The sequence below is a fragment of the Psammomys obesus genome, unplaced genomic scaffold (assembly GCF_907164565.1).
Source record: "Psammomys obesus unplaced genomic scaffold, mPsaObe1.curated_primary_1811, whole genome shotgun sequence".
Lineage (NCBI taxonomy): Eukaryota > Metazoa > Chordata > Mammalia > Rodentia > Muridae > Psammomys > Psammomys obesus.
In genome coordinates, this window is record NW_026591598.1 from 8,378,061 (window position 1) to 8,481,303 (window position 103,243).

A 103,243-nucleotide genomic window follows, 5' to 3' on the forward strand; every position below is an offset into this window, starting at 1 on the left:
GTGCAGGAGGCGGTGATGGGAAATGTGTGGGTATAGGCAATATATAAAAATAAGCAGCAGCCGCCAGAAGAATCAGTCTTGTACCCAAGTGCCCTGTTAAGCCTTTTATGTACATTTTAATCCTTATAATCTTGAGACATAATTGTTAACCCGATTTTACTGAGAATAACCAATTGTCACTCATTTCTGAGCATATCACTGTCCCATCACATTCAGATATTCCTAGCCTGTGAGCACTGGTGAACTGACAGGACCACTTCCCACCAGAGCAAACAGGAGACCTGGCAACCTGGCAGGAGGGACGACATGTGAGCTCCCAAAGGAAGCTGTTGGTTGTGGTGCCGGCCAGGAGGCAGGTCTGATCAATGAGGCAGCTATTTAAAGACCTGGCAGAGGATCCTAGCTCAGTCCTAGCAGCACCTGATGCCACAGGAGTAGTGCCCTTAGCCAGGCTGCCCAGCAGCTAAAATTAAGACCCAGGCAACAACATCCCCTTTTCCCTGAGCTCAACAGCAGGCTTCCCTGACCTGTGCCCCTGGCTGTTGGGGGACCCAGAGAATCTTTCCCAGGTGCTAACACCCATTCGGCTCCAGAAAGCGGGGGGGAGGGGGGGACGGGGGGATGGGACACGACAATGGGTATGCCCCTCTTCTCTTACAAGGGCTGCTGGAGCATTCCAGACTCTTCATCAACGGCAGAGGACCACCTCTGTTGTTCCCACCTTCTGGAAGATCTTTGGAAACAATGTGGCGTGCTGTGTACATGGAATTTTATCACTCTATCACCTCTGGCCAGAAGCCAGGGTAAGGCCCTCCTGGGCCAGGGAGCTGGCAGCTGGTAGGTTCACTCCTACAGGAAAGCAGAGTCCTCGTTTATTCCCACGGAGGACCAATAGCACAGATCCCTTTACTCGGCTCTGCTTGAACACCTTCCTTCAACGGGTCCTTCCTGCTCTCTAGGGCTGCTCAAAACTCATAAATTGACACTTAAGCTCTAGGAATGAAGCTCCCTCACCTTCCTGAGCACCCTGCAAAATTTATAGGCAGACTGGTTTTTTGTTTTTTTTTTTTTTGAGATTAAGGCCTCTTTAGCCCCGGGTAGGCTGAAACTTAGTATGGAGACCAAGCTGTCCTGTCCCTTATCTGCCTGCCTCTTTTCTTCTGGGATTAAAGGCATGTTCAACCATGCCAAGTGCAACTAATTATTAAATGAATTAAATTTGTCTGTCCTTTTTAGGGCCTCTCCTGTCTTAAAAGTATCTTCCCTCTCACTAGTCACTTAGAAGTTTTTATTCACTGTATGCACATATGTGGCTGTGCCAAGATGTGCTCACTTACGGGGCAAAAGACAGCTTGGAGTGCATTCTCCCCACCATGTGGGGGAGCGGCTTCACCTGGTGAGGCACCTCGCAGCTCCCCTCCACAGCATTCCCACCCTGTCTTTAAGACAGGATCTCACTTCGGCACTTGCTAGTCTGGAACACTCTAAGCCCATCAGGCTAGCCTCAAATAGACATCCTCCTGTATTGGGACTAAGGGGATGCTCCTCGCCCTTGAGAAGGGTTTCAGTATATAACTCTAGCTGATGTAGCCCAAGGTAGCCTTGAACTCAAGAGCAATAATGCCTCAGCCTTTCACTGCTGGGATTATGGGTGTGTACCACACCTTACTGAAATTTAAAAAAAGTCTCAAGTCTTTGATGTTCTATGGCAAGAGCAAACACAGCTCAGGCAGGACAGTCTGAAAGATGCTGGATGCCAGGATACTGCCATGGCCACTTTGAAGATCCATACAAGTTTATAACAATGGAGAGGACTAGGATCCAGAAATACCAAATGATCTGATTAGCAGAGATACAAGTAAGGCAACAGACTATTTAATGTGTTGTAAAATACATCAATATCAAGTCCCTGGCTTTTGTGAATATACCAAAAGTAGACTGGTAAGGGGAGAAAGGAAGGGGGAAAGCTGTCAGCACAACCTTAAACAAGTGTGGGTGGCAAAGGAAAGCAATTATGGGGACAGAGGCTGCCCTCCTACCCCACTGGTCAAGAGGGGTAGTCAGATGCCCAGCAATCCACCCTGCTATTGAAGTGGGAGGGCTGGAGCAGCTGCCAGGAGGCCTCGGCCTTCCTGCAGACACCTGGGCTCCACTGGCCTCCCTAGGAGTAACATGATGGGGAGGGTTAAATAACCCATCTTTACAGGAAAACATTCTTACACAAAGTGCCTGAGCTCTGCCCATGGTCCAGAAGCCTCATGGAAAACAAAGACAAAAGGGCTGCTGACATGGTGTACACAAAGCTCTCAACTGGACAAGGACCTAAATATCACTGTTGGCGAGTAAGCCAAGGGCCTGGGCTCTAAGCTGCACCCACTATGGTCCTCTAGAAAAAAGCTAACAATCTAAGAAACCAACACAGCTCTTGGTCCTAAAATGAGGTCATGTGCATGGGACTCACCCAAGTGAGGAAGGCACTGGCCCTCACTCACAGACAGGCCATTTCCCTGCAGCTGGCCCAGGCTCCTGGGCTGACTTTGGAAAGCAGAGCAGCTATGGTGACGGTTAAGATTTGGTCAGTGGAAAAAGAAAACAAAACAAAAAGTAAGAGCCGAAAGGTGGTGCACGCCTTCAGTCCCAGCACTCAGGGAGGCAGATGCAGGCAGATCTGGGAGTTCCAGGCCAGCCTGGTCTGCAAAGAGTCCAGAACAGCCAAGGCTACACAGAGAAACCCTGTCGCAAAAAACAAAAACAAATTTGGTCAGTGGAGAGGAAGAGAAGGAAATGATTACCATCTATACATCGCCCTGGTTGCCTACAAGTGGATGGAGACATTAGCCAAGGTTCTACTGATGCTCTGTAGCCTCCTAGCCTAGCAGAGACCCAATGGCTGCAACCCCTGTACAGGCTTTAAGAGGTAGCTGAAGTGAGGCAGGCCAATTCTGTGGGCCACATCAGGCTTTTCCATTTTCAAGGAGGCAGAAGATGCCTTATCCTTACACCTCTGCGACCTAGCAAGCCCCATGGGTTAACAGTTCAGATCTCAGCCTGGATAGGGGTCACGAGGCCTTACTGCATCAGGAAGAACACTATGATTTCCAAGGGCGGGAAAAAAAACCTTGGGAGAAATTCCACAGGACAACAGATTCCAGCTGGAGATCACAAAGCCTCAACATTCACACAGCTACTGGGCACCCTGAGTGAACAAATATACCAGGGCAGCAAGTACTCGAAATGGAGGTGTCCAACATGGGGATGGGGTAATAATTTGCCATTTCTCATTATAAGCACGTGATGTTCTCCCTTAAGACTTTTAGCTTTTGGTCTACTGAAAAAAGGTCCTGCTTCCTAAGCCCAGACTGGTCGGGAGTTCACCATCCTGTTGAGTTCTGGGATTACAGGGATCCACCATACATCCAGCTCAATCTGAATGTGTGTATGTGGAGGCTCAGGGGCTAGTTACAAAAGACAGGAACGTGCAGGATAGATAATGCAATAGTTGAAATACAAGAAGCAAAATTTCATCCAATATGGTCCACTTGGCTTAGGCAAGCTGAGCCTCAGCTTCCAACTGTTACTCCAGAAAGCCGCTGTGTAAACTGGCCAACACCCTGGCAGGTGTGCAACAAGAACTCCTGCACAGAGCGGCCACAAAGGACACAGAACATTGTGAGGGGGGTGGGGAGAAGGCAAACACAACTCCCTGCAGTTGTTTTGGTCTTGGGATCAGTCTGTCCTTACTACTTATTCACCTACCAGATACCTCTCCGAGGCTCAGGCAGAAGTGAAATACAAGGACTCATTTTTTTGGCCAAGAGAGTGCTAGGAAATGGCACCAGAGCAGGCCTCAAAAATTGCTCTTCTAAGTTGGGAGGGGAGAGGAGCAAAAAAAGCGCCCATAAGCCAAGAGGCATCTGGAGCTGGGGCCCAGCAAGGGGCACATGGAGACAGAGACGGGAATTAGTGGTAGCCTCCCAGGCTGACACCCATAGGCAAGTTTGTGGCAAAGCCATTAGAAGCCTCTTCCTTTCGCTTCATCATCTCATCTTCCCAAACAGGACACCCTGTCACCCGTATGGCAAAGGACCCTGACAGGCTGGCCAGGCACCTGGGACCACTGCTGGAGTATCCCTTTCTTCCTTCGGAGATCTTTAATACAAACTCTAATGCAAAACAAAAACAAAACCCTCCAAAAAAAATCCTTTGGGTGACCTTTTGTCAATCATTGTGCAGGCTAGAGGCACCTGTGAATGATAAGGCTACTGAGAACTGAGAAGCAGCACTGGCCTGGCCCTGGCACTACAGGGGGAAAGCTGCCTGAGGGGCCCTTCCCATACAGGCACACCCTCCAGCTTCCAGGTCCTGGGCAGGGAGGGAACCCAGCTGCTAGCTGTTTCCCACAAAGGCGCTGCCAGGGATACCATTTCCAGGTTAAGAGAAGCAATGGAACCGCCGGGGCAGTGACAGGAGCCCAAACTGCCCAAGTTCTGCTTACAAGAGAGGAGTCCAGGCCTGGGTGTTTCCACTTGTCACGAACTCTGAAAAGGGCCAAGAGGGGTCTGAACCTCCTACCGGGCAGGAAAATGTTCAAGTCATTTGACCTGCCGGCTTACTGTGATGGCAGCTACAGATGATATCTCATAAGACTCTTCAGTTGGCAGAGAAGTCACCAACCTCATCTGTATACCTCACCCTTGATGAAAGTCCACAGAACACCTACAGGTGTCAGCTATGTAACTGCATGAGGTCTTGCACACCCGCCCCATCCAGTTAGTAAGACTAACCCACAAAATTCAAAATTGCAAAGTGTCCAATGCCCTCCAGGTCAGAGCACCCTGGCCTCAGCACTGGGCTGCTCAGCGTGGGAGCCTTGAATGGACCAGGCCTGACTGGGCTGCTGCTCCCTTCCAAGCATGCCCAAGCACCATGATCTCTAGGCGGTGGCAGAGGTAGGCTCCCGGGGCCCTGTTTGGCCTACTATTTCTGTGCTTGGTGCTCCAGGGCAGCCAGGAGCTTCTGTGGCCCTTGGAGAGCTGGATGGTTGAGCTCCAGGACTCTCAACACCTTGTTCCCTGGAGGCAGTGGCAGCCTCTGGCCTCCGCTCAGTGCCAATGTCAGTGAGGGAGGCCTGGCCACCAGCAGTTAGGTCCTGTACCCTCTTGTTCAGATCATTGCGCTCTGTCTGCAGGGCTCGGCACAGCTTCTCCAGCCGCTGGATTTTCACCTGTAGGCCTTCCAGCTCTTTATCCCGGAGAGTTTTCTAGGTAGAGAAATGGAATGTCCAGTGAGGCACTCATTTCTTCACACTTGCGCAGCTGAAAACCAAAAGCTGGCCCCTGTAGTAAACAGTCCTAGTTGCAGGTGTGACTTTGTCGCCAGACAACATATTCCTCTACTTTTCCACCAGATGGCATGGCAAAGCACTGGCACCTTGAAACTGTCTCAACTGTTTAAGGACTACTGACCAACCTCAGGTCTCAGAAGAAGCAACAAGTATCAAACACTTGGGAGAACTACCTCTTGCAAAAAAATAAAAATAACAGAGCCATCTGTTACGTCTGGCTCCCAGCTCTTGCTACACCAGTGTCAGTGTCTGTCTTGTACATGACAAGCCAGTCACAGCTCTCTGGGATGTTCTCCATGTGACCACACTAACCATTGTACCCACTGCTTGCTGGTCATCAGCTCTGCTCCTCTGGGCTCCACAGCCCTGCTAAGGGCAGCAGCCAGCACTGTCACTGCACTTGGATAAATAGCCTGGAAATGCAGCCCTACTTCATGTGTGCAGTGTCACTGACAGAAAGATTCGGAGGAAAACACCTGATGGACACCAACTGGAGCCAGCCCAGCCATCCCCGTCTACCCACCTCTTCAGCCATCTCCAGCAAAGCCTTATTGCTGCTCTCCCACCGGGACCGATACATGGTGGTTTCTTTCTCCAGCTTCTTGATCTTCTTTGTCATCTGTTATAACACAGATGGAAGAAAAAAGGTTGGAGTTAGGCTGTCTTCACATCTAAACCAATTGAGAGCCTCAAATGAAGTTGACCACTGAGGGGCTGACAAGATTGCTTAGGAAGTAAAGGAAGAACTTGCTGCCAAGCCTGATAATGAGTGCCATGCCTGAAACCCACAGAATCAACTTCTGCAAACTGTCCTTGGACCCCCATGTGCATTCTGTGGTGTACATATTCCCCATACACACACACCTCCCCCCATAATGTAGAGATACTGTCTCTAAAGAATAATTATTTTTTATAATTTTGTTATTTTTAAATTTTATGTACATTAGAGTTAAGGTGTCAGATCCCTTGAAACTGGAGTTACAGACAGTCGTGAGCTGCCATGTGGGTGCTGGGAATTGAACCTGGGTCCTTTGGAAGAGCAGGCAGTGCTCTTAACCACTGAGCCATCTCTCCAGCACCCAAGGATAAATTTTTAAAAAATGTTTAAAAAGGCCACAATTGAAGCCCTAGTAGAATGTATATTCTCTGCTATTTAAAATTCCAACATCAATAATGAAATAAAATCAAATAATAGAAGAAAAAAAAAAAACAAAAAAAACCAAAACAAACCCTAAACCCCACAAACTCTCCCTTCTGGGAAAAGGAGAGGAGGCGATCCCTTTAAGCACCTCTTTTTGATCTATGAACCGCTCCTGAGGCACCCCACCCGGAGGGCTTCAATGCTGAGCCCTCTGTGGTTACCTTTTCCATTTCCTGTTTGAATGTGGTGAATACTTCGCTGCTTTTGGAAAGTGTATTCTGGAACTCCTCAAACTTCTCTGTGTACAGGGCAAGCTGGATGAGAGAATCACAGGTGAGGCTGGGTTTCTCTGAAGGCTCTTCTGGACAACACAATTCAGCTAGGTCTTTGGCCCCCTGATAAAAACATTCTACCAAGATATCATTTCCCAGTAAAAGCAAAAGCCATGTACACGATGGATATGTTCCAACAAGAGAAAACGTGAAAGTAAGCTTTTGGAAGAAGTTGGCATGTGGAAACAACAGCTGGGCTTGGTGGCCCACGCCTTTAATCCCAGCACTTAGGGAGCCAGAGGCAAGTTGATCTCTGTGAGTTCAATGCCAGCCTGGTCTACAGAGTGAGTTCCAGAATATCCAGGACTACACAGACGAACCATGTTTTGGAAGAAAAAGACACACACACACAAAACCCCACATAAAATAAATAAAAGACCTGGCTGAGACCGACACGGTAGATGGCCTAAGGGTCTTGCTTTCACCCCCCAGAGACGGGCCCCTGTCAAGGTGACTCGGAAACCCCAGGTCAGGCTGTGCTCTCACCTGCTGCTTCAAGTGAGCCTCCTGCTGCTTCATCAGCTCGCACATCCTCTGGGACTCCACTGCTTCTTTCAGGAGCTATTTGCAAGACAGGACCCAGAACCTGTCAGCAGACCCTGGTGTGCGTGGCCTTCTTTACACAGCACTGGACCCACTGAGGACACCGCCCTCACTTCTGTATGCACAAGCAGCAAACCTCTCCCTTCCATATGAACTAGACCCTGAGCTAAGCCAGAACCCACCCACTTCTGTGTAGTCCCCACCACAGCCCTGGGGCCAGAGCCTCACAAACTCCTTCTCCCGCTGGTGCCGCTCCTCTGCCTCCTTCAGCATCTCCTGGGCCTGCTGGAGCTTGGCATCCACCAGCTGCTGCTGCAGATCCTTATGTTTGAAGACTTTGTCGATATGCTGTAGAGAGGGCATAAATGGGGCCTGCCTGTCAGGAGTTCCCTTTCAAGGACACCACAACTCTAGGAAAGAAGGCACTTCATCCCTTCTCATCCTAATCCCAATGTCCTTGGCAAGGCTCCTCCCGCACCTCATTGTGTCTGACAAGGACACGGACACCTCCACTCTAGAACTGAACAGTCCACAGATCTAGGTCATGCACTGGAGATAAGCACTGGGGGTCAAATCTCTTCTTTCCATTTCAGTTCCTTGCCACGTGTAACAAATCTTTTGAAGGAAGAGCAAGAACAGGCCTGCTGAGGGCTGCCCCCGTCCCTGGCACTCACTACAGCTGGCCACCATCACCTCACCTCTTCACGAAGCTCGTATTGCTCAATCAACTTCTTGAGTCTCTCAGCCAGCTCCATATTCTCTTGGCGTAGCTTGGAGTTTCGCTCATTATGCTGTTCCATCTGCAGCTGAATGTCATTCAGTGTCACCTGGAAGTGTGATGTCACCTCTTTGCGCTTTTCTTCCTCCTCACGGGCTCGCTGCACACCTTCTTCCTGAAGAGGGGAAGCCAGCCCTCAAACCATCACCCATAGCTCCCAACACTGCACAAAGCTTCCCTGACCAGTCCATAGTCTTTGCCAACAGCATTCCTGGTCCCAAAATAAGGAGCACCTAGGCTGCAGGATATCATAAAATGGGGTTTCCTAATGTGCCCCTCTGTAAATCAGGAGTTATCAAGTGACTCTCTCTCTCCCTAGAAAAACCCAGAATACATGTTAAATGCCACTCTGAGGCAGCTTGGATCTCCTGAATTCTTGTTTCCAAATTCTAGATTAAGTATTCCTGCTTGTTTCAATTTGTGTTCTGGTTTGAATGTGCTTTATTCCCTCCTGTTCCCACAGAGAACAAGATAATAAAATTCAGTACTATTCAGGGCTGGCAGAGTTGTGAAAATTAGGCAATTAGACACTGTTCATGGGGTTACATTTTAGCTTGCTGGATGCATCCTCTTGAGCACTTTTGCTATACCATATATTCTGGTCATGTTCTGTTTCTGTCTCCCTCATCACATTCTGAAAGCAGTGGAGTGAGTGCACCAGTTTATAGACTAGAGCATCTCAAAGTGTGAGTCAAGACAGATCATTGTGGGTTTCAGTGTGTGTGTGTGTGTGTGTGTGTGTGTGTGTGTGTGTGTGTTTTGAGACAGCTTCTCTGTGTAGCCTTGTCTGACTTGGACTCTCTCTGTAGACTAGGCTGCCTCAAACTCACAGAGATCTACCTGCTTCTGTCTCCCCAGTGCTGGGACTAAAAGCATACAGCACCACACCAGCTTTTTCCCACCATTAGTTTTCCTATGTAATCCAAGCTGTGCTAGAACTCACGGTATAGCATAGCTGCAGCTGCTTTCCAAGAAGAAAGCCCACAAAGTCCAGTGACTGAACTGGCTTACCTTCAGGGATCGGTTGTGGCGCTGCAGCTCCCGGCACAGGCTCTCAAGCTTGCTTCGGGCCAAGACAGCCTTGCTATGCTCGCCACGCAGATGGTCCTTCTCCTGCACAAGCTGGCTCTGCTTCTTCTGCAGAAGCTTCATCTGTTTCTGTGAGTTCCGGTGTTCTTCCAGCTGAGAGAGGAGGGCAATGAGTGTCGGGAGGGGTATCACACAGCTCTGTAGCTACTCCAGCCACCACAGCTCAGACAAGAGCAAGCTCACAGACAAAAACCACTAGAGCTTGTAAGCCCCCGCAGTACCTTCTCAGACCAACCCAAAGGCCCGTCTTAGGGAAATGAGAATGAATGCTCACTAAGACCAGAAGTCAGATCTCAGCTTCTATCCCAGGTCTGACTCCATAGACACACTGTACGATCACACGGTCCAGACTTGTTGGCTGTCCACACTCCATCAGTCAACTAATCTGCGACCATGTCACAGATTGTCAGCACTGGACTCCTTTCTCAAAACACCGTTTTCTCACAACTGCTACTCTCTCACTTTTTTTTTCCCCCTGAGACAGGGTTTCTCTGTGTAGCCTTGGCTGTCCTGGACTCAACTTGTAGACCAGGCTGGCCTTGAACTCACAGAGATCTGCCTTGTCTCTGCCTTCGTGCTCCGATTAAAGGAGTGCTGGAATTACAGACATGCACCACCACATCGAATTTCCTTTGGTTTTCTGAGACAGGGTTTCTCTGGGTAACAGCCAGCCCCTCAATATCTTGGAACTCACTCTGTAGACCAGGCTAGTCTTGAATGCAGAGATCCACCTGCCTCTGCCTCCTGAATGCTTGGATTAAAGACGCCCACCATCACTGCTTTGCTATGACTATTACTTTTCTTTGTGGCTATTTCCTTGACAGAAAGTCCTTCTAATTCTCCTGACTCTACAGTCTTTAACCCCTTCCACAGACCTAATCCTTTCCAGCATAGCTCCTCCTCCATGAGGACATCCAGCCTTGCAAATCAACCCATGTAAAAGATTATAATCTTCTAGTGGGGGGTTGGGGATTTAGCTCAGTGGTAGAGCACTTGCCTAGCAAGCATAGGCTACAAGGTTTGGGCCTCAGCCCCCGGGGGGGGGGGGGGGGGGAGAGACAAAATAATCTTCTAGTGGCCACACTAAAAAGTAAAAAGGTGAAATTTAAACTTTCTTTTTTTGAGACAAGGTAATGCCATTTAACCCATACTGTCCTTGAACTCACTAAGTAGACCAGGGCTGATCTCTAAATTTATAACTCTCTAGCCTCAGCCTACAGATTACAGATACCAACCAGCCTGGAGATTATCATGCCCAGCTCTGAAATCTAACTTTTACTGGAAGGTGTTGAATAATTTACCCAGACTGGCCCAGCACTCTACCAATAAGCTTTAAATATTAGAATTTCAAAATAAAATCAACTTGAGACAGTTTACATTTTTATCTTAGGTCTCTAAAACCTGATGTAGTTCCCACACCCGAGCAGACCGATATCAGACTAGCCATGTATCCATTAGAGAGGCTGTTGTCTTGGGCAGCACAGTTCCAACTCTGTCAGTCCAGGCCAGGACTACCACAGTTTCCTTAGGTCAGTATTTATGGTCCTCACAGTCTCTAGACTTCCAACCTACTGACCGTTCATTCTGTTCTACCTGACTCACCTTCTTACCTGACTTAGTAATATTAATGAATATTCTACTGACTTGGCCCCTTCCTGTTTATGTTTCACCAGTACTAAAGAAATCCTATTTAAAGAGTCTTCCTCTAAACTCAGATATCAATCCTTGAAAGACTTCCACCTGGCCAGAAAAGCTACCACTTTCTCCTGTGATCTATACCCTTTCCGACACAATAATTTTTCTCCTCTTCACATCTCTGCTCCTAGATACGGTCCTCATTCTCATTTCTCAGAAAATCCAGAAGAAACCTGAAGAGGAATTTTAATTTACAACATGGCTGTTCTGGCAAGAGAGGACATCCAAAGATCTTCTAGGTCTGTGTGATCAGGCTGGAATACACACACCCCTTTAATCCAGGAAACAGAGGCAAGCAGATCTGAGTTCAAGATCAGACTAGTATAGAGCAAGTTTCAGGAAAAGAAAAGCTTAGGTCCAGGTGTGATGGTACATGCCTTTAATTATAAACAAAAAGGTAGAGTTAGTTTGTAGAAGAAAGCACCCATGTTTGAAAGCGATGTCTAATTGAGTGGCAGAAAATGTGGCAAATCAGAGAAAGAGTTGACAGTATAGGATATACCCAACTCTCACAAGAACAGAGAGGAAAGGGCAGCTAATTAAGGGCAACACTGAGAATGAGGAGGGGAGAGGCAGTTTTACCTGGACTAATAAGAGACAGGTTGCAGAGAGAGAGAGAGAGAGAGAGAGAGAGAGAGAGAGAGAGAGAACTCAGGTGAAGACCAAATGAGCCAGAGAATGAAGAGCCAAAAGATTAGATCAGATTGCTGAAGTTAGTTTGAGGCCAAGCAGAGCAATTCAGAGGTCCAGAGAGAAGCCAGATTGAATAAGTCAGCTGGGAAAGGAGTTTGAGCCAGAATAGCTGAGTTGAACCAGCCAGCCCAGAGCTCAGGAGGAACAAGAAAGGGTGAGCTTACTCAGCAGTTAAGTAGAGAGGCTGAAAACATTCTCGGGTAGATTGTACAGACGCTAGAAGCTTCTGGGACTAGTCCTAGGTTAGCAGGAGGCAGTAAGCCCGAGACAACTGAAACAGGGAAATAAAAGTTCCTTTTACAGAAAGCAGGGGCTCACCAGCACAGCTGGCTCCCTCTCTGGTGGAGCACTCTCCTTGTGGGCTAGGTCTTAGCTCTCTCGTATATTTAGCACATTATCCTTGTAGCTCTATTGCTCCTCTTTTGCAGTATCAATGTTTCCCTAGTTAAATCCTTCCAAAGCGAACTTTATCTTCTCTGTTCTTTCTGGAACTCGGTAGCCCAGGCTGGCCTTGAACTCAAGAGATTCACATGCCTCTGTCTCCAAGGTGCTGGGATTAAAGGTCTTCACAGGCTCTGGACCTCTTTTAATTTTACTTAAAGTGTGTTGGTGTTTGCTTTCATCTATGTCTAATCAACACCTGTGTGCCTGGCACTCTTGGAGTCAGATCGCCTAGAATCAGAAATAGATGGTTATAGATGGCTGTGCTGCCTTGTGGGTGCTTAGAATCAAACCCAAGTCATCTGGAAGAACAGCCACTGTTCCTAACCCGAGCCGTCTCTCTATGTATCTATGTATCTCTCCACCCCCAAAACCCACTCAACATTTTTACAATGAGAAAGGTGGCACGACCACACTGGCATTTTTTTCAAGACAAGGTTACATAGTCCAGGTGAGCCTTGCGTTCTTGATTCCTCTGCCTCAAGGAATTAAGGTATGTATCACTAAGCCTGGCCCACAGCTGGTACTTCTCATGATCCAACAGAGACCACTAAGGAAGACTTTTTTTTGATGTTTTGAGACAGGGTTTCTCTGTTAACAGTCCTGGCTGTCCTGAACTCATGGTCTTGGACTCCCAGAGATTCACCTCTGAGAGCCTCTGGCTCTCAAGTGCATGCTGGAATTACAGGTGTGCGCCACCGCACCCAGCTCCTTGTCTCCAGAATTGAACCTGAACTGGATCAAGCTCCCAGAGCTAACTTTCACTTTACTTGGAACTAGGAGCTGAGGAGGCAAAAGGCCAAGTGCTATCACAGAGATGACAAACCAGAGGTGAAACACGTTGGAGAGATGCATGTAGAAACACAAAGATACAACCACACAGCAGGGCATGATGGCGCCCGCCTGTAATCCCAGAGACAGAGGCAGGCGGATCTCAAGTTTGAGACCAGCCAGGTCTACAAGAGTCCAGGATAGCCAAGGCTACACAGAGAAAGCCTGTCTTGCAAACAAACAAACAAAAAGACATGACTCCACAATATATGGGACTGACACCAGGATTCTAGCACCTGGGATCATTCTTTGAGAAACTGACCTATGAGGTTTCTCCTCTGTCAGCCTTTAAGTGGCTGACTGAAGACTAATTTCTCATGTAACAGGTTAGAGTGGGAGAATTAAAAAAAAAAAAAAGTTAACAGGAATTAAGGCAGATACCTGTTCCTGCACCCCAGCCCCTACCCTAGGTAGCATGTGACTTTCCAAAGGCAGGGAGGGGACCAGGAGGGAGAGGGGGAGGGACTGACCAGCTCGGCATACTTCTTGCACAGCGCAGCCAGCTTCTCCTCGGGGGTACTCAGCGTGTTCAGTGTCTGCATCAGCAAAGTGATCTCCTTCCCTGGAAGGCACAGGGAGCAAAGACATGCACCCCGTTCTTGGGGCTTCCCTCTCAGCTCAGGCCTACAACCCTCACTGGCAGTGTAATTTTCCCTGTTAGACTGGCGCTTCGTTAAGAGCCGGGACCAGCTCACCCCTGCAGCTTCACTGCCCATTACCACTGCAACTTAAGTAGTGGCTGTAGCGCCACTACTTATCAGATGAGCGGGTCAGTCTCCTTGGTAAGCACAGCTGGTGAGAGGAAAACCTATTTTAAAACATTATCAGCAGGAAAAAAGTAAGCCTGCTGATAAATTCAGGGCTACCGTTTCAGCACAAAGGTCCTTCTGAACAACAACAAGTCTGATATTCCTTGAAAAATTAGACATTGCTACACAGTTATGTTTAAAATGAATGTCTCTTTCATAGGCAATTCTATGACTTAAAAAAAAGGCAAAAAGTTTATCTTTTAAGTTAGCACAGGTAACAAATGGAGGGAACAGGGACAATGACATGGTTATGGTGTCACCTAGCCTAGGTATTTTTTTGATAGAGGGTCTTGCTATGCAGCCCAAGGTGGCTTTGAACTCATCCTCCTTCTGCCTCTTTTTCTCCTAGTTCCCTGTTAGTCATAAACTACCACACCCAGATCAGTGGATGCTAAATTCATATTACCCCAGCCCTACTCGTTAAAGAATTGCCATTGCTCCCTTTTTATTTGTTTGAGATAAAGTCTTATTATGTAGCTATCTTGCCTGGAATTCAAGAGATCTACTTGCCTGCTTCTTAAGTGCTGGGATTAAAAATATATACCATCATGCCTGGCTGCCATTGCCTGCTTCTCAGTCAGGAAGCCTTGCAACTGTTTTCCCTGTACTCAGACAGACCAGCCTCCTGAACGGTCAGCCTTGGAAGGCCCAAGACATTAGCATGGAGACTGCCCATCCAGCAATGGATGGCTCTTGCTTGGCCTGTATTATTTTGGTTGCCAGTTATTCAGCTAGTCAGTTGAGAGTGGGGGACTAATCAAGCCGGAGTCAACTTTTCAGATGAAGCGGGCCCTCTCTTGATTCTCAAGAGGTCTGTGGCTTTCCTGGCTTATCTTGATACTTGATATTACAACCTTGGTGTAGCCCGATTCTGTTTCCGTAGAAAAAGGGAAACTAAAACCCAGCAGTGGGGCATGAACATGCGTAGGTGAAGCAGAAGCCTAAGTGTGGTGCTAGCTGGCACAGTGTCTACTTAGGCCTCCTGTTCTCCAGACCCTCATAGAGAGAGCTGGACAGAGTCCTGCCTCCACTTGCTCCCAAGGCCAGGAGGCCTTGCCCAAGTCAATGATCTGAACAGCTCAATGCTATGACCCTATATTCCTGCCTTTGATTAACCCAGGGGATGTGTGGTCTTGAGAAGCAGATTTCTGAGTCCTGACAGGGCTACTTCCCCTCACCAGTAGCTGCCCTCTCTCACCCAGACCCTTGGCTTTCTTCTTTTCTTGTGGCCTTCGGTGGTCTCGGTCTCCGACCTCATCACTTGCTCGGATCTCTTCTGTACCAGGCTCCCCCTTAGAGGGCTCCTTCTCGCCATTGACTACTGGAATGCCTGGCTCGGGCTCCCCATTCCTTGCTTCGTAGGTTCGGGACTTCTCGGCATCTTCCGGCTCAGCGGGCTCACCCTGTGCTCCCTCTTCACCTGCGCCTCCCTGATTGTTATCCACACAGTATGTACTCAGAATATCTTCCAGCTGCCTGCTCAGTTCCTCAGAGACATCACAGACGGCCCCAGACTGAGCTGCTTTAGCTGCTTTAGCTTGCGCTCCTACAGCAAGAAAGATTAAGACACAGAATGAAAATAAAATGGTTACATCAATGGCTTGGATTTTTTTTTCTAGGCCCAGATAAATGCACTAGTTAACAACTTAACTAGTTTGGGTTAAGTTGTTTATTTGTTTGAGGCAAGGTCTTTCTACAGAGCCATAGCTGCCCCAGAACTCACAATGTAGACCAGACTGACCTCAAACTCACAGAGATCCTCCTCCCTCTGCTTCACAAGTGCTGGGATTAAAGGCGAGGGCCATTATGCCTGGCCTCAATTTAATTTTTTTAAACCCCAAGTTTACTTATAAAAATGATACAATTATTTCTTATTGACACCCAAACGTACTTGTTAAGACCATAAAAGACAACGATGTAAAGCCTGCAAGAGGGATGGTTAGCATGTAGCAGAAGCTCCTCCCCCCAGCTTTAATCCATCTTTTCCCTCTCAAAACCCATTCTGGGTTATTTTTCTAGTTCCTCAAATGCCTCAAGTACGAAGGACAATTAATCCTCACTGGCTGGCAAGTGTTTTTCTGGGAATATGACTTTGCTTGTGGGGTGCCTCATTTGATTGTCATTTGGCTTAAACCAGTCAGAACATGCTCCCAACGTTCCGTTCCAGGGCTAAGAGTGGGAAGCTCCATCATGTCCCCAGAAAACACGAGGATCACACAGAATGGGCATTGTTTCATTCTATACTTCCTCCTTCCTGGGTAAACACTGGCCTCAGCAGCAAGGCCAGTACCAGAAACTCCTCCCTCTGCCCAGTGGAAAAGCAGAGCTGGCACACACCCTCGGTCTTCCCAGGAGCCTGGCTTGTGGAACCTTCAGCTTCCGCCGCAGGAGCTGTCTGTCTGGGCCGTCCTTGGGCTCCTTCTGGCCCTGCTTCCCGTTGCCCCGGACTGCTCTTCGGGTTGGAGTGTTTAGCAGGCCCATTCTTTTTGTCTTGGTTCTTCATTGTAATCTGCAAGGCCAGAAAGGGGGCAGACCCTTTAAGGACACAGTTGCTATTTCCTAGACTTCAAAATTCTTCACCACCTAGATCAGAAATCTCAAAATCAGGCGCTCGAAGCTTCAAACAAATTGGCCGGCCTTGGCCGGAGATTCCAAGGTCCCCTGCAAAGGAGCCGGCCCTGAGAAGAGTGAGGGAAGAGGCCTTTCTCCCGAAAGCCACTTCCCACCACCACTCGGCTCCCTCTCGGCAGCCGGAGCTCAGGATTGGCTCAGCGCCGCAGACTGACGTGGCGGGATGCTCCAGTCCCGACCGGACCCCCGCCCCGCCAGGTCCCACGTGGGACTCCTCCCCCTCCCCCCAACCCCCTGTAACCGCGGAGGCCACCCGCACCCCAGCTCGTCCCACGGCACGCATGCGCAGCGCGGCGGCACAGCCACCGACCCCGCACGGAATGGGTTGTTCCTCTGCAGCCAACGCGTCCTGGGCCACAGACCCTCTGAAGAGCTCGTCCCGCCTACAGCCAAGAAACGTACCTCAGCACGGACGTCCGACGGCGGCGTTCCCCGTTCTGGCCGAGCACCGGAAACCCGGGTAACCGCTGCCAGCAGGACAGCCCGCTCCTGCCGCAGCCAATCAAATGCCAACACTGGCGCGGAGCTTGCTGGGAAAAACGAGGCCAGAGCGGCTTTGGAGGCGGGAGTGGGAAAGAACTACGAGTCCCTTCATGCGTAGCGGCAGGGAGCCGCTCCCGAGATGCAGCCGAAAAGAGTTTAGATGTAGGAGCCAGATATCCTGAGGGTCCGAAATTATGTCATTCGGGTTAGAGAGTCGCAAATGGGCGTCATCCTCCTTTCTAGTGCAGAAGCTATGATTGGCCCTTAAACCTGGGCACTCTGCTATTTTTCATACATTCCATGTGAACCTGTATGACTAGGACCTCTGAGGACTTGGAAGTCTGATAGAAGGCTACGCTGGATAGTAGGTCTTTATTCCACGTCTAAACCACTAATTTGTTAGGTGCCTAGCGTTCTTTCCCCCTCTTTTTCAGGAGAGGGTTTATAATAATTCACTTACTGTGTTCTCTTAACTCGTATCTAATAGTTTGGTCCTCATAATTACCCAGAGAAAGTACAGAAATACAGAGCAGCATGGAAAAGACTGTTGTTTGAAAACTTGTTTGTTTGAGACAATGTCTCATGTGTAGCCTTGGCTGGCCTGGAACTCCGTATGTAGATCATATTGGCCTTGAACTCAGAGATCCTCCCGTCTTTATCTCCCCAGGGCTGGGGCTAATGGCAAGAGCTACCACGATCAGCTAAAGGCTAAATACTTTTACGTTTAATTAATATTAAGCAGTGATAGCAGATTCAAAGCTGAAAGCCTGACACCAGGACCCATCTGTTTTGTTTTGTTTTGTTTTTTCTGAGGCAGGGTTTCTCTGTGTAGACCTGGCTGTCCTCTAATTCAGATCCACCTACCACCTACCATCTTAACCATTCTCCACCCAGAAGAAATAGCCACCATCACAGGCCTTCTCTGAGGCAGTTTACTCCCCACCTTCTGTCATTACTAGCTTGGCAGTAACTCCCTCAGGAAGGGATTGTAGCAGAGGGAGTTTGGCTTCAGGTAGATTGGTCAACTCTCACCCCACCACCCCTGCCCCACTTTCTGCAAAAGTCACATGCGTTCACACATGGGCTTAAGTTTTTAAAAGTTAGATTTTTCTTATCTTTGCTGTGTGGGTTTTTGGTTTGTTTGATAAGGTCTTGCTTTATGCTGCCAGCTGGCTTGGAGCTCTCTATGGAGAATCAGGCTGTCCTCAAACTCACAAAGATCTGCCTGCCTCTACTCGCCCCCCTCACCCCTGGAGTACTAGGATTAAAGAAAGGCATGTCACCACACCTAGAGAGAAAGCATTTTAAGGCCCAGCTCATGGATCACTTTAAGAGCCTGTAATTTACCCTAGCTTCCTAGGTCTGCCTAGGCTCCTTTTATAGCTAGCCATGAAATCTTGAAATTACTGTTGGCTAAAGGCTGCAGTCTCAGAGGCTAGAGACAGGCTCTAGAGACAGAGATAGACCATGTTGCAGATTGTGCTAACTGGATGTTGTTTTAGGGTTACTAAATGTTGGCCATTTTTCCATAGTGGCTCAGAGCAGCGCTCTGTCTGTTCAGATGTAACTTTGGGGGCAGTACTGTACAAAGAGCTCAGTGGCACTGCATTTCACCTAGAATTATCAACGCTCAAACAAGAACGCAAGTAAAAATTGCCAGCTTACTGGGGAAACTGAGTCTCAGGCGTGTTTGGAGTAAAGGTGTTTGTAAACCAAAACCCTGATTACTTCTCAATAAACAGTGGAAATCTCTGAAGAGGTAGCATCTAGATCAAGATTCCCTACAAAGAGGATACTCTGGAGCAGAGGTTCTCAACCTTCCTAATGCCAAAATTCTTTAATACAGTTCCTTATGATGTGGTGGCCCCCAACGTAAAATTATTTTCATTGCTACTTCATAATTTTAATTGTGAAGTAGCCATCTCCAGCACTTTGTTATTTTTACTGAAGGTGTACAAAGCAGTAACTCTCTCCTTTGGGCCAACCAAGGAGGATATAGTTAAGATTATTTAGTTTAGTCTTGTAGTCATGGAAAAGTTGTTCTAGGTGGACTAGAGCTGAAGTACAAAGGGATGAAAACTTCATTTGTTGCCAGTTTACCTGGCTTTGGGCCAGGACGAATAAAGACCAGCATCTAATGCTGGCAGTTTTCCGTTAGTGTCAAGTTACTTTTTTAAGCCAGTGCCAGTAGTTAATTTTTAACCTTGCCATTAGTCACAAACAGCTTGTGGCTCTTCATCATCAATGGAAATGAGTTACAAGCTTGGAGATTTTCACTATAATGTTTGTAACCTGCTTCCTTTTTATATCTTTGTGTTAGGGACTTAGACAAAGCCATTGCCATTACCCTTGAGCTATACTCTAAACCGTCTTTCCATTTTGAAGCAGGTCTCAGTATAATCTCATTCTGGCCCAGGCTGCTTTGGGGATTTTTTTCCCCATTTATCTATTTAATTTGTATATATAATGTGTATGTGTGGGTGCGCAGGTGTCACACTGCTCGTGTAGAAGCCATAGTTCCAGGGCTTAGCAGAGTGTGCCCTTACCTGCTCAGCCATCTTGCTGGTCCTCCTGGCCTTGAACTTTGGATCCTTTGTCTCCCAAGTAGCTCAGATTGAGGCCTGGGCCACCAGGGGCAGCTTGCCTGCTTCTTAAAAAATGTTCAATCTGTGTCTGCCAAGGCATTGCCAATCACTGATCATGTCCTTTGTCTCCAGGGTAGCTGACATTGATATCAACTGATGCCTGGCAAGTAGAGGGCATCCCACCTAGTCTTCCTCTCGGAGGGCTCTTTACCTATGATTTATGAAGCCCTGGTTATGGCACGCAGCAACAGAGGAAAAGAAGAGAAAAGGAAATAAAATTATCTGACTAAAACCACAGTATCTTCTGACCAAAACCTTGCTTCGGGAGGCAATCAGTTTTAAGTTGCTTCACTAATCTCTAAACTGGAGGTGTCTGGTGCGAAGTGATGCTGAACCAGAAGAGACCAAGAAGATATATAGTAAAATGGGGAAAGAGTTTTCTGGGTCACACAGAAACTTACGGAGTTAATGGATGTTCATAATAATCTTGGCTGTGGTGACGGCTTCATGGGTATGTCTCAACTTTTCAAAGTGAACATTTTAAACATACAATGTATTGTATGCCAGTTTGTTTCAATAAAGCTAATTAAAAAAAAAAAAAAAAATCCAGAGGAGCTGGGAAGCTTAGTTAGTAAAGCGCCTACAATACAAGGGTGAACAAGTGAGTTCTGTAACACCCAGATTTCAAAGAGCTGATGCCATCAGGGTGAGATTGTAAATCCCGCACCAGAGAGAACACAGCAGGAGTCCTGTGTCTAAAGGGCTGTCTCTGCCCCCCCCCCCCCCCCCCGTGCATGTACACTTGTAGGCCCCTTCTGGCCTTTAAACCCCTAGACTCCAGCAGTTCTGCCTTAGCCCCAGCTTGGACAATAGACATACACCATCTTCCAGCACCCTGATGGACCTGTCATTCCCACTGTTGAGGTACAAATCAAATTTATAACCTTTTTTTAAAATTTTTTTTTGTTTTTTTCAAGACAGGGTTTTTCTGTTGTAGCCTTGGCTGTCCTGGACTCGATCTGTAGACCAGGCTGGCCTCAAACTCACAGAGATCTGTCTGCCTTTGCTTCTGGAGTGCTGGGATTACAGGTGTGTGCCACTGAGGCTGGCTCTTCCTCGGGTCTCGCTATGTAGCACTGGCTGTCCTGGAGCCACGTAGACCAGTCAGACCTTGTCCACACAGAGGTCCACCTACCTGCCTCTGCCTCCTGAGGGCTGGGATTAAAGCACCACCCACTGCCCAGCAGCCTTTTTTCTTATTATAAAGAGGTAGGGACTCATGTAGCCTAAGCTGATCTTGAGCTCACTAGGCAGCCAAAAATCTTGAGCTTCTGCTCTTCCTGGCTCTCCCCTAGCAAGTGCTGGGGTTATAGCTTTGTGTTACCATGCTGGCTAAAACTCAGTCTCACACAGCCAAATCTTATTTAGTATTCGACAGCAGCACTGATACTGGCTTCAAGATTGTGATAAGTAGACTTGGTGTTTTTCTTTATGGGAGTGCTGGATCTCAAAGTCACAAAACAAAAGTTGATGTGATAATGCCTGCTGGTGGTTGGCTGGGTGTGATCAGTGCTTTGAGTTCCTTAAGCTTTGGCAATTATCAAGGAGAAACTTAAATGACTATCCCTAACAGCCTGATAAAACTGTCCCTCTACTGACAACCTAGTGCTCTTACCTACTGAGACATCTTGACCCATGTCAAGATGTTTTTGAGGCAGTGTTTCATGTAGACAGGCTGACCTTGATTTCTGGTCCTCCTGCCTCTACAAGCCAGTGTCTGTTTTACATGATACTGAGGGTTGGATCCAGGGCTTCATGCATGCTAGGCAAGTACTCTGCCATCTATGCCGTCTCATGTTTGCTTCCCAGGTCTCATGTTTGCTTCCCAGTCTGTCGTCACTCCAAACCAAAGAAGACCATTTAGAACTTTGCAACAGGTTTTTATTTTTGCTTTGTATCTATTACAGTGTTTGTAACCTAAAGAAATACATTTTCTCTTCAAATTTGGATGTGTATATAAATATCATTTGTCTGGACTCAGCACACTCAATGCCATGGTTTCTTGGCCTTTTCTGCTCTGAAATCAAGCTTTGTTTGTCTACCCAGGGGCCCTGAGAACATGAAAAAATAGAGTTTACAGTTCTTAGAAAAATAAAAGCAAATGAATTTGGAAAGCAAAACCTGTGAGGATTAAATTCACCTTTCTAGGGTTCTTACCTGGAAACCCAAGCTGTCCTTGGGCGATGTTCTGTCTGCTGGGTAGCTGCACCCACTTCATTTAATAGGTCAAAAAAGGCATTTCCCAAAAAAAGCTGGCTAAAAAAAAGCCAGCAACCCTCCAGCTTGAGGGTTCATGGTGCAAATCCCTGACACAGGGTTCCAGGCAGTGTCAGACTTCCTTCACAGCTCCCTGCACATGCTGTATCATTTTCTTCCCTAACCTAAACACGAAAACCAGACCCACAGGAGCACAGGGCTAGTGGGCACCAGTAAGTGCGAGTGTGAGCATGAGAAGTCAGGCTGGCCTAGAAGCAGGTAGGTGAGCCCAAGGCCTTGAAGGCCCATCACACGAGTCTTTCCCCCTGGTGTTCAGGTTTCCCAATTTACGGCTGCTTTTCTCACAGCCAACTTTGGTCCTACACATACATTAGGCTTCAAACAAGATGCCCTCTCAAAAGGAAAGTTAAGTTTTCATTCAGATTCAGTTGGAGTTGACCTTAGATTCTTCCCTTGCCATGCATGTCTTATTCTGGAGTGGGACTAGGGGATAGACAGGGAGATTGAATCAGTTATGAAGGCCTTTGGCCAAAGAGCAGCTAGTATCCACCCTATGGATCCTTAGAGGGGCAAATTCTCTTTTTGTTGCTTAACAAAAGAATACAAAAAGTAAAACAGAACAAAAATACTGGATGAGGTTGGTCTAGAGTGTGCCAGAAGTCTGTCTCTTCCCACTCGCAGGGAAGTGCCACTTGAGGCTGCCACTGCTCAGACGCTCCCATGGCTCAGCACACTGAGCCTTGCACCCTTCCCCAGCCTGCTAGGGAAGCCTGCCACCATCCTGTCTCCCTACTGGTTTTGGAGGGACCTGGAGAAGCTCGTTTTTTGCCTTTGAGAAATTAGCATCTGAGCCTGAAGACTACCGAAGAGGATGGTTACCAGTGAGCCTGGAGAAGAGATGAGGTCTGAACAGAGAGAGCAGAGGCCTTCAAAGAAGGGTGTGGAGAGTGGGGAGGGTGGAACTGCTAGGTCTACAGGCAGAGAGAAGCAGACACAGCTCCTCCATGCAGGAAGTGTGTCTTTTATTGGTTTCAGAGAAACAGAAAGTCCATGTTTAAGAAGCCTCTTTCCCTCTCCCTCAGACTCCCTCTTACAACAGCAGCTATAACCTGTGGTTAGCTTTAGAACACAGGCTCCTGGGAGATGACTTCCAGGCGCAGAAGGGAGCAACAGTAGGGACAAAGTCCCAGGTAAAGGGGAACACCAAAGGTCTCCAAAAACAGGTCACCAACACCTGCTCCTTGGTGCCAAGCAGGCCAGGATTCAGGTGGTTACACCAAAAGGCTGCAACCAACATCAAGGCCTGTAGTCACCGGGGAGAGCCAGAAACTGAAGCCAGTGTCTCGGACCAGGCCGGCCGTCACTAAAGCTGATCTTGGTGTGGAATGCTAGAGCAGCCAACCAACCAACTTCTTCCATGTGGTACGGGACTCAGGTCTGAAGACAGATACTGGAGAGGGTGGGGAAAGCAGGATGTTTATGTTTCATGCTGAGAACCTGGCTCCCATGTCAGGGCCTTAACTGTCGCTTGAGATGGTCAGAGTAGATCCCACTGCAGTGTTCTACTCTTCAGACAAGGGTGGTGATGGTGTCATGCAGGGCTTTTCTTTGAACTAGGAGCACAGTTTGTAGGCCAGGTAGAAAAGGCCCTGCCCCTTGCCTTCCCAGAAGGCCAGAGGGTGAATAAATAGGATTTGACTGGCCAACGTGGTTCAGTGTTGGTTAAGTTTTCAGTATCAGCTGACAACCCTGGATTACCTTTCTTGGAGATGGAATCTGGAGCAGGGGGGCCTCAACACTAAAGGAAAGACGGCAGATGGAACCTGAGTTTTAGATCTGCAAGTGTGGGACACAGGTTTCCTCTGAGGCAAAGGGAGATCTGTGGGAACAGGAGTAAGGATGCTATTTCTGGAGAAAGAAAAGTGTAGACAAGAGTAGGACATGTCTGCTTCACCACCCCGGGGCACTGTGCTGCCAGCTCCACAGGTGGTCTACCTAGCTGACAATGCACCCCACTCCAGCTCCCAGAGCTTGGCTTTAGTGTAATGTGGAACCCACTAAACATAGGCCAGCCTCTGAGGCATTGAACTAGCTTTACTCAGACAGAAAGAAAGGCAGCTGTATAACTGTCACAAGAAAAGGAAACCCAAGCCAGATACAGGGATGCTCAGGAGAGAGATGCCGAGAGCTCTTATCAAAGTATCCAGGTCACCGAGGTTCCCTGACAACAGGGGGCTGGTGTGTCGTGACTTATATGGGTAACAGTGACTGACACTGACTTAGGGAAGGCAGGCTACTTTTTGCTCAGAAGCAAGGACCACAGCAGCAGACTTCACTGGGCCTTGAGGCCCCCCTTGCTCCCTTCAGGTTGGGGACAATCAGACCCAGCTGATTTACTTCATAAAGGCTCCAGAGGTGAGAGCTGGTCCCAAGAGGGGGCTCAGAATACAAGTGGAGAAGGACAGAGTTCAGTCCTCCGAGCTGGAAGCTTCTATGTCTCTCTCTGGTCTTCCTCACAGTATCCCACTCACAGACAGTTTGTCCTCCCAAGACCAATTAAGACTGACCTACTTAAAATATAGACTATAAAAAAAAAATACACAACTTTTTGACATTCTCTCCTTTGGAAGTAAAATACACATGATCCAACTATGGCAGAAGGAAGAAGAAAGGCCAAAGGCAGGGATTCATGACTATCCCAATACACGACACTAACTCCAACCTCCTCTGCAACTTATGGGTCATCAGAGCAAGGACTTTCTCCTCAGGAGAAGGAAGGACCACAGCCCCCCATCTCAAGCTCAGGAGAAAACACAGCCACCTCAGAGGTTCATTCGACTCTGAGGTGAATTTTCAAGTAAACAAATGAAGTTGGGTCGCACCATTTAGGAGGTGGAGAGGAAACAGGATCAGTAGCTACACAGGGGAAGCCCTGTCTAAAGGCCTGTGCTCCTCCCTTCCACTCCCACTGGTATAACTGCTCCAGGAGAGTGACATGGGCCTCCCAAACTAAAGAGGTCTTAGGCATAGGGTCAGAGGAGGGAGAAACCTTTGTCTCATGGGGGCCTCTCCATTAGCCTCTGTTTCCAGACAATGCTGGCAGCTGGGTTCCTAAAACCAGCTTTTTGGGAAGAGTAACCTTAATACAAGAAAAATGTGCAAAAGAAAAATTAAATAATCCAAGCGCACAAGATTAGTGTTCGGTCAGAGCAAGAACACTTTGTTTCGGCCTCCCCCCTCCCCTCCCCACTCCCACCTCTGGAGTATTCCATCTGCTCAAGTACCCAAGAGTTATACACAGCAGGGCAGAGAACTGGGATGGATGAAGAAAGATAACTGGGAAGGAAGTCACCACTAAAGAAAATACAAGAAAAAAAAATTTAAAGGTGCAAATTGATTACCTCAGTCCTCCTTTGTCTACCCCTGGGCTCCTGGGTTAAAGACATGTGTGCAGCCAAAATAAAGTGTACGGAAGAAAAACCCACACGTCCCCTTCTTGCCACAAAACCCAACGTGAGCCTTGTATGGTTCTGTCTGTCCAGAGGGTGCTCCCTCCAGGGAAGGAGACGAGCAGGTCAAGAGCACAGTCTCCAGGGCAGCAGGTGTGTGGTGGCTGCTGGCGGGGCAGCTGTTTCCTGCCCACCAGAAGGCTGCTCCTCTGCTGGCTGGTGGTGCTTCCCATGCCCTCCCCTCCCCGGAGGCTGACATTATAGCTGGAAGCCCTCCATGGGGGCCTCAGGCTGCTGGAAGATGAATTGCTGTTGCGTTTCATCCACCTGGGGAGCCAAGCTGCTGTCATCATCTTCTACACCAAAGTAATGCTCAATGAGGTCAAAGGCCTTCTGGTAGATTTCCTGGTTCTCATGGCTCTGGAGAAATTCAATTTTATCCAAGCCTGTGGCGAGAAGAAACACTTATGTCCTTTTCCTTTCCTGAGATAGAAACTTCCAAACAAAAGTAATAAGATCATACCAGTCCTTGACTTGAAAAAGATGTCAAGATCTCTTCCCCAAATTACAGACATGCAAAAGAAAAGACATCAGAATGCGAGCTAACATTAGAGGCTCTAGGGAGGTAGGGTGATACCTCAGTTTATAAAGTGTGGGCCCTGAAAACATGAGTTTGCTCCCCAGAACCCAAGGCCAGGTATGATGGCAGGCGTTTGTAAATCTAGCAGGGGCTGGGGAGGATAGTCAGGACAAACTATGTGGGGCTTCCTGGTTTACTTGTCAGCCTGGCTTACTGAGAGAGCCCTAGGTCTGAGGGAGTGGGCCTCTCAAAAAAAAAAAAAAAAAAAGTGTACAAGCTCTTGAGGAACAGGTTCTGAGGTTGATCTCTGGCCTACACATACAATTAGAGGTTCTAGTGTGAATTCTTTCTGAGGTGGGTTGGTTAAGGCAATCCAGTATTTTTACAGGAGAGACTGCTGGAGTTAATGTCTTCTAGCTCCTGGCAATAGTTTCAAAGTGCCATGTGTACTTTTGAGGTGGGTAGAGCCGATGAAAAAGAACAACTCTGACCTATTGCTCCTCAGAGGGAAAAGGAACTGGTGGGACAAGGAAACTTAGATACTAATGAATTCTATCCACCTGGCTAGTCAGTCCATGTCAGTTACTCCCAAGAAAGGACTAAGACTCCGTGCATTGTACAGCATGGCTGAACAGGAACTCATCACTGGTCTTTGAAGCACAGACTCAAGGGCTGGTGAGAAGACTCAATGGGTAAAGGTGCTTGCGCCAACCTGACAACCCACATGGTGGAAGGAGACAACTGACACCTTGAGGTTGTCCTCTGGCCTCCATACTCATATGTGCCATATCATGTGTGCCCACATTCATACATGTACCCATAAACACATGAATGGGTAAATAAACGTAACACACACACACACACACAGACCCGACCTTCATAAAATGTGTGAATGTGCTCCAACGTCTTCCCCGCTAGCAGACACATGTGAAGGCAGAGAGAGAACCTACCATAGGCTTCCTCGATGAGGCCGCAGTAGGGGTTGACCCCTGAGCCGCTGCGCTTGCCCTCTTGCTCCCCAAGCCGCAGGATGTTCTCGAGTCCATTGAGGGCCACTTGCACAATCTTTGAATCCATTACAGTCAGCAAGTCACACAGGGGTTTGATGCAGCCCAGTGACACCAGGTACCTGGGACCAGAGATGAAGGAAGCTTTGAATGAACAGGGAACAAGTGCACCAGGTGCTGGGACGGTGGGTCGCGGGCACACCAATGCTCAGCAGTGCACTCTTCCTGAGAAGCCTCCACCTTAGTATCTGTACCTCTCTCCGCCACCAATCTAGTTCCTAATGAACACACCAGAGTCATATTGTCACCTTGGCTACAATATTATCACCCTAGACAACCTCTACAACCCCACTACAACCTCTACCGAGTGGGCTCTACTCAGAATATTCCTTTCTGAGGTTATTAAATTGTAGTAAATTTGTGAAGTTCCCCAGATTTCTGACTCTTGGCTCTTTATGTATAGTGTTTTCTTATCTAACAGGCCTCCTATATAATGCTGTATTTAAAGGTGGCTTCTCTGTGCAGTCCCAGCTAGGCTGGATTCATTACGTTGATCAGGCTGGCTGAATTCACATAGGTTTACTTATCTCTACCTGTAGAGTTATCAGACTTATGTTGTACACCATCATATTCCGCTTATATTTTCCTTTCAGTGCGTAACCCAATGGTTCTTCCTTTCTCCTTTCCTTTAGTATGTATAGATTTTATTCCTTTCAGTAGGTCAATCAGAGGGAAAAACACATCCAATTTCCACCGTTCACCGGGCAGTGGTGGCACACGCCTGTAGTCCCAGCACTCGGGAGGCAGAGGCGGGGGATCTCTGAGTTTGAGGACAGCCTGGCCTACAAAGTGAGTCCTGGACAGCCAAGGCTACACAGAGAAACCCTGTCATGAAAAAACAACCAAAAAAAAAAAAAAAAAAAAAAAAGCAAAGCAAAAGTCAAAAACCAATCTGTACTGTTTCTCCTAAAGTTTACATGATGGAAAGTGGAATAAAGGAGTGTATGTGCAAATTAGACATGGAGGCATGTTCCCATAATCCCAGCACCCAAAAGGCTAAAACAAGAGGATCACAAGCTCCGGGAAAAGAACCTCACCTCAAAAACAAGCAAACAAACAATACTCAAGCCTTAGCTGAGTATAGAGGTGTGTGCACATAGTCCCAGCACTTGGGAGGCAGAGGCAGGATAGGTCAGCCTGTCTCAAGACTCTGTCTCAAGAAAAACCACCACCACCACCAACACAGCAATCTACTCCAGAGTTCAGGGCCACTCAGTAGTTTACCAGTCACTAATACAGTCAGAGGGCAGTTGTCACCATCAAAAGCCACTTCATTACCTGAAAACCATGAACAAAGAAGGACGTGCTCATCACTTCAGATGTGGGGAAAGGAATCATACCTAATTTGCTCAGGGGTTCCTCCTGATGTGGCATTGGTGATAGCCCAGGCTGCTTCTTTCCTTGTACGGAACTCTGCTTTCTGAAGGATTTCGATCAACACAGGGAAGATGTTTGCATCTATGACGGCCTGAAAGAAAAATGAGGAAGGAGGATGGAGAATAGAGGCAGAAAGATAGTTTACGGAGAAAAAGCAAAAGGATCAGGCATGGTGACATATGCTTGTGTAATCCTAATACTTGGAAGGTGGAGATAGAAGGATCAGAAGTTCAAGGTCATTTGAGGCTAGCCTGGCATATAGAAGACACTGTCTCAGAGAAAAAGATAAAGGGCAAAACACCTACAAAGATCATGATTTAGGCTTTTCCCCACTAACCCACCTGCAAGCTCTCCTTTGTTTTTACCAGGGAAGAGACAAGGATTCTTTGGCTAACTGGTAATGCTGACCCCAGTTGTTTTGGTGGTGTGGGCACTGAATCAAGGCTTTGCACACATGAAGCGAATATCCTACCACTGAGTTACACTGCTCGCTCTTTGCCTTAGTTCCGGTTTCTAATGGGAAACAAATACTTTTTTGGGACACACATCTACCTGTATTTGAGCCCTGTTGCCAGCAGTGATGTTCGAAATGGTCCAGCAAGCTTCCTTCCTGATTGACTCCTTAGAGCTGCTCAGCAGGTGGAGGAGGCAAGGGAGGGCTGAACAGTTAAGAATGACCTAGAACACAAAAGCACAAGAAACATAATAAAATTGAGTATTTAGTTAATCACATTAAAAATAGAAGACACCATAAACAGTGCAAAACAAACCTGCAGAACTGAAGAACGTACTTGCAAAACAGGTATTGGTAAGAGTTATTATCCAGCATATATGAAGAACTCCTGCTCTAAGCAACCCAACTAAAAGTGAGCAAAGAGCTTGAAAAAGACATTTCTCCAAAAAAGATACATAGATTATCAATTAGCACACAAAATAGGCTCAACACTACTAATCAATAGAGAAACAAAAATCAAATCATGAGACACTTTATACTCATTAGGATGGCCGTTACAAAAATGACCGAGGGGCTGGAGAAATGACTCAGCAGTTAAGAGCTCTTCTGGGGGTCCTGATTCCCAGCAACCACATGGTGCTCATAGAGATCTACACTGGGATCTTATGCTCTCTTCTGGCATAAGGCGTATATGCAGATAGAGCACTCATTATATGCTAAAAAAAAAAAAAAAAAAAAAAAAAAAAAAAAAAAAAAAAAAAAAAAACAAAAAAAAAAAAAAAAAAAAAAAAAAAAAAAAAAAAAAAAAAAAAAAGACAGAAAATGAGCTATCCTGGAAAGAGAGGGAGAACCTGGAACAAGGCACAGTGTTGGTAGGCTTAAAATGACCCAGCAGCTAAACGCATAAAATTAGCATAAATTACCATGTTATCTAAGCTCTTTTGCAAATACATGACCAAAAGAAATGAAAGCAGAGACTTAGTTGGAGCATACCATGGTCCAGAGCAGCATTACTCACAGTAGCTAAGAAGTGGAACCTTGAAGGAATTATGTTAACTAAGCCAGATGGAAGGGACAAATATGATGTGACTCCATTAATAATGAAGGGTCTGGAGCAGGAGAAACTAGAGGACACACTAACTCATGGAGAATAAACCACAAAAAGGAGTTCTAACTTCTGAACAATGGCAGCTTCCTGAGCCCTCTTACTTCATCTTACATTTACGTGTTCATGTGTGTGCAGGGCGCACACTACTTTACTCTTCTGAGACATGACCTTGTACTGCTCAGGCTGGTCTCAAAGTCCTGGGCTCCGGTGCTCCTTCCCACTTCAGCCTCCTCAGTAGATGCACCACTCTGCTGCTGGTTTGTAGGAATTATTATTCACACTTTTTTTTTTTGAGAGGGTTTCATGTAGTTGAGGATGGGCCTGAACTAGGTGACCCTTCTGCCTCTACCCACTAAGTGCTACTATGTCCCACATGGCTTGAAAGGTTAACGTGCGATTACCACGAGGTGATGCCTATCATCCCCTAAAGGTCTACAAGTATTGGTGGGTCCCAAGGCTTTCAGTGTCTCCTTAGCTTTCTTTTCACAAGTGCCGTCAGGACGACTTGTTTCTAATTTGTTTAGATAAGAAGGAACAGTGAGAACCGAGATTGCCGGTGCTCACACTGCTTTATTTAAAGCCATGCTTTCTCTGCTAGCTCATGCAGCCTCCGCCATGGAGGAAGACTCTGTCCACAGGCAGCTGTCTACAATGTGCTCCCACAGCTGAGCTACAAACTTGCGCCCTCTTCTTCCTTACCTGGGTCTGGATGTCATCCCCAGTGACAATATTACCCACAGCCCTCAAGGCAGGAGACGCCACTTTGTAGTCATTGTGCCTACAGAGGAAGAAGAGCTGTCAGTGCAGCAGCAGCACGTCACGTCAGCCCTGCTGAGAACCAACGCTGCAGCATCTTTCCCGCTCCAGACTTCGCGTGGGAGCAGTCTGCTGTGTGTAGCATTTTTGTTTTGTGAGACAGTCACACACTGCAGCCCAGGCTGTCCTTGAATTTGTTATTCTCCTGCCTCTTGCTCCCAAATGCTGGGATTACAGCTGCACCACCACACCCTGCTTTGGGTGGAGCTCTTTGAACTTGATAAACTAAGGAAACTTTTACCCCCTTGAACTGAAACCATGAAACCACTCACATCAGAAGTTCTACCAATCTCCGGCAGACTCCAGAGTCTATGACTGCCTGGATCTTCTCATTGGGGCCATCGGACAGGTAAGAGAGGGCCCAGCAAGCATCTGCCAGCAAGTCTGAGTCACTGCTGAAGAGTAGGCGGGACAATACAGGCAGACAAGGAGAGACCTGTTGGAAGCAGAGTAAGGACTGATAGCAGGGCTACACCAACTGTATCACTAAGCCTCTCATTGCCTCTCCTTCCCAGCATGTAATTCTAGACCCGGGAATGCCATCAAACCTGCAGGCCCCCCTTTTTACTCTCCTACCCTAAGGTACACAACATCAACTACTACACTGACAATTGTCTTTTAGTTTCACATGATTTGAGACTCTCAGGGGTCTTCCCAAAACTTAAAAAGAAATCCTATGAGGGAATCTAGTCTCACGGTTAGTAAGTAGCTCTCACCTTTGCGAATTCTGGAGGAGGGTTCTTTCCTCGGCAGAGGTTTGACAGGGCCCAGACTGCATTCCGTGTCATTGTCAGTCTTGTGGACTTAGTAAGGAGTCTGTAAACAACGAAGCCATAATCTGAGTACTAATGTGCTAGCACAGGGCTGTTACCAATAAACCCTAGAGACTAAGCCAGACCCCTAAGACTTTTTTGTTCTTGAAAAAGGGTCACTGGAAAGTCCTGGCTGGTCTGAAACTTGCTTTGTAGACTAGACTGGCCTCCCAAGTGCTCGGATTAAAGGCCTGCACCACCACACTGGGCCTTATTATCTTTTTTGTTTTATGTTGACAGGGTTTTTCTGTAGAGCCTTGGTCATCCCAGAACTCGCTCTATATGACTTTGAACTCAGAAATCTGCCTGCCTTCATCTCCAGAGTGCTGGGACTAAAGGTGTGTGCCACCGCTGCCGGGCCAAGGGCTTTATCTTAAGGGATCAAGTAACCTTCCAGGAATGCACTGCCACTAGCAACCCTAGTTGCCCCAGGTGCAAACGATGACAATTACTCACGTTAACAAAGGGTTAAGGATGGAACAATTCAAGACGTAATCTCTGCAAACCGAACTGTCTCCAGCTATGTTTCCCAGAGCCCAGACTGCCTGAAAAGGGAGGATGGAACTGTCATCCACGGAGCCTGGCAGTTTGTGACTACTTATTATCAGTGCTACAAGGTACTTCATCAGGGCGAGGACAGTGTTAGAGCAGGATAGCAAGCTCAGGTGATCTCCCTGCTGGAGATCCAGATCACAGGGTCTAGAATTATTCTTGCTGAGCACTTATTGTGGAAGAGCTTTTCCCCAGGATGCCTGGTTCAGTGGGGAGGACAGGCTGCCACCTGAACTGAAGCCAGACACCAAACTATCACCGGATCATCCCTTCCATTAAAACGAAAGAGAACACAAAGTGTTGAGCCCCTCTCTACCATGGACCAGGTCTACATGAGGTAAAGGAGAAAAGACTCTCACCACTCTCCATTTCTAAGTATCACAGGCTTTTCAAAACTGGGAGATCAAGCCTTCTCCATTTCTCCATACTTCTCCAAAAATGCATTAAATTTTTTCATTGGACTGTCAGTATCCCATGAAAACAATCAAATCTTGAGCATTACCTGTTCTTGTACATCTTCAAAGTCTGAGTTAAGTAGCTCTATAAAAATAGGGACAGCTCCTGCTTCAATGACAATTTTGGTCTGCTGAGAGGTTCCAGAGGCAATGTTTGTTAGAGCCCAGGCAGCTTCAAACTGAAAGTGAGATTATGCCACAACTGAGGTCATTCTGGACCGAGCAGCCATCACCTACCAGCTGCCTCAAACAGTCAATCTCTAGCACAGAAAGAAGCCAAAACCAAGCAGTGATGTGCACAAAGCACATGCGAAAGCAGATGGACTTTAATGATCCAGGAGTCCAGAACTGTGACTATGACACCTATGGCTTCCTGTCTTATTTCCTAAGCCAGTTCTTTCATCTCTTAAACGAGCATAAGAGTGGTGGTGTGTTCCCTCCTCTCCACTTCTCCTCTTAGTCTGGCCTTCAGCTTTTGCTTCTGTCCCCTATGTGCTGGAACTACAGGCACGAGCCAGCACACCTGGTAGAGATGACTCTCATCCTACTCTCTGCGGTGGTCCTGACAAGTTCTGATGGACTTGCTCATGACCTGTCTCTGGAGAACAGACTCAGGCTCGCTGAATAATCAGTAGCAGATCACCTAAATGAGAGGTGTACTAGATCCCCTGATAATGTCAGAGAGATAATGTCATGTTCTCCCTCTACCATGTGTGTCCTGGGTCACACTTTCAGGCTTGATGGGAGAATGCCTAAATCTGATGAGCCATTTCACTTGCCCTGAGATTTCTTTCTTTCCCTCAAAAGGACACTTACTGTGTGGACCAGGTTGGCCTCAAACTCAGGTTTTTTTCCTTTGCTAGTTGCAATGGCTGTGCTACCACACAAAGTCCTGAAACTATTTTTAAGAAAGGTACTTTAAAATTGACAATTTCCCTTAAAGTTTCCTCATATTATTCTCCCATTTCCTTCAGCTATGCCTGCAGATACAACCCACTGTCATGTGAGGAGCTCTATCCAGCCATTCAGGTTTTAGAGCTTTTACCTGTAATGTACAATTCTCATTCCTCTTCAGAAACTCCACAAAGCGATCAACTACTCCTGGAGTGTTAATAACTTCATCTATTGGAGGACTTGGCTCTGGAGGAAGACAGGAAAGACATGAAAAGTCAGAAGCTTTGACTGTTCCACTCACACTCCCAGATGCTTCTGACCACTCTTATGAACATTCCAAAACTGCCCCTTGTTCATATACAAACTGTGTAATACCCTTGGCATATTACAAGTATAAGGAAATCCTAATTTATAAATGCTCACCTGTGCCTTGCTAAATGTAATCACAACAGAAAAGGAGAAAAAAGACCAAAGAACGAGCAACCTTAGTCTATACATTTCCCTTCTTTTTTTTTTTTTTACTTTTTTTTTTTTACATTTCCCTTCTAACAACACTGTTGACCTTGCCAGGCAGTAGTGACACACAACTTTAATCCCAGCATGTGGGAGGCAGAGGCAGGCAGATCCTAAGTGAGGCGAGCCTGGTCTGCAGAGTAAGTTCCAGGACAGCCAGGGCTACACAGAAAACCCTGTCTCAAAAAGCAAAATAAATAAATAAATAAATAAAAAATAAAAAGGAGGAAGAGGAGAAGAAGAAATATTCTTGGGAGGAATATTTAGTATACTTAAAGGAAAAACTACTTTTGCTATCATGTACCGTATTTTCAGGACTGAAAACCAAATGCTGAGCCTTGCATATCTAATACATCATATTTTTATGAGCCACTGTATGTACCACACAGTTCTAGAGGAGTGAATAAAGCCCAAAGTCCCTGTACTCACAGAATCTACTACAGAAAAGAGAGGCAGGCTGGTAGGAGTGGCAGCAAATACAGTCTGCCTGTCTTTGTGTTTTCAGGCTGGGTCTCACTCACATAGATCTGCCTGCTTCTGACTCTTCAGTGCTGGGATTAAAGGTGTGCACCAATGCCTGGCTGTAAACCCAGAGCAGGGGTTGGGGTGAGGCAGAAGGATCTTGAATTCAAGAACCAGACTATCTTAAAAAGAAAAGAAAAGAAAAGAAAAAGTTCTATCTGCAGACTCTCCTCTCTTCCTATTATTCTGTAAACAATATAACAGACAGGGGTCAGATCAGGCTTCACTAAGGAGTAACTGGGGGCTGCAGAGACAGCTCCAGCTAGTTGTCTGTCCAGGCTCAGAGCATATGTTGCTTTTGAGGAGTTCTGTTCTCAGCACCTAGTCATTCCAAGTGGCTCAAAAGAGATTATAACTCCAACTGCAGAGGACCTGACATCCTCTTCTGGCCTCTGCGGGCACATAGACTCATGTGATATACACACATAATTAAAAACTCTTTAAAAACCCAGTAGCTCACACCTTTAATCCCAGCACTCAGGGAGACAGAGGCAGGCAGCTCTCTGAGTTCAAGGACAGCCTGTCTACAAACTGAGCCCAGAACAGCCAAGGCTACACAGAGAAACTCTGTCTCACAAAACCAAAAGATAGCTGACGGAGGTGCTGATATATTTTTGGGACAAGAGGATATTAGAAGAGGGAATATTAAGTATAAAAGTGGGAATGTACCTGATTTATTCAAAGAAAACTGGCCAGGAAGGCTACAGTTGGATGAGCAATGTGTAATAGTTAAATAATAGAGACAAGAGGCTAAATTATATAACCCCTCTCAGTGAAGGACCAGGCTCTATACCTTTGGAGAGGAGTTTCCGGAATTTCTGTGTGGTTGCTAACTGCAAGTCAGAATCATCAGAAAAGAGCATCTCCACCATCTCTCTTGTGATCACACTCTCCTAGAATATAAAACACGTTTATGACCTTGTGGGTCAATAATAAAGCCAGATGAAAGCACACAATCCTGCAAGGTATCTTGCTTCTTAAGATCCTAGAGTAAGAGAATGGCACAATAGATCCAGAAAGAGGGCTTATCTAATCCATGTCTGCTTCAAGATACAGTATCTGAATGTAATCTGTGATGCAACTTCCCTAGACATTTCTTCAGGGACTTGCATCAGAGGTGATTCCTTGCTGATTAAGTTGTCTGTCCACGAAGTTTAAAGAAGCGCTTAACATGACTGCAAAGATCCGAGATGGGACGACCCTCTGATTGCTGCTGAGAGCAGCTGTGACCATGCCTTTGAAGGGCTTACCCCAGTTGTAGAGCTCACGTAGGAATCCATCAGCAGACTATCAAACATGGCAGCTTCTTCATTAATCAGCTCCACATTTCTCCTTTTAAAAAGCTGAAAAGTAAAATGAGGAGACAGAGGGTAACACTACTCACAAATTGAATAGCCCGAAGCTAGATTATGATATGATGACAAGGAAATATTAGCATGAGGAAAATGATGCCAAACTTTAGCAGACACAAGCCATTCAACAGCTTTATTTGCTATGTCACATCAATTCACATATAAAAATTATTTCAAAACAGCTTTGCATTCTGTATAAATACTGAGGGATATGAAAAACTTTAAAAGGAAGAAATAAGGGCAGTGGTGGTCCATCCCTTTAATCCCAGGAGGCAGAGGCAGGCAGATCACTGAGGCCAGCCTGGTCTACAGAGTGAATTCCAGGAAGAAGAAAACAACGCGGCAAAAGCAGGTTACATGACTGAACTCAGATTTGAGCAACACATCTGGCCATGCATGAGTGGTGACAATGGTAAGACTGATCAGTCTCTGACCTAGGCACCTTTTTTTTTTTTTTTTTTAAGACACAGTTTCTCTCTGTAATAGCCCTGGTTGTCCTGGACCTCACTTTGTAGACTAAACTCACACAGTTCCACCTGCTTCTGCCTCCTGAGTGCTGGAATTAAAGATGTGCCCCCACTATGGGGCCTGCCCCAGGCACATTTAACACAGAACAGTCTCAAAAGAGCAAAAAGCTAGAGACGTTGCTAACTGTTGCTCTTGAAGGGGACCTGGGTTTGGTTCCTAGCTGGAAACTCTCCATTTCCAGGGAATTCAGTGTCCTCTTCTTACCTCCGCAAAGAGCCGGCACAGACAAGGTACATTTACATACACAAAACATTCACATACACGAAAAGTGCTTTTTTGTTCTGTTTTTGAGACATCATCGTTCTCTGTAGCCCTGGCTGTCCTGAAACCCTAACTCTTAAAACATAAGTCAGCCCAGAGGGACAGCTAAGCCTCTTATGGCCAAATACCGACTACAGTGTGTGCAGTACGAAGACAAAGGCACAAGGGTGCTGGCAGAGGGAAGTGTCATTTTCCTTCACTGGTGTGGCTACTGATGTTATCTAGGTGCCATTCAATAACCTTCATGCATGCTCCTGCAAACAACCCAAGTTAAACTCAGTGGGTTACAAAAAAGAAAAAAGAAAAGAAAAGAAAAAAAGACATGAAAGTAGGAGGGTTTACTGAGAAGTAAGGGACTCAGTAGGATTGGGATAAGAGACAGTAATGGAGTATAATTATGATCAAGTACATTACATACATATATGAAATTATCAGAATAATTTTATTTGGTTTTATTTATTTTGTATACAATGTTCTGCCTGTATACCAGAAGAAAGTACCAGAGATCTGCCTGCCTCTGCCTCCTGAGTGCTGGAATTAAAGGTGTGCACAACCACTTCCCAGCAAGAACAAATTTTTAAAGTGTTTAGATTAAAAAAAAAAAAAAAGTACATGTATGTGTGTATGTGCCTGCATGAGTTCAGGTATAGCACATGCATGAAGGAGCACACAGAGGCCAGAGGAGTGCATCAGATCTCTTAGAACTAGAGTCAAGCATGGCTGCAAACCAACACGTAGGTGCTAGAGACTGAACCTGGGTCCTCTTCAAGAGCAGTAAGCACGCTTGACACCTGAGCCATCTCTCCAGCCCCAAATTTATGTTAAAAGATGAACAAAAAAGGAGCTAAGAGATGATCCAGTGGGTAAAGCACTCGCTGAACAAACACGAGGACCTGAGACTGAGTTTCTGGCACGCATGTAACCCCAGTGCTGCTACAGGAAGATGGGAGGCAGCAAGGGGCTGGCATGTGCAACAGTAACAACACAAAACCAACCAACCAGGGAGACCCAGTCTCAAAGGAGATGGAGGGTGAGACTGACACTCGGAGGCTGTTTTCTGATTTCCACATGCATACCACATACAAACACACGCACCTCAACCAGGCAAACAAATAAAACCACAAGTTTAAGGCCAGCCTGGTCTACAAAGTAATTCCAGGACAGCCAAGGCTACACAGAGAAACCCTGTCTGGAAAAACAAAATAAAACAACAACAACAACAAGATGATGCTTGGGTTGGTTTAATTTTTGGAAAGGGGATAGAAATTAGTTTTTCCTTTCTCAAAGTTTCCAACATTCGCCAGGGAGAAGGATTTGCAAGTAAAGTGCTTGCAAAGTTCAGATTCCCAGCACCTACATCTAAGTGAGGTGTAGCAGCGCACACCTATAGTCCCAGTACTTAGGAGGCAGGGTCTCTGCAGCTCACTGGCTACTCAAGGCCATCAGTGGGCAGCAGGTTCAGTGATGGACCCTGACTAAAAAAGTTGACATGGACAACAACTGGGAAAGACTGTAACATCAATTTCTGGCCACCATGTGCACATATGTGTGTGCGCGCGACACACACACACACACACCCCAAGCAAACAAATTGAATGACCAGCCTGCTAAGTAGGCTACATTTCCGTGTATCAGCAGTTCTCAACTTGTCAGTCGAGACCCTTTCGGGGGTAGAGGTTGCCTAAGAACATCAGAAAACACAGATATTTACATTATGATTCACAAAATAACAGTAGCAAAATAACAGTTATGAAGTAGCAATAAAATAATTTATGGCTGGGAGGGTCACCACAACATGAGGAGCTATATTAAAGATCGCAGCATCAGGAAGGTTGAGGACCACTGCCTTAGACAGAAGGATGAAGTGTAGCTGCAGAAGCTGGGTGTTTGAGAACACTCCAGTTAACTTACTTGCTGTTCCCGCTTCTGTTTCCGAAGCTGAATGCCCTCTTCCTCCCTTCTTCTTCTCATTTCCTCAGGGTTTAAGGCATTGTTCTTATAGCTCTTCATTCGATAATTGTCTTTCCCTGGGCTTGCCATGGTCTCTATAAGGGAAGATATTGCCAGACTTGTGAGAACAGCATTTTCTTGTCACACATGAACAAAATTAAAATATCTATAAAGAGAAAGAATAGGAAGATGGCAAACAACTCCTGACCTGAAAAGAAATGAAATGAAAAAGCAGAGAAAGTGCCTCTAGCTGTGTCTCTAGGAGTGCCTTAGAGATCCATTTGGCAAAGTCCACACAGATTTATTACCTTAAGGGGGAGGGGAGGAAGGCATGGTAGCCCTGGAGAGGTGGCTCAGTGGTTAAGATCATTTGCTGCTCTTGCAGAGAACCCAGGTTCAATTCCCAGAACCCATATGGTGACTGATAACTGACTGTAACTCCAGTTCCAAGGGATCCAGTACCATCTTCTAACCTCTGAATGTACCGGACACATAAAGTAAAACTAAACAAATCTAAAACAAAAATCACAACAAAAACCAACCAAACAAAAAACTAACAAGAGAAACTGGAGAGATGAGTGATTCACTGGTTAAGAGCATGTGCTGCTCTTGTGGAGGATCCAGGCTCAGTTCCCAGCACCCACATGATAGCACATAACCATAAGTCCAGTTCCAGGGCATATGATGCCTCTTCTGATGCTCCAGGTTCCTGTACACAGATGGAGCATCAAGTATATATAAACACATATACCTTAAAAATAAAAATAAAAAAATAAACAAGAGAACAAGCTATTAAGATGGTCCAGAAGGTAATGGTTCTTGCTACCAAAACTAATGACCTAATTCTATCCCCAGGATTCACACAGTTGAAGGATAGGCTCAAACTTCTGCAAACTGTCCTCTGACTTCTACACACACACACACACACACACACAGTCATAAGGACCTACAGTGGCCTCTCTGGGTCCCTGAGCAGGCAGAGGTGAGACTACTAACGGCAAGCCCCTGTGGAATGCTGTCCTCTATTACCTGACACATAGTTTTTCATGGCTAAGCCTGTGCTGTCCCAGAGGCTGTACTCTCCTTTGAGCACAGTTGACAGTTAAACTGAAATAGGAACCACATTGCTTCTTTAGTTACCATGGTGATAAGTAACTATCACAAATATCTACTTATGACTTCACTGGAGAAGCAGGCAAGAAAGAATAGAAGGATGAACATCTGCAGAAGCACAAGAGAAAACCCCTGTTCCTAAAGACGCCTCCCCCTTAAAGACAGCACTTCATCTGTTCCCTCCTGCTTATGTGATCCCTACCTCATCAGTTACACCTGATTTTTAGGAACCATTTTCAGAATGCAATTTTTTTTTCCTTTACAGCAAATTCTCTCTGTAGACCAAAGTCCAAGCAACAACAAATCTAAAGTTAATGCATGAGCCAACACCTACAACATTAGAATAATCAAAATATTCCCTAAGTACAAAGTTAGTTATAGTATTGAGACTTGAATAGCACCAAACATTCAAAGATGTTCTTCTAAAACTCACTTGGTTTACTGTCTGGTAAGATAAAATAACTAGACTGGCCTAAACTGTGTCTCTTCTGGCCAGTCTACCTAGTTATTACTATGAATGAATGAATATATGGTTGGCAGCAAAAATTTGGTATTATAGGCAGGCAGCGCTCTGTGAGGCCCTGTCTCAAAAAGAAGGGTCTGGTGGGGATTGAACGCTGAGAGGGAGAAAAAGGGAACTACAAATGCAAAGATGGAAAGACAAAACATTTAAAAGTTTATGAAACATAAAAATAACTACAATTTCCAGGCATGGTATGACACACGTCTTTAATCTCAGCACTCAGGAAGCAGGGGCAGGTGGATCTCTGAATTTCACAACAGTCTGGAGAGATGGCACAGTGGTTAAGAGCACTGACTGTTCAGAGGTCCTGAATTCAATTCCCAGCAACCACATGGTGGCTCCCAACCATCTATATATAATGAGATCTGGTGCCCTCTTCTGGTGTGCAGGCACACATGCAGGCAGAACAGTGTATACATCATAAATAAATCTTTAAAAAAATGTATACACACATACACATTCATACCATTGATAAAAATATTAGCCAAGTATGGTGGCTCTGTGCTAGAGAGATGGTTCAGAGGTTAAGAGCACTGGTTGTTCTTCCAGAGGTCCTGAGTTCAATTCCAGCAACCACTTGGTGGCTCACAATCATCTATAATGAGACCTGGTGTCCTCTTCTGGTGTGCAGGTGTAAATGCAGACAGAACATTGTATACATTATAAATAAATAAATCTTAAAAAAACAAAAAAACAAGTATGGTGCTTCATGCTACCTGTAATTCCAGCATTTAGGAATGAGACAATAGCAATACCACAAATTTTAGGCCAGTTTAGGCTAAATAATGAATTCCAGAATAGACTGAGCTACAGTTTAGAAATAAACAACTGAAAGGGAAACAAAAATAATGAACGAAACATCTGTGTTTGTGGATTATAAGAATTAATATTGTCAAAACGTCCCCACTCTATACCCAGTGCAACTGCCATGAAGCCCTTGTGCCTGCGCAATCTTCCTCCATGCTCTGGGGGTCTGAACTCAGGTCCTCACACTTGTACAGCAAGTGCTGCACCTACTGGACTGTGTCTCCAGCCTCCTTTTCAGTTTCTTCAAGTGTCCCTTGAAACATGGAAGCTTAAATTTTAAATCTAATTTATACCTATGTATTTTTGTTGTTGCTGCTGCTTATTTTGTCTTGCATGTTTGATTTATGCTGGTTAATGAGTAGGTGTGTGTACCTGCATGTCTATTACCATTTGTCTCATTAAGACACACAACATCTCACATGTAGCTCATGCAAGCTTCTAATTTACCACCCAGCACTTAGGAGGTGGACCCGCTGCCTCAGGTTCCCAAGTGCTGGAATTAAGGTATATACCACCAAGCTGGCCTCACAAGTCCTTTCTTAACAAATTTATCTTTTTTGGATAATCATCAAGCCTTCAATGCTTGATGATTTTGTAATTATTAGACCAATTAGCCTGCAGTATACAGCAAGTTCCTTTCTTGTGCTGGATCACTTTTCAGTTCCTGCTAGGAGGGCACTCTTATTAGGCACTGTGTCGGGCAAGGATCACAATGCCTGTGCCAAGCTCCTATCTGGCCCAATCATCACAGCTAGCTGCTGAAGTGGTCTTCTTGAGAGGTCAGTCAGGATGATTTCTCTAGTTAGAGTGAACAAGATTCACCTACTAAACCCAGACTGAAAAGATCTTCAAGATCTTCCATTTAAAAAGTGTTTTTAGGAGCTGGAGAGATGGATCAGAGGTTTAGCGCTCATACTGCTCTTGCACAGGCCCTGGGTTTGTTCCCAATGCCCACAGCAGGTGGCACTGTATCACCTGTGACTTCAGTTCCAAGAGGCCTTCTTTTGGCCTCTGTGGGCACTGTATGCAGGGAGCCCACTTATATACATGCAGGTAAAACATTCACACACATAAAATCTTTTCAATCTCCCCCAAATCAACTTCTCATCTTTTGGGTTTTTCGAGACAGGGTCTCATGTAGCATAGGCTAGCCTTAAACTTAGAAAAGTCCAGGTTGGCCTTGAGTTCCTGATTCTCTGGTTTCTATCCCTGGGATCACACACACAATTTAACACCACAACCATTTTTAATGTCTAATCTTCTGAAAGAGGTGTTCCCCTTGAAAACTTATATTTGACTGGTGATGATTTATGTAGTATCTGCTTAACTCAAGTTCATGTAAAAACCTCATTTTATTTTACTGTTATTTTATGTGTATAGATGCTTTCCCTGAATGTGTGTCCATGCCCCATGCTTGGTACCTATCAAGGCCAGAAAACAGTGAAAATGAAAATGAAATTACAGATGCCTGTTAGCTGCCATGAAGATGGCAGAACTAAACCTGGATCCTCCGTAGAATAACAAGCACTCTTAATATTCATGCCACCTCTCCTGCCCCGCCAAACTTTATCCTTTAGGATTCTATCTGTGTGTATACAGGCGAGTGTACCGTGTGCACATGTGGAGGTCAGAGGACAAATTCAGAGCTAGTTCTTCCTTTCTACCTTTACATGGGTTCCAGTCAGCAGGCTTTTATACCAAGTGGATTTATGGCCTGAGCCATCTTGATAATCTTTCTTTAGTAGTTCAAAAGCAGCACTGTCACCAGCTCACAAAACAAAAACAAAATCTATACCACAAAATTATGTGAACAGATGGTTGTGACTAGAGGTTTCTCTTGAGTGCTAGATCTCAAAATGAAATGGCAAAAGTTAACGTGAGGATTCAATTCCTGCTGGCTGCCTTGAACTCAGAGATTCATCTGCCTCTGCCTCTGCCTCGTGGGTGCTAGGATTATGTCACTAACACCAGCCTCTGTCATTCACATTTGTGAGTTCTTTACAGGTTTATTGAATTTTGGTAATTATTTTTAACAAAGTTAATGGGTGGGGGAGGGAACTGTCACATGCACACACACTAAATGTCATTAAAAAAAGATATATTCAGGGCTGGAAAGATGGCTCAGAGGTTAAGAGCACTGGTTGTTCTTCAAAAGGGTCCTGAGTTCAATTCCCAGCAACCACATGGTGGCTCACAACCATCTATAATGAGATCTGGTGCCCTCTTCTGGCCCGCAGATGTACATGTAGGCAGAACACTGTATACATAATAAATCTTTAAAAAGGGGCTGGAGAGATGGCTTAGTGGTTAAGAGCACTGGCTATTCTAACAGAGGACCAAGGTTTAATTCACAGCACCCACATGGTGGCTCACAATCATCTGTGATTTCAAGGACTATGTAAAGAATCTCCAACACAGCAGGTCAAGGTGCTCACTAACAAGCCTGACACCAAGTCAAACTGAGTTCAATCCTGAAGAATGTACACTGTGGAAGGGAGACTTCTGACCTTCACATGTGTGCCAGGGCACACCTATTCGAATGCACATATAAACAAATGTAATTTCTAGGATTTTACTTCAGTCCACCGGAAATACTTACATACAAAGGAGAAAAACGAGTGGGATGCGGCATAGACAAGCATAAATGTCATAAAACTAGAAAACCAACAGAAAATGCTAGCACGTTGACCTGCATACTAGGATTTTAGAAGTCCCTGAGATGAAGAGAACAAGATCAGGTCTGACATACTGACACAACACAGCTAACAAAGGGGAGCTAACCTAGAACTGTGGTTCTCAACAGAGGTGTGGCCATCAAAAAGCACACATTTCTGACAGTCTTAGGAACTCCCAAGCATAAATAAACCTCCACGATTTACAAAGTGTTTTGTCTTGGTTTGTGTTTTGATATAAAGAGTGCCCGTATATGGTCCAGGCCTGCCTTCAACTCATGATCCTTCTCTGCTCAGTCTCTTCAGTGCTAGGATTACAATCATGTACCACCATGCCCTGCTCACAAAGTATTTTTTTTTTTTTAACAATTCAGCATTTCACCAAATCTTCACTTAACAAACTTAAAATTAGGGGCTGGGGATTTAGCTCAGTGGTAGATGCTTGCCTAGCAAGTGCAAGGCTCTAGGTTCAGTCCTCAGCTCTGAAAAACAAACAAACAAACAAACAAACAACTTAAAATTAGCATCACTGGCTGAAGATGCTGGTCCATGCTTTTAAGCCCAGTTCTGGGGAGGCAGAGGATCTATTTGAGTTTGAGGCTAGCCTGGTCTACATAGTGAGTTTGAGGACTGGTAGGGCTACATAGTGAAACCCTATGTCAAAATTGAAAATAAAAGTATCTCTGCATATCATTTTAAGGAGTCCAAGACTTGGCATGGTTAAATGATGCTATCAAGTTTTAAGAAAAACTTACACAAGACAGGCGTAGCAACTCATGCCTATAATCGCAGCACTCAGGAAGCCAGAGGAAGGTTGGTCTGTGTGAGTTTGAGACCAGCCTGGTCTACAAAGTGAGCCCAGGGCAGCCAGGACCACACAGAGAAACAGTCTGGACAGCCAAGGATACAAGAGAAACACTATCTCAAAGACCAAACCACACAAACCAGAAATCTACACAAAACAACTCAGGAGATACTGAAGTGACAGCATCAAACAATAGAAAAGCAAAAGCAAAAGCAAAAAAAAAAAAAAAAAAAAAAAAAAAGGAATCAAAGATGGGTAAGGTTTTTTGCCCAATGTGTATCAGGCCAGGAGAGGGGGCTTGATACTAATGAGACACTCAAGTTACCAGTGCTTTAGTGTCTCCTCTCAGGTGCCTGAATAAAGCTAGAGAGAGACTTAAAAAAAGAAAGGGGGGGGGGGGGAAGAGGTGTTCTGGTTTACCTGGCTAAAAGTATTATCAGTTAAAAAGGTTCCATTATTTGCAGCCAAAAACAAAGTAGAAAACTTCATTATTCTATCTTAGCACCAACATAAGACAATTCAAAAGTTAACTAATTTGGGGGTTGGAAAATGGCTCAGGTTATGATCACCAGCTACACTCTCAAAGGCCCCAGGTTCAATCCCAGCACCTACATGGTAGTTCGTAACCAGCTGTCCCAGGGAATCTGATGCCCTCTTCTGGCCTCTGCAGACGTCAGGAACAAAAGTGGTACAGACACACATACACGCAAGCAAAACAAAACACCAATACACATTATATATATATTTTTAAAGGCAGGGTCTCTCTGTGTAGTCATGGCCGTCCTGAAACTCATTCTGTAGACCAGCCTGGCTCAAACTCAGAGATTAACCTGCCTCTGCTTCCCAAGTGCTAGGATTAAAGGCATGTGCTACCAATGCTGGGCAACACATAAAATACTTTAAAAGTTAGCTGAGGGGGGGAACAGCCTTGTCAGACCACAAAGGAGGACAATGTAGCCAGTCCTGATGAGACCTGAAAAGCTAGGGTCAGAGGGAAGGGGAGGAGGACCTCTCCCATCAGTGGATTTGGAGAGAGGCTTGGGAGATGAGGGAGGGAAGATGGGATTGGGAGGGAATGAGGGGGCTACAGCTGGGATACAAAGTGAATAAACTGTGATTAATATAAAAAATAAAAATTTGGGGCTGGAGAGATGGCTCAGAGGTTAAGAGCACTGCCTGTCTTTCCAAAGGTCCTGAGTTCAATTCCCAGCAACTACATGGTGGCTCACAACCATCTATAATAAGATCTGATATGTAGGCAAAACACTGTATACATAATAAATAAATCTTAAAAATAAATAAATAAATAAATAAATAAAAATTTAATTAAAAAGTTAGCTATTATGGCAGCTCAAAACATTGTAGAGAGAACTTCTCTACATTTGTCCTCTGTAGCTAACTCTTGAGTCTTATTTAGCTTAGGCTGGCCTTGAACTTGATATGTAGCTGAGAATGGCCTTGAGGTTCCGATCTTCCTGCCTCTGCCTACACAGTACTGGGATTATAGGTATTTGACAATATTCCTGGTTTATGAAGGTCTGAGGATCACCTCAGATCTTTGTACATTCAAGACAAACATTCTACCAACTGAATAAGCCACAACCCAAGCTCAACATTTGAGGGAAAAAAAATACATTTATGTGTTTTACATGTGTGAGAGCTGTGTTTCATGTGTAGAGTTAAACATAACTGGTATGACTTTGGTATCTCTACCCTCAATGTTGTTTTTTGGACTTGGCAGCAAGCACCTTTATCTGCTCAGCCATCTTGCTGGATCTACCCACACTTTTAAACTAACTATCATACAAATTATGTCTCATAAGCTTGGCATTGCCAGTGGCAATTTCAGTCAGAGAAGGGCTTTTTCCAGGGGAACACTGACCTTAGTAGCCCATATTCTGGCAACAACTATACTGAGTCTATTAATAGTCAAGGCAATGGGATATGTTGTGAGAAATGCCTCCTTAACAGATTTCATCATTGTGAGAACATCACAGGGTCTGCTTACATGATCCTACTAAGATGGTGTGTTTTATTATACAGCTAGGTTATATGGTGTAGCCTATTGCTCGCAGGCTACAAAGCATGTTATGGTTCAGAATACTAGAGGAGAAACAAAATGGTTAGTATTTATGCATTTAAACATAAAATGCAGCTGGCAGTGGTGGTGCATTGCTTTTTTTTTTTTTTAAATATTTATTATTTATTATGTATACATCATTGTGTCTGCATGTACATCTGCATGCCAGCAGGGGGCACAGGATCCCATTATAGATGGTTGTGGTTGCTGGGAATTGAACTCAGGACCTCTGGAGAAACAGTCAGTGCTCTTAACCTCTGAGCCATCTCTCCAGCCCAGTGCATTGCCTTTATTCTCAGCATTTGAGAGGCAGAGGCAGGCAGAGCTCTGTGAGTTCAAGGCCAGCCTGGTCTACAAAGTTTGGAGTCCAGGAAATCCAGGGCTACACAGAGAAACCCTGTCTTGAAAAACCAAAAATTAAAAAAAAGAAAAAAGAAAACCAATACAGGAAAAAACAACAACAACAACAACAAAAAAACAAACAACAACAAAAAATTAATGGAGTACAAAAAGGCCCACTGCATTGAAGACTTAGCACGAAAGACTACTGCGTTGCTAGAGGTTATTATTTCCGGTAGTTAATAGTGAATGAATGCTGCATCAAAGTGTGAAAGCACTGGATGCTGCTGCTCACTCTGAGGTGACCGGGCCACACCTAAACGTATGGAAACCTTTTTCTTCTCAGCGCCGAAGAGGCGTTTCAGTTGTCAAGGGCACTTACTGCTCTTGCAGAAGATCCAGGTTTCGTTCCCTGGATTCGGTCTGGGTGGCTCACAAACACCTGAAACTCCAGTTCCGGGGCTCTAACGCTCTTCTCTGACCTCTACAGGCATCTGCACTCGCGGGCACATACCCACACACAAACATATCTAAGTACACATAATTAAAATAACTTCTAAAAGGGGGTGGAGAGCTGGCTCAGCAGTTAAGAGCACTGGCTGCTCTTCCAGAGGTCCTGAGTTCAATTCCCAGCAGCCACTTGGTGGCTCACAGCCATCTACAGTGAGATCTGGTGCCCTCTTCTGACATGTACTCACATACAAAATAAATGAATTCTTTTAATATTTTCTTTTCACAGTATAAACTTTTAAAAATTTAACGTTTTGACTATTTTGAAATAATAGCTTAAAATACAAACACAGTATACAGCTGTATAAAAATATGTTCTTTCTTTATAACCTTATTTTCTCTTTCTGAGATATGGTCTCACTGCATAATCCAGGCCAGCCTCGAACTCAAGACAATCCTTCTTCAGCCTTCAAGTACTGGGACTGTGAGAAATAAAAGCACATACCACCATGTCACCTACATTTTCTTTTTTATTCTATTTTTTTTATTTTTTATTTTTATGTGTGTGTACATCTGTACACATATGTGGGTGAGCACAGATGCCTACAAGGTAATGAAGTTACAGGCTGTTGTGAGCTGCCTGAGGTGGGTGCTGGGAACTGAACTTGGATACTACACAATAAACGCTCTTGACTACGGAGTCATCTTTCTAGCCCCAAATGTTTTTGTTTTACAGACAAGTATGGTAGAGCTTGCCTGTAATTCCAGCACAGGGGAAGCTGAGGTAGAAAGACTGAGTTCCAGGTCACCTGGTACTACAGATTAAGGCCTTGTTGTTGCTAAAAAAAAAAAGAAAAAAAAAAAAAAAAAAAAAAAAAAAAAGCCCAAGATCCTTGGAAAAAGAAAAAAGGTATTTTTTTTTACTTTTTCAGCTGGAGAGCTAGTGAGCTAGTTCAGTGTTTAAGAGCATTTGCAGAGGAGCTGGTTCAGTTTACAACACCAACAAAGTAGCTCACAACTATCTTAGCTCCAGTTCCAGGGGATCCAATGCCCTCTTCTGGCCTCCATGGGCAGCAGGCACCCACATGGTATAGACATATATATACAGGCACTCACACATACACATAAAATGCATAAGCCTTTGAGTTGCTGTGGAGATGGCTTAGTGGTTTAGAACGCCAGCTGCTCTTGTCAAGGACCTGGGTTTACTTCCAAATACTCACATGGGGGGAAAAAAGCCTTTTTGTTTTTATTGGTTTTGAGATAGGGTTTCTCTGTGTAGCCCTGATTGTCCTCAACTCAGAGATCCACCCGCCTCTGCCTCCGAGTACTGAGATTAAATGATGTGCCACCATCTCTGCTGGCTTTATATATTCTTGGCAAGCACTTGTATATAACATGCCCTTAGGTTTTTTTTGAGTCAGTCTTGGTCAGGCTGTCCCAAACATAATCTCAAGTGCTAAGATATTACAGGCCAGAGCTGCCATATCCAGCTAAAAGTTTATCACTTTTTATGCATTTACTTTTATGTGTGTAGGTGTCTTGTCTGGGCTTCAGATCCCCTATGCCTGGAGTTACAGTCATGAGGTGCCATGTGGGTGCTGGGAATCAAACCCCAGTTTAAAGAGCAGCTGATGCTCTTCACTGCTAAGCCATATCTCCAGTGTAATTTTTATTTATTTAGTCCATGTTCATGAAGAGGGACATGTGTGCATGTGTGGTGGTAAGATAATTTGTGGCTTCTGGGGATTAAACTCAAGACACCACACTTGGCAGCAATCACCTTTGACCTCTGAGCCATTTCTCCCACCCAACTCAGACTTCTGAGACAGGGTCTTGGTATGTTGCCCAGGCTCAAGCAATCCCTGCTTCAGCCTTCTGTGTAGCTGAGACAAACAGTGCAAGCCACCAGGCCAGGCTAATAACTTAAAACTTTTAAAGAACTCATTAAGATTTACAAAAGCTTCTTCAGGTATATGTTCTCTAGAGAAGTGGGGTTTTTAGCTTCATTATAACCCTCCAGATTTTAATCATAACTAAAATGTGTTCATCACTGAAAAGTTGTTATGTGGTATGTGACTATTCATGACTATTCGAGGATTTTGCCTGGGTTCGATACCCAGACTATCAAAAACCAAGAAGAACATAAAACCCCCAGAAAACAAAGACGCAGCTGTACACACTAGGTCTGGTAGGTCTGGGAGAAGAACTCAGTAGTAGAGTTCTTGTGCTTCAGTTTCTGCAACTAAAACATGAGACCCTGAGAATTAAATGAATTAATCTACAAAGTATACCAAAGCGTGCTGACCACTTAGCAGGCTCTGAAAACGCACCAGCTATTACTAATATAGCTTTCCTGTGAGCGTCTTCTCCAAAATTCTCGTACTTCTGTAAAACCAATTTAAAATACAAATTGGCAAATAAGATATTTTTTTAAGCCAGTAAGTCAGCTTTAAATAAAAAAGGTTCTTCCAAGCCACCATGGTGGTGCCCGCCTTTAATCCCACATGCAGGAGGCAGAGGCAGCTGGATCTCTGTGAGGTCGAGGCCAGCCTTGTCGACAAGGGGACAGCCAGGGCTACACAGAGAAACCCTGTTTCTGAGAAACATAGGCCCTTGGAGCACACACACGAGGCAGTGAAATACAGCTGACTCTGGGAGAAACCCCTGTATCAGAACCAGTACCCTTGCACTAGTTACCGAATCTTCTCAAAGCAAAGATTTACTGTTGTCACAGGGAGCACCCAACCTACCTAGGCCTACACATTAGGATTAAATATGTCTTATATTAGCTTGATCACTAAAGTTGGACTGGAAGTCACCTGACTATATACTAAAAATTCTTTCTGAGATTTTGGTCAGGTCTTGTTCTTTCTCCTGCTGAAGAACTTTCATCTCATAATGTAACAGGGAAAACAAAACAAAACAACAACTAACTTCATTTAATACCTTAAATCTCTTCCCCCTCCCACACCCCCCAGAGCTGAGGACCGAACCCAGGGCCTTAGCAAGTGCTCTACCACTGAGCTAAATCCCCAACCCCTTGTTTTGCTTTTCAAGACAGTGTTTCTCTCTGTGTAGCTCTGGGTATCCTGAAACTCTGTAGACCAGATTATTTCTCAATCTGTAAAAATTAATCTCACAGATTACTCATTTCCTTCCAGGGCTCCAGTTAAGCTCCCAAATAAATCTTATACTTTCTAGAGAATTCTGGAAACCAGAGTGCTTTAGGGAAAAGAACGGCTGTTACTGAAGGTGGAGAAGAATGCTGTGTTATTTACAGAGCTCTTGTTAGGCTCCACACACTCCCTTCCTAGAGATGTGAAAGCTCAGAAATGAGGACTATAGGGTTTATTTTGCCTCGTTAGACACGTTCTCTATGAACACTTTTGTTTGTAAATTAAGTAAATGAAGTCAGGCATGGTGACCCACATCATTCCCAGCACTTACGAGGCAGAGGCAGGTCTGTGAGTATGAGGCCAGCCTGGTCTACAAAGTGAGTCCAGGACAGCTAGGGCTGTTATACAAGGAAATTTTGCCTCAAAATAAATAAATAAATAAATAAATAAATAAATAAATAAATAAATAAATATTAAAAAAAATTTAAGTCACTGGATTAGAGAGGTAGGAAGTGGCAGGCCATATCTGATTCTGAAATCACAGGCAGGGAAAATAACTTATGTTCCCTCAGAATCAAATTATACCAAATTTCAGAAACACATTTAGGTGCCACACTCTTTTTTTTTTTTTTTTTTTTTTTTTTTTAGGTGTCACTCTTATAATAGATGGGGCTCTGCAATTCACTCTGAACTTTTTCAGTTTCATTCACACTAAAGATTTCAAAACTGGACCCATAACAAAACACACCCTTACAACTTTTTGCAGGGTTAAAAATTGTCCCTTCTTTCAGCCCACCACTAGAGGGCCAGGCCATAAAAGGCAGCATGTTAAATCCTAGGGCTCAGGAGTGAACACCCTGGTTTAATCAATGTGTGATGTGTGACCTTGGATAAGTTACTTTACCACTCTAAGCCTCAGTTTCCCCATCTGTAAAACAGGAATAACAGCGGCACCTATCCCACTAGGCTGCAATTAGGTTAAACAACACGTTAAAATAAACACTGTCAACAATGCCTGCAGATACAGATGAGCAAATTTAAAGTTTTTACCTTACTGGTGCCAATAAATTACCAATGCTGGTTTTGTTTCTAAATTCAAAGACCCCCACCGTATCCTTTTGGGCAACGGCCCTCGTATCCAGAGTCCTCTTAAAAAAAGATCAACAGGTCTCTCTTTCTCCTAACCAGAGTTAGTCCAGAAACCTCAAGTGCCTGACCTGTCTATGCCAAGAAGTCTTGGCTCTGGGCTTTCTAACACTATGAAGGCTGTCACCGCGTCTAGCAGAACCACCCCATTTCTGCGCCGACCGGGACATTTTTTTCTGGCCTTCCAAGGCCCAAGCTCTGCTGGCCCCGGCCTGCCCTTGCTTACCGGTCCGGGGCTGCCCTGGCCCTGCGTCTCCTCTCCCGAGGACTCTACCCTCTACGTAGGCAGGTAGGACCTCACCTGGCTCGGGAGCGCGTCGGCCAAACGCCCGCGGGAGCAGGCTCCCTTTGGCGGCGCCCAGGCCTGCCGCCCGGAGCCCGGCCCCCCGCAGGACGGGAGGGCAGGGCAGGCAGGGCTCTGCGCACCCCGGGGCGCACGAGCTCCGGCCCCAGGCGACCACGTGGGGACACCGGGGGCGCTAGCCGGGAAGCAGCCCCGGGGGCTGCTCCCCGAGCGGCCCTACGCCGGCCCTAAACTGGCCCGAGGGGCACTCCCGACCTGATTTCTCCTCCCATGCCTGTCTGAGTGTCTCAGACATCTTCTTCACACTGCAGTCAGGCCCTCGCCGGACCCCGCTCCCCAACACCTCAGCCCGAACACCCGTCTGCCGAGGCGCCTCACTCACCCATCGCGGCTCCGCTCGCTCAGACTTGGCGGCGGCCGCAGCGGTACCTTCAGCGGCAGCTTCGGCAGACAATATGGCGGACCTGCAGGACGGCGGCCTGACGGGGACAAACGTTCTACACCGTACAAAACGCGTTCTTAACCCTCACGCCCCCTTCTCTTCAGGAGATGGTTTGATAAGCGCGCGTTTAAAGGGAACGCAGCCTCTGAATGTGGCGATCAGGAACGGAATAGACAGACAAGACTAGAAGGGTTATATGCTGAACAAAGTGTGCCAAGCTCTCAGCTGCTTCTGTTTTCATTTCCTCTTTATGGCGCGGCCTCCTTTTCCAGAAAGATATCCCTTCTCTTTATAATTAAGGCTAAATATGTATAGATCCTGAGCTAAATAAAGGATTATCTAGCAAGAGGAAGTGATTCGTTCTCGGCTATGGAGATACAGAAAAGAAGTGAAGATTAAACTACGGTTTGTTTCTTGTTTTTGTTCATTTGAGACAAGGTTTCACTATGTATCTCTGGCTGCCCTGGACCTGCTTATGTAGCCCAAGCAGACTTCGAACTCACAGAGCTTCACCAACCGGTGCCTCTGAAACGCTGGGATTAAAGGCTCCCAGACCTTTCCGTTTCTAGTATCCCAGACTTTAACTCCAGATCCTCTTGCGTCCACCTCCCTAGAGCTGAGATTACAGGTGTGTGCTATCCCGCCACGGGTTTGCAAATGATTCTCCGGAAAGTGTGTGTGGGAGGGGCAAAGCCCACCGGCCTTTTCTGTGTTGCTGAAGATGGCCACCACCGCCTTCCACAGTGTCTGGTTTAGGGCTATTGAATGGATACACACACCACACACAAAATTAACAGGTTAGTGAGATTCCTTTTTTAGTAATGAGGAACCTGAAGCATGTGCCTTTTGAATCAAGGAATTTGGGGCTGATAGTTTATAAGCCTCCTTTTTTTTTTTTTTTTCGTGATAGCATACCAATCTTCTCGTCTTCCACCTCAACCCGGATTATGCCTAATCTTTAGTCTCCATCCTTTGGAAGAATGACCCCAGGGGCTAGCAGAACAAATTGCCAACTCTGCCCAGATGCCTGGTGGATAAAAACTCAAATTTTCTTTCTATGACTCAATTTGAGGAAAAGGAACGCTGCAATTCTGTGTTTACCTTTCTCTGTTATCACTCTAATCTGCCTCCTTATCTCACAAATCTCCAGGCCCAATTTTTCTGCCCCATCTGCCTTTAAAGCCACAGACAATAAGGATCCAGAGAGATGGCTCAGCAGGAAAAAGTGCTTGTAGTACTTTTGGATCCCTGGAATCTCTGGTGCACAGAGATTTCCATCTCCCAATTGTATGCTACCTCTGCTCACACACTGTGACACAAATGTATCTATACACACACACACACACACACACACACACACACACACACACACACACATAAATTAGTGTTTGGGTTAGGGATTTAGCTCAGTGGTAGAGTACTTGCCTAGCAAACACAGGGCCCTGAGTTTAGTTAGAAAAAGAGCAACACAAAAACAAAGGTAACCATTGGGCACAGTGGCGCACGCCTTTGATCCCAGCACTTAGGGAGGCTGAAGCAGGTGGATCTCTGTGAGTTCAAAGGCCAGCCTGGTCTACAAATTTAGTCCAGGACAGCCAAGGCTACACAGAGAAATCCTGTCTCAAAAACAAAACAAAGGTAACTAAACACATTAGTGTTGTTCTTTTGCTTGGTAATTTCCCACTGCCTGCTCTGTGGAATGCCCAAACATCGCAGTCTGGCTGGCACACAGGCTGGTTGAAGGGCTACTCACCAACAGAAAATTCAGACTCCAGCCATGCTTGAAGAACCCTTTCCCCCAGGCTATTATCTTCTCTGTGTGTGCATATGCAGTTCCGTCCCTTGCCTTCTTTATTTGACCATGTGATCCAGTTCAAAAAGCCAGGCAGGGGGGTGCATACCTGTAATCCCAGCACTCAAGGAGGCAGAGGCAGTTAGATCTCTGAGTTTGAGGCCAGCCAAGGCTACACAGAGAAACCCTGTCCTGAAAAAAACATCTTTTTTTTTTTTTTTTTTTTGAGGCAGGATTTTTTTGGGATAGCCCTGGCTGTGCATTCTTTCTTTAGCATTTCACATTGGTTTGCTCCCAAGGTATGTTCACATTTCCCTGTCATTTAAGGAAAGGAAGACATCTTTCTCTTTTTTGTTATTCCAATCTGTGGCACAATGCCCTCTTAACAGAACCACCAGAACTGTCAAGCCTGCCTCCCATCCTCCGGAGCTCATTTGCATATCTCTGGCCAAAAGTAGACCGGCTCAGGTGTGTACATTCCTTCCCCTAGAGCTCTCTAACTGCTCAGGTGTGTTCGTCCCTTCCCCTTAGAGCTCTCTATGCCTGCTGGGGCCAGCTGACCCTCAGATGACCCTTTCCATAGCATTGTTTTCATTCTAGGACTCAGCCTGCTCCCGATTACATTTCCCCCTCATCCAGACCCTGACCTTCCCAAAGACCTCCCATTTTCTTCACTTTCTTGTGTTGGAACCACATTCTGCTAGCCCTCTCCCAACACAATGGAGAATTCCACCCTTCCATCCTTCCTTCTCAGTGGGATGGCTCTCCTCCTTACACCGAATGTAAGTGCAACCACAACTGTGGCCTCACACATAGGGAGAGGACCAACAGCCTCCCCGCTGTGCTGGTGTTTTTTTTTTTTTTTTCTTTTTTCAAGAAACACAGTTTTTAAAATTACATTTATTGGGCCGGAGAGTTGGCTCAGTGATTCAGAGCACCTGTGGCTCTTGCGGAGGACCAGGGTTTCATTCTCGGCAACCAAATGGTGGCTCACAAAGCATGTGCAATCCCAATCTCAGGAGGTTCAATGTCCTCTTCTAACCTCTAAGGGCATCAGACACACGCATGGAGCATGTACATATGTAAATGGCCCATATTCATGAAATAATAAATCTAAAGCTATGTAAAAATTACATTTACTTTATGTGTGTGTGTGGAGAGGACAACCAACAGGAGTCATCAGGTCTCTCCTTCCACCATATTGGTCCCAGGGATTGAATCTGAGTTGTCAGGATTGGTGCAAAGTGCCTTGACCCTCTGACCCATCCTTCCAGCATTGCTTTCCCAGTGTAGCAGTATCCTGGCCTGGCACCAATGCCCAGTACAGGGCAGGGTTGGAGTGACTGCAGCCTGGGAGGACCAGGACATATTTTTCTAGGAGTAGTGTCACCACCTTTCAGAGGATTTTATTTTATTTTTTTGGCCAGCTCTGCCATTTCACAGGAGAAACAAGGCTCCTGCCTTGTTACCAGGAGCAAGTCACTAGAGCTCTGGGTTTCGGTTCACATGTGGGAGTGACAGCACACACCTTCATAGCATTGTTAAAATGGGGATGACAAGGCCTGAAGTATTCCACGCAGCAGCATCTGTACACAGCTGCCTCAGCCTCTGGGATCTCCTCATCTCCCAGCCACAGGAGGAGTCACAGAAGACAAGCGCAGGGCTTCCCGGCTCAAGATGCCCACACTTCTGACTGCCTGAAGGGCAGGAGCAAGAGAAAGAATCACAGGACACAGGCTTGTTGGGAGTATAAAAATAAGACTTTTTTTCTTCTTATCACATCAATTATCAAAGAAAGAAACATTACGTAACAAAAATACAAAGCTCTGGTGGATTTTTTGTTTGTTTGTTTTGTTTTGTTTTCCCCCCTCCCCCTACCCAACCCCCAAAGCCCTTGGCCAGGAGGCCCCAGGGTGAAGCCAGGATGTTGTCTCAAGAACCACCCTGGGGCTCAGGAGAACCGGTGGTCCAGGTCCCTCTGGGGGCTGGCAGAGTATGAGTAGGCTTTGCCCAACACTAGGCGGTCCCGGAGCAGCTTGAAGAAGGCGTAGTAGTTGCTGAAGAGGATGAGGGCCAGAGAGATGGTCTGGTGCCACTTCTCTGAGGACATTAAGGAGTACAGCTGGTAGACAATGACAGCGCCCTCCAGCAGCAGCAGGATGTTGAGGATCCTCAGGGGGTTGCTGAAAAAGAACTACCCAGGAGCGGGTAGGCAAAGGCCAGAGGGCATGCTCCAGAACCTGCTTTCTGGATGACGGGGGAGGGGGGGGGGGTGTTGGTGCCCAGTGAAGAGGTCGAGCTCTAGGGGTCCATGTGTATGTGGGGAAGACTGTGTCAGGTCAGGCAGGCTCTGCTACCTCATCTGTCTTTGCTTATGGCACTCTGCTCTGCTGCTTCCATTCAGACTGTGGAAGATACTTTTGGGAAGGTTTTTCTTTCTTTCTTTCTTTCTTTTTAATTTTTAAATTTTATTTTATGTGCATCATTGTGAAGGTGTCAGATCCCTTGGAACTGGAGTTACAGACAGTTGTGAGCTGCCATGAGGGTGCTGGGAATTGAACCCAGGTCCTTTGGAAGAACAGACAGTTCTTTTAACTACTGAGCCATCTCTCTAGCCCCTCTTTCTTTTTTTAACATTTTTTTATTTTTATGTATATGTATATTTTATGTATACGAGTGCTCTATCTGCATGTACACTGTGCACGCCATAAGAGGGCAGATCTCACTATAGATGGTTGTGAGCCAACATGTGGTTGCTGGGAATTGAACTCAGGACCTCTGGAAAAGCAGCTAGTGCTCTTAACCTCGGAGCCAACTCTTAAGTCACAGCTGGGAAGCCTTTTCTGAGAGGTCTCCCTTGCTCTTTCTGACCTAAAGTCAACTTCTTTTTATTTATTTGCTTCTAGGCTGGCCTTGAACTCACAGAGATCAGCATGCCTGAAGGCCAGGATTTAAAAACATGTACCATCACACCCAAACCAACTTTTTTTAAAATGTTACTCTCTGCAGTATTGTTGGGCCTGAACAAACCAGAATCTCTCTCTCTTTCTTTTTTTTTGGTAGTGCTAAGGATTGAACTCAGGCTTTATATGCTTAGCAACTCTGATATCATCAACATGAAAAGCTATTTATTTATTCTTAGTTGCTAGACATCAAAAGTATGGACAGCTATTAAACTCTACAGCCTGAGTACTTACTACCCTCTCTGTAGCATCCTAAACTAGACTGAAAATGTAGGGGGCATAGCAACACCTTAGTCTTACAAGGTGTTTCAAAGGAAAACAATGTAGAATTCAAATTTTTTTTTTTTCTGCCTGGCAGTGATGGCTCATGCCTTTAATCCCAGCTCTCAGGAAGTATAGGCCAGTCTGGTCTATAGAGTGAGTTCTAGGACAGCCAGGGATATGCAGAGAAACCATGTCTTGAAAAGCAAAACAAAACAAAACAAAAAAACAGAAAAAGAAAACAGAAAGAAAGAAGTTTTTGTTAAGTTCAAGAGTACTCAATGTCTAGGGATCTCAATCTGCAGAAAAAGCACCTAAAACTTTTTTGTTGTTGTTTGTTATTCAAGACAGGGTCAGGGTTTCTCTGTGTAGCCTTGGCTGTCCTGGAGTCTCTTTGTAGACAAGGCTGGCCTCAAACTCACAGAGATCTGCCTGCCTCTGCCTCCCTGAGTGCTGGGATTACAGGTGTGTACCACCACAACTGGCTAAAACACCTAAAATTTATGGACTGCTTATAGGGTGGGGAAGAGGCAGCAGGGGTGTAGCAAAAGAGACAGGATGCTGAGGTTAGGCCTTCGCCTTCTGTGAGTCTAGAAGCAAGTCTCTTCTCTCCCTCTCTCTCTGAGAAATGAAGGTAACTGGCCAGATCAACCACCTCCAGTGATCTCCAGCTTCACCTGGTCCCCCAGCTTCAGCAGAGGCTTCTAGGAAGTATGGGAATTCAAGCTCCTTCAGAGTAGTGCCATGAGGCCTCTGCTGGGAAGGGGGTTTGCAGGCTAGCAGCCTTGCTGATTCACAGCAACCCTTTCCCCTATGCTGACTCAGGCCATCTGCATGAGTTCCCAAGTTTCTCAGTGCAGCATTCTTGAATAGCTTAAAAATGCATGGCACAAAGTATGGATTCATTAACGTTATTCCCGCTGCTAGGATCTCTCTGTCTCTGTCAGTCTGTCCCTCCCTTTGTTTCTCTCAGTGCTAGGTTTAAAGGACCTGCCAAACCCTTCCATTTAATGTCTGATCCTCTCTCCATCTATCCGGCGCTCTGAAAGAGCTGCAGCCGAGGGAACTGCAGTTGTGCTCATCTGTGTGGACAGCCTTGGGTTGCGTGTGCACAATGTCTTTATCTGGTTTTGGCAATAGTGGGAACAGTCATCACCGTCCTCCCTGTCAAGGCCACCCACCCACTCCCTGCCTTGAAGATCAGGCCCCGCCTCCTGCCCAGAAAAGAACACTCACGTGGAACCGGAAGTGGGAGACATCTGAGGGGATGGCCACATTGTAGTGGCCCACTGCTTTGTAGACGTTCTTGCTGTGCTTTACCAGCACGCCCTGTGGCCACATGCACTCCTCAGTCCACCTGGAAGCAAGAGCACATCTTGTCGTCCCCAGCTCATTCATGAAAATGGGGGCCAAAGGATTGGGCACAGGGTGGCCATCAGCTCCACTTCCAACTCTATCACTCTGCCACTGTGACTCCTTCTCTGGGTCTCAGCTGCCTCCTCTATAAAATGGAGTGACAGCCACAGGCAATTCACTGCCGTGGGACATCTAAATTATGAAGAAAACCCTTGTCTCTATCTATTTGCCTCACTTGTAACCTCCTGTGGGTTAGATACCCACCTACCTAGGTAGACAAGGCATCTGTGATTATGCTGTTCAAAATGTGCTGAAGGCTTTGCAGTATCTCACGGCTTTGGCGTGGCTTCCTGAGAAGCCATTCGCCACCCCTTGATTTCCACTGTGCTGCTCACAGCCCTGCATAAGCCACTCCCACAACACTGACCGAGCTTCCTGATGCCTTGTCCTGGCAGGCTCTTTCCTTATTTTTCAAATCCTAAGATCCTCCAGAAAGCCTTTCTCAGACTCTTTATGGAATTGAGTATCTTTTATTGTTCCTTGAAACTTTTGCTACCTACTGGTCTACATTCCCCAGTGTTTGCCATTTATTTGTTTCCTTGTCTGTATCCATTCCTTTAGGAAGTGGACAGCATCTACTTCATGCCTGGCATTCAGAGGCTAACTGAAGCCAGGTGGCACACACCTTTAATCCCAGCACTTGTAGAGGCAGGTGGATCTCTGAGTTCAAGGCATGCCTGGCCTACAGAGTAAGATCTTGGACAGCCAGAGTTAACCATGGGAACCTGGTCTCAAAAAAACAAAACGAAAACAAAAACAAAATGGAGAGAGAGAGAGAGAGAGAGAGAGAGAGAGAGAAGCCAAATAAGAGCAGAGAGTTTCCTTCCAAAGTCCTATGACATTCCAGGGACCTCAAGATTCTCAGCCAGAAACAGAACTATATTCTTCTTATTATTATTTTTTAAAGATTTATTTATTTATTTTATGTATATGAACACTCTGTTTTCATGCACACCAGAAGAGGAAATCAGATTCCATTGCAGGTGGTTGTGAGCTATCATGTGGTTGCTGGGAACTGTACTCAGGACCTCTGGAAGATCAGTCAATGCTCTTAACCACTGAGCCATCTCTCCAGCCCCAGAACTACATTCTTAAGCAACTCTCATGTAACCATATTCTTGACTCATTGGTTCATTCACTTAAAAACACACAACCACAAGGACGAACCTCATAGACATAACCCTGAATGAAAGAAGCTGAACATGGCGTCTATTTATGATTTCATTCACAGGAAGTTCTAGAATAGGAAAAAACAATGTATGGTGTTGGTATAATATTTTTTTGAAATGTATACACCTTACCCTTATTCATTCAAACGCTGATTCCCCAACTCTCTGGTTTAAATCTGGATAGTGCATTGTGATACTTAGACTCAACTTTGTGTAACTAGGCCAAAATAAAGCAACTAGCCACAATACTGAACAATGGGAGGAGCCAGAGGGTAGGAAATGAGTGGGAGAAGAAAAGGTGAGGAGAGCTGGGAGAACAGAGGCAGGAGAGAGATCTTGGAACAGCGGGAAGAGAATGAACCAGACTTAAGATTTCACAAAAAGCAAGTATAATGGGTAAAATCTAAATGTTAGGAAACTATGCGGGCTTGGAGATCTAGGAGGGAGTAACTACTGCCCAGCATTGAGTTCTTGGTTAATTAAATAAACCCAGTCTCTGTGTGGTGATTTGAGTATACAGCTGTTTAGGATTAACAGCAGCGTTACCAGAAGATATATCAATAGTAAATATTAATACTCACCTACAACAGTATGGTGAAAGAAAGGTAGAGTGTGTGTGTGTCTGTGTGTGTTGGAGGAGGTTTACTGGGAAGAATCATGAAGAGAAATGGCTCAGCAGTTAAGAGCACTGGTTGCTCTTGCAGAGAGCCTGGGTTTAATTCCCAGCACTCGTATGGTGGCTCCCAACCATTTGTAATTCCAGTTCCGGGGGATCTGACACCATCTTCTGACCTCTGTGGTCATCAGACACGCACTCATAACCACAAATGAATCAATCTAAACAATTAAAAAAATAAAAAGCCCACAAAACACAGCCAGGCGTTCTGATGGGAGAGAGGAGATGGCTGGGTGCTACACAGGCAACAGACATGGTTTCTAGAGGCTTTCAGCCTGGAGCGAGCAGCACGAGACAAAGGAACAGAAGGGAGCAAGTGAAGAGGATGCTGTGGATGAGCACTGAGTGGAAAGGCCCTTTACAGAGGAAGGCGCCTGGAGTTTCCAGGCGAGCAGGAAATAGGAGAGGATAGAGAGAACACTCCAGTCCATCATTGGGAAAGGCTGGATTTGGAAGTGAGTAAAGCATATGAGAACTTGGCTAGAGGCAAGGTATTTGTTAGGATGTAGGAAGAAAATGAAGGGCTCACAGGCTCCAGCCCAGCAGCCTGGAGGCTGTGCAAAGGGCCTGGATCTTACTCAAGGACTGGAGTGAGGTATAGACAGGCAGCTTTCTTTTCTTTCTTTCTTTCTTTCTTTCTTTCTTTCTTTCTTTCTTTCTTTCTTTCTTTCTTTCTTTCTTTCTTTTTCTTTCTTTCTTTCCTTTCTTTTGTTCTTTCCTTCTTTCTCCTCCCTTCCTTCCTTTTTTTTTTTTTTTTTTTTCTGAGATACAGCTTCTTTGTGTAGCCTTGGCTGTCCTGAAACTCTATAGACCAGGCTGGCCTCCAACTCACAGAGATCCACCTGCATCTGCCTCCTGAGTGCTAGGATTAAAGGTATGAGCCATCATGTCCAGCTACATTCTATCTTTCTACTCCTTCTTCCCTCTAGTGCGGGGGATGAGCCAAGCCCTCTTATGGCTAATTCAGTAAGGTCAGCTGCTTCTCTCTGAACCTAAACAGAGCATGAAAAGGATCCTATGACAGGACCATAAACACAAGGGCACTTGGCCTCTGAGGAATCTCCTTGTGCTTTCACTCTGGTTGGCCTCCCTCTACAAAGCTGTCCTAGAGACTCATATGAGAACTTCAACAAGGGATGCTTAGTGTAATCAGGACAGGGACTCAGCTGAAAGGCTGTGCAATTGTTAGGCACTGATGAAGGATGAGGAGGCTGAAGGAAGACCAGCTCAGCACCTCAGAGCTCCTGTGTAGGGAGACATGAACTTCTGCTCTGAGAACAGTGTCAGCCTGCAGCTAAGCCTTTCGCCTCACTCATCCTAACTAATTTTTATGTGGTTATCTTCCCCCACCAGCCTGTGAACTTATTAAAAGATTTCATCTTTGTTTCATCCCTGATGCTCTCCCTTCCTGGATAGGGTTTACCACAAGCTAACACAGAACCATATCTCGCTCTGACCGAGGTTTCAAAAAGCACAGACTGGAAAAGTTCTTTCTACTTTTCAGAGCCATCTATAAATAACTCCCCCCAGCTGATAGGTGAAAGAGCAAGCTCCTTTGCCTGCTACAGAGCCCCAGGCTGAAGTGAAAGACTACTGAAGGAACAGGCAATGTAATGGTGGAGGAAGTAAGCAAGTAATCGAGCAAGTGACAGGAGCGAAGAATGACCTCACGCATGAGCAATCAGTCAGTGAGTGGACACATGGGAGAGTGAATGAGACAGTTGGGGGTCCACGCATTATCACCTGTCGTCCCTGCCCCTCGCCCCTGCCACGTCCAGTACACTAGTAATCTCCCCAAGGATGGAGAACAGGTCTAGCTAGAGCCCCAACATACTCTACTCTGGACACAAGTCCTAATACATCAGACAAGCTTCATAACTAACTTGCTGGCCAACTGAATGAGTTAGTGAGCCAGATGGCAAGTGACTCTGTACCCTGACCAGGGAAACAGGTTGGTTGGGCAACACAGGACAGGGTAACTCACGGGTGCTGCAGCACGTTGGAACAAAGAGCTGGGTCCACCTTCTGCCAGCAGCCCAGGTGGGCAGCAGCCTTGTGTAGTAGGTCGCAGTAGCTGGCAGGAAGCAGGTGCTGCATGAGGATCACAGAGGTGCTGATGGACACCAGCAGGAAGAGCTCGCAGGACCAGCGCTTGTCATAGTAATGTGTATTCTGAGGAGAGCAGGAGGTGGGTCAGGCTCAGGAGATCCAAAATGGCCCTGATCCCTCTCCCTTCCCTGAGTCTACCTAGAAACCAGGACAATATTATGGAGATTTCAGGACAGCCCGAAACCAACAATGACACGCCTGAGAAGGGCAGCTTAGAGCCTGTGCCCACCAGTCAATTTCTATGGTGGAAAATTGCTCTCCTGCCCCCTACTCTGGGTCAGCGCATGCCTGGACATGCAAAGCAATCTTGGCTCTGCTGAGCATTAATTATGAACTATGTGACTTCTGGCAAATTAACCTGACTATTCTTCCATTTCTTCACCAATTAGATGAGGGTAAAAGGAAGCACAGAAAATGTAGGCTTTAGAGAGATTTTAATGCATAACAGAGTTCTCTGCAGACAGTCCTCTCAACATTCAATTAAAAAAAATCTTTTGTGTGGGTTTAGCGATGTGGGTTAGTGTTTAAGAGCACTGGCTGCTGCTCCTCCAGAGGAGGGGTTTAGTTCCCAGCACTGACATGGAGACTCACAGCGATCCAGAACTACAAGCCCAGGGAACCTAGTACCTTTTCTGGCCTCTTGAGGGCACGGGCACACAGGTGGTGCACAGACCAGCACATGTAGGCAAACACCCATACACATTAAATTTAACAAGATTTTATGTGATGTATATGCTGTGTGTCTGTGTACCGTGTGCATGCAGACCAGAAGAAGGCATTACTTCCCCTGGAACTGGAGGTACAGACAGCCGTGAGGGGCCATGTGGGCACTGGGAATTGAACCCAGGGCCTCTGAAAGAGCAGACAGTGCTCTCAACTACTTAGCCATCTCTCCAGCCTCTAACTTCCAACTTTATCCTGGGGCCAGGAGGTAAACGCCCCTGCTTCCAGACCTGACAACATGACGTCAATCTCCAGGACCCAGACTGTGGGTGAACCAACTCCCACAAGCTGTCCACTGACTTCCACACACACCCAAGCATGCATTTGCCTACATAAACACACACACACACACACACACACACACACACACACACACACACACGGGGGGGATGTAACAAAGTGCGTCCTGGAGCAAGGATTCAAGTCTATTGCAGCTGAAGAAACTTAGTAAAGAATTAACTTTTGAGATCATTTAGATCTGATGACTCCCCGCTTCTTTCTTTCGAGATTGGTTTCTTTTATGAGTGTGCGCGTTCTGCCTACATGTATGTATGTATACCACATGAAGCAGTATCTGCAGAGGCCAGAAGGGGGCGGCAGAGCCTCTGGAGCTGAAGTTAAAGTCATGGAGCATGGTGTGGGCTGGGACCTGAACTCTGGTCCTCTGCAGGAGCAGCCAGTACTCTTTTTTTTTTTTGAAATGATTTATTTTATTTATTTATTTAATGTGCCTTGGGGTAAGGGTGTCAGACAGCCTGGAACTGGAGTTATAGAGAGCTGTGAGCTGCCATGTGGGTGCTGGAGTTGAACCCTGGCCCTTTGGAAGAGCAGACAGTGTTCTTAACCACTGAGCCATCTCTCCAGCCCCAGCCAGTACTCTTAACTGCTGAGACACCTCTCCTGCCCCAGCTCTTGGTTTCTCCATTCAATGGCAAAGCAGGACACTCATAGACCTGTGCCAAAGGAGCCACTAACATGCGAAGTCTCTTCTGTCAATCAGGAATCCTTGGCTAGGTCGCTCCCTTTCAGGGAAACTTGTCCTCTGTATTCCAGAGCTCCCGAGGAGAAAGCCTATCAAAACTGGCAGAGAGGAGGCTGGGGACAACTCTGACGGTGAAGTGCTTAAGGACTTGCCCTCTACTCCTCTGAGCCTATGTGAAAAGCCGCATGTGGTGTCTCGGCATCTGAATATCCAGCACTGGAAAAGCAGAGGCAGGAAGATCTCTGGATCTAGCTAAATCAGCACGCTGCAGATTCAATGACAGACGAGCTCAAGAAATAAGGCAGAGAGCAACTGAGGAAGACACCCCCTAGCAATTCTGGCTTTTTACACAGACACAAACAGACTTACACAGACACACACAAACTCTCATATACACACACACCTAGAAAACAAACATATAACAAGAAAACCCCCCAGGAGAGTTACTTTACAAACAGAAAGACTGAAAAGTGTGTATGTGGGGGGCAGGGCATAGCAAGCCACTTTGCTTGCGTTGAGCTTTGTACCTTCACAAACCAAACAGGTACGAAGGCCACATAGTAGGCACTTAGCATGGAGCTGACAAGCACTTCCTTCATGCGCCAATTGAAGTCCATTTTGAGGAACTCGACTTCATTGCGGATGAGGCTGGGTGACAGGCAGCAGGCATGGGTGGGCATGGCTTCTGGGCCATAGAGCTGTCGCGTGTGCTGCTTCCAAGTCTCCCGCAGTGTCAGCAAGTAGTCCCGACTCCTCGCCAGACCGCTGACGGCCTCTCTCGGCCCCATAGAAGCCATGTGGCTAAACAGGTTTGTCTTGCGAAGATCATAGTTGAGCTGCAGGAACGGAATGTACATCCCAAACCTGCTGTGGAAGAAAGAGGTGAGGCCAGGCCTATCCAAAGTCAGGATTCTGAACCTCGACTCAGGGAGGATGCTCTGATTTTCCTGCTGGCCTTCAGCCCTCCTGGACATTCAGAGGGGAAAATTTACTCATCTTCCTATCCCTCCACCTTTCCATCCAAGTCAATGGCTCAAAACATGTCTTAGCATTGAGTGCATGGTGGAACTGAGCATAGTAGGAAGCCAGAGGTAAATTCTTTCCTGAATGGTGATAGCTAACAATTACCATAGCAACCCACACTCATTGGGCACATGCCATGATCCAGGCTCACTTTTCTACATGCACTCCCTTTTTTCTTATAAGCATACAGGCAGCAGGTGCTATGATTTTGCCATTTTCTCAAGGAAGGAAATAGGGTTGCTCAGAGCAGTGTAGTTAGTTCTCTAAGGTAATACAATCAGTTCAGGAAAAACAGAGCCTAGGTTTATACCTAGAACTGCCTGGGACCAAATACATTAAGAAAAACAAAACACAAAACACCTCCAATCAATTTAAAGGATAAGATGGGGAAAAGGCATGGTGTGCCTTTCAGCCCAGCACTTGGGAGGCAGAGGCAGTTGGATCTCTAAATCTGGGGCCAGCCTGGTCTACAGAGTTCCAGAACAGCCAGGACTACATAGAAAGACCCTGTCTCAAAAAACAAACAAGCAAACAAATGAAAAAAAAAAAAATAAGATGTACATGGTGGCATGTGCCAGTCATTTCAGAATGTGGAAGGCTAAGGCGAGAAGATCATGGGTTCTAGGCTAGCCTAAGCCACATATTGAGACCTGTCTCAAACAAAAATATAGCATAATGGCACAGAACAGGTCATGGCTGTATAGCTGGTGTGTATGTAAGAGAGTGCTCTTCACCTTGCAGGGCAGTGGGCAAGAACAAATACTTATCCCGTGTCGATTATGTGCCAGGCACTCAACAGTCCACAATGTCCCCTCTGCAGCACCCATGTGGGGATTCAAAGAATTAGTCCAGGGGTTTGGAAGTGTGTGGCTGGGACTATGAGGACAAACTAGGCAGGTCCCATAACCTGAAAGAGTACAAGCATCGCATCTGCAGATTTAAGTAGCCACGGGCTGAAACTGTTTTGCAGACAGGGTCTTACTATGTAACCCAGGCTTGGTCTCATCCTTAACTTGCTATGTGAACCAGGTAATTCTCAGGCTGAGCTCAGGTAAATCTCAAGATCCTCCTGCCTCTGCCTCGTACATGCTCGGGTAATAGGCCTATGCCACTAGGCCTGGCAGAAATGTTACATTCTTGAGGACTGTACTAAAAACATAAGCCTGGAGTTGTTGTCGGCTGATTGAACATGTATAGTTTTCCCGTTGGCATGTATCTCTAAACAATATTAGCAACATTTTATATAGCATTTACACTGTATTAGGTATTAAAGGATAATGAGGTATACAGGAAGTTGTGTGTACACGGTTTGCTGTTGCTATGCCATCAGGTATACAGGACTTGAGCATCTTAGATTTTGGCATCTGTAGGATGTCCTGGACATAATCCTCCAGGGCTGACAAGGGGGTAATTATATCAGAAAAGTGGGTAAGGGCCAGAGAGATGGCTGACTGAGTAAAGGTACTTGCCACCAAGCTTGACAACCTGACTTTGATCCCTGGAACCCACACGGTGGAAGGAGAAAACTACCTCCTGTCAGCCGTCTTCTGAAAGCCACATGTGCACCATGAATGCATACATATGCATTCACACAAATAAGCATAATTAAGATGAATTTTAAAGTAGAAAACAGGCCTAGAGAGATGGCTCACTACTCTTGAAGAAGCTAGGGTCAGTTCTCAACATCCACACAGAGAGCTCACTACTGCCTGTAACTCTACTCCTAGAGAATCCAGTGTCCTTTTCTGACCGTTGAGGATTCTTGTATGTATGTGGTACACTTTTGCACACTCGGGTGTGTGCGTACACACACACAATGAAATTTTTTTTAAAAAGCAGAAAACAAACCTAAGTCAGCAAAAAGAAGAACTATGAAAATAAGCTCATTGTCACACAAATAATCTTGACTAATGGAGTTAGCAGACAGAAGCCAGGCATGATGGCACACACCTGTAATCCCAACACTCGGGAGGCAGAGGCAAGCGGATCTCTAGGAGTTCGAGGCCAGCCTAGTCTACAGAGTGAGTCCAGGACAGCCAAGGCTGCACAGGGAAACCGTGTCTCAAAAAACCAAAAGTAGGTAAGTAAATAGATAAATGTAAAAGAAAAGAAAAGAAAAGAAACAACCAAACCAACCAGAAAGCAGACACAGAGACATGTTGCCAAGTGAAGATGCCGTGATGTCCAGCACAGCTTTTCAACAGAGACAGAATGGCCACGCATTTAATAGTGATTTAACATGCACTACTAGTAGCCACACCAAGAGAAAATGGCTTTAATATTCTATTTTACCATTTCAGTGCCTGGAAAACACAGCTGTTTTAGCAATGAGGGTTTCCTAAGGAAATATCTGTCTGTCTTTGTTTGAAAGGAGTCTTCAGAATCTGCTACGACGTATTTTATACTTAAGAGCACAACACACTTCAGAGAAGCCTTCCTCAAGGTTTCAAAACCAGGGCAGTTGGTGACTTCTCAGCTATATGCTATATGAGTGTATTATGGGATGGTGCCCTGCAGCTAGCGGCTTATCTTTCCAGAGCGGCCCTAGAGAAAATCTGGCTTGAAATGGACAGATTTCACAGAAGATGGAAGTAAGAAGCAAGACTGAAGAGGATTAAACAAAGATGGTACTAACTATGAAAGTCCTTTTGTTCCCACTCACTTCATTCAGCCGGCCCTTTAGATTACCAAGAGCAACCAAATAAAGCATTGAGGGCGGAAGCCCTTAGCTAAGGGAGGCCCTTGAGTGGAAGCCTCTAAGGAAGGCCCTCTCATCCACTGCCCCTTTGGCCTATGGGGTCTACGGGAGCACAGGCCTGACAATGAGCTCCTACCTCACAGCTCGATAGTTACTGTGTCCTGCATGTGCTCGGCTGGAGCCCAGTCAAGCCTCTTGTCCACTGGAACAAGGGCAGAAGACGAAACAAACAACTCCTGCTTGTTCTCAAACACAGAGAGAAGAGGGACTGACTGCACTTGGAAAGGCAGCACAAAACGGGGAAAAGGAAAGTGGCTCTACTGGAAAGATGAAGCTGAGAGGACGTAAGAGGCTTTGAAAACAAGAGTCTCATATAATAGAGAATAATCTGTCTGAGGGTTGGTGGCGATGCTGCATTTAATCCCAGCACTGGGGAGGCAGAGGCAGGTGGAGCTCTGAGTCTGAGGCCAGCCTAGTCTACAGAGTGAGTTCTGGGAACAGCCATGGCTACACAGAGAAACCCTGTCTCAAACAAACAAACAAACAAACAAACAAACAACTAAATAAAAACGAACGCTTGCTGCTCTTGAAGAGGACCAGGTTCAGTTCCCAGCACCCACGTAGTAGCTCACAATCACCTGTATATCCAGTTTCAGGGGAACCAATGCCCTCTTCTGGCCTCTGGGGCTCTCGCACACATGTAACTCACATAATTCATAGGCTCACTTACATATAAATGGAAGCAAAAAGATTTTGAAAGAAAAAGAAGAAGGAAAAAAAAAAAAAAAAAGCCGGGTGGTGGTGTGCATGCCTTTAATCCCATCACTTGGGAGGCAGAAGCAGAGAGATTTCACACACAATTAAATTTTTTTAAAAAGCAGAAAACAAATCTAAGTCAGCAAAAAGAACTATGAAAATAAACTCATTGTCACACAAATAATCTTGACTAATGCAGGTTAACAGACAGAAGCCAGGCATGGTGGCACACACCTGTAATACCAACACTGGGGAGGCAGAGGCAAGCGAATCTCTATGAGTTCGAGGCCAGCCTAGTCTACAGAGTCAGTCCAGGACAGCCAAGGCCACACAGAGAAACCGTGTCTCAAAAAACCAAAAATAAAATAAAATAAAACTGAATTAAGAAAAGATATATAACGACATAGAATGCACACCCGTCTCAAACAGCCAGGTAGGCAGGGCAATCAACTGAGACACTTAAGAAGGCATGGGTCCAGGAGAGCATGCAGGTCAGGAGGCCAGCAAGGGAAGCCCCAGGCTGAACCACACGGCAAGCCTAGAGTAGCTGTTCCATTCTGGAACAGGAGGGTGGAGGTCGTAAGGTGGGATAGCATTGGCCAGGGAGGAAAAGGACTCCAGGTAACAGGCAGCACATTCGAGGGGCTGGAGAAACATGAGGATGTACTGACGGACCGTCATGAAGAAAGAAAGTCAGTTACAAACTCCAAGATAAGAATGTTATTTTAATATGAAGCACAGTCAAATATAGCATGATTTTAATTAACTGATGGAGTTTAAGAGAAACCATCTGACTCTGACATGAGCAACATTCTTTTCATGAGTTCACCCAATAACTATGACAATGAACGTCATTTTGGTATATTTACTAAGGTTACACTACTTAGTGGTACTTAATTTTTTAATTTATGATTTATTTATTTATTATTTATACAGTGTTCTGCCTGCATTTGTGCCTGCAGGCCAGAAGAGGGCACCAGATCTCATTATAGATGGTTGTAAGCCACCATGTGGTTGCTGGAAATTGGACTCAGGTCTTTTGCAAGAACAGCCTTAACCTCTGAGCCATCTCTCCAGCCCAGTGCTTAATTTTTTAAAATTAGTTTCAGACATGGGATGGAAAGCTGAAATGTGGTTATATAAGAGATGATGAGTATCATATTCTCTGACAATATAAGTGACTGCAATTGCCAGGAAGTGAAAGGAGGGAAAGGAAAAGAAAAATGGATAGGTAGGTTCCTAACAGTTTTTCTTTAAGAATTAAAGAAAATTTAATCATACGCATACAGTTGTGTGTGTGTGTGTGAATATGTGCCTGTGTGACCACAGGTGCTCCTAGGATCCAGAAAAGAGAGCTGTGTCCCAGGAGCTGAAGTTACAGGCAGCTGTCAGCACACATGACTGCTGGGAACTCAACTCCTATCCTCGGGAAGAGGAATATGTACTGTCAATTACTGAGCCATCTCTCCAGGCATCCCCCCCTCCCCCGCCAGGGTTCCCAATAGTGACTCAAAAACACTGTTGATAAAATTAAAAAAAAAAAAATGTTCTTTTGCAGTGTCTGAGTTGGCACATGCTAGAGTTCCATCTAACAGAATTTTGCGCATGCCAGACAAGAGCTATAGCACAGAGCAAAATACCGTTATTAGTGACAAAAATAACCAGCGGTGGGGAAGAGTTATCAAATGCTGGGGACAGGGGTAATGAGAGGGGAAGCTACGTCTGTCTGCCACTGTGGGGAATCAGGGTGCACGTGCTTGTACGCTGTGTGTGCTATGCTTGTCTCCAGGGCCTGTACGAAATGTCAAAGAGTGCCGATTACGCCTTAGAGGGGAAGCGGATGGCTGGAGGGCCGCAGTGCAGGGGAAGCTCTTTCAACTTATACTTTCACACCTTTCGACTTAAAGCAGTTTTACTTTATGGATGTTCTTGCATGTGTGTCTGGGCATCATACGCACACAGTGCCTGAAGATGCCAGAGGAAGGTGGGTCCTCTGTAGCTGAGGTCATAGGCAGCTGTTAGCCATCATGCTGGGAACGGAACCCAGGGCCATCTGAAGAGCAGCCAGAGCTCTTAACTGGCTACATAGGAGATCCTGTCTCTGAAAACAGAACAAAACAAAACACCAAAAAACTTCAAACTCTAAGAGTTTCTTTCTTTTTCTTTTTTTTTTTTTTTTGGTGGGAGGAGGTTTTGAGACAGGGTTTCTCTGTGTAGCCTTGGCTGTCCTTGAACTTGCTTTGTAGAACAGGCTGGCCTCAAATCACAAGAGCTCCACCTGCTCCCTTCCACATGCTGGGACTAAAGGCCTGTGCCACTACACCTGGCTTTTTTTTTTTTTTTTTTAAGGTAGGGTCTAATGTAGCCCAGGCTAAGTTTAACTGCTGTGTAGCTAATAAAAATCTTGAACTCTTATCCTCCTGCCTGTACCTCCTGAGTACTGGGCTTACAGAAATGTACCTGACTTCCGGCTTTATAGCTTGGAACTAAAAACCTGGATGGTGGGATTGGAAGCTACTGTTCTCTTTCTCTTTGGATCAGAGGGTGGGTGGGCAGGAATGTGTGCCCCAGCATGCCTGAGGAAGTGAGAGGACAACCTCAAGGAGCTGGTTCTCTCCTCATGTCATGTGGACCGCAGGGATCAAACTCCGGCTGTCCGTCAAGAACCTTTACTCACTGAGCCATCTCTTTTGGCCCAATTTCTTAAAATTCTTAACAGACGTACGGAACATACTGTCTGACATTCTACTCCTGGGAATATGTTGTATGGTAATACTGTTAAGTGTACGGAAATGACCCTGTGTCCCTGTCATAAAGAAAACACAGAATGTCAAATCTTACAAAGAAAGGTAAATCAAATTACCTTTGTATGTAAAAATTCTAGGGCCGGGGCTGGAGAGATGGCTCAGAGGTTAAGAACACCCGCTGTTCTTCCAAAAGTCCTGAGTTCAATTCCCAGCAGCCACATGGTGGCTCAAAATCATCTATAGTAAGATCTGGTGTGAGGGTAGATTGTTGTATAAATAATAAATAAATCTTAAAAAAAAAAAAAAAAGAAGAAGAAGCAAATGCTCATTAAAAAAAAAAAATTCTAGGGCTAAATAAATAAATAAATAAATGAATTCTAGGGCCAGTGACATGGCTCTGCAGCAAATGCTTGCTGCCAGGTCTGACACCCTAAGTTTGGCTCTGGGAACCAACATGCTGGAGGGAGAGACCCAAGCCTTGCAACTTGTCTTCTGGCAGGCACACGTGCACCATGACACATACACCGCCTTACATGTATAAATCAAATCTTTTTTTTTTTTTTAAGAACCAGGGTCTGTAGCAAGAATTCTGGAATTTGGTTTCTTTAAAAAAACATAAATATTATAAGAATGTGCTTTTATTTTAATCCCAGGTGAAGGGACGTGGGGCTGCTTCAGACTGTCTGCAGCAGCTGAATATGATTTGCCTTGTGCTCTAGCACAGGCACAGTTCTGCCAGCTGCAGACAGTCTGCACTTGTGTAACTCGTGGAATTCTGGGAACTTCGCAAAGGGAATATAAATGCTAGCGCACTGACAGGCGAGGTCATTGGTAGTTCAGGGAGGTTGTTTGTGGTTTGCTAGTAGCCATCGTCAAAGAAGAAACCGAAGAAAAGAAATTAGATCCAGGGGTTTTCCTATTTCCTCTCTCCCTCTCTCCTTGTTTCTCTGCAACTAGTGTTAGGGGGTGAAACAAGAGGCAGATAAGGGTGATAAAGGATGGGAAAAGAAGAACCCACAAAGTAGTGAAGACCAGCTGCGTGTGGTTATGGCACACACCTTGAATCCCAGGCAGAGGCAGGTGGATCCCTGAGCTCAAGGCCAGCCTGGTCTATAAGCCAATTCCAAAACACAGAGTAAACCCTGTCTCAAAACAAATAAACCCCACAAAAATGGGCACAGTGGTGCATGCCTGTAATCCCAGCGCTCAGGGAGGTAGAGGCAGGCGGATCTCTCAGAGTTCAAGGCCAGCCTGGTCTACAAAGCCAAGTCCAGGACAGCCAAGGTTACACGGAGAAACCCTGTTTCACAAAAAACCAAACCAAACCAAAACAGACCCCCAAAACAACAGAAGAATAGACGATGAAATATAGTATGAGGCTACTGTCATATCTATCGCCATGAAAAATGTCTAAGTTCCAATTAATGAAAAAATATAAAACTACCATATGAAAAAAGTTCCATTAAGTTATATTAGTATCACATATACTATGATATGAATATATTTTTATTTTTAAGTGTAGTGATGGGCATGGTGGCACATACTCGTAACCCTGGCACTCAGGAGGTAGAGGTCAGAGCATGAAGAGTTCAAGGTCATCCTCAGCTACACAATGAGTGGGAGCCAGCTTGGACTACATGAAATTCCTGTCCCGAATAACCAAAACCAAACCAAACCAAACCAAACCAAACCAAACCAAACCAAACCAAACCATTACAGCCTTCGTGGCGGGAAGGGGATGTGGCTCAGCTGTAGAGTGCTTGTGTGAAATGCACGTGCTCTTAGGTTTTATTTCCAGTACCACACAACTAAGAAAAACAACTGAAAACAAAACAACACCAAAAAACCAAGAAGTAGTGCCATGCACCCTTCATCCCAGCAATAGGGAGGCAGAGGCAGGCAGATCTCTGAGTTTGAGGACAACCAAGGCTGCACAGACATACCCTGTCTTGGAAAAAAAAAAATAAACACAGGCTTTCACAGAGCTAAATACTTCTATAAGATGTGTATGAGTCCCATAATTAAAGTCTAGAAGGGAGGGAGTACAGTGCCTGCCTACCATGCAGGAGGTTCGGGGTTGGGGTCCCCAGCACCACACACTCTGGGCACAATGGCAAAAAACCTGTAATTCAACCCTCCTGAGGTAAAGGCAGGCTCAGCCTCAAGGTTAGCCTTGGCTGCATAGCAAATTCAAGGCCAGGCTGGTATAGAGAAAACCTCTCTCTTGAGGACTAGGTGACAGCACAGTGGTTAAAAGACACTTGCTGCCTTTGCAGAGGACTTGGGTTTAGTTTCTAGCTCCCACATGGCAGCTCATAATTTTCCTAACTTTAATCAGAAGGGATCTGACACCCTCTTCCTGCTTCCAGCGGCACTCATGCACATACGTTCATGCAGGCAAAATACTTATATACATAAAGGTTAATATATTAATTCTTATCAATTTTATATGCATGGATTTTTATTAATAATTTGATTTAATAATTATTTCAAATTTACTTATATTAATTATATAAATTTTTACTAATATAATAGTTTTGATTAATTAATACACACACACACACACACACACACACACTCACATGGTTTTTCTATGTAGCTCTGGGCATCCTGGAACTCATTCTGTAGACCAGAACTGGCCTTGAACTCACAGAGATCTGTCTGCCTCTGCCTCCTGAGTGCTGGGATTAATGGCGTGTGTCACTACTACCCAGCTGATATATTTGTTTTAAACTCCTAAAAATCCCTGCTTGTAACCAGGCACGTGAGACCACCCAAACAGGCATGTTCTTAGTCCAGCAGGGGAGGGAAGCAGAGGGCAGAGCTCTGCAGCTTTCCAAGAGCCAGAACTGGCCCATCCTGAGGATGCTCATGGACCAGAAAGCACAACGATGGCAGGTGACTGTCCATGCCCAGGGAGCCAGGAGCCTCCTGGATTCTGGACCATAGAGGGGCAGATCTGGCCTTTCCATCTGAATGGAGTCTCTGGTGAGGCAGTCAGGCAAGCCAAGCAGACACTGAGACACAGGTACATACTCAGAGGCAGACATGTATACACACAGGTGTGCTTCACAGACACTCACAGAGACACGTAAACAAAGATATCAAGAAGCAAAAAGACATTTCATAGCCGGGTGTGGCAGCTCGCACCTATAATCCCAGCATTCAGGAGGCAGAGGCAAGTGTACCGCTGTGAGTTCAAGGCCAGTCTGGTCTACAAAATGAGTCCAGGCCAGGCAAGACAACACAGAGAAACCCTGTCTCAAAAAAAAAAAAAAAAAAATCATAAACGCAAAGGGGAGGGTGAGGAAATGGAGGAATGGAGAAATACAGAGAAAACAGGAAGAGAGAGAGAGAAAGAAAGAAGAAAGCAAGACAGAAAGACAAAGCAAGCCCATGCATTCCCATTTGCAAATGTCCCCTTGGGTATTCATTCAGCTCTGAATCCCATTCCAGCCTCCCATCGGTAGAGATGGAGTAGCTTATACCACTTCAATTTCTTCTGCAAAAAAGGCTAATCGTCCTGTTCTCAGATGTCACCAGATGTTTTGAGAGGCCATTGTTGCTGCCTGCCTTCGAGCCTGCCAGATACTGTGGACTGATAACCCAGCCACACAAAGGGCACAATCAAGTGTCAGGTGCTAGGGGTGAGGTGAGGGGTACTCACGGATAGCAGAGGAACAGGAGGTTCAGGAAGGAGTAGGTCCTGAAGAGGTGGATGAGGGACCGGCACAGACTCCAGCCTGTGGCCGTGAGAACGGTGAAGCGGGTGAGGAACAGCAGGATGGAGCGAAAGAGGGAGACCTTCCCCCTCTGAGAAGCCTGGGTTGGGGTGAGATACGACAGGCTGGGACCTTGGATGGAGGCCACAGGAGCCATGCCCTAGTCCCACAGAACATGGCCTATAATCCCACCCAGGAAAAGGCGCAGAGCAGGCTGGGAAGAACGTAGCCTGTCTTTCTGATGCCTAGTGGATTGGGAGAGTCAATGGGATACCATAACATTCATCAAATAAGCCCACAAGGAGCTCAGAGGAAATCCCTCGGGGCTAAGGGTAGGTGTGTCTCCTTGGCATCCCGTGGAAAGGGGAGTCCCAAAGCCCCTGGCCAGCCTTTAGACCCAATCACCTCCTTCACGATGGACCCAATGAAGCGGCGGCCCAGAACAATGGTGGTCACCATCAGCAAGTTGAAGTCGATCAGGTGGAAGTTCTGTCAGAGGGCAGAGGCCTGGGGGTCACATGGGCCCCTTCTCCATACATAGGCTTTTCTTATACCCATTACCTCCCCCGGCCCAGTTCTTTCCACAGAGACTGTCCCCATTCTCTGACCTTCATTGGCCTCCAGCTGACTCAGGACAGGAAATTACCTAGAGGAGTAGAACAGGACCCAGAGAAGGGAAGTGGGACAGTCCCTGGGGATAAGAGAGTGGTGTGTGAGCACTCTTGCTCTAACACCCATGTCCCTGTCCCTGAACCTCTTTTTCTGTCCAGGGTTCTTTCCACCCCTGAAGCATTCATACATTCCCAAGACTCATCTCTCAGACAAGATTTAGGATCCCGTCTGTCAGATTCAACTCTGCTATCCTTACAGAGCCCTGCATAGTTCTAAGCACACTAGCTATAGTTAAGAACCGTCGGTTTCCTGTTCCCTCTACATCCAACATGCCCAATATGGAGGCAGGGATACAGCAGGTATACAGTGGTATTTGGTAAGCTATGTAACACATACAAAACATGCAGGCATACAAGCACGCATGCGCACTCTCGAGCACACAGCCGACTCTGGCTGAGCACCTACCAGGGAGGTGTGGGAGGGTGGGTGTGAGGGTGGGTACCACCAGACCGTCTTATAGATGTTGATGTAGTGCACGAACAGGGCTATGAGCTGACAGAAGAAGAGCTGGAGCTCAAACAGAATGCTGGCCTGGACTGGCAGCTCGGGGATCTTGCAGTGCTGCAGAGGCACCACTGTCTGGGTGGCCAGCGGAGGGCTGGAGAGGCCTGTTCCAGAACTGGTCCTGGAGGTGGAGAATAACAACATCAGGAGCTAACCTGAGAATCTGGCCAGAAAAAGCTTCTGGCACAGAGGATTGTGCATTTCATCAAAAAGCAGCCTACAAGGATGAAGTCTTCCTTATCTTGCCTGGCAGACAAAAGGAGCAGAAGGAAAGAGCCTTTCCTCTCCTGACTTTATTCAAGTCTTCCCACTCTTCCCAGGAGGGAATTCTGAGGCTCGCTTTTCAAATAAGAAAAAGGAGGCCCAGAGACAGATGGCAACCTGGGCAAGCCACCAGTAAATCAGGAGTACAGCCCCAGCTGGGACTGGTTTGTTCTACCAAATCTCATAGCATCTCTCCAAGAGACCACCCTCAGAGCCTGCTCTGGTCTTTGCGGATGCTCAGTCCCCTCTAGCCCCACCTGGCATGTAGGATAGTGCGTCTTAAAATCCAGTGAGGGTCAGCCTGATCCACACTGCCACAGGAAGAGGCGGCTTACCTCGTTCGAGAACGGACGCTGGTCACTGATGCACTGGAAGTGTGGCCTCCACTAGAGGTGCCAGAAGATCCTGGCTCACAGAGCGGATTTCGACAATAAGATGTCCTGTTGGGACCTCTTCGTCCTCCTGTAGGACATGAATCAAGGATGACAGCAATGCTATATTAGTTAACTGGCATTTCATTTTCTTTCTTTCTTTGCTATGTGGATGAGGCTAGCTGTGAGCTCATGCATTTCATTTTATCAAACCCCACAGGAGCCTATGAAGCAGCTTCTGCCTACCTCCTCAGCACCCGCCTTCTGTCCCTACCCTACCCTACCCTGGGCTCTGGCTATCAGGTAGGCACATTTGTCAACTCTTGCATTTCTGTGCTTTTTATATGGAGTGCTTTCCTGCCTGTCCTTTTTGATGTATTTCTCTTCTTCTAGTGGAGAATTTCAATTTTTACTTGGTTCTGTTGTGTGTGATGAAGCATGCATGCCACACTGTGCATAGAAAGGTCAGAAGGCCACTTTTGGGGGTTAGGTTCCAAGGACTGAATTCAGGTCAGCAGGTCTGCACAATTCTCTACCTTGTCGCTTGCTGTTGTTACTTTCAAACAGGACCTCTCATTGGCCTGGGGCTCGCCAATTAGGTAGGCTGGCAGGCCAGTGAGCCCAGGAATCTGTTCATCTCAGTCTCTGCAGTGCTGGGATTACGAGATCACGCCACCACACCCAGTGTTTTTCAGGTTCTGGGAATCAAACTTAGGTCCTCACACTTGTGTGGCAAGCACTTTGGGAAGTAAGCTATCTTCCCAACCCCCCCTTCTTCTTTCTGAGACAGGGTTTCACTGTGTAGTCCTGGCTGTCCTGGAACTCGATCTGTAGACTCCACCTGCCTCTGCCTCTCAAGCACTGGGGCCACCACTGCCCAGCTAGAAATTATCTTAAAAATTTTTTAATGTATTTTATGTGTATGGATGTTTTTCCTGCATGCATGCATGTGTTCCACATGTGTGCCTCGTATGTGCAGAGGTCAGAAGAGGGCTTCAGATCCCTGAAGCTGGAGCTGGGGACGGCTGGGAATCACAATGTGGGTGCTAGGAATTAAACCTCGGCCCTCTGCAAAAGGAACTAACACTCCTCATTGCTGAGCAATTTCTCCAGTACCTCTGAAATCACTTATCTGTTAACATGTTTTGCTGTCTTTCCCACTAAAATGGAAAGTCAGTAAATTCATTTCTCACTATGTAAACAACTCAAACTTACAGCCCACCTGCCTCAGCCTCCCGAGCGCTAGGATAATGGGCTTGTACTACTAGACAGTGTCTTCCTCGTTGTTTCTGTCACTTCCAGTTCACTGGGATCTATGCTGGTAAGTGAATGGGACAATTCATGAATGGCAGGATTTTCAGATTAGTTTACACGATGTCATCAGGGACAGTAAAGAGCAGGCTCTGAGTCCTGAGCGTCTCGGTTCTGATATTTGCTCCTTTTCTTCTGGATATGAGTCTCCAGAAACTTACAATCTGGCCAGCTTTGAGACAAGTTTTTCCTCCAGGGCTCTGAGCTTAACGTCAGAATGGTCTTTGAGACAGTGCTGTGGTTGTGAAACAAAACTTAGATATTATAAAGCTGTATCTCTAAGACTAGTGGTCTATCCTAAGATCCCAGGCAGCATCCTACACATAACTCCCAAACCCTTAATCGAAGTTATAACTTGTTCATCTTCCTCATGGCAACAGAGGAGCCTCCATTCATAAGCATTGAGCTCAGGCTTCCCTAGCTCTGAAGGTTTTCTGACAGATCCTCAAAATATGCCTGTCCAAAGCTCTGACCTCAAGCCCCCAGACCGAAAACTTTGTTCACACACTGTTATATTTGGCTTGGAAAACCCCACACACACTCCCTCAGCGCAGGAACTCTGCCCACGCCCACTCTCTTTTAGAATCTGTGCACCCACACAAAGTCCTCAGCCCAGAAACTCCGCCCACACACAACTGTCAGCCCAAAGACCCCGCCCACAAGCCAGTCAAAGCCCTCCAGGACCTGAAGCTTGGCTCAGAAGGGGCTCCCTTGGTGGGCTGGGTCTCCCTTCAGCCCCAACGCCCTTAGTGCAAGCGCCTACAGTCCAGAAGGTTCTCTCCCACACCAGCGACCACAAGTCTAAAACCGCACCCTTAGCTCGCAGTCTCGCCCACCAGGCTGCCCGGCCCCCATTTCCAGCCGGGAGAATGGTGTCCCCAAGGAAGCCCGAGCCCCTTGGGCCCTCTCCATTTTGGAAGCTCCGCCCCTACGCAGTGACCCGCCCCCTCAGGACCGGAGGGGCGGGGTCCCGCCTGCGCCGCGTCCCTTCCCCTCCCCCTCCTCGCGGCTCCGGTCCGCGTGGAGCGGCGGTTAGCAGCCAGGCGTGCCCTGTCCCGCGGCCCCGGACGAGCCCAGCCAGCTCTGCTCACCCATCTCCTTCCCGCGGCGCTCTCCGCTCGCCGCCGCAGCTCCTGCGGGCAATATGTCGGAGGCGACGGCGGCCGGGAGAGGACTAACCACCGCAGCGCAGGCCGGGGATCAGCCGCGCGCTCCCGCGGGCTGCCTAATTTGCATACTAGGCGGGCTAGGAGCCGGGAGCACGCTTCTTAAAGGGGCCGTCAGGACAAAGGCTGTGCTAGCGCTCTTTGTCTCTCCTTCCCCACGCCTTTCAGGCAGCTGCTGCTGAAGTGATTCTGGAGGGGGCGTACCCACCTCCTGTGTTTCTCCACCCTGTTCTGAAGGAGGACGCCCGAGCGGCTTTCCGCCGCTGCTGAAATCCTATTCTTTAGCAACACAGTCACCTCATACTTAGCGCGTCCGGGGCTTTCGGTGCTCTCTGCTTTTATTGTAGTTTGGCTCATCCCAGTCAAAACCGAGGAAATCTTTGATCTAGACTGAGCTCTAGGCATTTCTCATGTTTATTTCACTGCCACCACCTTAGCTTAGAGCATACGCCTGCCATTTTCAAGTGCTGAAAGTATATTCATGGGTATTGATGATGATTATTAATCAATATAATTAGCTTTTTTTTTTTTTTTTAACATTCTAAGTTTTGCGGTGTGGGGGTGCGTGTAGCAGTGGACATGGGAGGACAACCTGTAGGAGGTTTCTTATTGTACCATTTAGGTTCCTAGGACAAACCTAAAATTGTCGGGCTCGGAGGCAAGAACCTTTACTTGCTGAGCCATTTCGCCAGCCATTTGACTTTGTTTTTTGAGACGGGGCCCAGGCTGGCCTTGAACTTGCAATGAGATAGGAGAATTACCTTTAATTTCTGACCCCTCTGCTTCAGGGTGTTAGAATTATCCCACTATGACAGGTTTATGTAGAGTTGGAAATCAAACCTAATGCAAGCACAATTTACTTAGTAGGGGCTGAAGATTAAGTGAGATGATCCATGTAGTCCCAGTTTTAATCAGTGTTAGCCATCGTCTGGCAAACGCTTAACAGAGGAAGCAAGTCTATAAAGGTGCTACTGTGTGCTTTCTGCCCTTGGAAGACTGATAAGCAATCTATAGAGGTGGAGGTGGGGGGATTGAAACTAGGGCCTCACACATGCTAAGCAAGTGTTCTACCACTCAACTGTATTCCCAGCCTCATAAGCAATCTTAATCATCTTGTGACTTCATTGGTTATCACAGTGCTTGGCACATATTAATCAAGCAATTAGGAGATATTAATAGATTTCTACAGAGTTTAAATTATGGGGGCAGACAGACAGTAAATTCTGTAGTACATGAGGAGAGAATGTTGTAAGAAAGGCAAAATAGGAAAGGCTGTCTGGGTGCAAGTTCAAATAGGATGGGGAAAGCAGCTTCACTGACTTGAGTTAGTCAGAGGAAGTATCTGGGGAGAGAGAAGATTCTAGACAGAGGAACAGTGCAAGGGGACTCAGCCTAATGTGTTTAAGAAGCAACAATGAGCCAGGCTCAGTGGCATATGCCTGTAATGCCAGCACTCGAGGAGGCAGAGGCAGATTTCTGTGAGTTCAAGGCCAGTTTGGTCTACAAAGTGAGTTCAGGACAGCCAAGGCTACACAGAGAAACCCTGCCTCGGGAGGGAGGTAGATACCAAGGAGGTGGGTGGAAGTTAAGAGCGCATATTGCTTTCACAGAAGACGGGTAACTCCAGCCTCCCAGTGTGCACTCCTTGATAGGAGCCAGGATCACATACAATGAATGCAGCCATCAGAGTGGCGCATGCAGGCAAGCGCGTGGGCATGTCTATCAACGCTGGGTATGAGAGGGCAGCCTACGGTGGTGGATAGCACCTTTGGGCAGGTGGTCCTGGGATATATGAAAGCTCCTGCCCTGACGTCTTTTCATGGTAGACTACAACTATAATAGAACTTCTCTCCTCGTCGTCACGGTGTCTATCACAGCAACCGACACCAGCTAGGATACAGGAGATCCTGAGGGCACTAGCACTTCTGTGCATGCACCCCACCCCAACACACACATGATCACACACTCACTGCCCCTTGGGGAGGGACCAAAGAGATGGCCTACAGGTTTGCACAACTTGGGGTTCTTCTAGAGGACAGACTCAATTTCCAGCACCTACTTGGCAGCTCACAACTGTCTGTACCTCCAGTTCTAAGGTATCCGACGATCTCCTCTGGTTTACAAGCACCAGGCAAGCACTGGTCATTATTGGGCATGGGGGGGGGAGGAAGGAAGGGAGGGAGGGAGAGGGAGAGGAGGGGAGGGGAGGGGAGGAGAGGAGAGGAGAGGAGAGGAGAGGAGAGGAGAGGAGAGGAGAGGAGAGGAGAGGAGAGGAGAGGAGAGGAGAGGAGAGGAGAGGAGAGAAGAGAAGAGAGGAGAGGAGAGAAGAGACCTGGCAACATGATCAGGCCTGACTCTCAGAGATGAAGATTTGCTATAGCTTAAGGGTTTTGTTCAAGGCTCCAATGCCTGTCTGTTGTGTGCAAGACCCGGAGATTAATCTCTAGCCTTATGTTTGTTTTTAAAGTGTACCATTTGGGATGAAACTGCCTGTGGAGTTGGTAGAAAAATGTCTATGAACCTGTAATATAGATGCTAGACCTTGCACAGTCAATTTCCCAGGAAATATTTACTGAATTGACTCGGCATATATACGACTCAAGTCTAAGAAAGTAAGGGCACTCACAGTCCCAACCCACTTTATTGAGTAGACTACCTGCTCTTCCATTCCTCCGCCCAGTAACAAAACTGATTCTCCCTTGTAGAATTTTTCGCTTCTTCACTCTGTCCATTTGTTGAGTCAGCTTTCTTGCTGTTCCAAGAGGCAAATGATTGGCAAATCATTTCAAGATTCCTGCTACTCCAGACAAGTGACTGGCTTAAGTTGAGGGAAACTCAGTGATCCAAGTAAGGTAAAATGAGCTACTTTCATAGCATACATGCTAGAACTAGCAAGGAAGAATCTTGGCATCTTGTGATGGCTAATCACAGTGAAGGTCTTGAAATGTCACGTGCAGCCACCCCAGCTCTCAAGTGACCTGGCTTACCAGAAACAGACTTTACATCTTTTTTGTTTTTAGACAGGCTTTTCTCTGTGTAGACCTCGGAACTCAAAATGATTTGACTGCCTTTGCCTCCCAGAGTCCTGGGATTACAGGCATGAGCCATGGCTCCTGGCTTAGATCTGACTTTCAATACAAGAATATTCAGGGTCTTCATGTTCATGCTGTAATCTCTTGGACCATTTTTCTATCAGCCTTTCCATACATCAGCCCTTCAAGGCCGTCCGTCTATGTCGAACTCTTCACATTTTATACACATTACAGAGATAATAAAGCAAGCCACTGGGGAGTTTTTGTTTTCTTTAAGATAGGGTTTCACTTTGTAACCCTGGCTGGCCTCCAACCTCAGAAATCACCTGCCTCTGCTAGGATTAAAGACATGTGCCAGCATGCCCTGCCCAAACACTGAATTAAAGGCCCCATAAAGTCTGAATAGACCTGCAGTCTGCATTGGGAAGGTACAAAGCAAAGGTTGAGGTCAGGCTTTGTTCCAGAAGTCTATCAGGCTTGACAATAATCATGATCAGTTTTGTCAACCTGACACACAATCTGGAATAACTAGGGAAGAGTCTCCGTGGGCATTTCCCAGATCAGGTTGGCTTGCAGTGATTATCTTCATTATATTAACTGAAGTTGGGGGACTCATTTACTCATGCCCTGGGTTTGCGGTCCTGGACCGAAGAGAAAATGAGGAGTCTAAGCACCCATTCTCTGCTCTTGACTGTGGATATGATGCTGCTTCAAGTTCTTGCGGGTTTGATTTTTCCTATGGTCTGTAATTGGAACTACGATATTAAAATAAAAAAAATTTCAAGTTGCTTTTGTCAGGTTATTTTGTTATATCAATGGAAAACAAATCTAAGACAGTAAGTGAAACTAGGAAACACACTTATAAGATCACCTGAGGATCCTAAATGCCACAAGGAATTTCAGTTTGATTCCATGTCTGAAATTTAGGATCAATTCTTATTCATTATTGTGAGGACTAATGGAGAGTGGATAGCAGAGTCACAGGACATGAGAAACTGTCATCAAGAGTTGGAGATTTGCCCCAGCTTGGTACCTCAGAATGGTCTGAATATTAGTCTCGTATTTGACCTCACTTCCCCACTATGAGCATCCCAGCAGAGGGAGCCAAATCCAGAGAAACAGGGAATCCCCAAAGCAACAGGAGCTTGGAGGTCATCTTGCCTCCTCAGACACATGCTCAGAGACTGGGGAAGGCTGCCTAACAGACAACCTAAAGACTATGTGTGTATGTGTGTGGTGCAGATTTTTATATCTTAGGCCCTAACACCCATAAACTGTTTGTAAATTATTAGGACCAACTGGGATCCCCAGTGCTATCCAGATGGCCTACTTAGACCTCAGAACCGTAGAAAAGGGAGCTTGGAACAGGCATGGTGGTGCACGCCTTTGATTCCAGCACTTGAGAGGTAGAGGCAGGCAAAATCTGAATATGAGATCCAGGCCAAGCCAGATAGGGTGACCTTATCTCAAAATAATAAAGATTATTAACAAGAGCTGGAGCCAGAGCCAGTATTCAAGGCCAGCCTGAACTAAAGTGGGGACCCCATCTCAACAGTACATACACCCACACACAAACATACAAATTACTGTATGAAGAGGTGGGGAGAGAAAATGTCATGTGGGAGCAGTACCCGTGTGGCATTAGAAATCACAAAGGGCAACAGGGACAATCATGGTAGTGTATGCCTGTAATTCCAGCACTAGAGGTTCAGTCATGTTTGAAGCCAGACTGGACTACGTACAGTTAAATTGTGTCCTCTCTTCCCTGCTACACAAATCAAAAAGCAATGGGGTTTAGTTCCTCTAATCATGATTTACTAGCAAAGTACAGCATTACAGATTTGGAATATTTTATAGCTTTATTTTCCACTTACCTCCACTAAGACAGATGAAGATTCACCCACCCAACCTCTAGAGGTATTAAAACAAAGGCCCAGAAAACTCAACAACTTACCTAAGACCAGACACCATCCAAGATCAGAGATGGGCCTGGGAGCCACACAAGAGCTAAGGGCTCAAGAAAGGGAAGGCATGCAGGCAGAGCAAGAGCCTTCAGAGCCCAGTCCTGGCTCGTGGCCAGGCCTCATATCCACCCTTCCAGAGCTAGTCCTTCATGCTCCCACCACAGTCCCCTGAGAGTCCATCACCCTGGCAACAGCCAGAGAAAGTCCCTTCTAAAATATTTATGGCTCAGAGAAGTCCAGAGGCTTGGGGAAAGCTGATGTCATCCTTCTCAGCTTGCAGGTGACTGACAAGCAGGGCAGCTGGGAGGGTGGGCAAACAATTCAGAGCTCTCAAAAGAACCTGAGGGCTCTAAATGGTAATGGAAGGCAGAGCCTGTGTGACAGGACTTTTAAGAATAAGCCTGGAAGACAGAAACTTTGACTGTTGTGTAGTATTCTGTCCAAACCCAGTTTCTCAGATTTAAAATACATTTGCTTGTCAGATCCCATTTAGCAGGGAGGAACTATTTATGGAATAAACAGGCCTTGATAAATACATAAGCAATGAGCGGAAATTTAAATCTCGATGTTTGATCTCAAGTTCTGAGCTTTTCTGTAAAATTTTGTGATTCCCAAGTGACTATATCTTGTACCTGAAGATTGTGGATGACCTATCTCTCTCTCAAGAGAAAAACTGAAGACAAAACACTGGCAGAGATTAACTAGTGAGGGGGAGCCTTGGCACTCTCCCAAAACTGATAGAAGCTATTAGTGTAGAACCATTCACCATTATTCACATAACCAAACCTTTATTGAAGTCCTTATGCAGAGGCAGATACTTGAGAAATGTAGTACAGAGGTGAAGCAGAACAGCTCTACCCTTCAAGAACTTTTGGACAAGCACTAACAACAAAAAAGATGAACACAGGCTCAGAGTTTAAAATAACTTGCCTAAAAGTAAATGATTCTCAACTTTTTTTTAGCATGTTACTGAGAAGGTGAAAATCTCTTCTGGGAGTCCTTTGGAAATGTCCAAGGGCTGCCAGGCTGAAGGTTCCAAAAAAGGTGTTCCAATACATTCTATGGAAGCTAAGGGAAAACAAAAGACTGGGAATGAATGGCACAGGAATGACTGTGTTCTGACCTGAAGAGCCATTCCAGGGATTTAGTTCCTTTTGTTTTTTTCAAGACAGGGTTTCGAGGTGTAGCCCTGGGTGTCCTGGAACTTGCTCTGTAGTCCAGGATGGCCTCAAACTCGAGGATCTGTCTGCCCCTGCCTCCCAAGTTATAGGATTAAAGGTGTGTGTATCACCAAACTTTTCAATTCCTTTTTTTTTTTTTTGAGCCCAGTTCCCCCACATGTACTAGTGAGACATGGTTCAACTACTGAGTTAAACCCCCAGCTCTCCCCCTAAAATGTCTTGAGTAGGTAGGTGGAACTGTTAACAAAGGAGTCCCCTGAAGCTCTGAGGACTCCATCTGGTCCTAAAGACTCCTAAGAAGATCCTGGCTGGCTTTCTGTGGGTAAATCAGATCAAGAGGTGGGGTAAAAAAGAACTGTTGATCTCCTCTCCTGGGTTTCTATGTCTCAGCCAGTGCCCCAGGCCAGCCTCTATACAGCAGGTAGCTCCTGGTATTCAGGGTCCTCTGACAGCTGCAAAGAAACAAAGTGGAAAATTAAGAAACTTGAGGTTCTCAGCCCTCACCTGGTCAGGGTTTGTCCCTTACAACCTTCTGTTTCCATAGATAACCTCCAGTTACTACATTTGCAGGCAGGTTCCTAGGTACAGATGGGCAAAAGACAAAAGTCCATAGCCACTGTGAACTCTCTCTTAGTCAGGTCATGTCTCCAGCCCTATGTCACTCTCCCATCCTTGAATATGACTGAGCAAAAGGATCTGGGGGAAAATGAACCAAACATCTGAGACCTTAACTTTGCTCTCAGGTTGTTTTTTGTTTTTTAAATTTATTAATGTGCATTGATGCTTTGTCTGCATTTGTGTCTGTGTAAAGGTTAAGATTCCTTGGAACTGTACTTACAGACAGCTGTGAGCTACCATGTGGGTGCTGAGAATTGAACTGAGTCCTCTGAAAGAGAAGCCAGTACTCTTAACTACTGAGCCATCTCTCTACACCCGTTTTTTTTTTTTTTTTTTTTTTTTTTTTTTTGAGACAAGAATCTTACTATATAGCCTCAACTGAGAACTATGTAGATCAGGCCTTGAACTCAAGAGATCTGTTTCTACCTCTGCAATGCTGAAAGTAAAGGCATGTTCCACCACCCCAACATTTTCAGCTTTCAAAATAGAATATATTGGTTCTCTCAGACATTAGAAAGCTTGAATTTAAAACTCTTAGAAGGAGCCAGGTGTGATGCTGTATGCCTGTAATCCCAGGATTCTAGGAGGAAGGGGCCAGTGCATCTCTGTGAGTTCAGGGGCAGCCTGGTCTACGAAGTGAGTCCAGGACAGCCAAGGATACACAGAGAAATCCTGTTTTGGGGGAGGAAAAAAACAAAAACAAAACAAAACAAAACCAAAAAACCTCTAAGAAAAGGAATACAAAAGTTCAATTTTAGGTTCAAGGGTCCATATCATCTGATCTTATGAAGTTCAGTCCTGCCCCAAAACCCAGGATTATCTTTGGAGGATTGTGTACCTGGCTCCTGAATGCAGGTGCTTCAGAAGTCAGGAGCATTGGATCCTCTAGGGCTGGAAATAAATGGTTGTGAGCTGATGGACATGAGTGCCAGGAAACAAAGCTGGGCCACCTCTCCAGGGCAGCTTCTTCCAATGTCACTGCCTACCACAGCAACCATTGTTCCAGCCCATAATTAATCAGTCAATATTTATTTTTGAGGCAGGGTGTCACTACACTGTAGCTTTGGCAGAAAGCAAATGTATAGATCCTCTTGCGTTAAAAGGACTGTTCTCCCCACCATGTCTGGCTTTAGCTCATAATCTTTTTTGTTGCTGCTGTTGTTTGTTTGTTTGTTTATTTATTTATTGCCTCGAACTCCAGAGATCCGCTTGCCTCTGCCTCCCTGAGGGCTGGCACTGCAGTCATGGGCCACTGTGCCTGGCTTAGCCAATAATCTTAATTTAACTCTTTTCTCCCATATCTAGCCAGTCACTTAATTATGTGCTAAGAGCTTTTGTATCCACATAGTTCTCTAGATTTTCACTTAAAGGCTTTATTTTGTATGCATTTGTGTACTTCTGTGGAGGCTTGTACAGCAGGATAAGAGAGGGCGTCAAATCCTGGAGCTGGAGCTACTGGTGGTTGTGAGCTGCCAATCTGGGTCCTGGGAACAAAACTGCACCCCGAAATCTTTTAACACTGAGCCATCTCTCCAGCTCTAGTTTTCATTTTCAATTATATTACTCTATCACAGGCTGGGGGGTGTAGGACACTGGGGAATCAATCTCAGGGCATGGTGCATGTACTAGACAAATGTCCTGCCTTGTTTTAAGAGACTCTTGCTGAGACCTGAATGAGTAGAGGCCAGACTGGCTGGCCAGCAATTTCCAAGGATCTGCCTACCTGTTTCCCCAGCATTGGGATAAATGCATGTTATCACATGGGCATTATCATAAGGGCATTAAACTCAGGTCCTCATGTTTGCTTTAATGATTAAGTTCCCCTCTTTAGCTCCTTTCTAGAGCCCTTCCTCCCTTAAAAAAAAAAAAAAAAAGAGAGAGAGAGAGAGAGCCTGAATGCTAGCACATATCTTTAATCCTAGCAATCAGGAGGCAGAGACAAAAGAATCTTTGAGTTCAAAACCAGCCAGGAGTACATAGTAAGAACTTTTTTTTATTTTTTAATTTGAGAACCTCTTCTAAAATAAAAAATAAAATGAGTTGGGGCAGCAGGATAGTTCAGTGCATAAAGGTGCTTGCTACTCTTTCAAGCCTGGCAACAGAGTACAATCTCCAGAACCCAACTAAGGGTAGAAGGAGACAACCAGGTTCACAGAGTTGTCCTCTGATGTCCACATACATGTGGTGGCATGGTATACACACATGGTATACCTTGGGGGTCACTGGGTTACATCCCAGCTTTGACACAGACCTAACTCACTTCCATATAGGCACTCCACGTATTAACAAATTTAAAATGAGAAACATGGGTTAGACAGTGCAGCTTAGTAGCAGAGGGTTTGTACAACACCCTAGAAGCAGAGTGAATGGTGCATTCATACAAGGTCTAGACGCCCATCTCACCTTGAATCTGCCTCTTACCTTCTGCTCCCTTCAGTGTTCCATATTCTTTCCCAAACCATCTCCCAAGACCCCGGGGCTCAGCCAAGTCTTCCATTAGGCGACTACTGCCCTTTTCTTAAGAAAACCCAGGGAGTTTATTCTCAGTAGACTGGTTTTTCCTTTTGGAACTTATCACATATAAATTATTACCATTTTTGAGTAATACAGACACATTAAAGAAAATGTGAAAAAACTCCTCAGAATGGGAAAGGTTCTGAGGAAGGACATCTCATATTTGAAATTATATTTTTAAAGAGTTTTCTGTGTAATGGCCACTTCTCAAAGTAGTTTGTAAGTTCCATGAAGCGAGACTTACGTGCATTACCGGTCACACACTATCCTGTGAGTAATACACAGTAGGTGTTCTAATTTATAATGGTCAATATATATATAAAATTTTAAAAAGACTGTTTGTAGCAACTTCCAGAAAGAAGTTTATTAACAATCTTATAAAGAGCTAGAGATGTGGGTATGACAGATGACTTATATAACATGCACAAAGCCTTAGTTTCAGTTGCATGAAACTAAGATGTGGTGATGTGCACCTGTAATCTCAGTGCTCGGGCAGGAGGATCAAAGCTAAATGTCATCATTACTTACATGCCAGACTATACTATACAAAACTGTCTAAAAAGAATAAAAGAAAAACAAAAAAGGTCTTATCAGAGTACAGGGTATTTTTCTATTTCCTCTTTCCCCTCAGTGCTAGAATGGAACCCAAGGCCTTATATATCCTAGCCAGCAACACTGCGGTACACTTTTTTGGTTATTGTTTTGTTTTGTTTTTTTTTTTTTTTTGTGACAGGGTTTCTCTATGCAGCCTTGGCTGTCCTGGAATTCACTCTGTAGACCAGGCTAGCCTTGAACTCAGAGATGTGCTTGACTCTTCCTCCTGAGTCCTGGGATTACAGGTGTGTACCACTACTGCCCAGGCCTCTATTTCTTTCTTAAAGTGTGTTGCTTCCCACATTCCAACTTCAAAGAGCTTCGAGATGGGAAGCACCCAATTTAAACCTAAACTGCTGGAGTCAGAAGATCCTTCCTAGAAGACCTGCCCTACATCTAATTCCATTTCAAGTTTCATATACACCATTAGCGTCTGGGGAAGAGATGGGCATCTGGGGAAGAGATGGGCACACCCTGATGGACAAGACAAGCTTCAAAGGCTGACAAATGGGCAGCCAATAGAGACATCTTATTACAATATTAAATCTAAATCACACCCAAATTTGTGGGTTTATGCCCCATTTACAGACTCATCTTGTCTGATGGCCTATGCCTCAAATGATTTGATTTTTCAAAAGATCCACAACTTGCATAGGGCCTTCTTGAAGCAGGGATCTCCTTAAATCTAGGTGGAGGTCGGGAGCTTGCCTATATAACATTTGAGAACTCTTTATTTATCCACTTTCTACTTGGGATCCAGCCAAAGGCAGTCACTATAGCATAGGCTGGAAATGGTAAGGATGATATGATACATCTATGGTCAAAAAAACACCAAATAGGGACTAGAGAGATGGCTAACTGGTTAAGAGCACTGGCTGCTCTTCCAGAGGGCCAGAGTTTGATTCCCAGCACCCACATGGTGGCTCACAAGTGTCTGTTAACTCTAGTCTGACCAGTCCAAGGATATTCAACATTCGCTCTAACCTCCACAGCTACCAGACCATCACATATGGTGCAACACACATGTATGTAAAAGTTAGACACACACACACACACACCCAAAAAAATAAAGAAAGAAAGAAAGAAAACCCAGTAAAATAAAATACAATAAGCCAGGTATGGTGGCATGTGCTTTAACCGCAGAACTAGGGAGGCAGAGGCAAGTGAATCTTTGTAAATGATACAGTCAGACCCTATCACAAGAAACAAAACCCCAGAAATTTCTGGGGGGAAATTTGTTTAAAACAAGGTTTCATTATGCAACATAGGTTGACCTTAAGCTAGCTATATAATGAAGACCTCCCTGTGAATGTTTGATCTGCCTCTGCCTCCTAAGTGCTGGATCACAGGCATGTACCACTATGCCTGGCTCTTTATTCAGAGTCCATGTATATACTCTCCCTATGAAATTCAAGTCTCCTGCCAGATACAAGGCTGTCAGTCAGCCTATCTGTCAATGGACAGGGTCTTGCTATGTAGTAAAGGCTAGTGCTAGGGATTACAGCCTTGAGACAATACACAGCCTCTCTCCTATAGGAGATGCACTTAGCAGAGTACTAGATTAGAATGTATGGTTGACCCTAAATAGTAAATAACAGGAAAGATGGAAGCCCAGGGTATAAAAAATTGCTAATTGGCCCCAACAGGTTCAGGGTACAGAACTTTGTTGCTAAAGGGCCTAGAAGAGACAGTCCTTTTTCTCTAGGCCTGGAAACAAAAGAAAAGGTAATCAAGCAGTGTAGTGTACTTCCTCCCCTCCGCAAAACAGCTGCTGTCTCACAGGGCTGTTTCCAGCCTGTCTGTTCAATTCTATTAAATATTCATCAGATGTGTGCTGGCTTTAAGCATGCAATGACTATTAATCTGCAATGCAATAGTATATGTGAGTCTACAGAGGCTATAAATTTGTAAGAATTCAAATCTTTTAACTTCAGAAATCTAAAAGAAAAATTAGAAACATGAATTCTAAACACAATAGTTGGGAGTACCTTTCAGTAAACTGGTCTTGTGGACACCCAAATTACAAGAGAACAGAAGGCAATAGTTCGTTCGGTAGAAGCCTTAGATTTGAGTTTTGATTTTGGCTCTCCAATGTTGTGATCCTCTAAACCACTACACACTGAGAGATTGCTTTACTAGCATTTAGTGTGGCATGCTATCTACCAGTCAATATCCTAGCCTCATATGGTCAACTGTGAGAACTAAAGGGAATGCTGCTATGACATTACCAGCAATAGACAGAGGCAGGGCTGGAGAAATGGCTCAGTGGTTAAGAGTAATGTTTGCTCTTCCAAAGGACCTGGGGTTCAATTCATAGCACCCACCCACATCTGTCTGTAACTCCAGTTTCAAGGGATCAGACACCTTCACACTGATGCACATAAAATAAAATTATTTAAAAAAAAAATGGTCAGAGGCTGGACATAGTGGCACATGCCTTTAATCCCAGCATTCTGGAGGCAGAGGCAGGTGGTCTACAGAACAAGTTCCACGACAGCCAGGGACAAACAGAGAAACCCTGTCCCCTAGAGTTCTAAAACCTTGCTTTGGAAATGGAAGAACTTAAAAATTCACCTGTTTTAAGCCATAATGAAGATTATGTTTTCTATCATAAAATGGTAACTTCGTGGTCCTTTATGAACTGAAGTTTCACCATCTCTGGCTGGCACTCCTGAGGCCTCTTAGCAGCTGCAGACTTCCTAGCCTGTGTAGCAGTAGAATATTCTTTAACTATATGGGTTTTAGCCTCGTTTCTTCAGGGCAGGGATGATAAAATGAAGACCCGTGATTCAGCAGTGCAAGCATAAGGGCTCATGTGCTTCAGCAAATGGTGTATGATGATGTCCTGGCAGAGAAGTCTCCTTCCAGGAAAACAAAATGACAATGATTCTCCAAGACGGCTTTAGCTGGCAGGTAAAAGTCCTTCTAAATGTAGTATGTGTGTATATACATGAGACTCTAAAATCATACTGCCTGAAAATCTTACCTGTGCTGTGTAACAGCTGTGTGACTTTGGCTATGTAACTAAAAGTTTCTGAGGCTGAAGTTTTGTTAGGTATAAGAAATGATGAAGCCAGTGAGATAACTCAGTGGGTAAAGTTGTCTGCTGACAAATCTGATGACTTGAGTTCAATCCCATGAACCCATGGAAAGGTGGGAGGAGATAAACAATTCTACAAAGTTGTCCTAAGGCCTCCATACACATAAGAAGTTACTAGTGAAATGGCATGTGCTTCACTGGGAAAAACTAGTACATACAGTGGTGACCAAGGCCTCACTACAGGAACATCCCATCTGATGTAAAAGGGACTCTGTTACTTTGACAGCAGTTTTTTCTTGGCAAGATTTTTGTTTTGAGACAAGGTTTCTGTCTAGCTTGGCTATCTTGGAACTTGCTCTGTAGGCCAGGCTGGCCCTAATCTAAGAGATCCGCCTGACTCTTTCCCCAAGTGCTGCCACCACCACAGCTTGTATGTTTCAATAGACAACTTTCTAAATAGCCTCTGAGAGAATACTGATTATGGTTATTGTCTTATAGAAACAGGTGTTCCAGAGAATGGGTTCTTGACACGTATCCGTGCTGGTATGCTGTACTCTCAACTTGCTATAGAAGCAGTGATAATCACTTTACTTCTCCTACAACCAGTTGTAAATCTAGGCATTCGAATTGAGTTCCTTCTACCTTAGCCTACTTTTTTGTTTTGCTTTGTTTTTCGAGACAGGGCTTCTCTGTATTGCCCTGCCTGGCCTGGAACTTGCAACACATGGCAGCTAGAACAGGCCCCTCACTGTGGCATGCAGTGAAGTTTACAGTACACCATGATCACCTACCTAACATCTAACAGTTTTATCTTTTAGAAGCTTTCAGTGATGGTATAATAACCCCAATCAGCTAATTAACCAACTATGACTTTAATACCTAGTTCAAAAACATTTAAGAAGATTTTTATGTGTATGAATGTTTTGCCTACATACACTTATATGTACCATGTGCATGCCTGGTACTGGTGGAGACCAGAAGACTACCCCAGAGATTAGCAGAGTGGCACTGAGAACCCAAGCCAGGGCCTTTCCAAGAGCACCAAGTATTCTGAACTGCTGAGCTACCTCTCTAGCCTCTAAATCCTTTCAACTAGGGATTCCTTATCTAAATTTACTGGCCCTTCCTTCACATGACAAATACCAAACATATGACTTCTTAAGAACAACACTCAGTATTCATTGCCCTCTTTAAGCTGCCCGGTCTCAGAAACTACTGGCATTTAGGTAGGGTTTGGAAGAAACAGTTCAAAGAAACTGAACTTCACTATTAAGGTCACACCTAACATCTTTGGTTTGCCTAGCTAGAATCTTTCTTCTCAATACCACTCCAAGAAAGCAGACTGAAGAAATATGGTAGCTAGCATCTCAATGGCTTCTAGTAACAGGAAGGCTAAAAGCCCTCAATTCTAGCAATCAAGGAATTGAAACAGAATTAATATTAATAGTTACTATGTGTAACATCAAATGGGTTGACAAGTACTTTGGTTTCTTTGTGTGTGGAGCTGATAACAAAGGGACTTAATGACCATACAAATACCAGGCATAGTGGTACAGGTTTTTAATTCCAGCGTTCTGGAGGAAAAGGCAGGTGGATCTCTGTGAGGCTAGCTTGGTCTGTAAAATGAATTTTAGGACAGCCAGGAAGGTTACACAAAGAAACCCTGTCTTAAGCCAGGCACCACCCCCTAAACAGACCAAAACAACAACAAAAAACATTCATACTCAGCTGCTTCCCCTCCGGCCTTATATACTTTTAGATTGCCTTCTTTCTTCACTACTCAGTATTCACTGTCTCCACCTGCCTTTCCCAGATGTAGAAAACAGGTAACTGTTTTGGATTGCAAGACAGCTCCTAGGTTTATCATTCCTTTGCCCCTCTCCACTCAGTTTTAAAGACAGTGTCTTATATACCCAAGGCTGGCTTCAATTTGCTTTGTAGGCTGAAGATGACCTTGAACTTCTAATCTTCTAGCATCCTCTTGAGTAGGAATCACAGGTGTGCAATGAACCATGCTTATTGTGTTCTTTCCACCACACAATTTCTCTTTAGTGTGAGAAATACCATTTCCTTATATACTTTTATTGTAGGGTTAACATGGTATAATTTGCCAACAACAAACTTTTTGCTTACTAACCTGATTAAGTTGCTTAACTTCATTTTTTCTATAAATTATAGTAATTACTATAGTTATCTTTTTCTGCCTGACACAAATTTTTTTCCCTAGTAATACCAACTCACCCCACCCCCTTTTTCAGTTGTTTGAAACAAAGTTCCACTCTATAGTCCAGGCTGGTCTTGATCTAGCAGCAATTTCCAAGCCCTAGATTCTCAAGGGCTGAGATGACATTATGGGCAACCACCCCAGATTCAATTTCACCTTGAGGTGAAATTAGTTCTTGCTTGGGAAAGTGTTAAAATAAGGGCAGCTGACTCAAGATAGAGAGATTTCTTCTGCAGAACTTACATGTTCAGCAGAAGAGGAAAATAAGCCAAATACAGCATAAGAGCTTACCTTTGTATTATTCCTGACCAGGAAGTGGTTCAACTACCCCTCCAGACAGAGATTTTCTGTCTCTGCAACCTAAGCCTAACATCCACTGGTCACTTTGCTATTTGAAAACAATGAACTCAAAATGAAACTGCTTCAGTGGCTCACTGGCAGAATAAGGCAGAATTCAGGAGATGTGAGCTGACACTAGCTGCTTTAACTATCACACACAAACTTCACTACATCCTGTAAACTGAGAAGTGATTAAATCTGATAAAAGTGAGTCTTGGAAAGGCTAACCTGTTAACCACCTCCTGGCACTATCACTTTGCCACCATGACACATCGACCATCCTCAACGAAAACCACCTTCACATACCTGACATGGGTCTTCGATACCCATTCTAGTCCAGGGAAAGCCTCAGGAATTTTCAGTCACCTGAAAATTGAGAAATAAGGAATGACTCTCTAGAAGAAGCTTTAAAGACATACAAAATAAGATAGAGATTCTGCATGCAATTTACACATTACAGGAAAGAAACATGCAACTTTTCAGAAAATTCAATTAACATTGCATTGTGAATATCAATATGTTGTCTTGGGGGCTCATCCTCGTACATTTTAAAATGGCTGAGCAGAAAGCTTTACTCAGGGGTGCAGCGGGTCTTCTCATCTACAGTCACTGAAATGTTACAATGTGTCATTTAAGATGTCAGACTTTGTGCCCAGGTTACATTACAGTTCACTTGTGATGGGCAGGATTATTAAGAGTTATGGATAATTTATGCGGCAGCATATGGTTTTTCTTTTTACAGCTATTTTTTATTAAACAAGTTTTGCAAAGTTTTAACATTAAAATTAACAACTGAAGAATTGTTTATGCAAGTTGCTGTCACAGTTTATATAAAAGAGAAATATGTGCTATTAAAATCAGACATTTAGGTTACCTTTGGTTTTTTGCGATGCATGTTAGCTTTACACATCCTGATTCTCTTGCGATAATTTTCCTTTAAAAAGGGGGGTATAGAGTGATCTCTTTTCATCAAAACAAGACATAATGCCCTGAAAGCTCACTTCAAACCACGGTTGAAAATTCAGTTATTTACACTTTATCACAATCTATAAATACATTTTTTGTTGGTGTGTTTTAAAAAGAAAGAAAAAAAAATGCCCATCATGCACTGCTACAGGCAGCTTGGCACTTCACACAAGAGGATTTTTCACCCCCGAGCAGTTTAGGTGGCTCTTAGGGAAGGAATGAGGTCCTTGAAAATTAAGAGTAAAATAGGGCCAACCAATTCCATTTTTTCCTCAGTCTTGTGGGAGGAAGTCAGGATCAGTCTATTAGGCCAGCTGAATCTCTAGGACTGGAAGGGAAACCCTCAAGGGTGCCCAGGTTTTGCTGAATTGTGGTATCTGATCACAGGTGAATTCAATGTCTGAGCACACACATTTGGTGTTCTTCTTTAAGGCCACCTGGGGCTCTACAGAAGGTGCAGGCTAGAGTCGCTGGCACTTGAAGTACCTATACCTTCGCATGAAAACCAATCTATGTTTTAGTCAGTTGGGTTTTTCTTTCTAAAAATTACAATTTTTTGATAGGACATAATAAAACTGCTTTCAACAACTTCCAGGGGGTGAAAAAGCTTTGGTTCTTTTTAAACTAAAACTTAACAACTCATAAACTTTTTTTTGGTAAACTTAAAATAAAATCCCCACCACCACTTTTAAGAATGTCTCCAAACTTTTAACAAGCCCATTAACTTTAGAGTTAATTTAAGTTTATGTGAAAGAGAAAACTATTTTATTGTCCACCCCCAAAAATGACAATTCATCACATTTACTTTGATTAAAAAAGGACTAAACTTTATTGACAAACTGCTGCAGACATTTTGACATAAGTTTAAGCTACCTATTTAGGCAGACTTACACATGTAGCATTTAATCTTCCGAGAACAAAATGGGAGGACGGTACAAATCCATTAGGACTTTAACTTATGTACAAAGTGGATTTTGATTCCTTTTTCATTCAGCTGCAGTGTCCCTTTTTATATCATGCTAGTGTTGAGACATACTTGACCCAAAATTGACAATGGTCAGTTTAATGAACATCATCAGCTTTTGGCCCCAGTGTCCAAGTGAGTTTTTCATGGAGTGCAGAATCTCAGATGGACAAAATACTATAACATTTTCAATACTGAAAATTTGATTATTAGTACTATTACTGAAAAGATTGCAGCTAAAAAGTACTCCATCAGATTCCATTTAGGTGGCCAGCTTCTCTCCCTGGACAATCTTATTCAAACCCTACCCCACCCCTACTAAGTATCTCTCAACACTGTATGTCTGGGGCTAGATTTCAAAACCCACATAATGAAAAAGTCAGTTTTACAAACCTAATTTTGCTGTTGTTTTAAGTCAATTAACGTTAAAAATTGCATCAACTATTTAATTCGTGAGGATCTTTCATATTAAAATTTAAGCTTAAGATTCAACCGCCATGTGCTTTTAAGGAGATGTTTTTAGAGACAGACTGAGCTCACTTTTGCATGGTGGCACCTACCGCCGTTAACATTGTGATTTTACATCTTAAGCAGCCCTGAATTTTGAAATGTAGCCTAGTTTGGGATTCTGCAACTATGACTTTACGGGGTGCCTCAAATCAAAACTAAGAAAAAGTTAACAAGCCTTTACTTCAGAACCTTTAAGCAAGCAATGCCACTTTTGAAACTAACATGTTTGTGGTTTTTTTTTTTACTCAACTTTTTTTTATTATAAAAGGTACACTGTTTATATTTAAACAACAAAGAAAAAAGCATCTACACACTTAAAAAATTAATTCAATATTCCTAAATCTATTTTAACTCATTTTAAAATACTACATACAGAAGCCAGAATGCAGAGTTAAGAATGGAGGAAGGTGGGGAAAAGAAAGGGACCACGAAGAAAAACACTTAGACAATTACTTGTCTGTTGTGGGTAAAGCAACAGGAATCCTGGGATACAAGAAATCAGTAACAACTTTGCTCATAACTGATATTTTCCCCTCCTGTTTTTTTTAATAACGTCCATATGGGTGCTCTCTGTATGCTCCCTTCACTGGCCTAGCTGGGGGGGCCTTCAGTGATGGCCTGGTCCCATTCCAGTCATCTTGTCCTGTGGGAAAAGAAAAACAGTTTATAAACCATGTGCCAATGTTTCTTTGGGCTAATCAGGGCAGGGCAACATCAGGTATGTCACCAACAATACTGTTTTTTTCTTCTAGTATCTTGATACATTCCAAGTGTTTCTTGCTCTCCTCTTTACTTGGCCCTCCTTGACCAGCATGGGTAAATCGCTCACCATTTTGAGTAGAAGGCAAAAGGGAACAATTTAGAAAATGCTACCCTTTACTGTACAGTTCTCTTGAGCAGTAACATTCTCCATAAGCAACACAACTGAAACCCAGTTTCAAAACCTAGATAAATGCAACACATTGCTTGATGCAGTAAGGGAGTCATTAACCTTATGAGACTACAATGGCCATTCCTGTTCCCAAAGTCATTTGGCGGTCAGTCTCAGTTAGGATGACAAACATCTGCAAGCTTTTCACTTCGCAGGTAGCCCCTTTCAAGGTAAGAGCAAGTCAGGTTTCCCTGTGGAAAAATGTACTCTGGTTCCCCAGATGCAAACAAAGGCCAAATTAAATGAGACCCTCCACCCACAACATGGTACTCAAACCCTAGAGAATAAAAGTATAATCAAATGCTGCATTATGTAACTGTTGTGAATTTCTTATTTCCTTTTTCATGCCCAGCACTGACAAGCCAGCTAACATTCTCAAAAGGTTTTCCTTTGTGGCAGGAAAGCCTGAGATGATCACTTACTTCTATCGATGACCTCTTAGGAAGATAAACTGTGCTTAAACTTAGACTTCTACTTAAGCTTCTAGCACAATATGCAAGGCTCATCCATTTCACAAGATGCTCCTTGGATACCAAGAAGTTTACTTTTCTAATTCTCTTTAGATAGGCAAATACCAGAACATATTGATAATGGCAACAGAATATCAGGAACATGAGAACAGCCTGCTCTCTATTTTTAAAGGCAGGGGCTCACTGTGTATCTCATCTTAGGATAGACGTGAACTCATTATGTAGATTAACCTGGTTTCAAACTCACGCTCTTAGACTAAGTGCCTGTGATAAAGTGCATCTCTCTCTGTTTTTGAACCAGGATCTCTTGTAGCTCATGCTGCTCTCCAATTTGGTACATGGTACACAATGACCTTGAGTTTCTGATCATTCTGCCTCTACTTCCCAACTGCTATGATTCCATTCTTGTGCCACCATGCTAGCTTTCAGCCTCTATAGTTCAGTCTTTTTTCCAGCAAAACAGAAATGCAGTTTTGCCAAATACACAGAGAAACTCTTTTATCATGCCTCACTGATAAGAGGAAACTACTGAGCTACAATCACCCCATGTTCTAAAACAGTGACACATGAGTGGACCAATGCAATGTTACGATGGCCACACTGCAATGCTTTTTACCTAAATCTGGTTTAAAAAAAAAAAAAAAGTTTTTTTAAGGGGGGTGGGAGTGGCCAGGAACTGATTGGATGTATCATGCCAATGAGTTATGAGAAAGGCTGCTTTCTCTGCGTAAGTGCTACATGACCTCAGAGCCATTAACAGAAAGCCATACTCAGCTCTTAAGGACACACGTGAAACATGTGTTTTCAATCAGGAAAGGCAGCTGCGTTGTGCTACCTTCCCAGCCTGAGCTACTCTATGGGATCAATAACGGAGCTGAGGATTGAGGAAGGGCTCAGTGGATAGACTACTTGTCCAGCAACAAGTCCCGAGTTCCATCCCTAGGTACCACATAAAGCCAGACATGCTGTAATCCTAGTAGAAGAATCAGAAGATCAAGGTCATCATCAGCTGCATAATTAAGACCAGACTGTAGTATGTGAGACAAAACAAATAAAAATAAATTTTTTAAAAAGGAAGAAACTTGACTTGAGATGTCTCCCAATAAGGAGGGAGCTTGGTGCTACCACTGATAGGACTCAGCTCCACCCCCGAAAGCCTCTGATTTGATTCTAACAGGTACTATTTTTTTCCTAATTGGTTGTAATATGCTGCTTTTAGCTGCCATTTTCTTCTGAAATATTATTTTCAGTGATTTCTTGACTCTTTAAAAATTTTTTTTCTTAAAATAAGGGAGGGGCAGGAAAATAAGAGCTAGATAAAGAAGTTCTTATTATTTATCAACATGACCAATATATCAGCAGCTCTGGGTTAGGCATGGCCTACCTAACAAAACCAATTGGTTCATCTGAGAAGTACAGCAGTCCACTACATGAGATCTGAGCCCCTGAGACACACATACCATAGGATTTATGAGCAGAGCTCCCAAAAGTCACTTGTACCAACACAACAGTCTTCTAAAGGCTTCTCCTTAGGTATGTGACTGCCTGACTCCCAAGAATCCATCAACCAGTATTTTTCCAGACACTTACTTGCACATTTTACCCTACCATAAAAAAAAAAAAAAAAAAAAAAAAAAAAAAAATAGGGCTAGAGAGATGGCTCAGCAGTTAACAGCACTGGCTGCTCTTCCAAAGGACCCAGGTTCCATTCCCAGTGCACATGGCAGCTCACAGCTGTTTGTAATTCCAGTTCCAGGGGATCTGACACCCTCATACAGATAAATATACATGCAGGCAAAACACCAATGCACATAAAATAAAACTAAATAAATCATTAAAAAAAGAAATAAAAACATACCATAGGCTTCATAAGAATCTTGAACCTCCCCATGTCCATAGTCATAATATTCTGACTCCCTGGAAAGCCAAAAATAGAACATTAAAAAAAAAAAAAGAAAAAAAAAAAAAGCTTTAGTTTTACCATTCTTTCAATATTCCACACCTCAGACATTTTATTATCTATAAAACAGGGGAAATATTTGTTTTGTCCCATCTCTAACAACACCAATAGTTATAAAACACATAAACCATGTATTTACCAAGAAGTCTGTTTAAGTATAGCAAAGGGAAAAAAAAAGAAAAAAACAGATCATACAATTTCATGTAGAAAACCACAATCTAAATTGAGAGATTCTTAAACTATAATAATGTATGTATTCATATAGCTCACCATAAGAGAACAGGAAAAGGCCTGTTTTGTGCCTATTACAAAGGTCTGAGATTCTTTTCCAAGTAATCACAGGCAAAATACATATATACACATATTCAAAGCTGTGCTTTAAGATAAATTAAAACAAAACCGTAGGTTAAACTTCTAGCTCGTTCTTAAAATCATAGGTGTCTGCAATGTGGGCGGGATGAGTTGAATGACTATCACGAGAAAAAGGCTGTGGTATTTCAGGCATTTCTTGAACGCCTGGTCCCTTGCTGAGGCCAAACTCAGGACTTCATACATGCTAGGCAAGCATTCTACCAACTTAGCTCCTTTGTCTCAGACCTGAGGATAATATTTCTTAATAAATTATTTAATGGTATTTTTCTCTTTGTTCCTATGTAGTTATTCATAGCTCAGGAATTTTTCAACAATTAGCTTCAGACCTAAACTATAAATATATAATTCAGTTATCCAAATTTGCAGGCCCACGGATATGCCTGCAAGTCATCAAAAGCAGAAGAGATACCTTCAAAATGTTAAGAGAGACTCCTTAGGTTGATATTTGCCCAAATCTTTAGCTCCTCTAAGTCCATCCACCATCCACCTAGGACACTACACAGTACATGACATAGTGCTGACTCACCCTTGGCTCTGGCTATAATAGCCTTCATATCCTTCATAACTCTGCTCTGCATATGTATCATCATATCCCTGAAACAAATAAGTTAGAAGGTAAGAACTGCATAGAATAGAGAAGGTAATTATAATCTATGGGGGGGGGGGGAGATCATAGGTTTCTGAATGAACAGGCCATGAAAAATTTCTAAAGACAAAACTCAAATATGTTTTAGTATTACAATCTCCTAGAGATCTGCCTGCCTCTTACTGGGATTAATGGTATCACCACACCTGGCCACAGATTCCAAATCTTAAAGCAATGTTTTCTATCTACAAACAGGAATAAGACTCTATCCCTCAACTTTCTCTGGCAACTAGTTATGGAAGAAATGATATATTGTTCAAAACATTCTTACGTAATCTTCATATGTTTCTGGTGCAGGTGGTGGAGGCAAAGGTATTCTCTGGATGCCTGCTGTCCGAGCTCTTGGTGTAGGAGCACCCCTCACAGTAGGTGGGGGTGGCACTCCTCGAGTCACAGTGGCACCTCTGGTGATAGAGCCTCTCACTGGGGTTCCACGAACCAAAGCCCCTCGAGGAGGTCCAACACCACGACCTCTACAAAAAGAAAATTTATATTAATTTAAGATTTTAGTAATCAGTCCATATTCATCTAAGGGTTGTTCATAAATTCTGGAGCTAGAATGATTTTATATTTTTCTTTCTCGTTCTTTTTTTGGTTTCTCGAGACAGGGTTTCTCTGTGTAACCTTGGCTGTAGACTTGCTTTATAGACCAGACTGGCCTTGAACTCACAGCAATCTGCTGGCCTCTGCCTCCTGGATTACAGGCATGCACCTCCTCGGCCGGCCATTTTCTTTTTGAGGCAGGGTTGAACTCACTACGTAGCCAAGGAAAACTCTGTACTTCCAGCCTTTACATCCTTGGTGCTGGGATTATAATTCTGTGTCACCATACACTGGTTTGTGCAGTGCTAGGATAAAATCCTGGAGATTTATGCATGCTACACAAGCATGCTACCAACTGAGGCACATCTCCAACCCTAAAACAGACTTTAAAGCATAGAAAAATACACATAAGGGAACTAAACTAGGAGATTCTGTGGGCTCAATTGAGGATCATACCACGTCAGGCATGTCAAGACTGTCAAAATATTAAATAAATGTTCAGCACAAAAGGTAAAATTCTGAAGTCATACCATATGCCAGGTTTGATGGCTTATGACTTAGGTCATAGCACCTGGGAAGTTTCAGATTAGCCTGGCCTATATAACAAGTTCCAGGTCAACCAGGGCTACACAGTGAGAGTCTTTTTTTTCTTTTAACACTTATTTGTTATGTATACAGCGTTCTGCCTGCATGTACACCTTCACACCAGAAGAGGGCACCAGACTTTTATTATAGATAGTTGTGAGCCACCATGTCATTGCTGGGAATTGAACTCAGGACCTCTGGAAGAGCAAGCAGTGCTCTTAACCTATGAGCTATCTCTCCAGTCCAGTGAGAATTGTAAAAAAAAAAAAAAAAAAAAAAAAAAAAAAAAAAAAAAAAAAAAAA

At 45.0% G+C, this 103,243-nt stretch overlaps 4 protein-coding genes across 6 annotated transcripts; all 4 read right to left on the reverse strand.

The window, feature by feature from the left end:
- Positions 1-1,853: 1,853 nt before the first annotated feature.
- Txlna (taxilin alpha) lies at positions 1,854-16,833 on the reverse strand. The gene is made up of 11 exons (XM_055610885.1): positions 16,730-16,833; positions 16,034-16,205; positions 14,895-15,242; positions 13,358-13,449; positions 9,150-9,320; positions 8,059-8,253; positions 7,589-7,708; positions 7,304-7,378; positions 6,707-6,799; positions 5,868-5,963; positions 1,854-5,260 (listed from the first exon to the last, which is right to left on the reverse strand). The coding sequence occupies exons 2-11, from the start codon at positions 16,197-16,199 to the stop codon at positions 4,934-4,936; spliced, it is 1,683 nt and encodes a 560-aa protein (XP_055466860.1). The 5' UTR covers positions 16,200-16,205; positions 16,730-16,833; the 3' UTR covers positions 1,854-4,933.
- A 4,481-nt stretch (positions 16,834-21,314) lies between these two features.
- Positions 21,315-52,183, reverse strand: Kpna6 (karyopherin subunit alpha 6). Of its 2 annotated transcripts, XM_055610987.1 has the most exons (15): positions 52,103-52,160; positions 47,542-47,633; positions 38,324-38,457; positions 35,522-35,614; positions 35,065-35,164; positions 33,388-33,482; positions 32,390-32,521; positions 31,792-31,880; positions 31,240-31,339; positions 30,796-30,959; positions 30,407-30,485; positions 28,698-28,823; positions 28,109-28,236; positions 26,652-26,830; positions 21,315-25,567 (listed from the first exon to the last, which is right to left on the reverse strand). In XM_055610987.1, exons 3-15 carry the CDS (start codon positions 38,450-38,452, stop codon positions 25,380-25,382), a joined length of 1,602 nt encoding a protein of 533 aa, XP_055466962.1. In that variant the 5' UTR covers positions 38,453-38,457; positions 47,542-47,633; positions 52,103-52,160; the 3' UTR covers positions 21,315-25,379. The 2 variants fall into 2 exon arrangements, with proteins under 2 accessions (XP_055466962.1, XP_055466961.1); XM_055610986.1 differs by lacking the exon at positions 47,542-47,633 and having other exon boundaries at positions 52,103-52,183.
- Positions 52,184-55,702: 3,519 nt separating this feature from the next.
- On the reverse strand, positions 55,703-79,512 carry Tmem39b (transmembrane protein 39B). 2 transcript variants are annotated; one of them, XM_055610809.1, is made up of 9 exons: positions 79,413-79,512; positions 76,975-77,101; positions 76,277-76,496; positions 75,605-75,688; positions 75,145-75,299; positions 64,781-65,117; positions 62,424-62,611; positions 58,415-58,535; positions 55,703-56,148 (listed from the first exon to the last, which is right to left on the reverse strand). In XM_055610809.1, exons 1-9 carry the CDS (start codon positions 79,414-79,416, stop codon positions 55,906-55,908), a joined length of 1,479 nt encoding a protein of 492 aa, XP_055466784.1. In that variant the 5' UTR covers positions 79,417-79,512; the 3' UTR covers positions 55,703-55,905. The 2 variants fall into 2 exon arrangements, with proteins under 2 accessions (XP_055466784.1, XP_055466785.1); XM_055610810.1 differs by lacking the exons at positions 76,975-77,101; positions 79,413-79,512 and adding an exon at positions 75,808-75,890 and having other exon boundaries at positions 76,277-76,355.
- Positions 79,513-96,759: 17,247 nt separating this feature from the next.
- On the reverse strand, positions 96,760-102,285 carry Khdrbs1 (KH RNA binding domain containing, signal transduction associated 1; the record flags this gene model as incomplete). Its single annotated transcript, XM_055610811.1, is given in 4 exon segments — positions 96,760-98,076; positions 100,693-100,751; positions 101,693-101,760; positions 102,084-102,285. Coding segments are annotated over 4 exon segments (427 nt in total), but the record flags the coding sequence as incomplete, so codon positions are not given.
- Positions 102,286-103,243: the final 958 nt, after the last annotated feature.

Coding starts and splice junctions, on each gene's coding strand:
- Txlna (XM_055610885.1), bottom strand. CDS start 16,199: ATGAAGAACCAAGACAAAAAGAATGGGCCTGCTAAACACTCCAACCCG. Junction 15,243..16,033: donor GGCTCCTGGGAAGACCGAGG/GTGTGTGCCAGC, acceptor TTCTTGCTGTAG/GAGCGCAAGCTAAAGCAGCT. Junction 8,254..9,149: donor GCCACAACCGATCCCTGAAG/GTAAGCCAGTTC, acceptor TCCCCTCTTCAG/GAAGAAGGTGTGCAGCGAGC.
- Kpna6 (XM_055610986.1), bottom strand. Junction 30,960..31,239: donor CTCCTCCAGAATTCGCAAAG/GTGAGAGCTACT, acceptor TGCTTCCAACAG/GTCTCTCCTTGTCTGCCTGT. Junction 30,486..30,795: donor AGATTGGTAGAACTTCTGAT/GTGAGTGGTTTC, acceptor CTTCCTCTGTAG/GCACAATGACTACAAAGTGG.
- Tmem39b (XM_055610809.1), bottom strand. Junction 76,497..76,974: donor AGCGTCCGTTCTCGAACGAG/GTAAGCCGCCTC, acceptor CTCCACCTCCAG/GACCAGTTCTGGAACAGGCC. Junction 62,612..64,780: donor TACCTGTTTGGTTTGTGAAG/GTACAAAGCTCA, acceptor TGCTCTCCTCAG/AATACACATTACTATGACAA.